At 41.5% G+C, this 112,701-nt stretch overlaps 4 protein-coding genes and 1 long non-coding RNA gene across 6 annotated transcripts in view; 2 read left to right on the plus strand and 3 right to left on the minus strand.

Annotated features, from left to right (window-relative positions):
- The window catches only part of LOC124145494 (integumentary mucin C.1-like), a 14,520-nt gene extending 12,751 nt beyond the window's left edge, over positions 1-1,769 (plus strand). Inside the window, exon 4 of the mRNA XM_046515273.2 lies at positions 542-1,769. Coding sequence (XP_046371229.2) covers positions 542-1,460 — 919 coding nt within the window. The 3' untranslated portion in view covers positions 1,461-1,769. The remainder of the gene's footprint in view (positions 1-541) is intronic.
- A 14,399-nt stretch (positions 1,770-16,168) lies between these two features.
- Positions 16,169-25,959, plus strand: LOC124145493. The gene is made up of 4 exons (XM_046515272.2): positions 16,169-16,238; positions 19,252-19,366; positions 20,656-20,770; positions 25,758-25,959. Exons 2-4 carry the CDS (start codon positions 19,270-19,272, stop codon positions 25,846-25,848), a joined length of 303 nt encoding a protein of 100 aa, XP_046371228.2. The 5' UTR covers positions 16,169-16,238; positions 19,252-19,269; the 3' UTR covers positions 25,849-25,959.
- A 2,802-nt stretch (positions 25,960-28,761) lies between these two features.
- On the minus strand, positions 28,762-56,780 carry LOC124145542 (target of rapamycin complex 2 subunit MAPKAP1-like). 2 transcript variants are annotated; one of them, XM_048389143.1, is made up of 12 exons: positions 56,694-56,780; positions 55,499-55,659; positions 51,940-52,037; positions 50,970-51,086; positions 50,163-50,317; positions 47,427-47,596; positions 45,609-45,782; positions 40,980-41,089; positions 37,268-38,185; positions 34,826-34,960; positions 33,283-33,414; positions 28,762-29,983 (listed from the first exon to the last, which is right to left on the minus strand). In XM_048389143.1, exons 2-12 carry the CDS (start codon positions 55,651-55,653, stop codon positions 29,787-29,789), a joined length of 2,361 nt encoding a protein of 786 aa, XP_048245100.1. In that variant the 5' UTR covers positions 55,654-55,659; positions 56,694-56,780; the 3' UTR covers positions 28,762-29,786. The 2 variants fall into 2 exon arrangements, with proteins under 2 accessions (XP_048245100.1, XP_048245099.1); XM_048389142.1 differs by having other exon boundaries at positions 37,268-38,266.
- Positions 56,781-59,279: 2,499 nt separating this feature from the next.
- LOC125376910 lies at positions 59,280-60,645 on the minus strand. The gene is made up of 2 exons (XR_007219373.1): positions 59,930-60,645; positions 59,280-59,341 (listed from the first exon to the last, which is right to left on the minus strand). It is a non-coding gene; the product is annotated as an uncharacterized LOC125376910 (long non-coding RNA).
- Positions 60,646-72,513: 11,868 nt separating this feature from the next.
- LOC124145541 (serine/threonine-protein phosphatase 6 regulatory ankyrin repeat subunit A-like) lies at positions 72,514-106,390 on the minus strand. The gene is made up of 10 exons (XM_048389775.1): positions 106,289-106,390; positions 104,688-104,935; positions 100,261-100,350; positions 99,359-99,442; positions 98,746-99,153; positions 98,142-98,200; positions 97,694-97,799; positions 97,208-97,270; positions 76,253-76,324; positions 72,514-75,779 (listed from the first exon to the last, which is right to left on the minus strand). Exons 2-10 carry the CDS (start codon positions 104,905-104,907, stop codon positions 72,514-72,516), a joined length of 4,368 nt encoding a protein of 1,455 aa, XP_048245732.1. The 5' UTR covers positions 104,908-104,935; positions 106,289-106,390.
- Between the last annotated feature and the right edge of the window lie 6,311 nt (positions 106,391-112,701).

A 112,701-nucleotide genomic window follows, 5' to 3' on the forward strand; every position in this document is an offset into this window, starting at 1 on the left:
TACTTTACAGATTAAAATTTAAAAAATGTAGCAAAGAGGGTTTTGGTGATCCTGGCACAGTCAGGCTGGAACTTGGCGAGGTCCGCATAATTGCCATGTATTTCCTGGATCTTGTCAATCACATAAGTGTCAAAAGGGACAGAAAATTCAATAATATAAGTGATTGCATTGGATTTATCAAAAAGGCCAAGATCAGGTTTGTAGGCCTGGATACATCTGAGGCTGTATACGGGACTATTCCACAGAAGTTTGTATTCCATGAGGCCATCTACATATTCCGGGTCGTACCATGGATGGACCTCTGTGTCAAAACCACAAGCATGGCGAAGACGGTAATATAATGATCGAGCCACACCATCATGTCGCTAAAGATACTGTGTTTGTGCCAAAGCTGGGCATCCATGACGATGTGTTGGACAGTCTCACTTAATCCATTCTTCTTATTCTAATGCTTTTGCTTATTATTATCAAGGAAGTAGAGGCTACGTACCCCAATTTCAAGTTTGACATACTTGATGAACATTATGATTGTATTTTCCAGAGGCAGGACAGACCAAAGTTGTGTGGAAATCGATCAGGAATGTTCCACACTTGTGCAAGAAAGGAATGGGTCTTCCTTGGCTTGTAGGACCAGCAGAAAGCGACGTGACGTGACAGTGGACATAACCACGACAACGGAAGAGAACATTCATCACGATTTTACAACAGTCCCTCCAACCACCACGACGACAGCTACCACACGGCCAGTACCTACAACAACGGTATCAGCAGACATAGACACGACCACCACCACAACAACAACAACAGAAACGACTACAACGGAAGGTATTGTGATATGTGACTTTCCGACATCTCCTCCAACCACCACAACGATGGCTACAAGGCCTCCATTTACGATAAAAACGGTATCAGCAGACACAGACACGACCACAACAACAACACCTGCATCAGCAGAGACGGACACGACCACAACTACTACAACTACGGCGCCGTCGGTATCTGACACAACAACAACAGAAGACGTAAGGGTTATCGATTTTACAACAGTACAACCAACTACCACGACGACAGTGGCAACGCCTCCAGTGACAACTACCTCGACGACTTCTCAAACAACGACAACAACTACTACAACTACAACCGCAGCAGCAAACGAAGACACGACCACAACCGAGCAGGTGATAATTTATGATTACACAACCGTTCCACCAACCACGACAACCACAGCGCATGCGTCAGTTAGGAGGAAGCGAGAGTCACATGACCAGAGGAAAATGGAAGAGATCAGGAAATTGTTCACAGCAGGGTTAAAAAAGAGAAGATATACATCCGGGGAACAGAGTAAGAAAATGGAGAAGGCGAAGCGCCATCTATTGAAATACTTGGGCTATAAATTGCAGCGGGGCCAAAAAAAATCCATTTTGTTGGCAATACTTGGTAAAAACAGTACTTTGAAATAAACATTTCTGATAACGACCCTGGCCTGGTCATACCACGTGTAAAACATACCTTATATTCTACTCAAAAGAAGTTAAGGAACTCCCCCTAGCATGGCAGATTAATGGATATATCATGTGTTCTTTAACTACCTTTGAATAGTATAACTACAATCCTTATGTCAGAATTTAATGTTCATGTTTCTGAAGTTTCTTCGGAGATGCCAAGATTGAAATTTATTTAAATTACACTGGTATTTCAATACGATTTTAAAGAAATAATTATGGTTATATAATTACATAATGGTCACCGTAAGACAAATAAAACATCGAAAAGAGCGTTTATCTGAGTTTAGTTTGACGAATTCTTTCCAGGAAAATACACACGTTGCAGTGGGAACTATGTGGGTACTTGAAGTCACAGTAACACCCTGCACTCATCTCCAAGTAACGTTTGTTGCCAAACCCAATAGCACAGACATATCACGGTCTGTAAATAATTGAGTCTGGATTAGACAAACCACAAAATGGTACTATGAGTAACGCCCAACGTCAGGGGATACGATGTCATGCAATCAACCAAGTCCCCGATCACAACCATTTAATCACCTCTAATGAGTGAGTGAGTGAGTGTGGATTTACGCCGCTTTAAGCAATATTCCCGCAATATCACGGCGGGGAGCACCAGAAATGGGCTTCACACATTGTACCCATGTCGGGAATCGAACCCGGGTCTTCGGCGTGACGAGCGAACACTTTAACCACTAGGCTACCCGACCGCCCCACCTCTAATGACAAACATCGTTTACTTGGGGGCTATGTTAACGATATGTAACGATGCGTTGCCAATATATCAGCGACATAACGACGAGAGCAAATCATATATCCTCGGATCCCCTGGAAAGTTATTCATCAGTCACTGCTTTGTCTGTTCCATGGTGGTAAATAGTGACGCATTTAACAGTATTCCATCACTACTGGCATACCGCCTCCTCCGTGGTCCAGAGGTAGGGTGTCCGCCCGGAGAGCGGAAGGTCCGGGGTTCGGGACTGAAACAAGGACTGCACGGCTCGGAGTGTGTCTCTGAGTGGGGTAGTCATGATAAAATGCGGCATGATATCTCGGTGAGTTAGCACCACAAAATGGGCATCAGTCCGGACTACTACTACTACTACTACTACTACTACTACTACTACTACTACTACTACTACTACTACACACACATGCATGCACGTCGCTATATGATTGCGATAATCTTGGACGCGACGTTAAAACCCATTTCACCTCATTTCACTTCACTGACGTCAGCCTAATGTGGGAGGAAAGCCCGAAGTGATGTAGGTCTAAGAGTATTCGGAACAATCCTTTGTCCTCTTCGACTCGTGAAGATCCGGGGTAGAATAAGTCTTCAGCAACCCATGCTTGCCGTAAAAGGTGACTATGCTTGTCTTAAGAGGTGACTAACGGGATCGGGTGGTCAGGCTCGCATGTCATCGATCCCAATTGCGTGGATCGATGCGCATGATATTAATCACTGGATTGTCTGGTCCAGACTCGATTACTTAAAGATCGCTGTCATATAGCTGGAATATTGCTGAGTGCGGCGTTAAACAACAAACAAAACAAAATAACACACCAAATTCACGTTTTATAGGCTGGGAGCCGACATGTTTACAGACAAGGTATTCCACGCGCTTACAGCACAGAGACGATTGTGTCTATTCACAGTATTGTAACAGACGATGTCATAGATTTCAGGTCGTATTTCCAGCAATATTGTATTTGTGACCATGACATTTGTACCACATTTTAAATGAAACAAACCATTGAGCAGGGTTAGAGAAGAGAAGATATACATCCGGGGAACAGAGTAAGAAAATGGAGAAGGCGAAGCGCCATCTATTGAAATACTTGGGCTATAAATTGCAGTGGGGCCAAAAAAAATCCATTTTGTTGGCAATACTTGGTAAAAACAGTACTTTGAAATAAACATTTCTGATAACGACCCTGGCCTGGTCATACCACGTGTAAAACATACCTTATATTCTACTCAAAAGAAGTTAAGGAACTCCCCCTAGCATGGCAGATTAATGGATATATCATGTGTTCTTTAACTACCTTTGAATAGTATAACTACAATCCTTATGTCAGAATTTAATGTTCATGTTTCTGAAGTTTCTTCGGAGATGCCAAGATTGAAATTTATTTAAATTACACTGGTATTTCAATACGATTTTAAAGAAATAAATATGGTTATATAATTACATAATGGTCACCGTAAGACAAATAAATCATCGAAAAGAGCGTTTATCTGAGTTTAGTTTGACGAATTCGTTCCAGGAAATTACACACGTTGCAGTGGGAACTATGTGGGTACTTGAAGTCACAGTAACACCCTGCACTCATCTCCAAGTAACGTTTGTTGCCAAACCCAACAGCACAGACATATCACGGTCTGTAAATAATTGAGTCTGGATTAGACAAACCACAAAATGGTACTATGAGTAACGCCCAACGTCAGGGGGTACGATGTCACGCAACCAACCAAGTCCCCGATCACAACCATTTAATCACCTCTAATGAGTGAGTGAGTGAGCACGGTTTTACGCCGCTTTAAGCAATATTCCCGCAATATCACGGCGGGGAGCATCAGAAATGGGCTTCACACATTGTACCCATGTCGGGAATCGAACCCGGGTCTTCGGCGTGACGAGCGAACACTTTAACCACTAGGCTACCCGACCGCCCCACCTCTAATGACAAACATCGTTTACTTGGGGGCTATGTTAACGATATGTAACGATGCGTTGCCAATATATCAGCGACATAACGACGAGAGCAAATCATATATCCTCGGATCCCCTGGAAAGTTATTCATCAGTCACTGCTTTGTCTGTTCCATGCTTGTAAATAGTGACGCATTTAACAGTATTCCATCACTACTGGCATACCGCCTCCGTGGTCCAGAGGTAGGGTGTCCGCCCGGAGAGCGGAAGGTCCGGGGTTCTATCCCTGTCCGCGTCACACCAACAGACATGAAAAGATTGTACTTGTTGTTACCCTGCCTGTCGATCGGCATTGAGGGACCGAAACAGGGACTGGACGGCTCGGAGTGTGTGTCTGAGTGGGGTAGTCATGATAAAATGCGGCATGGTATCTCGGTGAGTTAGCACCACAAAATCGGCATCAGTCCGTACTACTACTACTACTACTACTACTACTACTACTACACACACACATGCAAGCACGTCGCTATATGATTGCGATAATCTTGGACGCGACGTTAAAACCCATTTCACCTCACCTCAATAACTGACGTCAGCCTAATGTGGGAGGAAAGCCCGAAGTGACTTTCCTCTTCGACTCGTGAAGATCCGGGATAGAATAGGTCTTCAGCATCCCATTCTTGTCGTAAAAGGTGACTATGCTTGTAAGAGGCGACTAAAGGGATCGGGTGGTCAGGCGCGCTGACTTGGTTGATGCATGTCATCGATCCCAATTGCGTGGATCGATGCTCATGATATTAATCACTGGATTGTCTGGTCCAGACTCGATTACTTACAGATCGCCGTCATATAGCTGGAATATTGCTGAGTGCGGCGTTAAACAACAAACAAAACAAAATAACACACCAAATTCACGTTTTATAGGCTGGGAGCCGACATGTTTACAGACAAGGTATTCCACGCGCTTACAGCACAGAGACGATTGTGTCTATTCACAGTATTGTAACAGACGATGTCATAGATTTCAGGTCGTATTTCCAGCAATATTGTATTTGTGACCATGACATTTGTACCACATTCTAAATGAAACAAACCATTGAGCAGGGTGTGGAGCATTACAGCTCCCGGTGTAGTCAATGTCTGTACGTGAATAGAGTGTCAATTAAAGTACGTGGTACCTTTTTGTCGTTTTTCAGATTAATATTTAAGCAGCGACTATTTACTTACGGTGTGTGTTTGTGTGTGTGTGTGAGAGAGAGAGAGAGAGAGAGAGAGGGGGACAGAGAGAGAGAGAGAGAGAGAGAGAGAGAGAGAGAGAGAGAGAGAGAGAGAGAGAGAGAGAGAGAGAGATCAGCGTTGTTTTAGATTATTAGAAGCTTAATTCATTTTTTAACCTAAACATGTACTCAATTATGTTTTTTTTTATATTTTCAAAATTATGAATTCAAATAACAAACTGTACACTTTAAGATTATCTGCACGAAAAGGGCAAAATATTTTTTCTACTATGCGAGGCATCTCTATTTTATCTCCAGGAAAACAGGGTATTGATAAAAAAAATTAACAGAAAATAACAGACCCCTACCCATGGAAAATAAAATGGTTGCTCCATGAAGTCAATTGAGAATTGAATGTCTTTCACAATCCTATATTTAGTGCGCACGTAAAATCTCTTACTTCCCCGAGCTTGTCATTTCGATATCCATCTCTAATCAAACCAACAAAACCCTTTCCATAATCCCTATGAGAAATTTCTACTGGAACCATTGTCCATTGTATGATTCCGACTATATCATGAATATGTGTTATGAATCATTACCAAATTGCCTGTCTGTACGTTAAGGACAAATACCGCGGACTTGTACGAAGGCATGCTTTGTCCAGCGTCGTCAGTATTGATTGTTGTTGAACGCCGCACGCCTCAATATTCCTGCTATATGACGGCGACCTGTAACGTCAGGACCAGACAATCCAGTGACTGACATCATGAGCATCGAGCCTGACCATCCGATCCGTTAATCATGCCAAAAGACGGTGAAAACATGGTACTTGTTGTTACCCTGTCTGGCGCTCGGCATTAAGGGCTAAAGCAAGGACTGGTCGGCTCGGAGTCAGTAAACTGTGTCTGAGTGGGGTATTCATGTTAAACTGCGGCATGGTAACTGCGGCATAGCACTATGACTCGGCATCAGTCCGGACTCTATTACAAGCGCGCGCACGCACGCACGCACGCACGCACGCACGCACGCACGCACGCACGCACACACATACATACACGTCGCTATATAAGTGCAGTTTTCTTGATTGAACACGACGTTAAACCCCATTTCACCTCACCTCACGTCACTTGTGCCTAAAATTGCTTTTTATTATATTTTTGAATATTCTCACGATGTTAATTCATCAATTCCCTCTGTCAAAGTTTGTTGCCCTCATTCTCGGGAGAAACTGCATACATATGACGTCTGTAAACTGTGCTTAATTATGTAAATATTAGTTTATTGTGAGTACATTCCACGTAAATACCACCGTGTCTGGAGTGTGTGGGGGCGGTCGGGTAGCCTGGTGGTTAAAGCGTTCGCTCGACACGCCGAAGACCCGGGTTCGATTCCCGACATGGGTACAATGTGTGAAGCCCATTTCTGGTGTCCCCCGCCGTGATATTGCTGGAATATTGCTAAAAGCGGCGTAAAACCGTACTCACTCACTCTTCCTCCCCTACAGTAAGCTACAGCCCTGCAAACATCTGTCAGGGAAAACATACGTTTTAATATTATCAGTATTTCATCTCGTCTTACAATATAGGGGCGGTCGGGTAGCCTGGTGGTTAAAGCGTTCGCTTGTCACGCCGAAGACCCGGGTTCGATTCCCCACATGGGTACAATGTGTAAACCCAAAGCTAAAGCAGCTCTTGGCAAACCGTTATCTCCACTCCTTATCCCGTACAGTGATTTCAAACCAGCCATCAATAGTTACACTGAGGATCTAATGCAAAAATGGAGGAATACCCAGGGTCCTACCTTCTTGGGTTGTCAGTCAAAACACGATGAGGTCGTTTTACGGCGATGTTGTATTGGCCACAGTCAGTTTACCCACGAATATCTGCTTAAAACAGATGAGGACGAACCACTTAAGTGTATCCCTTGTGATGAAGGTTCGCCGTCAAGCATACATTGTTGGACTGTGTGGACTTTAAATTTGGTGTGATGCCTTTATCAACAAGGATTGTCCAAGGCTCTGTCCAAGTATTGAGCACAACCACCAGCAGCTAAAGCCATGGTGTATGTCCTGCTGGGGCATCGTGCAGGAAGCAGAGGCACCGCAAGTCCCCATGATCCCCAGCGAGGTGACCCGTGAACATTCCGGGGTAGAATAGGTCTTCAGCAACCCATGCTTGCCATAAAAGGTGACTATGCTTGTCGTATAAGGCGACTAAAGGGATCGGGTGGTCAGGCTCGCTGACTTGGTTGCATGTCATAGATCCCAATTGTTAGGATCGATGCTCATGATGTTAATCTCTGGATTGTCTGGTCCAGACTCGGTTATTTACAGACCGCCGTCATATAGCTGGAATATTGCTGAGTGCGGCGTAAAACAACAAACAAACAAACCAACCAACCCAGCGAGGTGGCCTAGCTTTGGTTACTGGTGGCCTGGGTTTTAAACTTTATAAATGATATTGTTGTGCCCAAATATGCCTGATAAACTTTGTAGAATGTTTCAAGAATCTATTGAGAGAGTCACACACGAACACACACAGGCACGTGTCCTTGCGCCGCCCCAAGTTAAAACAAAATAATCCCTGTGACTGATTATTTTCACAGAAATATCACAAGGTTATGCCCACCAATTATGAGACCCCTCTTTGTTAAAAAAGGTTTACTTGGACCTACATGTATGTTCAAAATGTATCAAATTTTGGTCTATGTTTAGTTAGTCGTAGGGTTCAACAGATATGATCTATTAATTCGATATTTTAACCTTACATTGGACTTTGGATTCCGGACCATGTTTCACATTCACTCAAAACGCGCCCCGGGGTAGAATAGGTCTTTAGCAACCCATGCTTACTGTAAAAGGCGACTATGCTTGTCGCAAGAGGCGACTAGCGGGATCGAGTGGTCAGGCCCGCTGCTTTGGTTGATGTATGTAATCGATCCCAAATGCGGTGATCGATTCTCATGATGTCAATCACTGGATGATTGTCTGGTCCAGACTCGATTATTTACAGACCGCCGTGATATGGCTGGAATATTGCTGAGTGCGGCGTAAAACAACAAACCAACCAATCACTCAAAACGCAATTCATTTCGCGAACACCTGTCATCGCTGATTTTCAGTGATCTATTCATATCATTTTCACAGCTATTTTTTCTTTTACGCCCAATTAATTCGCAGGATTATCGAGATTAGTTATTCTCAAACGTTTACCGTTTTAGTTTTGTAAGCACTGTAAACATTCTCGGAGAAACAACTGGACCAATGAAGATGAAACACGAATAATGGCACCCCCTTGTACTCGACTATGATTTTCAATATGGCCGCCACAGCATGCAGAAAATATTTGAATATTAGTAATGACGGCAAGTTTTGTTAAGTTGCTGTCTCTGTTGGCTATTGTCAACATATCCAGGTGAGCTACAGTGTCGTAACCCTATGTTATAAAATAGAGAAACAGAACGTGTTTATGAGGTGTCACTGAGGGCTTTCAAGGCAAGCTAGCTTGACGTTTTGACACATAGATGTCCATCTGTTACTGGCCATAAAAGCCAGGCAGTTCGTGTTTTACAGGCTTAACGATTACATACTCGTAATATGTATTGATAAATAGGGCGTATCAAGATATACTATTACCCGCTACCACACATGGCCACCGACACAGTAAAACCTGGATTGATCGGTACTAAATCAAGAGCGTTATGGGACCATATTTGTCAAGCAAGAGGAATATCTGCCTGACGGTCCTCTTGAGTGAAACTGATCTATGCGATGTGGTGTTGTGTTTATCTTATTTTTTTTATCAAGTTGGAGTTTCCATCGGCAAGGAACACGCGGTTGTACAATAAAAACCATGTACTTTCATCAGTTTTCGTTCTTGCCACGACAGCTGGGTTTGTATTGACAAGTCAATGATGTTTTGGAGAGTGGTAACACGATTTTATGTTGTTTTGATCTGACAAGAAAAATGTCTTTTTAGGCCTCATGAAAAAGAATCTTGTTTCTTATCACAGGCCGATCCATCATTTTATTATGGTTCCAGTTCCGCTGTTATTTTCCTTTCTAAAGTTTTACTTTTTGATGTGACCCGGCATGATCTTTCGTGGACCACATCAAATACATTCTAATATTTTTTTGGTACTTTTGTCTTCATTTAGTACAATTGTGAATGTTTTTTGCGAGCCGAACAAATAAATAAGTGCAATTGGACCTACCTACACATTTATGTGAAAAAGGCGATGAAAATAAGAATTGTGTTTATCTGACCTTACAATGATATCAGCCATAATCAATATCAGGGTAGCCAGTGAGCTGGGTCCGTATTCACAAAAAAATAAAATAAAATAAAAATAAGAGTACTCCAGAGGACTTAATGACCTAAGAATTTTCTTCCAGGTAGTGTTCCAGTTATGGATAACCCATGTTTCTTGAACATTCATTTGCAGTGTATTACTGGCTTTGTCACAAACTAATCCTATTTATGGCGCAGCACTCCTCTCTAAGCTTTGATCATTAGAGTGGTTTCCCTTAGATTTGAATTGCTTCTAAATTCATGCAGGAAATTCACCGAAATAGGATTATTGTTTTCATTAAACAGTTGAACTAGATGTCAATAACTTTCTTCATGTTTGTTATTTGAGAGGGGTAATTTGAGAGGAGTAATCATCAGTGTGGGGGAAGTTTGGGAGTGTGGTCGCCCAATGATAAATACATGGAAAACAACGTTCCACGCCGTCGGGGTACGATGAAACACAATCAACCAGGTCACCGATCCTGATCATCCGATCAACTAAGAAGCCTCTTAAGATCAGTGTGAGTGATTATGGTTTTACGCCGCATTTAGCAATGCTCCAGCAATATCACGGCGAGGGACACCAGAAATGGGCTTCACACATTGTACCCATGTCGGGAATTGAACCAGGGTCTTCGGCGTGACGAGCGAACGCTTTAAAAAATTAACCACTAGGCTACCCGACCGCCCCTCCTCTTAAGACCATCATAGGTTGGACCAATTCTAACCCCCAATTAGGGGCTGAGCGAATGTTTATTATGTCATAGTCAGCAGTATTCAAGGGCCAGTAAATATTCAAGCTGACGGGGGCACGGGTGGCCAAGTCGTCTAAGGCGCCGCGATTAGCTGTGCAGAGTTGAATCCCTTGGGCACGCCAGAAACCTATGATTGTGGGTTCGAATCCCGGTTCGCCCCGATTATGTTTCTAGGTTTGTCAGCACCATACCCGTGCTCGTGGGTTTCACCGAAGTAATTAACGTCTGAGACCTGCATCACTTCGGGCTTTCCTCCCACATTAAGCTGACACGCCGTGATATAACTGTAACACTGTTAAAAGCGGCGTTAAACCCAACTCACTCACTCACTCACTATTCAAGCTGGCCAACATCGACAGGTCATGGTGATACTCAATCAGCTAGGTCGTACATTGTGACCATCCGATCCCAACCACTGGACTCCACCGAATCCCACCAGGTGGCGACGCCAAAGACACACGACAAAGTACATACAACATACAATGCACCATGACATTATGTTTATGTCCACCTCTGTTGGAATTGTAGCATACTTGTATATTAAAATGTTCGGCTTAACTTTCTGATAATCGCCACTAGCCAGAGGGATGGTGTAAATCCTGCCGGGGTACCATGCAGGCAGCAGAAGTACCGTCACTCCCATTCGTCACTAGTAAGGTGGCTTAACTTTGGTTGCTTGTGATAAAAAGCCCGGTTTTACATTGTACAGTCAAATAATAATTGTACCTTTTTAATTCTCTAATACTAATTTCAAATAATCTCTGTGATATTCTAGTTGTACTGTCCATCTATTTTTACATGGTTTTGCTGAAATACTGCCGATCTGACTTTAAGTTTTACTCGCTAACTCACTCACGTTAATATCATCAAACACGTATGCGGATTACCATATGTTCGGATCAATGGTAGTCATCGAACAAGCATTGTGTTTCCGCACTATCCACTTCGCTGTCCTTGAATGTAAATAGCAGGGTTCCATTTTCAAAAGCTGTTTTTTTCAATATTGCAAATGACATGTGAGTGCGACCGGTGAAGATCCGGGATAGAACAGGTCTTCAGCAACCCATTCTTGTCGTAAAAGGCGACTATGCTTGTAAGAGGCGACTAACGGGATCGGGTGGTCAGGATCGCTGACTTGGTTGATGCATGTCATCGATCCCAATTGCGTGGATCGATGCTCATGATGTCAATCACTGGATTGTCTGGTACAGACTCGATTATTTGCAGACCGCCGACATACAGCTTGCATATTGCTAAATGCGGCGTTAAACAACAAACAAACAAGTGCCCCTTTGCACTGAGATATTTATGTTTCTCGGCTACTGTGGGCCCCTACTTTATCATCGATCTCCGTCACCTCCTGCAGTCGCCCTGCTGTACAAGGCCCAGCTCGTATGACGGCGCTCCGTCAGTGCAGTAGGCTGACAGAGCTGAGTGACTTATTGCGGCTCACGTGCTTAATGTGCATTGCACTCAAAAGTGACAGGCGACCTCAGGGTCAGGTTGACCGTCCGTATGTATGGATGACATCAGGCGAACTGCGGTTAACCTTTGGTTTACGTTTCAGCGCATGTCAGTCTAAATCAATATACAAGTATTTTGGGCATAGCCGATGATCGTACACATTATTGATTTCTACAGAAACTATAATATTTAAAGACATCATTAATACCGACAACAGGAAAATATAGGAAAGATAATTATGATAATCGTTTGTTTGACGCATTTTCGTGTGTTTCTATCTGTTAAATATAATGGTGTAAGGAATGCTCGCGCAATACAGTCTTCATTAGTAATATATATGTGCTCGTGTCATGCTTCAGTGTGTGTGTGTGTGTGTGTGTGTGTGTGTGTGTGTGTGTGTGTGTGTGTGTGTGTGTGTGTGTGTGTGTGTGTGTCTGTGTGTCTGTGTGTGTGTGCGTGCGTGCGTGCGCGCGCGTGTCATGCTTTGGGTGTGTGTGTTCTACTCCTTATGTGTGTCTGTGCTCGTGTCATGCTTTGGGTGTCTGTGTTCTACTCCTTGTGTGTGTGTGTCTGTGCTCGTGTCATGCTTTGGGTGTCTGTGTTCTACTCCTTGTGTGTGTATGTGTCTGTGCTCGTGTCATGCTTTGGGTGTCTGCGTTCTAGTCCTTATGTGTGTGTCTGTGCTCGTGTCATGCTTTGGGTGTCTGTGTTCTACTCCTTGTGTGTATGTGTCTGTGCTCGTGTCATGCTTTGGGTGTCTGTGTTCTACTCCTTATGTGTGTGTGTCTGAGCTCGTGTCATGCTTTGGGTGTCTGTGTTCTACTCATTGTGTGTGTGTGTCTGTGCTCGTGTCATGCTTTGTGTGTCTGTGTTCTACTCCTTGTGTGTATGTGTCTGTGCTCGTGTCATGCTTTGTGTGTCTGTGTTCTACTCCTTGTGTGTATGTGTCTGTGTTCGTGTCATGCTTTGGGTGTCTGTGTTCTACTCCTTATGTGTGTGTGTCTGAGCTCGTGTCATGCTTTGGGTGTCTGTGTTCTACTCCTTGTGTGTATGTGTCTGTGCTCCTGTCATGCTTTGGGTGTCTGTGTTCTACTCCTTATGTGTGTGTGTCTGTGCTCGTGTCATGCTTTGTGTGTCTGTGTTCTACTCCTTGTGTGTATGTGTCTGTGCTCGTGTCATGCTTTGGGTGTCTGTGTTCTACTCCTTATGTGTGTGTGTCTGAGCTCGTGTCATGCTTTGGGTGTCTGTGTTCTACTCCCTGTGTGTGTGTCTGTTCTCGTGTCATGCTTTGGGTGTCTGTGTTCTACTCCTTATGTGTGTGTGTCTGTGCTCGTGTCATGCTTTGTGTGTCTGTGTTCTACTCATTGTGTGTATGTGTCTGTGCTCGTGTCATGCTTTTGGTGTCTGTGTTCTACTCCTTGTGTGTATGTGGTGTGCTCGTGTCATGCTTTGGGTGTCTGTGTTCTACTCCTTATGTGTGTGTGTCTGTGCTCGTGTCATGCTTTGTGTGTCTGTGTTCTACTCATTGTGTGTATGTGTCTGTGCTCGTGTCATGCTTTTGGTGTCTGTGTTCTACTCCTTGTGTGTATGTGTCTGTGCTCGTGTCATGCTTTTGGTGTCTGTGTTCTACTCCTTGTGTGTATGTGTCTGTGCTCGTGTCATGCTTTTGGTGTCTGTGTTCTACTCCTTGTGTGTGTGTCTGTTCTCGTGTCATGCTTTGGGTGTCTGTGTTCTACTCCTTGTGTGTATGTGTCTGTGCTCCTGTCATGCTTTGGGTGTCTGTGTTCTACTCCTTATGTGTGTGTGTCTGTGCTCGTGTCATGCTTTGTGTGTCTGTGTTCTACTCCCTGTGTGTGTGTCTGTTCTCGTGTCATGCTTTGGGTGTCTGTGTTCTACTCCTTATGTGTGTGTGTCTGTGCTCGTGTCATGCTTTGTGTGTCTGTGTTCTACTCATTGTGTGTATGTGTCTGTGCTCGTGTCATGCTTTTGGTGTCTGTGTTCTACTCCTTGTGTGTATGTGGTGTGCTCGTGTCATGCTTTGGGTGTCTGTGTTCTACTCCTTATGTGTGTGTGTCTGTGCTCCTGTCATGCTTTGTGTGTCTGTGTTCTACTCATTGTGTGTATGTGTCTGTGCTCGTGTCATGCTTTTGGTGTCTGTGTTCTACTCCTTGTGTGTATGTGTCTGTGCTCGTGTCATGCTTTTGGTGTCTGTGTTCTACTCATTGTGTGTATGTGTCTGTGCTCGTGTCATGCTTTGGTTGTCTGTGTTCTACTCCTTGTGTGTGTGTGTCTGTGTTCTACTCCTTGTGTGTGTGTCTGTGCTCGTGTCATGCTTTGGGTGTCTGTGTTCTACTCCTTGTGTGTGTGTGTCTGTGTTCTACTCCTTATGTGTGTGTGTCTGTGCTCGTGTCATGCTTTGGGTGTCTGTGTTCTACTCCTTATGATTGTGTCTGTTCTCGTGTCATGCTTTGGGTGTCTGTGTTCTACTCCTTGTGTGTATGTGTCTGTGTTCGTGTCATGCTTTGGGTGTCTGTGTTCTACTCCCTGTGTGTGTGTCTGTTCTCGTGTCATGCTTTGGGTGTCTGTGTTCTACTCCTTGTGTGTGTGTCTGTTCTCGTGTCATGCTTTGGGTGTCTGTGTTCTACTCCTTGTGTGTATGTGTCTGTGCTCCTGTCATGCTTTGGGTGTCTGTGTTCTACTCCTTATGTGTGTGTGTCTGAGCTCGTGTCATGCTTTGGGTGTCTGTGTTCTACTCCTTGTGTGTATGTGTCTGTGCTCGTGTCATGCTTTGGGTGTCTGTGTTCTACTCCTTGTGTGTATGTGTCTGTGCTCCTGTCATGCTTTGGGTGTCTGTGTTCTACTCCTTATGTGTGTGTGTCTGTGCTCGTGTCATGCTTTGTGTGTCTGTGTTCTACTCCTTGTGTGTATGTGTCTGTGCTCGTGTCATGCTTTTGGTGTCTGTGTTCTACTCCTTATGTGTGTGTGTCTGAGCTCGTGTCATGCTTTGGGTGTCTGTGTTCTACTCCCTGTGTGTGTGTCTGTTCTCGTGTCATGCTTTGGGTGTCTGTGTTCTACTCATTGTGTGTATGTGTCTGTGCTCGTGTCATGCTTTGGGTGTCTGTGTTCTACTCCCTGTGTGTGTGTGTCTGTTCTCGTGTCATGCTTTGGGTGTCTGTGTTCTACTCATTGTGTGTGTGTCTGTGCTCGTGTCATACTTTGGGTGTCTGTGTTCTACTCATTGTGTGTGTGTCTGTGCTCGTGTCATGCTTTGGGTGTCCGTGTTCTACTCCTTGTGTGTGTGTGTCTGTGCTCGTGTCATGCTTTGGGTGTCTGTGTTCTACTCCTTGTGTGTGTGTGTCTGTGCTCGTGTCATGCTTTGTGTGTCTGTGTTCTTCTCCTTGGGTATGTGTGCCTGTGCTCGTGTCATGCTTTGGGTGTCTGTGTTCTTCTCCTTGGGTATGTGTGTCTGTGCTCGTGTCATGCTTTGGGTGTCTGTGTTCTTCTCCTTGTGTGTATGTGTCTGTGCTCGTGTCATGCTTTGGGTGTCTGTGCTCTACTCCTTGTGTGTGTGTCTGTGCTCGTGTCATGCTTTGGGTGTCTGTGTTCTTCTCCTTGTGTGTATGTGTCTGTGCTCGTGTCATGCTTTGGGTGTTTGTGCTCTACTCCTTGTGTGTATGTGTCTGTGCTCGTGTCATGCTTTTGGTGTCTGTGTTCTACTCATTGTGTGTGTGTGTCTGTTCTCGTGCCATGCTTTGGGTGTCTGTGTTCTACTCCTTGTGTGTGTGTCTGTGTTCATGTCATGCTTTGGGTGTCTGTGTTCTACTCCTTGTGTGTGTGTGTGTGTGTGTGTGTCTGTGCTCGTGTCATGTGCTTGTGTGTGTCGCAAAGACAGAGTATTCCCGTTTGCCAGTGTAGCAACATTCGATGAATTAATGTATAAGACGCAATAACTGTATCGAAAAACGAAAGTAATGAGGCACTTTCCATAGGACGGGATTGTGAATCATGATCCATGTAAGTTGTACCTTAAGCGATAACGATTACATTGAAATGCACTAACATCGAACCACGTCTTCAATATGCGTGCAACTCGAAGTAACATATCAGTCATCATGATAGCCCAGAGAGCCCTGTGGTTACAGGACCCGTTATCCGCACCATGTACAGATCCGTATGTTGAATTCAAGCGTACGTTGTAAACAAAAAACAGTTCCTTACAAGAATCACACTCGATGTATGGATTACTGAAAGTAAACACAAACACACCTGGTCCTAACAACCATCAGCTCCGTGTGGAGTTTATCCTACAGTCCTTCCTGGAACCCCGAGCGTCACACAGCTATTGGAGGTTGGTTGAACATACTTAACTTGTTTAATTTCAGTACTGAAAACAAATACTTCTTCGACTTCCAATATCTTAATTTTTCTCAAGAGGCTTTATTCCGAGATTATTTTTACTCCTTGTGTGTGTGTTTCTGTGCTCGTGTCATGCTTTGGGTGTCTGTGTTCTACTCATTGTGTGTGTGTCTGTGCTCGTGTCATGCTTTGGGTGTCTATGTTCAACTCATTGTGTGTGTGTCTGTGCTCGTGTCATGCTTTGGATGTCTGTGTTCTACTCCTTGTGTGTGTGTCTGTGCTCGTGTCATGCTTTGGATGTCTATGTTCTACTTCTTGTGTGTGTGTCTGTTCTCGTGTCATGCTTTGGGTGTCTGTGTTCTACTCCTTATGTGTGTGTGACGAAAACAAATACTTCTTCGACTTCCAATATCTTATTTTTTCTCAAGAGGCTTTATTCCGAGATTATTTTATGGAATGAAGGGTTTCATGGGCGAGTCCAGCAGGACAGGGATGCGCACCCACCGCTTTGAAGAATACCGGCGATTTTTTAAAGGCGTACATACACCAGCTAAATTAAAGATGCTTCGAGGAACCTCTGTATGTCCTGCTCTGTCATATAGAGAATCTCATCCGGGTACCTTTTGATGTCAGATAGTTCAACACGAGTCGACACGAATTTTTCATCTACCAGCGGTGATAAATATGATATATAGAGACACGAGGGTAAGGTTCTAATTACCATCACAGTAATAACCAGTATTTCGAGTGTAAAAAGTAGTTAACCAGCTTCAGTGGCAGAGAGTTTAGCGATGTCATTTGATTATGACGTTACGGTCTGCAAAACATCGTGATTCAATGATATTGTAGCTCTATCTCCTGGGTGTATGGGGACATGGGAGGCCCAGTCGTCTGAGGAATCGCAATAACTGGAATACTTATCAATGCAGAGTTAAACCAAACTCACTCACTAAAATAAGTCGGAATTAATCACATAATGAATATAGCGGAGTTCTTTAAAAATGTACAAGATGTTTCCGTTCCTTATAGTGAGATTTTTATTTACGTTTAAATTTATTTCAAAGACCCTATTTCCCTGAATCATGATGAACCCTGTGGCTTAATTGTACATATACACATTCAGTCTACGACAGGGACGTGTATTAAGTCTTTTATTATTCTCTATTTTTATGAACGATTTGACAATGGAATGGAAACATGTAGGGTACAGTTATTTTGTTTGTGTTTGTTTCTGATGTTTGGTTTACAATCACGTCTTGAAGGAATTTTACAAGAACATAATATATGTATCTTTTTAGACAAATCAATATTATAGTTTTCAAGAATGGTGGCACGCTGTCGAAATATGAACATGTACCTGTGATGGTGTACAGTTTAGTGTTTCGTCATAGAAGTATTTACGTTTTAAATTTCCAAGATGGGGGCACGGGTTCCCCAGTCGTCTAAGGCGCCGCGATTCGCTGTGCAGAGTTACGTCCCTTGTATGCGCCAGAAACCTGTTATAATAGGTTCGAATCCCGGTTCGCCCCAATTATGTTTCTAGGTTTGTCAGTACCATACGCGTGCTCGTGGGTTTCGCCGAAGTGGTAAACGTGTAAGACCTGCAACTCGTCGGGTTTCCTCAACATTAAGCTGACACGCCTCGTTAAAAGCGGCGTTAAACCCAACTCACTAAATCACTCACTATTTCCAAGATCTTTGGTATGGAGTAAACACATAGCTAATATTTGTGCGAGCTAATCAAGTTTAATTCAAGTTTTCAGTTTAATGAAATATTTGGCCAAATATAAACCATACCGTACAAAAGTCTTCAAACTATTTGAAGTGTGTCCAGGATTGTTATATCGTGCCGAAATATGACTACTTGAAATTGTAAATGAATTAGAAGATAATCATTATCAGTATGTAAACGGTTGTTTCATCTTCCGTAGCATCTAACATTGTAAGAGTCGAATGTTGGAGATACCTACTGTACATAAATACCTACAAACAGACCACAAAATATTGTGACAAGATAGTGTGTATGCCAGACCACCGGTATGTGTTTTTCTTTTATCATATGCTGTTGTTATATGATTGGACATTACAGTTCTGTTACGGTTCTACATTGACACTTCCGGCAGAGATTAAACACAAGTTCTTTGCTTCTGGAGACATTTGAATTCAAGAGGATGGTCTGTAGTTTGCAATTATTTTCCTAAACAATTATACGGTGGCGTGACATATTCACGATGTTTGGGTTGAACATAGTAACTTTCTTCTAAACATACTTCAAAACTAAACCGGAAGTAATAACTACAGAAACCCAGTTAACCAAACGGAACCGTACACAAGAGTAATGGGTGACTGAGTGAGTTTAGCGCCGCTTTGAATAGTATTCCACTTTTGTCACAGCGTGTCAGCTTGATGTTGGAGGGAAGCCCGAAGTGGTGCAGGTCTGAGACGTTTACCACTTTGGTGAAACCCACGAGCACGGGTATAACGCAGACTACATAACCGGGATTCGAACACACAATCATAGGTTTATGTGTGTATGTCCGTATTCGTGTTTCCACCATCTGCTCATCTACCATCGGACGAGTGGGTTCTTTTGATTGCATATGGTGAATGTACTGTACACTTGGAGTAGTGACAACACCGTAAAGGCCTGTAAACATTGTTGGTCCCAAGGCTGAATAACAACCCGGTCCCTAGCGGGATACGATCTCAGCATCTGGCGCTTGCTAGCATGGCGCTTTTGACCGCTTGACCACTCCGCCACCATGATGACATGCAAATCAACCAATTCACAGATTATGATAACCAATCCCCACTCTAGTCAGCTCTCACGACGACCAGGGCCCACTTGCACAAAGCGGTCTTAGCGCTACAACTATTGTAAGCCTATGTGAAAGTATGGGAGTTACGATCATCTTAGCGCTAAGATCGCTTTGTGCAAGTGAGCCCAGATGCTACTGGATGTCAATTTTGTATTAGTACGTGATCTACTTGTCTTTTCACTTCAGAAATCCTCGTCCTTGAAGATGAAGATGCTGGGTTATCTCCTCTTGACGTGCACGTGGTGTGTCGTTGCTTCTTCAAATCATTGCATCATATCTAGTATGATAGTAGAGGCTAACGGTAATTGCATTTATATATATGTCCATATTCATATGTTCAACATTTCGTATTGGTTACCTTTATCTCTTTATGAGCAGCCGTGAAAATCCGGGTTGGAATAGGTCTTCAGCAACCCTACTTGTCGTAAGAGGCGACCGACGGGTTTGGGTCGGGGGTCTCGGTGACCTGCTTGATGCTCATGATGTCAGTGATTGGATTATCTGGTCCAGACTCATATAGTTGATATATCGCTGAGTGCGGCGTTAAACAGCAAACAGAGGAGAAACAAAAAGTGATATCCGATACGTGGACAGATCTCTTTACGTCTCTGTGGCAAAAAAATCATTCTTGGAGTGGCGTTATTAGAAAATACGAAATTAAGGGTTTCTTATGAATTATTTGCGTGCAATTTGGAAGGTTAATTTGATGTCCCATTTCTTTTGCCTGAAGTGCTTCATCTCCATTCGACATTGTAAAAGAATGGTGTAAATATAAGACGTCAAGGCAAGGGAATAACCAGTCTAGATTATCCACAGAAACAGATTACATTTGACGAAAACGGCAAAATAGTTGCGAAAATTATATGAATAGACCACTGAAAATCAGTGATGACACCAGGTGTTCGTGAAAAGAAGTGCTGCCCTACCGGTAGCACCCGCCATTCACACAATTTGCATAAAAAAGTAAACTCAGTATTTATTGCCTGACTACACACAGCAGTACTTTTGTCATGCCAAGGCGTCCTGTGAACAAACTAGACAATCAAGTGATGGCAATAAGCGTCACAGAGTTGCGCCAAAAGCATGGATGTGCGGTCCGAATCTTGCATTCTGCAGAGATTATGACCCTTGACAGCAACATATCCCTGCTGGTGGGTTTCACCAGAGTGGAAAATGTCCTACGGCTACGTCACGTGGGGCTTCCCTCCCACATCAATCACGCTGGAGTGATTGATTGAGTGAGTAACGTTTTACGCCGCTTTAAGCAATATTCCAGCAATATCACGGCGGGGACACCGGAAATGGGCTTCACACATTGTACCCATGTGGGGAACGAACGAACGCGGGCTTTCGGCGTGACTAGCGAACACTTTAACCACAAAGCTAACTCGCCGTCCCACTCTCCCCCGAGACTTCGTTACTACCTCAAAACATGCAGATTATTTTCGAACCACGGAACATTTTTCCTTCATACTTTCCAGCATGTCCACTAATAATGTCTGTTATTTTTATGTCAATATATGTTTTCCAACATTTTTATAGAACAAATTATCCATACAAAAAACACCCGAGGTGCATAATCTATTTCAGGTAATACATGTGACGTGATGAATCGCCCAATCAGCTATCAGTCGGAGTATGAGGTCGAAGCCTGCGGCGTGACGCTGACGTGCATTGACGGTGGAATCAACGCCTGTACTTCACAGTAGGTTGTCCATAGCGCTGTTTCCGTTCGATTTCAAAACCCTGGACGGCCGGGGCGATTCTGTGGATTACTGTAAGGGACATTCTCGCGATCTCGCATTCTCGCACTTTTGGCATATTTAGCTCGTTTCCAAAAGGTCGAGATCGCGAGAATGCGAGATCACTAGACTGTCCCCTACAGTATTCCATACGAATCCGTGTTTATCGTAAGATTTGTTTGTTTGTTTGTTGTTTGAAGACGCACTCAGCAATATTCCAGCTACATGACGGCGGTCTGTAAATAATCGAGTCTGGACCAGACAATCCAGAGATTAATGTCATGAGCATCGATCCACGCCATTGGTATCGATGACATGCATCAACCAATTCTGCGAGCCTGACCACCCGATCCCGTTTGTCGCCTTTTACGACAAGCATAGTCACCTTTTAAGGCAAGCATGGGTTGCTGAAGACCTATTCTACCCCGGAATCTTCACGGGTCTCGGCTTCATAGCATAAAGCAAAGTATCTCCAGCAACTGACGTTGCATGCCACCGACTGTGTTACTCCCATGTGATTAACATCTGAGTCTTACATGCCAAAATAAGCTGCTTTCATTTCAAGAGAATTGATGTTGTCCGTCATTTGGGCTTCTTGACTGACCATCTGCCACCAGTTGAAATGTTGGCGTTGTCAAACATTGCACCCCACCGTTGTAAGGAGGGATCTGTTGTTAAAGTGGGTAGGCAGACATAGGGACACTATAGCTGCATAACCTTGAATGTTGTCAGTCCACCACTTCAAAACAGCCCCATCCAAAGCAACTTCTTACACTTCTGAATACACCCAGCTGATGTCTAAACATGCACTGAACCCGAGAGCCTCACGTGCAATCTCACGGGTCTAAATTGACCAAAGGAGAACGGTCCCAGGAGAACTACAAACAAACGGCGCTTAGAGCTAGGTTCAGCCATTGATTACTATCATTAATGAGAGTAATAAACTATTATAAACCTCCGGTGACGTCATCCTATTGTTCTCCAGTCGGGTTAAACCTCATAAACAGGGACGTTGTACTGTCCCTGGGATTTTATATAATATCCCCGGGATTTAAAAGGATATTCAAGTCATATTTGGTATATATGTGTTATAATATCCCAGGGATTTTATATAATGTCCTGGGTATTTTATTTATATAACTTCCGTTCAGATTGTAACATGTAATGTAAAATCAAATGACAAATGTTTTCTTAATATACCCGAGGATCGAACTCGCAACCTTCATATCTGTAGCCCAGTGAGTGTACCACAAGGCTTCAGAGATGTTGATAAGCCTCACTGGTTTTTAGAATGTCCTTTTCAAGATCCGTACGCCAGCAACAGATATTTTACGCCCGTTTCCTAAGGTTCATGGAAAGTATGTTCGAAACATAAAAATGTTGATAAATGTTGTTTTAAGTTTCTTTTCTCGGTTTATAAGTAAGATAAAAAACTTCCCCTCGGGTTGTTATGATATTTAAAACCCTTTCCCTCGGAAAATCCCTCGGGATGCGGGTTTTAAATATCATAACACGCCTCGGACGTGTTTTATCCAATACATAAAGCACTGTCACAAACAGTGCAGTTAAACAACAAACCAACCATAATAGGAAAACGTTGTGAACAGAATTACGTCATGTCATCCTTCAGTTACCCTGAGTTGCCAATACCTGCTTAAACCCTGAAGTTTGCAGTACTCTGGTTTTCTTTATTGATTTCATCATGTATAAAAGTATTTACTGAATATAGATTAACTAGGTGTTGATAGTGTCCAAGAGCGTACGTTTTTCCCCCGATTGTAGCTCCGAGTGATAACGGAAGACAAAACTCAGGGGTGAAGTTTAGACGACAGCAGCCATATTTATTGATGGGGGTAGCGGTAGAAAAGGTACATGATGGTAATCACGTGACAGAACCATCAGGAGGTCGGTGGCGATTCTTCATCGTCGAGGTAGTCGTTAGTGAGGTATGACTAACCGTACAATCCGTCCGCATCTGTCGATGATCTGGACCTGTCTCCCTGATTGTTGTTTGGCCTCCGCTATTACATCTCTTTGCTTCAGGAGTGAGTGAGTTGGGTTTAACGCCGCTTTTAACAGTATTCCAGTTATATCATTGATGTTGGACGAAAGCCCGAAGTGATGCAGGCCTCAGACGTTTACCACTTCGGTTAAACCCACGAGCACGGATATGGTGCTGACAAACCTAGAAATATAATTGGGGCGAACCGGGATTCGAACCCACAATCAAAGGTTTCTGGCGTGCCCAAGGGACGCAACTCTGTACAGCGAATCGCGGCGCCTTAGACGACTGTATGCCATCTGCCTATCTTACTTGCGCCCCATTGGGCTTGACATTTTTGGACCATAGAGACTTTGATTTTGTTTTATATCTAGTTTGCTTTGCCTAGAGCTAGCTTCGCCAGTGTGTCTCCTTTTTCATTTCCATGAATATCTATGCGAGACGGGATCCAACACAGCTTCACCTGTTTCCCTTGGTCTGATAGTTTTGTATATTCGTATAGAATATTGTTGACTCTTGGGGCTTGAGTGTGAGTTCTGCCGCTGTTGTGCACTTGACTGCCTTTGCTTCCGGTAGTTCCGATATGAGTGCACGGTGAATGGCCTCAAATTCAGCAGTGAATACTGAATGGGCGTCAGGCAGGCGAACTGAATGTGCTTGGGGTTTGGAGCTGCGGATATGGATCTCGCAACCAGCAGTGTTGTTGATAGAATTCTTTGGATCCACCAGTGTATATATGGACCCGGCCGTCCCGGGTAGTTTGAACTTTAGTGATAGCTCCTGATCGTAGTAGGGTTGAGTTTTCAGTTATTGTAACTTCTGATGTTAAAGCAGCGTCAACTTTGGGAGTCCACAGAGGGTGTAACCCTTTTCTGGTGGCTAAATTTCATCACAATTGTGACTTCGGATGAGTTCACATACTAATATCCCAGATTGCTTTAGTGAGGATTTTTTATTCATCTTGGGTGTTTTTGTCTTGACATATAGTTTTCACCAAAGGGTTTGAAGTTCGTCCCCAGAACGATAATATTGCCTGCTCTCTTCTTGGTTTCATGGGGCGGTCGGGTAGCCTAGTGGTTAAAGCGTTCGCTCGTCACGCCGAAGATCCGGGTTCGATTCCCGACATGGGTACAATGTGTGAAGCCCATTTCTGGTGTCCCCCGCCGTGATATTGTTGGAATATTGCTAAAAGCGGCGTAAAATAATACTCACTCACTCACTCACTCTTGGTTTCATACGGAGTTCCGGGTTTTTTCTACTTGTAGTGTTTCTAGTGAATTACCTGTTGCTGCAGCATTGGCTAGCATTGGTGCATGTCACCGTATCCCAATTTCGTGGATCGATGTTCATGATGTCAATCACTGGATTGTCTGGTCCAGACTCGATTATTTACAGACCGCCGTCATACAGCTGGATTATTACTGAGTGCAGCGTTACACAACAAACAAACAAACATGGACTAGCATTAGGGCTTTGTATTGTATTCTATCAAGGCAGCAGTATTTGCAGCAGAGTGAAAGGCCTTACAACCATTTTTTCATTTGATAAATGATTTGGAGAGGTCAAGCTGCGTGCCCCTAGATGTAATCCAAGATGTGCCTGAAGTTGCATCATCAAACCCTGCCACTGCCACTTGTTTTGCGGCTGTTTTGATATCTTAGGCATCAGATTTCTATACTGTTTGAATTCTTTGCTGCAATGGCTGTTGCTGTTGAGTGATGAGGATGGCTCAGATAGAATGTTAGCCTTTTAGCAAAAAGTTATAATACAAAAATGTCGATTGTGTGGCATATAGACTCTTAAAAAAGGAAGGGGATCATGAAATAGAATGAGTGAGTGTGGTTTTACGCCGCTTTTAGCAATATTCCAGCAATATCACGGCGGGGAACACCAGAAATGGGCTTCACACATCGTACCCATGTCGGGAATCGAACCCGGGTCTTCGCAGTGACGAGCGAACGCTTTAACCACTAGGCTACCCGACCGCCCCTTCATGAAATAGAAATGTTAATACCAAACCGCATCCGATAGTTTGCACGTGCCGCACGCAGTAGTGCCAAACACGTGCGTAGGGTTCCCTAATTCTCCTTCAAGATCATTGGCGGTCATAACATCTATTGTCATACTTCACTACCGGTTGTACTTTGTTCCCAAATCGTTAATTATTACCACACAACTGTTACTAGAAACTAAATCCTTATACAGTATAGGAAATTGTAAGTTATTTCGGATTATCCGCTACATTTTTAAAGAGTATATATACTGGTGAGCTCGGATACCCGACACGGGTACTGAAGTCAACTGTTTTTCTTACCATCTTGTGAAGATCCGGGTAGAATCGGTCTTCAGCAACCCATGCTTGCTGTAAAGGCGACTATGCTTGTTGTAAGAGGCGACTAACGGGATCGGGAGGTGAGGCTCGCTGACTTGGTTGATGCATGTCATCAATCCCAATTGCGTGGATCGATGCTCATGATATTAATCCCTGGATTGTCTAGTCCAGACTCGATTATTTACAGACCGCCGTCATATAGCTGGAATATTGCTGAGTGCGGCGTTAAACAACAAAAAAACAAAACAAAACAAAATGATAATACTTCACCCACCCACCAACCCTCCGCCCTACCCACCAACGCACCCACATTCGCATTACAAACCCACCCACCCACTTACTAAAACGGGGCGGTCGGATAGCTTAGTGGTTAAAGCCTTCGCTCGTCACGCCGAAGACCCGGGTTCGATTCCCGACATGGGTACAATGTGTGAAGCCCATTTCTGGTGTCCCCCGCCGTGATACTGCTGGAATAGTGCTAGAAGCGGCGTAAAACAATACTCACTCACTCACTTACTAAAACACACACCTCACTCCCAACACCATCCTACCCTGAAGTAAAGAATTCTTGTTCTCCCACAACAACACTCTGATGGTAAAACTGCCTATTTTCCAGGGCATTGCTGTGCACCGTCATCACCACCAATTGCAACGTACTGGTGAGAGAGACTACTCAGCGAGTTGACCGACTGATTTGCAAAGAATGAGCAGCTATGTCACCAGATGGGCATGATGGACGCAGTACACAGCGGAGGGCTGGTAGACCCTGGGGCCTGGTGATCAGGTTGATATTTCAAATAAACTTCAGTTTATGGCGATTGGGTTGTTTTTGGTATATTGTGTATTTTCTTTTCTTTTGTTTAACGTCCCTCTCTGCTTTACTTCATCTGTATGACGGAGACCTGAAAATATGTCTGCGCCAGAAAAAAACCAGTGATGGATGTTATGAGCAACGATCCTCATTGTCCGTGTCTCACTCCACCACGTGACCTGTGAAGATCCGGGGTAGAACAGGTCTTCAGCAACCCATGCTTGTCGTAAAAGGCGACCAACGGGATCGGGTGGTCAGGCTCGCTGACTTGGTTGATGCATCGTAGCACTTTGTATTCATACCTAAATCCTTTATGTTTATGGAACTGCAGCAATTCAACTAACAAAAAATACAAAACCTTTCTGTGAAGAAGTCATGACATTACTGACTGAATTATGACCGATACCATCACACCACCACATCTCCTTTGTCATGTCAACACCAGGTAAAACATGGAGGTGTACCATCTTATCCGGGACATTATAGTGAGTGAGTGAGTTGGGTTTAATGCCGCTTTTAACAGTATTCCAGTTATATCACGGCGTGTCAGCTTAATGTGGGAGGAAAGCCCGAGGTGATGCAGGTCTTAGACGTTTACCACTTTGCTGAAACCTACGAGCACGGGTGTGGTGCTGACAAACCTAGAAACATAATCGGGGCGAATCACGGCGCCTTAGACGACCGGGTGATATCTATCTGATATGGTTAGGCTTTTCGGCAGGATAAACCAAGAATAAAAACGATATCCGTTGGGGTCATATACGGATAGTGATGCAAATATCAAAGGTCAAGTAGGGTGTACTTTCAGTGTATACAACTTTGGTTGTTTGTTGTTTAACGCCGCACTCAGCAATATTCCAGCTATATGACGGCGGTCTGTGAGTAATCGAGTCGGGACCAGACAATCCAGTGATTGACAACATGAGCATCGATCCACGCAATTGGGATACGATGACATGCATCAACCAAGTCAGCGAGCCTGACAACCCAATCCCGTTAGTCGCCTCAGTTTATACAAACAAACATGGCGTCACCTTCGTCATTCGGCGATCGAAAAGTATATGTAAATGTATTGCAGCAGGTGATTCCGTGGCATTTGATTGACTAACGAAAATAAAGTCACACCCACTAATGGAATACTGTTCTCTGATTGGCTGATAATGGAAACAGAAAAGATGTCACTGATTTTGTATATATATTTTTTTAATGTGTGTAAATGAATAAATAAGCAGTCTGTGAAGTTAGTATTGTTGACGTATTTATTCATATGAATTGACTTCAATATGCTTTTGCATTTATAGACGTATAAGTGAGTGAGTATGGTTTTACGCCGCTTTTAGCAATATTCCAGCAATATCACGGCGGGGGACACCAGAAATGGGCTTCACACATTGTACCCATGTCGGGAATCAAACCCGGGTCTTCGGCGTGACGACCGAACGCTTTAACCACAGGGCTATCCGACCGCCCCAATATAGACGTATACTTGTAAACATTGGTGTGCACTCAGGAGCGAGAAAGATAAGAGGGATACAGTAGATAATGCTATGCAACCTCCAAAACTGAAGTTTTGGTTGCGAATGTGTCAAGGGTACAGACCATAACAGAATGGCGACGTAGAACTGTGGTTAATGAAGGATGTTATCCCATCAGTGGGTATTTCATACATAAGGACATACACAGTGAGACCTTGTTAGTCTGGACACTGTTTATCTAAAATCAAGACAAACACTGCTGGGAACTCGGACATACGATTACTCACCCATGATCCCATAATCCAGACATATTTTTTTTCTTTTACGGAGTTTGATAGTGAAAAATCTTAAAGTTTGATTTGGGTTGGTAGGTAATGACAAAAGATAATCTTGACCTGGATTGGCTTAACTTGTAATGAAGATGTATGTTTCAGTCACAAAAAACCTCGATAATATTCATTTTCAGAGTGATGTGTAATGTCGGCAGTATAAAAAATATCTTATATTTTTCATAAGGGTTTCACTGTAGTTATCAACAGGCATTATCCCACAGTTGTGTAATGTGCAGGTTTCACTGTAGTCATCAACAGGCATTATCCCACAGTTGTGTGATGTGCAGGTTTCACTGTAGTCATCAACAGGCATTATCCCACAGTTGTGTAATGTGCAGGTTTCACTGTAGTTATCAACAGGCATTATCCCACAGTTGTGTAATGTGCAGGTTTCACTGTAGTTAGCAACAGGGTTTCACTGTAGTTTTCAACTGGCATTACCCCCCAGTTGTGTGATGTGCAGGTTTCACTGTAGTTAGCAAGGGGACAATGTCATCTATGTCCCTGGAATTGTGGTGAAGAATATTTTTTACGTTTTTCAGGATCTGCTCTGGAAATGAGCACCCCTGCCATTTTGATCCCACAATCACAGGTTTCTGGTGTGCCCAGGGGACTCAGTATTGAACTTTTATGGTATCATCTTCAATTATCCAGGGTATTGCATCCCTATACTGAAAAGAAAAAGTTTTTGATCCTGAATAATTTTGGGTATATTTTTTGGTAGCAAAGACTGACCACACAAATTACAAAAAATATCCCCAAAAATATTCATGATCCCAAACATAATATGTTCAGTATGTTATGGACCCAACTGCTGCAATAGTTTCATTTTGCACATTGTTAATGGCAGTGTGGTAATTACTTATAGGAGAAATTAAGGTGACATCACATCTAAAATGAACCTACCGTGGCAAATGGGTGAAGGGTTTTTAATCATAATATATTTGTGATATAATACCCTGGATAGTCGAGGATGGGGAAAGAACAACATCTCTGTGTTAATTATAGTCATAGCTGTATTTAATTTCACAGAATACACATCACAGATTCAAAGACATCCCATATATGTTTCAACAAACCACATTCATTTAGTAGTTATCTTAGCCTAGAATTAAAACACAACATTTCATCACAGTTCATAAATCAAAAAGCATTTGATTTTAAAGACAACCCATTGTCCATTCTGGATGTTATCTGGTGGGGCTACCCACGGGCACTAAAAGTGGGGGAATCAGTTCCTGTAAGAGTCACTGTACAAAGTGATCTTAGCGCTAAGGTGATCGTAACTCCCATACCTTATCATAGACTTACGACAGTCATAGTACTAATGGCCCTGTCACACTACAACGTTTCAGAGAAACTTGCACCTAGCGTGTCATACGTCATACGAAAAACCATGATTTGGGCGCATCCATAGCGTATACATAACGAGAGTTTACCGTATATGTAACGCATGTCTAACGTAATAGTAGCGTATCACTGACTTATAATAACTTATGACATCGTATAAAAGCATTTTGCCATCTATGTCTGGCATGTTCAGCGTATGACTAGCGCGTTCATCGTAGGAGAAAGGTGCCTTAAACGGGCCGTATGGGTAATGTATATCTGGCGTATATAAACGTATGTAGAGCATACCTCTAAAGTATGCCTAACGTATAAAGCCGAAAATTTTGTGCATGCACAAAAATGTTTTTAAGCCTCTGCATACTACAACGTATACCAGCATGCTTTTAACGTATACAACTTACACCTAACTTATCCATAGCGTGTTTCAGCGTTGCCGGCGTTTTGGCAAAAATTCTCATACGTTACTGCTATACGTGTGACAGGGTCATGAGGTTGTTTTGTACAACAGCACACTGGGTTTTCACTTCAGAAATCCTACACTTATCCCTGGATCCATCCTGTGGTCCATCAAATAGAATATCAGTTGTCTAATGCACATTACGTATCTCAAAGGTTAGATCTGGTCCTCTTTGAGATGACGAGTTGTTGCTTGTCAGTGGATTGTCCAACTCCCAGTGTTAACTGTATCTGAGTGAGTCTCGCTTCCTCTTTCTCTCTCTGTTTGCCACAAAGTCTTTACGTGTTTGACTGAGCCTCAGCTCAAGAATGTTGTTTATTTTCTGAACAATTTCATTGGCCACCTCCTCTTCAACCTCGAAGTCATGATGCTTGTAGTCATGGTTACTCTGGTACATCATCCGGAACACACACTTGCCTACAAACAGAACATCTTGTCAATAGAACATACATTTAATTGAGACTTCAGTACATTTTTGTGTTTATGTAGGTTTAAAAATAAAAACGTGGGCACACTTTGGGTAATTCGGTGTAGCATGTAGCGATTTTCACCTGCAAAAATACATGCACAGGGATTTACTTAGACCTGCACAGAGGCAGATATTAAACCCAAAGTCTGCAGCAAATGTCAATAAAAATTCCCAATTTGGAACGAAATAAACTAGTGTCCAAAAGAAACGATACCACCTGTTTGCAACAACATAAAAGAAAAACTAAACAATGCAGAAGTTTAGGATTGGTGTTATGCTTTTGAGAAATCCTTTCACAACATCTGTACAAAAATTTCATTTCAATAAAATCTGTACAACCAATATGACAAGCCTTTAAAGATGGGTGGGGTCGAAAAATGAACATTTCGTTAGAGCACTGATCACAGAAACAACGGGAAATGTCACACCACACGTCTCAAAGTCAAGTCAGTAGCGGGTATGTCCACCGTGAGCATCAATACATGCCAGAACACGCCTACGGACTGATGACATCAAACGTCTGATGACGTTGGGAGTGATGCGTTGCCATTCCTCGAGGAGACATCGTTCCAAGTCCTGGACGTTGACTGGAGGCACACGGCGACGTCCGATTTGCCGATCGAGGTGGTCCCATAAGTGCTCGATGGGATTCATGTCCGGTGAACATGCGGGCCATGGCAAAACCTGTACGTTGGCGTTGGCAAGGAAGTTCTGTGTCAATCTTGCTGTGTGTGGCCTCGCATTGTCATGTTGGAAAAGGAGTCCACGAGGCTGTTGCTGAATAAAGGGCACCACAACAGGCCGTAGGATGTCATCAAGATAACGCTGTGCATTCAGGTTTCCACGAATAACGACAAGCATCGTTTTGACGTCACCACATATGCCACCCCAAACCATTAACCCTCCACCTCCAAACGGCCTGACCTGTTGGATACAGTTAGGCGCCAAACGTTCACCAAATCGTCGGTATACAAGCTGCCGTCCATCGTTTCTGAAGATGAGGAATCTGCTCTCATCAGAGAACATAACATGTGCCCAGTCCCGCCGTTGCGAACGTCGAACTCGCCTGGCCCAGATCAGTCTGTTGTTCCGGTGTCGAGGCGTCAGTAGCGGTCCGCGGTAGGGATGACCTGGCCGGATACCATACTGCCGTAGTCTCCTGTAGACGGTCTGTCGACTGATCCTGTGTCCCAGTGCTGTAGCCGCCGTGGACGTCGCTGTTACGGTGCGGTTCCTCAGGTGTAATACCCGGATGTAACGATCTTCACGGGGCGTGGTTACTCGTGGTCTTCCACTCCTGGGCCTGTCTGACGTCTGACCTGTCTGACGTAACCGCTGCATCAACCTGGTGATAGTGATGCGTGCGCAGCCCAACCTTCTGGCGACGTCGACGTGTGACGCTCCTTGTTGGACCATTCCAACGGCTCTCTCTCTCTCGATGGCTGTCAAACGTGGCATATCTTGTGTTCTTTTTGTTCCTGTGATATCAACGTGTCTGATCAGCCGTTTTATACAGTTTTTATGCACGTGCAGAACATGCTAGAGAGGGAAATGTCACTTTGACGAAATTTACGTTTTTTCCCGGAAGTGATCACGTGTTCCCGGTATTTTTTATCGACTATGCTGTGTTTGGGATGTGCAATACGAATTGGCATGTTTTCATACTAGACAATTCACTTAGCAAAAAACAATTTTGAAAATAAGTTGGTATCGTTTCTTTTGGACACTAGTTTATTTCCCAATTCATGCTATAATGTGTAATATAAATATAACAGGTCTTAATGCTTCATTTAATATTATTGCACTAAAAGCAAGCTTCCTCTGAATTTTACATGTTTAAGAAATATGAACTTTTAAAAGTTCCCAATTTTGAACCAAATAACAATTTTTCTCAATTTGCCTGCCAGGGTCACTTATTTAAGAATCCTAATGGATCCCTCATGTAAAAACATATTGAAGTCAATTCTTATAAACAAATAACTCAACAATAAGAACTGCTCATTTAAGCATTAGCACTAAAACTGCAGACAACAGTATGATTGGTTGGTTGGTTGGTTGGTTGGTTGGTTGGTTGTTTTACGCCGCACGCAGCATTACTGTGGCTATATGACGGCGGTCTGTACAGTGAATAATCGAGCCTGGACCAGACAATCCAGTGATTGATATCATGAGCATTGATCCACGCAATTGGAATCGATGACATGGAAAAGATAAATGCAAATGTTTGTACTTGGTCAGACATTCAATTAACGTGAAGTTTCTGGTAGTTGCAATTTATTTCTTATAACTTCACATTGAACATGAACACCGTAAAGGGCTTATGGGACATTGCGTGAATCTCGGACCTCCTATAAATTACACTTCCAGTGTTTGAAGTTTAACGCCACACTCAGCAATATTCCAGCAATATGAAGGTGGCTTGTAAATAATCGAATCAGGACCACACTATTCAGTGATTGCCATCATGAACATCGCTGCACACAAGTATATGACAACTACATACAACAACCAAGTCTGACCACCCAATTCATTTCAGTCATCTAATAGCACAAGCGTGGGTTGCTATGGTTGGTTTTGGTTTGTTGTTTAATGCCGCACTCAGCAATATTCCAGCTATATGACGAAATAAATAAATAATCGAGTCTGGACCAGACAATCCAGTGATTAATATCATGGGCATCGATCCATGCAATTGGGATCGATGACATGCATCAACCAAGTCATCAAGCCTTACCACCCGATCCCGTTTGTCGCCTTTTACGACAAGCATGGGTTGCTGAAGATCTATTCTACCCCGGAATCTTCACGAGTCGGGTTGCTATGGATCTACATTATATCCCAGAATCTCTAAAGGTCTCTTTCAGTGCTTGAAGTCACATGTAACATGGCAGCTACAACAGACACAAGCTGACAAAACTTGAGTGTTTAGGTAACTGCCATTGGTTATTCTGGAGGTGGGGTGGTATCTTTTCAGTCATTGCTTTAACATGCAAATTGTGTTTCTGTGAAAGACGATGATGAACAATTATAAAATTCTTTCACAACATTTTTTTTCACAACATTTAGTATGTCCAGCGAAAAAATAATTTTTCCTAGCAAAACCTGAAAACAATTTTTTTTTTTCATTTTTATTTCTGGAACAAATTATTTTTTCAAAAATAATCCCAGGCCTCCCTCCACCAGAATGTCAAACAGTTGGCTCCTTAGTAACTAATCTAAGTGTATGAGGTCTGATATATATACTTACCGTTAGACCTATTTTCCACTATATCGCAGTCAGCAATGTTGTCAGCATCGTAAGTGACAGCTTTCTGCTTGAACAACCTCCCGGTGCCCTTGTTGGTGACCGGGTCTATTTCTACCTTCTCACCACTGACACCTGGAGGCAACAAAGGGAGACAACTGCAGTGAGCTACACTTACAGCGAGTACGGGTGCAGAGCACTGTCATTAAAATCAGATATGTCATGAAGCTCTTTTCTTTGGATAGGTTGTCGGCCTTCATGTAAAGAGTTATTGTATCAAAAAAAGATCTCATTTAATGACACTAGGGTGCATAGAATTTGGTAAATGTCCTGAATTTAGCTTTCCTTCCATATTAACATGATAAAGAGGACACTTCCAACTGGGGGTGTCACGATAAATCGAAATATCGATATGTTGCTATTGTTGCACTTAAAGTCAATAAATTGATTGTTACATCCGTTTCCGATCAAAAGTATTGATTTCAGTAAGGAATATCAATAGTTTCGATTGTATTTACCATATCAATAAAATATATGGAATGCTGTTCAAATTTGTTTTTCTTTTGATTATGCAATGTTATGAGTGGCAGTAATTTACACATGGTAATGTGGAAGTTTCTGTCCCTTAATTATTAGGGAAAAGAAAAAACAAATCAGTCATATCTCAAACTTTTTTGTTGTTATGGTTATCACATTCAAAGGAAACTTCAGTTCCAAGGTTTAATTCAACTCTAAAATCCATCTGAAATGATACACTGAAAACTATCGATATTTATTACAATAGTTGCTTGCAATATCAATAGTTATCGCAATAGTTTTTTTCAATATCAATAGTTATCACAATAGTTTCTTTCAATTTCAATAGTTATCACAATAGTTTCTTTCAAATTCAATAGTTATCGCAATAGTGTCTTTCAATTTCAATAGTTATCGCAATAGTTTCTTTCAAATTCAATAGTTATCGCAATAGTTTCTTTCAATATCAATAGTTATCGCAATAGTTTCTTTCAATATCAATAGTTATCGCAATAGTTTCTTTCAATATCAATAGTTATCGCAATAGTTTCTTTCAATTTCAATAGTTATCGCAGTAGTGATTCCCAGACCAATGGTCACCCCTACATCCAACATAACTAAATAATGGTCACCAGAAACCCTGAATAGTCATTGTTTATAATAATTGAAGTGGTTCCACTGGCTTAAACTGACTGATGAGGAGGCTGCCCAACACTGGTAAAAATCTGTACAATACCCCAGGTTATAGTTCCTCATGTGTGGCATTCTCAAATATGAATGTAAAGAAATATGGACGTTTGGCACCACCTTGAAATGTTGTTTTGGACGATGACTGCTCTGCTGATGTTAATAAATGCAGAATTTTACTGCAGGCAAACTTCACGTAGTGTGTCTTTTGTATTTATTCAACACCAATGACTAATAAATGCTATGCTTAGTCACCCTCTTGCAGTATACTCAAAATAGGTTACCATCTATCTATTGTTTAATTAGGAGCCCAGTCAGTGTTTATATGTATATATAATGTTACCTAGCTGAACCTCTGTGTTGGTTCTCAGCTTATGCACCATGTTGACGATGTAGGACTTGTACTGATGACTGGTCAGTGACTCAGCCACGTCCGAGGAGTCCACCGGGTACAGCTCCTCTATGTCCCCCCGCTGACCTACAACACAGGATTAACCACAGTCAACACAGGATCATCCACGGTCAACACAGGATCAACCACAGTCAACACAGGATCAACCAGTCAATACAGGATCAACCACAGTCAACACAGGATCAACCACGGTCAACACAGGATCAACCACAGTCAACACAGGATCAACCAGTCAATACAGGATCAACCACAGTCAACACAGGATCAACCACGGTCAACACATGATCAACCACAGTCAACAGAGGATCAACCACAGTCAACACAGGATAATCACAGGATCAACCACAGTCAACACAGGATCATCACAGGATAAACCAGTCAATACAGGATCAACCACAGTCAACACAGGATCAACCACGGTCAACACAGGATCAACCACAGTCAACAAAGGATCAACCACAGTCAACACAGGATAATCACAGCATCAACCACGGTCAACACAGGATCAACCACAGTCAACAGAGCATCAACCACGGTCAAAACAAGATCCCACAGGATCAATCACAGTCAACACAGGATCAACCACGGTCAACACAGGATCAACCAGTCAATATGGATCAACAAGTCAATACAGGATCAATCACAGTCAACACAGGATCAACCACAGTCAACACAGGACCAACCACAGTCAACACAGGATCAACCACAGTCAACACAGGATCAACCACAGTCAACACAGGACCAACCACAGTCAACACAGGATCAACCACAGTCAACACAGGATCATCACAGGATCAACCACAGTCGACACAGGATCAACCACGGTCAACACAGGATCAACCAGTCAATATGGATCAACAAGTCAATACAGGATCAACCACAGTCAACACAGGACCAACCACAGTCAACACAGGATCAACCACAGTCAACACAGGATCAACCACAGTCAACACAGGACCAACCACAGTCAACACAGGATCAACCACAGTCAACACAGGATAATCACAGGATCAACCACGGTCAACACAGGATCAACAACAGTCAACACAGGATCAACCACAGTCAACACAGGATCATCACAGGATTGACCACAGTCAACACAGGATCAACCAAGGTCAACACAGGATAATCACAGGATCAACCACGGTCAACACAGGATCATAACAGGATTAACCACGGTCAACACAGGATCATCACAGGATCAACCACAGTCAACACAGGATCATCACAGGATCAACCACAGTCAACACAGGATCATCACATGATCAACCAGTCAACACAGGATCAACCACGGTCAACACAGGATAATCACAGGATCAACCACAGTCAACACAGGATAATCACAGGATCAACCAGTCAACACAGGATCAACCACGGTCAATACAGGATCCAACAGGATCAACCAGTCAATACAGGATCAACCACAGTCAACACAGGATTATCACAGGATCAACCAGTCAATACAGGATCAACCACAGTCAACACAGGATCAACCACGATCATCACAGGATCAACCATGGTCAAAACAGGATCAACCACAGTTAACACAGGATCAACCGCGGTCAACACAGGATCAACCGCGGTCAACACAGGATCAACCGCGGTCAACAAAGGATCAACCAAGGTCAAAACAGGATCAATCGCGTTCAACACAGGATCAACCGCGGTTAACACAGGATCAACCAAGGTCAACAAAGGATCAACCAAGGTCAACACAGCATCTACCCTGGATCTTCCTGGGTCTTTTGTAATGAGATTATTCAATGAGGTTACTAAGAACAATGATGCCTTCATACATGGCAGGAGATTGTGGTAACTGTTGGATCAACTTGATCACACGTGACAAGGAAATTGGAGAAATTTAGCGCTCAATTACATGATTTGCAGTGTACTCTTTATATCAATATTATAATGTTTTCTGTAACTGAAAATGTGACACTTCACGTAGGTCTAAAAAGGTTTTTTTGTTTGTTTGTTGTTTAACGCCGCACTCAGCAATATTCCAGCTATATGACGGCAGTCTGTAAATAATCAAGTCCGGATTGTTATCATGAGCATTGATCCACACAATTGGGACTGATGACATGCATCAACCAAGTCAGCGAGCCTGATTATCCGATCCCATTAGCCGCCTCTTACGACAAGCATAGTCACCTTTTTACGGTAAGCATGGGTTGCTGAAGACCTATTCTACCACGGATCTTCACTGGTCTCCAAAAAGGTAGCCATTCTTATTATTTCTGCCTCTTCCTTTCAATTCATAATGTCATGACTGTTTGTGACATATCAGGTAACGCAGAAATGCAGTAACTAGTGGAAGACCAGGGACATACATCTACATCCTGTTACATATTACATACGTATTGCACTCACTGTTTTCTCTGACGAGACAAAACTCCATGGTGTCAGTGGCGGCCAGGTTGGACTCAAGATCAATGACAGACCCTGGCTCGTTCTGCTTCTCTAGGTAGTAACTCAGCCCTACAACAAACAACAGGACAAAGTCATCAAGGTCAATAACAGACCCTGGCTCGTTCTGCTTCTCTAGGTAGTAACTCAGCCCTACAACAAACAACAGGACTAAGTCATCAAGGTCAATGACAGACCCTGGCTCGTTCTGCTTCTCTAGGTAGTAACTCAGCCCTACAACAAACAACAGGACAAAGTCATCAAGGTCAATAACAGACCCTGGCTCGTTCTGCTTCTCTAGGTAGTAACTCAGCCCTACAACAAACAACAGGACTAAGTCATCAAGGTCAATGACAGACCCTGGCTCGTTCTGCTTCTCTAGGTAGTAACTCAGCCCTACAACAAACAACAGGACTAAGTCATCAAGGTCAATGACAGACCCTGGCTCGTTCTGCTTCTCTAGGTAGTAACTCAGCCCTACAACAAACAACAGGACAAAGTCATCAAGGTTAATGACAGACCCTGGCTCGTTCTGCTTCTCTAGGTAGTAACTCAGCCCTACAACAAACAACAGGACAAAGTCATCAAGGTTAATGACAGAGCCTGGCTCGTTCTGCTTCTCTAGGTAGTAACTCAGCCCTACAACAAACAACAGGACAAAGTCATCAAGGTTAATGACAGACCCTGGCTCGTTCTGCTTCTCTAGGTAGTAACTCAGCCCTACAACAAACAACAGGACAAAGTCATCAAGGTCAATAACAGAGCCTGGCTCGTTCTGCTTCTCTAGGTAGTAACTCAGCCCTACAACAAACAACAGGACTAAGTCATCAAGGTCAATGACAGACCCTGGCTCGTTCTGCTTCTCTAGGTAGTAACTCAGCCCTACAACAAACAACAGGACTAAGTCATCAAGGTCAATAACAGAGCCTGGCTCGTTCTGCTTCTCTAGGTAGTAACTCAGCCCTACAACAATCAACAGGACTAAGTCATAAGTATCCCCCGCAATTGTAAATACTAGGGCTGGTTAAAAAGATAGATAATCAGAATTATCGCCGATGGGAAGAAATTCTAACGATTAGCGATATGAAACTGTTGTCGTTGATAATAACTCACATAAACTATTGTGATGAAATAAAGATTAGATTTACCGAAACAGACTTGTCATTGTCAATAATGTCAATTGTCAAAGACATAAAACAACAGTTTTTGTTATATCTCAATGTCCACAAAGTAATCCATTCATAAATGTGTCACGGCTCACAAGTGGTGTGAAATATATTGATTTCTTGTTTATTTGCTTAAAGTTCCTTTTCCGATATTAATATATAATTGATTGATATTTAGTTAGCGATTATCAATCTCTATGATCTATATTGATAGCCAGCCCTAGTAATTACTTGTCAAGAATAAATGTACACCTCATCAAAACTATCGCGCCACAATTTTTTTTTGACAATCATGGAAATCAGAAAAGATATGGGTAAGGAGAACCTCGAAAGCAAGACATTGATTTTATAAATAGTAGAAAAATAAGCATGTGCAAAGTAAAAACTTTATTCGCCAGTGATTACGAGGACTGTAATTGGGGATTAATAGAGTGAGTGAGTGAGAAAGTGAGTATGGTTTTACGCCGCTTTTAGCAATATTCCAGCAATATCACGGCAGGGGACACCAGAAATGGGCTTCACACATTGTACCCATGTCGGGAATTGAACCCGGGTCTTCTGCGTGACGAGCGCACGCTTTAACCACTAGGCTACCTGACTGCCCCTAAAGACGTAGAACATTCTATCATTAAACATGAATTTCTCTATAGAGAACCCTTAGGTGTGCCCGCAGCTTGCATAAACACACCCACAAGGTTGGGCAGTTAATGTGGCTACCAGTCTGAGTGCAGATGATGTGTCTACACACGGTATCGTTTGAAAATCTCTACATTAAAAATCAACTCACAATTACACTTTACATTTGGAGGCCCGATACTTTTGATGAGGTGCATGTATGAAACTTGTTGCCATGGAAACTAAAAAAATATTTATTGAAAAAATCTCAAACCATCAAAAGGCACCAGTTCACAACTAGACCTATCTATCTGCCAAGTTTGGTAAAGAAAAATTGTTACGTTTTCAAGATCTGCCCTGGAAATGAGCACTACCGCCATTGTCAGTCTAAGTCAAAGCTGTTGCCATGGAAACTAAAAAAATATTATTCACCAAAATCCCCAAAACATCAAAAGGCACCACTACACCACTAGACCCATACATGTACCAGGTTTGGTGAAGAAATATTGTACAGTTTTCAAGATCTGCACGGAGGCGCCAACAGACTGTGTCCATTTTAACACCCCCTCCAGCAGAACGCGTTGTGGGGGATATCAAACGCATGACATGTTGCTGTCTATCCATATGTGAGTTCCCATGCATTTTATAATCATTGGGTATCAGTAATTCTATCTGGGTATTCAAGTTTCTGTTACCCGCTAGTTTTTACACATGTGGGTATTTAAGTTAAATATTTAAAAAAACTATTCATCCCTGCAAACTAGTGTGTGGGTTCGAGAGCTTTATAGGACTAAAAATTACCACGATACTTCCACAAGAAAGTGTGATGGCAAATGATCATGATGTAACTGTCATCGTGGAGTTTGGCAAGGTTGACTGAATGCCCATTTATAATTTCAAAATAAGTTGCTGATTTGCTAATCGAATACGCAGGGTTACTTCATAATATTTTGATGATACACACAAGTTTTATTTTTGAAGCCTATCTGTAATGTTAGTCCCGTATTTGATACGCTTGTATTTCATTTTACTTTTTATGCAGATACGCAGCTTATCTGGAGCATTGATCTTAACAATGACAATGTTCTGAAACCTGCAGCATTTCTACAGATGGTGATTTCCGAGATGGAAAACACAACTTAGCGACTGAATGCACTCTCCTACCCAGAGTTCCTTGCGGCCGGCAGCCAGCCAGCATAGTACATCTGCCACAGGCCAGCGCCATGTGATGATTCGTCACAGATTTCACAGTCCTTTCACAATATTGCATATGCTGTTCATCCGTTTCATTTTTGACATGCTTTCACATTGTGATAAACAAATGTCAAAGAATGGTTACAGTTCATTTAGAAAGTATCCTAAAACGTGACAATCTACTTGCTTTTGTGTAGTTATCGTTTGTTTACATTGGTTGTACGGCTCCACATGCTGTCATCCAAGCCCTATGGAGAGCTAGCGATACGGTCACTTTGATGTATAAATATATATTGTCATGCAACTCACTGTCGCAGTTGTGGTAGCATATCTATATAATTATGCAAAACAATATCTAAAGCATATACCAAATACTTGCAATAGTCCGTTCTATACTGATTTATGAAAAAGCGTGTTTGTTTACAAACAAGAGAAAAGTCCGGTCACGTGATATGCAGATATGCAAATTAGCCTGTGGCAGTGGTGTTATGCTGAGTCACCACTGCAACGGAGTGTGGACTGAATGAAGAAAATTGGAAATTGGCGACCTTGAACAGAAATGTCAGTTAAGTCTAGCATGCAACATTGGGAATGGAATTACACTGAATGTTTCAAACAGATATACTTCCCGCACCAAATGGAACACACAGTGGATAATATAACCATCCACTCGCAGTGGATACGACACAATATTCCCCTACCCGGCTTCACTTTGATTTTGCGCCGCTTGAGGACTTTGTTGAGGATGTCTTTCATAGGAATGTTGATGTTGTCGACCTGGAACTTGTTGAACCCTCGACTCGGAACATTTCTACAAACATACGAAACATGGACTGTCATACATGTGGGCTTCTCAGCATAGTTGTCAATAACACTTTATTGTGTCGACAACCTAAATTTAGATTTTAATAAAATCATAACACGACTTACCGTATTCGACATAGTAAGCGCCCCGCTCTAATAAGTGTCCACAGCAATATTTGCTAATATATTGGCTCGTGAACAATCCCAATTAGCACCCCTTCCGATTGATCAATGCACACAAGACTAATTTATTCGTGTATAATATGTGTGTTAATTAAGTATGCATCCTCAATTATGTGAAATTCTGGAAAAATATTTCTGTCGTATATAAACATTTCAGGCTGTCAGCCTAAACCACGAAATTTACGATCTTTCAGCTCTGTTGTTTTTCACCAAAATAATATTCTAAAAATAGCCCCCTATTTCTAATTTTGAGAGCGCCCTGGGCGCTTATTATGTCAAATATGGTAATGTAATTTGGATTTTTATCAATTCATCACACGACTTAATGTAAATTCAAATACTGTGAATCTGGAAAGTTATGCGCCATGATATTATTGTGAGTGGATGTTTTGCGACATCCTGTTGATGAGATTACCGAAGATCAAAGCAATACTTCTGCAAATGTTATGTTTTATGAGAAGTAAGTGGCGTGATGAAAAGTTGGCTCAGGGTCAGTCAGTGATATTTTCACTATAGATGCATGTGTTGTAGTGAGTGAGTGAGTATGGTTTTACGCCGCTTTTAGCAATATTCCAGCAATATCACAGCAGGGGACACCAGAAATGGGCTTCACACATTGTACCCATGTGGGAATCGAACCCGGGTCTTCAGGGTGGCGAGTGAACGCTTTAACCACTGGGCTACCCGACTGCTCCTGCATGTGTTGTACTTGACGAGGAAGGTTGGTGTAGTGTGTATATCTAACATTATGTCTGGACTGCTCAGAGTGATGTAGGGGCGGTCGGGTAGCCTAGTGGTTAAAGTGTTCGCTTGTCACGCCGAAGACCCGGATTCGATTCCCGACATGGGTACAATGTGTGAAGCCCATTTCTGGTGTCCCCGCTGTGCTTTTGCTGGAATATTGCTAAAAGCGGTGTAAAACCATACTCACTCACTCACTCAGAGTGATGTAAGCAATTTGACAAGACGTGGCAGGATACAGAACTTTTGACACTGAGTGACAATGTGTCATCAAGGAAACAGGATGTGAGGGGTTATGTACTTAATCATGCACTGGCTGGTTGACAATGTGTCATCAAGGAAACAGGATGTGAGGGGTTATGTACTTAATCATGCACTGGCTGGTTGACAATGTGTCATCAAGGAAACAGGATGTGAGGGGTTATGTACTTAATCATGCACTGGCTGGTTGACAATGTGTCATCAAGGAAACAGGATGTGAGGGGTTATGTACTTAATCATGCACTGGCTGGTTGACAATGTGTCATCAAGGAAACAGGATGTGAGGGGTTTTGTACTTAATCATGCACTGGCTGGTTGACAATGTGTCATCAAGGAAACAGGATGTGAGGGGTTATGTACTTAATCATGCACTGGCTGGTTGACAATGTGTCATCAAGGAAACAGGATGTGAGGGGTTATTCACTTAATCATGCACTGGCTGGTTGACAATGTGTCATCAAGGAAACAGGATGTGAGGGGTTATGTACTTAATCATGCACTGGCTGGTTGACAATGTGTCATCAAGGAAACAGGATGTGAGGGGTTATGTACTTAATCATGCACTGGCTGGTTGACAATGTGTCATCAAGGAAACAGGATGTGAGGGGTTATGTACTTAATCATGCACTGGCTGGTTGACAATGTGTCATCAAGGAAACAGGATGTGAGGGGTTATGTACTTAATCATGCACTGGCTGGTTGACAATGTGTCATCAAGGAAACAGGATGTGAGGGGTTATGTACTTAATCATGCACTGGCTGGTTGACAATGTGTCATCAAGGAAACAGGATGTGAGGGGTTATTCACTTAATCATGCACTGGCTGGTTGACAATGTGTCATCAAGGAAACAGGATGTGAGGGGTTATGTACTTAATCATGCACTGGCTGGTTGACAATGTGTCATCAAGGAAACAGGATGTGAGGGGTTATGTACTTAATCATGCACTGGCTGGTTGACAATGTGTCATCAAGGAAACAGGATGTGAGGGGTTATGTACTTAATCATGCACTGGCTGGTTGACAATGTGTCATCAAGGAAACAGGATGTGAGGGGTTATGTACTTAATCATGCACTGGCTGGTTGACAATGTGTCATCAAGGAAACAGGATGTGAGGGGTTATGTACTTAATCATTCACTGGCTGGTTGACAATGTGTCATCAAGGAAACAGGATGTGAGGGGTTATGTACTTAATCATGCACTGGCTGGTTGACAATGTGTCATCAAGGAAACAGGATGTGAGGGGTTATGTACTTAATCATGCACTGGCTGGTTGACAATGTATCATCAAGGAAACAGGATGTGAGGGGTTATGTACTTAATCATGCACTGGCTGGTTGACAATGTATCATCAAGGAAACAGGATGTGAGGGGTTATGTACTTAATCATGCACTGGCTGGTTGACAATGTATCATCAAGGAAACAGGATGTGAGGGGTTATGTACTTAATCATGCACTGGCTGGTTGACAATGTATCATCAAGGAAACAGGGTGTGAGGGGTTATGTACTTAATCATGCACTGGCTGGTTGACAATGTGTGGAAGTGACTAAGAGAAATCTGCCTCCTTCCGCTTTGTGTTAATTGTTGGACTGCAAATATAACTGTGTCATGAAAGTATTACGAGTGTGTGCCACTGGCTGTTGTTGCAGTACTTTCCTGCTGGCAAAACCTTTCTGATTTACAGTATTTGTAATGATAACACATCACCTACATAACTATACTGCACTTTCTACAACATATCTGATGCGGTATTACAGTATGTGTAATGATAACACATCACCTACATAACTATACTGCACTTTCTACAACATATCTGATGCGGTATGAAGCAAACGTTACCCACACAAAACATGCTGAATACTTGAGAATTGACTTCAGTGTTGCTAAACATGCTGAATACTTGAGATTTGACTTCAATATTGCGAAACATGCTGAATACTTGAGAATTGACTTCAATATTGCAAAACATGCTGAATACTTGAGAATTGACTTCAATATTGTGAAACATGCTGAATACTTGAAAATTGACTTCAATAATGCGAAACATGCTGAATACAATGTAATACTTGAGATTTGACTTCAATATTGCAAAATATGCTGAATACTTGGGACATGACTTCAATATTGCAAAATATGCTGAATACTTGGGACATGACTTCAATATTGCAAAATATGCTGAATACTTGGGACATGACTTCAATATTGCACAATATGCTGAATACTTGGGACATGACTTCAATATTGCACAATATGCTGAATACTTGGGACATGACTTCAATACTTATGTTTTGGTACATGTGTTTAACGTAAAAACTGGTGTGCATACGGTGCAAATCTGCATCAGAGATTTACAAAAAGTGTGCACACTGTTTTTAAGTCTATAACCATAAAACACCAAACATATTGAAGTAAATTCTTAAAAAACAAATATGTCAACAATAATAACTTCAAGACTGCTTATTTAATCATTAACACACATTGTAGACTATGGGAAACAACCAGTGACATCATTCAGCACAATAATGCAACACAAGCACCACCTATTCTATTATCATTTTGATAAATCAGAAAACAGTAATTCATTAGTAGGCGTGGCCTAATTGTTCGTTAATAGAAACATGAACTCTCCACTAATTGCTTGGTCAGCAATTAAAATGCTACGGATTCACTTGCAATTTGATTAATATCTCTTGTTTACTGTACATGCTGTCAATACTGTATTGTGTTGGTTGAGACAAAAATACACCTATGATGGAAGACAACAGAGTCTTGATTATCTCCCTTTATTGCAATATATCATCCAAATGTCTGCTTGTGTTACTCACATTGTGGATACTAGTAACTGCATTTGACTCACATTGTGGCTACTAGTAACTGCATTTGACTCACATTGTGACTGCTAGTAACTGCATTTGACTCACATTGTGACTGCTAGTAACTGCATTTGACTCACATTGTGACTGCTAGTAACTGCATTTGACTCACATTGTGACTGCTAGTAACTGCATTTGACTCACATTGTGACTGCTAGTAATTGTTTTACCCACGTGATGTTTTACCTTACTCTTGAAGATCCAGGTAGAATAGGTCTTCAGCAAACCATGCTTTCCGTAACAGGAGACTATGCTATGCTTGTCATGAGAGGTTACTAATGGGATCGGGTTGTCAGGCTCGCTGACTTGGTTGATGCATGTCATCATATTCCAATTGCGTGGATTGCTGCTCATGATGTCAATTACCAGATTGTCTGGTCCAGACTGGGTTATTAACTCACTGCCGTCAATTATCTGGAATATTGCAGAGTGTGGCATTAAACAATGAACAAACAATACTTACACTGTTACTACAAGTGACTTCTTTGGTGTTGGGTGAGCAGGTGCCCTCTCAACTAATGCCAGCTTTGAGAAACCAAACTTTGACACGGGTTCCCTTTTGTCGAGGCTGGGGAAGTCCATGTCAACCTCCCCGTCATCCTCAGCGATGTGCAGCCAGTAGACACCGGTGTCCTCTCTGTAACCAGCACCATGGTAACAATACAATGGCTAGAAACCCATACTTGCCGTAAAAGGTGACTATGCTTGTCGTAAAAAGCAACTAACGGGATCAGGTGGTCGGGCTCGCTGACTTAGTTGATGCATGTCATCGATCCCAATTGCGTGGATCGATGCCCATGATATTAATCACTGGATTGTCTGGTCCAGATTCGATTATTTACAGACCGCCGTCATATCATGCATATAGCTGGAATATTGCTGAGTGTGGCGTTAAACAACAAACCAACCAACTATCAGAAATGAAATGTAAACGTGGCTAAGTAAAGTAGTAACCATGGTTACATCATCTGTCACAATATTAGTCATAGGATGATACATCGATGCATCACAATTTTGTACTTCTTGATACAAGTATCGATCACAGCTGCACACTAAGCGAAAAATATCGTTTCTTGCCTTAAATGTTTGCTTTATAAGTGTTACACCAAACATTAACAAGCATGAAATACTCATATCCCCCGCCAATATGACATGTCCGGTTGTGTGCAATGCATTAGCTCCTGTGAACTATGTTCACTGGACCTTTTTGTAAATGGCCTAATTGCAGCACTAAAAAAGTAATTACTGGTGTTGTTTTGCCTTCTGCGGTTTATGATGGAATATGTAACTGTATTTGTAATGAGTTGTGTTATTACTTAAATAAATTTCTAAAATTCATAAATAGCAAAAGGCAACAATTCTGCATGTGTCTGATAGATGTGGAAAATTTCATCCGTAATCGAACCCTACCCTTACTGTTTTCTAAGGCCAACTTGTTGCCATGGAAACGTAAAAAAATAAAAAATTCTAAAAGTGCTAAATATCAAAAGGCACCAGTTCAGTATGTGCCTGGTAGACATGCAAAGTTTTGTCAGAAAGTATAACAGTTTTTGAGTTACGCTCCGGAAACGAACACCACCCTTATAGAACCTAAGTCCAACTTGTTGTCATGTAAATGTAAAAAAATAAAAAATTCTAAAATTCCTAAATAGCAAAAGGCACCAGTTAAGCATGAGTCTGACAGACATGCAAAGTTTTGTACAGAAAAATTTAATGGTTTATGAGTTATGCTCCGGAAACGATTTCGGGACACCCACAAACACAGACGCATGGACGGATGGAACCTATTTCAATATCCCCCGCCAACTTCTTTGGGGCGGGTGATAATTAGGAGTGAAAATTATAAGTGAAAACATAAACATTTCATCCATTGTGCCATACTTGACACTGCAAACTGAAAATCATCAGTGTGCTAGGTATTTGGCCATAGTCTTATTTCTGATGGCTTAAACACCACAGATAAGAGCACATGCAAGAATTGTGATATGTATCAGATTGTGAGCATGGTATCGTGATACGTATCAGATCACACAGCTGGTGTAACGTCCTAGCCCTACAGAATACCGGTACACAAATTATTTTGATGTTGAATCTGTACCAGTAAGCTGAAGGTCTTGCAACAGAAAAAATATTTCTATTCATGAAGCTGTTAGTGTTAAAGAGAAATCTCAATATTATCTGACCGAGGGAGAGGATCCAAATCACCACTGCCCAACAGTCATGTCAGTAATATTCCAGAATTGTTTTCACCCCAAACAAACAAGACAAAGTAAGCTCTCACATCATCCTAGGTTCTCGTGCCTCATGCATGTACTGCCAGCAAATCAGACCAATCAGTTCCTCCACTTTTGCTGTTGCCACGACAACCACCGGCATTGGATAGGCTCGACTCTCTGCGGGTGCCATCGTAAGGAAAATGTCGATTTTCTTTGTTGCAATACCTGCACTGGCCTGAAATTTTTAAAATGTCAGTTGAGTAAGAATGTATCCTTGATATATTACTATTCCATTACATCTCATTTACTGGTGACTGGGGGGCAAGGGTGGCCCAGTCGTCTAAGGCGCCGCGATTCGCGTCCCTTGGGCACGCCAGAAACCTATGATTGTGGGTTCGAATCCCGGTTCGCCCCAATTATGTTTCTAGGTTTGTCAGCACCATAGCCGTGCTCGTGGGTTTCACCGAAGTGGTAAACGTCTGAGACCTGCATCACTCGGGCTTTCCTCCCACATTAAGCTGACACGCCGCTATATAACTGGAATACTGTTGAAAGCGGCCTAAAACACAACTCACTCACTAACTACTGGTGACTGCCTCTCTGGTTAAGTGGATTGAGCGTCTGTCTGGAGAACAGAAGGTTGCAGGTTTGATCCCTGGCTGTGTCATACCAAAAGACGTAAAGATGGTATTTGTTGTTACCCAGCCTGGCGCTCTCGGCATTAAGGGGCTAAAAGAAGGACTGGTACATTAGTTGGTTAGTTTGTTGTTTAACGCCGCACTCAGCAATATTCCAGCTATATGACGACGGTCTGTAAATAATCGAGTCTGGACTAGACGATCCAGTGATTAATATCATGAGCATCGATCCACGCAATTGGGATTGATGACATGCATCAACCAAGTAAGCGAGTATGACCCCCAGATCCCGTTAGTTGCCTCTTACGACAAGCATAGTCGCCTCTTACGGCAAGCATGGGTTGCTGAAGACCTATTCTACCCTGGATCTTCACGGGTCGACAGGTACATTAAGTTAAATGTTGCTTGGGACCTATTCTATGCTCATAGTGTTACAACTTCCCTGACATTCAACTGACTATAGTAACTAGCTGTTGTGATGTAATCAGGTTTAACTACAGCAACATGTATATGACATAGACACCACCTAAAAGAAGTATTTACAGGCTAACAAACCTAGAACAAAAGGGGTTTTACTGTACTCAAAATTTCTGAGAAAGAGAATTGATGGATGTCAAGTTATTTGTTATGAGGAACACAACATTTCAGAACATATACTTACTCCTTCATCACCTGAAGGAGTGAGTATATACTCCAAAACATTTTGTTCCTCATAACAAAGAAGTCGACCTTCCCAATTTCCTTTCCTGATGTGTATCACTTCTAAATGCCTTTAAGACACTCAAAATTTCTGCTTCATAATTGCAGTGGTTTTAACCGTTTACAGGAGTTGAGAATGTCTTTTTCTTAAAAACACACTGAAAGTTAGTCAGGGGTCTGGTGATGGTGAAATGGGGTTTAATTTTCGCGTCCAAGATTATTGCACTTATACAGCGACGTGCATGTACGTGTGTGTGTTTGTGTGGCTGCTTGTACTAGTCCGGGCTGATGCCGATTTATAGTGCTAGCTCACTGAGATACCATGCTGCAGTTTAACATGAATATCCCACTCAGACACAGTATACTGACTCCGAGCCGACCAGTCCTTGTTTTATTAGCCCCTTAATGTCGGGCGCAGACAGGGTAACAAGTACCATCTTTTAACGTCTTTTGGTATGACGCGACAGGGGCTCGAACCGCTCTCTTGGCGGACGTTCTACCACAAGACCACGGAGGCGGTCTCAGGGGTCTGGGGCGCCATATCACTTGTGTGTATATTGTAATCGCAGGTATCACAAAAATTACCTTTGATGTAACGAAATCTGCAGAATTCTGCAGATCTGTGAAAAATTATCTGGGGTTGAGTTTTTCTTTTTTGTTTACTGTGTAACACCACAGACAGCAATATTCCAGCTAAATGACGAGGTAAACAATCAGTGTTACACAAAATCTCCTTATCTACTGGAATTTCATCCTAGACAACGAAAGCAACTAGGGCTGGGACGAGTCCCAATTTACTACCACGGTACCCGACCCATATTTCGCGACCCTACCAGGGTACCCACTGAAGGTCTCAAGAGTTGAGAACAAGATATCTGATAGGGAATTGTTTTACCACAGCCCCGGGCAAAAACTATTTAGATACATGTGTCAAACAAAGAGATCACGTGTACACTGACGTTGACTGAAGCTTCATCTTTACAGGCGGCACGGGTGGCCAAGTCGTCTAAGGCGCTGCAATTCGTTGTGCAGAGTTGCGTCCCTTGGGCACGCCAGAAACCTATGATTGTGGGTTCGAATCCCAGTTCGCCTCGATTATGTTTCTAGGTTTGTCAGCACCATACCCGTGCCTGTAGGTTTCACCGAAGTGGTAAATGTCTGAGACCTGCATCACTTCGGGCTTTCATCCCACATTAAGCTGACATGCCGTGATATAACTGGAATACTGTTAAAAGCGGTGTTAAACTCAACTCACTCACTTCATTTTTACTCAAAGATATGCAAGTCAAAGGAATGTGTGCATCGTCAGAAAGAATTGCAAACATTAGCGACTTGTAGTGTAACCATTGACCAACATAGGATAAATATCAATGAATTGATATGAATTCTCTCTAAGAACATCACAATTCAGATTAACAAAAGATATAGTCTTTTCACACATATTAATCAACACAAAACACCTACCCTTCCATCAAACTTTGCATATTCTGTGAATGGGTTATCTCCCTTCATTCCATGAGTATTCAGCTGTTGAGAGAGGAAGCTGCCCTTCCTTGTCGACTCCTTCACTGTGACTGGAGGCACCTCCTTCTTCTCAAACAGGTACCCCTTTTCCTCAGCTGACACAGGAACAGATGTTAACACAATGTCGTCCAACATTAACATGAGAACCATCCTGAAATCCTTACATTTGTCCATGGGTGGCTTTGATAATTTGGCTACACTTATTTTTTTTCAGTTTATCATGTTAATAGATTTGAAAGTCAGTCAAAAAGAAAAAGGCATTCAACTCTGCTAAATCTCACTAATCTGGACCATTGTCTTAACTTTCGATTCCACACAAATAAATTTAGTTCAGACAGATTCCCTTGTATTGCAATAGTATGACAATATTTTTGGAAACTATACAACCCTTGCTTGTCACCCATAGTGGCGTTCAAACAATGTTCTCCCATTGCTGACACTGAAATATAAACAGCCATTCCGATAGGAATCATCCACAGGGGCTTATCCAGGATTTGAAACTATGTCCAAAATTATGATTATTATCAAATCCTAATTTTCGTCAATTTACAGAAAAATAAAAAAAAGTAAATGCAAGGTAAAAACCATGATCATGTAAAACTAACATAAGTATTAAAGATTTTTTTTTTATAATGAATATTTTAAATTCCACTTTTGGAATTTCTTTATGTAAACCTGGTGCTAAATAATGGCATCCATGCATGGTTTTCACAGTGACGGCCCTGACTTGTAATGTAATGTCTTCACCTGAGTAGTTGGTCTGTGCATCCTTCCAGGACACCGTCTTCACCTTACACTGGTTCCGCTTCTCCTTCTTCAGGCGCTCCAGGCGCTGGGCCGTGTTGGAGCGGCGCCGGTGGGCACCTGCAACCACACAGCCCACAATTACCTCCACAGAAGAGAGAAACCGACCGCTACTCTCAGTAATACAATCTGAGAAGTTTACATGTTTAGCCACTTGTCCGAAGCCCAAATGTAGAAAGATTTTGTAAGAGCCATTAACATGATTAAACTCTCGTAAAATTGTTTTTTAACACAGAAGTCTGTTGAAAATTATAAATTGGGATGAGTTTGGAGTTTGGACCAGTGGACTCAAAGGTTATGGCACAGACTGGTAATGTCGCAGGCTGATTGTGACCTGTGTGACGATGTTGGGTGAGTGAGTAAATTATTTTTTTATGCCAGACCAGCAATCATGCAGTGATTCACCACAACCGACAATGTAGATTGTTGCTCGTGTTGTTAACCACTGCCTTGCCTGGCTAATGAGAACTAATGAGAACTAATGAGAACTAATGGGAACTAATGGGAACATTACTAATCAGCTGTAAATTACAACATGGCCAGTTTGGGAAGTTCCATGGACAACCCTTGTTTGTTGACCTGGTCTGAGCCTTGTTACAAATTGACTGAATATTGACCAGTGTTGACTGTTACAAAAATATGACTTTCATACTACTCAGTGTTACAGCTTTTCCCTGTGAAAGATCCTGGTTGGTAGATTAAAAATAACCCAAAAGACATTTCACACTCTTTGTTCTTCAAAATGTTGACATGTGAACAGTGTTAGTAAGCCTTGCCTGCCTTGCACAATTTTAGTTTTGAAAAACAGAAACAAATTTATATACCGGTAGTTCATTCCTGGTATTATTTTGTTTCCACTTTTCATTATTCAATTTTTTTAAAGTCCAAGAAGCAACTAGCTGTGAGTACTTACCATAGTCCATGTCAGGCAGAATGTCATAGGAGTGGGACAGCTCATCAGAAGTGTCCAAACCACTGTCCACCGGGCTCGGAGGGGAATCACACTTGTTCCTGCAGCACACAGCAAGATTAGACCACAAAAGATTCACACAGATATGTTCAGACACAGCAAGATTAGACCACAACAGACTAACACAGATATGTTCAGACACGACAAGATTAGACCACAACAGACCAACACAGATACGTCCAGACACAGCAAGATTAGACCACAACAGATTCACACAGATATGTTCAGACACGACAAGATTAGACCACAACAGACTAACACAGATATGTTCAGACACAGCAAGATTAGACCACAACAGATTCACACAGATATGTTCAGACACAGCAAGATTAGACCACAACAGACTAACACAGATATGTTCAGACACAGCAAGATTAGACCACAACAGATTCACACAGATACGTTCAGACACAGCAAGATTAGACCACAACAGACTAACACAGATATGTTCAGACACAGCAAGATTAGACCACAACAGATTCACACAGATATGTTCAGACACAGCAAGATTAGACCACAACAGACTAACACAGATATGTTCAGACACAGCAATATTAGACCACAACAGACTAACACAGATACGTCCAGACACAGCAAGATTAGACCACAACAGACTGACAGATATGTTCAGACACGACAAGATTAGACCACAACAGACTAACACATATAAGTTCAGACACAGCAAGACTAACACAGATATGTCCAGACACAGCAAGGTTAGACCACAACAGACTGACACAGATACATTCAGACACAGCAAGATTAGACCACAACAGACTGACAGAGATACGTCCAGACACGACAAGATTAGACCACAACAGACTGACACAGATACGTCCAGACACGACAAGATTAGACCACAACAGACTGACACAGATATGTTCAGACACGACAAGATTAGACCACAACAGACTAACACAGATACGTCCAGACACGACAAGATTAGACCACAACAGACTGACACAGATATGTTCAGACACGACAAGATTAGACCACAACAGACTGACACAGATACGTCCAGACACGACAAGATTAGACCACAACAGACTGACACAGATATGTTCAGACACGACAAGATTAGACCACAACAGACTGACACAGATACGTCCAGACACGACAAGATTAGACCACAACAGACTGACACAGATACGTCCAGACATGACAAGATTAGACCACAACAGACTGACACAGATATGTTCAGACACGACAAGATTAGACCACAACAGACTAACACAGATACGTCCAGACACGACAAGATTAGACCACAACAGACTGACACAGATACGTCCAGACACGACAAGATTAGACCACAACAGACTGACACAGATACGTCCAGACACGACAAGATTAGACCACAACAGACTGACACAGATATGTTCAGACACGACAAGATTAGACCACAACAGACTGACACAGATACGTCCAGACACGACAAGATTAGACCACAACAGACTGACACAGATATGTTCAGACACGACAAGATTAGACCACAACAGACTGACACAGATACGTCCAGACACGACAAGATTAGACCACAACAGACTGACACAGATATGTTCAGACACAACAAGATTAGACCACAACAGACTAACACAGATACGTCCAGACACGACAAGATTAGACCACAACAGACTGACACAGATATGTTCAGACACAACAAGATTAGACCACAACAGACTAACACAGATACGTCCAGACACAGCAAGATTAGACCACAACAGACTGACACAGATATGTTCAGACACGACAAGATTAGACCACAACAGACTGACACAGATAGGCTCCACCTGAACCAGAGTGACCAGGGTTTGAAACTGATATCAATACACAAGTCTGACAAGCACAAGGACAGGTGACACTGCCTGGTGGACTACTACTTTCACCATCACATACATAGCCACTCTGTAGTTGATCAATTTGCAGACTAGTGAAACCAAACAAATTCAGAAATCGAGTCGAGGTTCAAAGTCATGCTCAGGGTGGTATGTGAGCTGTAGTTGAGGGGTTGTGGTGGTAGTTAAAGCATTGTTCATCACATCAAAGACCCAGGTTCGATACCCCAGAAGGGTAAAATGTTTGAAGCCAGATACTGGTGTTCCCCTTCAGTAATATGGGGAACTAGCCGTGTAAAACCCAACTCACTCACTCACTTGAGCTGATTTCGCTGATATCACAGGGTGGCAGGGTTTCTGAACCGGTAACACTGATTGAAATAGTATTGCAACAGTACTGCTAATTTGAGTAGGTTTCCTTGCATTATTTGAAAAATCCTAGCACATCCCAGATCATGTTAAGACAGTGGGTGAGTATGGTTTTACACCGCTTTCAACAATATTCCAGCAATATCACCAGATGACACCAGAAATGGGCTTCACCCATTGTACCATTGTTGGGAATCGTGATTGGTGAACACATTAAGCACAAGGCTACACCCATCTTCCCTAGGCAAGGGAGTTAACTGACTTAGAGTCCAGTTTCCACCCATGCCGAACTAGGCTGGTATTATGGAGTAACATTTTGGCTGGACTAACGAGTCTATGCATAGTCCAATCAAAATCTCGCAGTGAAATCGAAATCTGACTGAGCGCCGCAATTTGGTTACGAAAGGTTGGATGTGATTGGTCCAAAGGAGAGGGTTAAAAGGGACATAACTGGTAATAGCCACTGGTGGCGCTACAATCACGACAATCAAGCCCAGAAATTCCAGCCTAGTTCGGCAAGGGTGGAAATTTGACTTTTACAGTCAGTTACTCCCTTGCCTCGTGAAGATGATATCTGAAAGAGCTACCCTATATACATGATATAAACACAGTACACACCCACTGCATCAGTGCATCTGGATAAGTTGTTCGACAGTTCATGTTCAAGTCTGGATCAGTATTATCGAAAAATGTCTTTGGTTCAGATTTGAAACTGCTCTCGGACTGAATCTGACCAACTCTCTAAAGGACTGAGTGAGTGAGTTGGGTTTAAAGCTGCTTTTAAACAATTGCAGTTATGTCACGGTGTGTCAGCGTGGGAGGAAAGCCCAAATGTGATGCAGGTCTTAGACGTTTACCACATCGGTGAAACCCAAGAGCACGGGTATGGCGCTGACAAACCTAGAAACATAATCGGGGCAAACCGGGATTTGAACCCACAATCATAGGTTTCTGGCGCGCCCAAGGGACGAAACTCTGCACAGCAAATCACGTTGCCTCAGACGACTGGGCTACCCGTGCCCCTCTCTAAAGGAGATCATGTTAGTTCACTTCTGATCACATTCTGACAGCCAAATCAAACTCAAGGATGCAAGGTGTCAGATCCAATTAGATATCATCTTTCTTAAACAGTTCCATTTCATTGAGGTGGTGACGCCGACCCCCCCCCCCCCCCACACACACACACACACACACACACACACACCCCCACCTCCTGCCTTGGCACTTGATCAAAGTCAAGTTGTATCCCTGCATGATGTGGGTGATATCACACAGCCCTGGTATTTTCCAACACTGCTTACCAGTGAGCGTATGTGCTGAATGACTGTGTCCGTGTGTCCACCCTCTCCGCCTCATCCATTTCTATGATCAGCTCACACATGCCGGTGTCGTCACTCGTGATGAAGGAGTTTCGAATGTGTGAGATGAGGAAATCAACATCATCCATCATTGCCATGGTGATCTGCAAAATCAGATTTCATGATTGTCACAATATGAAAGACGCCAACTCAATCAATTGAATTTTAATTATTTTTTTTACGCTGCAAAGTCAACATATAAGTTATTTTAACATGTCAATTTCAATAATTGAATACAAAGGTACTTTTTTAAAATAAGTGCATTTATTAATCAAATTAGCATTATGTTCATGTCATTGGGTGCACATGGGAGCAATCTCATCAAAACTGATACCTCAGTATCTTAATATCTGAGGACATCTCTATAGGAGTGAGTGAGTGAGTTGGGTTTAACGCTGCTTTTAGCAGTATTCCGACCCGTTACGATTCCGGGGCAGAATAGATCTTCAGCAACCCATGCTTGTCGTAAAAGGCGCCTAACAGGATCGGATGGTCAGGATCGCTGACTTGGTTGATGCATGTCATCGATCCCAATTACATGGATCGCTGCTCATGATATTAATCACTGGAATGTCTGGTCCAGGCTCGATTATTTACAGACCGCCGTCATATCGCTGAGTGCGGCGTTAAACAACCAACCAACCAATTTAACAGTATTCCAGTTATTGGGGCGTGTCAGCTTCATGTGGGAGGAAAGCCTGAAGTAATGCCCGATGTAAGTTGGAAATAAATAGAAATTTTATAAATATTTCATATATATCTACCCCTTTCTGCCGGTAGCCGACACCACAAGTATCCTCGCGTTTCATACCAACAGTTACTGGTTACTGCACCCAATAGAAAACTCATACAAAACATCGAGGACAAACATTCAAGGGCCCAGGTAGTACACCTCTATGACACACATCAGCTACTAGGCTAACACTCTCCTTCTGTTTAGCGGCTGAACAGAGTCGTAGATACAGCTATCTAAACTGTAAACACCCGATCCGTCAGTCGGACACTCGGACAGCTGATATGATGGAAATTAACTGGTTCATAAATAACGGTACTATTAAATCAGTTTAGCTCCAGCTTTAAGCTGATGAAAGGATAGCAGTTAACAAATCGTCAACTTGAATTGTGAAACTGAACTTACGCAAACCTGTATTTGATTAAACAAGCAAATTTAATGTCGTTCACTTCCAGCCTTCCTCCTCGCCGCCATCTTGAAATAGACCTCTTCCGGGTCACAGATCTATAAATAGCACTACACGTGGGGTTTATTTACAGTCGGGTCTGACAGTGGGGATTTCTGGATGGTTGAGAAAATGACAATTTTTTGCAGAGCAATTGAACAGTCTGGCATGTGTGTGTTTGCAAACATTATTAGAAATTTTGGTCTTAGACGTTGATCACCTTGGTGAGACCCACGAGCAAGGGTATGGTGCTGTCAAACTTATAAACATAATCGGGGCAGAAGTTGGGTATGTGTCAGGGTGCCGTTTCACGAAAGCCTCTTTGCGCTACGACCTCCTATGTCATCACCATTAAGGCCGTTTCACAAAGCCCTCTAAGTTTACACCACGTCGTAAAATTATGCTAATATTTGCGTAACCAGCCTCTGTCAATTCGCTACAAGGTAATGCTATATACAGTATTTCAGTTACATCACGCTGTGTCAGCTTTGTGAGAGAGAAAACGCCCCTATGTGACGTAGATCGTGGAGCAACAACCACGTGTATGTGTCTTGGAATCAGCCGATCCTGGCAGTGCTAAGGGACTGTACTCTCTATGTACAGGGTACTGTCACAATTGCCTCCTCTAAATAATGTACGATTGAAGGACAGATGCATCCAAAATTTACGTGCGTTAATCTATTTTAGCGTCTCCAAAGGAGTGTCTTGTTTTTCAATAGACTTGCACTATTAGATACCCTGAACCAAATAACAACCGACTATAAAAACAACAACACCGATAACGCATGTATATCACCATGGCAATCAAAGATGTTTTGTTTTTATATGTGAAAACCCATGTCGGGATTTCGGGTTAGAATAAGTCCCCAAACACCTATGATGGTCGTGGATCGTTGCTCACAATATCGATCACTGGGTTGTCTGGTTCAGGCCAGTTATTTCCGGTTATTTACAGGCCGCGGTCGTACAGCTGGAATATTGCTTGAGTGCGGCGTTAAACAACAAAACACGAAAACGTTACCCGTAAGGTGAGTGAGTGAGTTAATGAGTGAATGTTGATTTATGCGTCAGTCAGCAGTTTTAAAGCTACACCTGCGCATGTTAGTAATCGATCCCAAATAGACAAGCAGTGGATCTAATATAGAAAATATTAGATTTCAATCAAGCTATGCTGGTCATCATACCTGACGGCGTGGGTGGTTATATGCAATATGAATCACTGGATTGTCTTGTCCAGACTCGATTATACAGACCATCGTCACATAGCTGGAATGTTGTTGAATGCGGTCTTAAACAATAATTCTACCATGGTTTTCGAAAATATACTATTCTGACTGTCCCATCAGAGGTTTCAAATTTCAATAACTACCTCACATGCCTGTAATATATGTGAATAAAATGTAATGTTGTCAAAACCAACAAGTACAACAATGCAAACAGATAGTTTGTTTACAAGCTATTATCCCTGTCTCCTTTATTCAGATCGGTAACCTAATCAAGACTGGACCAATGCCGCTTCACTCAGTGTCTTCGCGAAAGATTTTGTTAAGGCAGAATGAAGAAAAAAAGTAATGTGTTTTCAATTTAGAGAAAAGTTACCTCTGCTTAACCGAGCTCAAATTAATAGTCTACCGGGTATACTATTTATTAACATACCATTAGAACTCGAAAGTCTTTGTGCAAGCTTCGTTATCGTTTTGAAAACAGAAAAGAGTTGCACCCTTTCTTATAACTGTCTCTTGGTATTTCGACAATAATGTAAGGTATTTATACTTTGGGGAGTATTGGATAGATTTTACATTTAGTAAGTCAACAAACAGTCAGGAAGAGTAATCATAATTCGTTTCCGTAGTTCCATATTGTGTCTTTTGAGTGTCATTCTGACGTTTTAGTACGACATTACTGATGATAGAAATGCGCATCATTGAATAGGTTTTAAAACAATATTTATTACCCATATGGGCTAAAATATGCAGTGTAATAACTTTTTGATATTTGCACAGTGTGCAATTAGTGATTCTCGAAGCTGATTGGTCAGTGGAACAAAGATCAAATTTCATTGGACAACGGAACTATTTTTTCTCTCATCCCATTCATTCACAAATCCACGCCTTTCCCTTCAGATGTTTTACGTGCTACAATCTCACTGACTCGAGATTTTTAAGACAAGACACATAGTTTCATATCAACAACATGATTTCACATTATCATTTTTTTCATTTATTTCACATGATTTTCATTTTACAGTAAAAACCAAAACTACGTCCCCGTTTGTAAACAAACATGGCTGGCCATTTGAGACCTGTCAAAGTAAATGACCTCGTTAAAGCGGACGGAGATCTGACTGACATGAAAAGTTATTCTTATAATTCAACCTCTGAACACATTTAATGTCTTTGTTGTCAAAACTGCATATGGCCAGATTGAAGTTCAAAGATTTAGATTGTGATGTTGCCAGAAACTGTTTCTAGGGCGCCAAGATCATCACCACCAAGTCCTGGTTTGCGTCTGTGTTTAGAGGGCTTGCTGTGTGATGAAATCACCCGAATCCAAAAACCGGACTTTGTATAGACAGGTTTGCCTTTGTGAACGATGATGACATCGATAACTGCCAATGAAAATGAAAACACAATGAAAAAGTCTAAACTTGACAAGTTGACATGAACTTAGTTCACAAATGTATAAAGGTAAGAAAAGCACGAAAAATATGACTACTCACACTTTCAACGATGGCATGAGAATAAAAACAAATTCATTTTGCAACAACATTTAGACTTTCCGAAAGACATCATAAAGATACACTATTTCGTACAATTTTGTAACGTTGTGTGAAGAAATAAGGACGTGACACTTTTTTATACAATGTATACGTTTTTCGTAACCGCGACGTCTGCAAAGTACGGCGCTGAGCGGTATGCAGGCTGACCGACGTCCGCTGACCGTATGACTATGAGGGTTAATGACACAGGAAAGGTGCAACTAAACATTCTTATTTGCAAATTTATCATTTCGGCATGCACATCAGACAGTTCAGAATTCGAACTGTCTACTTTGAAGGAGATCAAGGGTAGCATAGAGTGTTACCTCAGCGACATGATTGCCAGCAACTGGTTGCAAAATCGATGCACTTTGCTGAACTCGGAGGTTTTGAAATCAAAACAAAAATAATTAAAAATACAAGGAAAGGAAAACTTACCCCAGCGAGCTGATCCTGTGTCCGATATTGAACTAAATGAACTCCGTGAATGCGGACAGCTTAGCACCAAGTCTCCAGATACCGTGTTTGTCTATCAACAGGTATTCGACCATTATGAATCACATCAAAATATCAACAAACTCCCGTCATCTGACTGTGTCCACTCCGCGTTTGACAAATCCTCCTGAAATCCAACATGCACATGTTTCCCATCAGTGACACTTGTCTCAAATCACACACGATGTTAATTCAACTTGTTGTCCGGATTAAACTGTAACCGGTTCTCTTGTCATTCCTGGTTTCGGCTGTCTCATATCTGGGTCAAGTCGGGTTATTCATTCCGACACTGTGACAGCAATCGTACTTGTCAAAGTTTAGCTTCTTTTCGTAACTTTTCTCTAACAAACAAGACTTCTGTACATTCCGTCTATGTTGTTGTTATAGGTTTTGGCATTTTTGTCAAATGACACATAAAAAAATTGACAGTTTTTCCGTGTTTCCTCTTCTCAATGTGAAATGCATGTATCTGCCGATGCACGACGGGGGCTGTCTGTCAGTGATGAGATCTTGTCAAAACAAGCTTTGATTAAAAAACCTGATGAACCTTTTTGGGAACCTGTCTTCTTTATCAATGCTAGATAGTGTACGCTGTGTAAATCGGACAGAAATATAACTGCAATAATGTGATCTTTACAATTTTTTAACAGAACTATTATTTTTCACGCGTAACAGCACGTTAATTGAGTAATGTGGTTGGAATGAGTAGACAGTGTTTTTTTACACGCGGATTGATACAAAACAGCTGATTCTTGATCGGCGACAGTTGATTGTTTTTTTCTTGAAACATGTCTTTAATATGAATATGGGTAATAAATAGAATAACCCACTCGGTACGAGTGATTACGGAAAATATGTCACTCGTGAAATTAATGTTTTAAGTTCCTCGTGGGTTATTCTATATATATATATATATATATATATATATATATATATATATATATATATATATATATACAAAAATGAGGTAAATGTTCACTCGGTGTACATGTAATATAAAATAAAATAATTTATTACCCATATGGGCTCAAATATGCAGTGTAATAACTTTTTGATATTTGCACAGTGTGCAATTAGTGATTCTCGAAGCTGATTGGTCAGTGGAACAAAGATTAATTTTCATTGGACAACGGAACTATTTTTTTCTCATCCCATTCATTCACAAATCCACGCCTTTCCCTTCAGATGTTTTACGTGCTACAATCTCACTGATTCGAGAATTTTAAGACAAGACACATAGTTTCATATCAACAACATGATGTCACATTATCATTTTTTTCATTTATTTCACATGATTTTCATTTTACAGTAAAAACCAAAACTACGTCCCCGTTTGTAAACAAACATGGCTGGCCATTTGAGACCTGTCAAAGTAAATGACCTCGTTAAAGCGGACGGAGATCTGACTGACATGAAAAGTTATTCTTATAATTCAACCTCTGAACACATTTAATGTCTTTGTTGTCAAAACTGCATATGGCCAGATTGAAGTTCCAAGCTTTATAGATTCAGATTGTGATGTTGCCAGAAACTGTTTCTAGGGCGCCAAGATCATCACCACCAAGTCCTGGTTTGCGTCTGTGCTTGCTGTTTGATGAATTTTTCGACCACCCGAATCCAAAAACCGGACTTTGTATAGACAGGTTTGCCTTTGTGAACGATGATGACATCGATAACTGCCAATGAAAATGAAAACACAATGAAAAAGACTAAAATTGACAAGTTGACATGAACTTAGTTCACAAATGTATACAGATAAGAAAAACACGAAAAATATGACTACTCACCTTTTCAACGATGGCATGAGAATAAAAACAAATTCATTTTGCAACAACATTTAGACTTTCCGAAAGACATAAGAAAGATACACTATTTCGTACAATTTTGTTACGTTGTGTGAAGAAATAAGAACGTGACACTTTTTTATACCATGTATACGTTTGTCGTAACCGCGACGTCTGCAAAGTACGGCGCCGAGCGGTATGCAGGCTGACTGACGTCCGGGGACCATATGACTATGAGGGTTAATGACACAGGAAAGGTGCAACTAAACATTCTTATTTGCAAATTTATCATTTCTGCATGCACATCAGACAGTTCAGAATTCGAACTGTCTGCTTTGAAGGAGATCAAGGGTAGCATAGAGAGTTACCTTAGCGACATGATTACCAGCATCTGGTTGCGAAATCGATGCACTTTGCTGAACTCGGGAGAGGTTTTGAAATCAAAACAAAAATAATTCAAAATACAAGGAAAAGAAAACTTACCCCAGCGAGCTGATCCTGTGTCCGATATTGAACTAAATGAACTCCGTGAATGCGGACAGCTTAGCACCAAGTCTCCAGATACCGTGTTTGTCTATCAACAGGTATTCGACCATTATGAATCACATCAAAATATCAACAAACTCCCGTCATCTGACTGTGTCCACTCCGCGTTTGACAAATCCTCCTGAAATCCAACATGCACATGTTTCCTATCAGTGACACTTGTCTCAAATCACACACGATGTTCATTTAACTTGTCCGGATAAAACTGTAACGCCGGTTCTCTTGTCATTCCTGGTTTCGGCTGTCTCATATCTGGGTCAAGTCGGGTCATTCATTCCGACACTGTGGCAGCAATCGTACTGTTGTTGTTATAGGTTTGGGCATTTTTGTCAAATGACACATAAAAAAATTGACAGGTTTTCCGTGTTTCCTCTTCTCAATGTGAAATGCATGTATCTGCCGATGCACGACGGGGGCTGTCTGTCAGTCACGAGATCTTGTCAAAACAAGCTTTGATTAAAAAACCTGATGATCCTTTTTGGAAATCTGTCTTCTTTATCAATGCTAGATAGTGTACGCTGTGTGAATCGGACAGAAATATAACTGCAATAATGTGATCTTTACAATTTTTTAACAGAACTATTATTTTTCACGCGTAACAATATGTTAATTGAGTAATGCGGTTGGAATGAGTGGACAGTGTTTTTTCACACGCGGATTGATACAAAACAGCTGATTCTTGATCGGCGACAGTTGATTGTTTTTTTCTTGAAACATGTCTTTAATATGAATATGGGTAATAAATAGAATAACCCACTCGGTACGAGTGATTACGGAAAATATGTCACTCGTGAAATTAATGTTTTAAGTTCCTCGTGGGTTATTCTATATATATATATATATATATATATATATATATATATATATATATACAAAAATGAGGTAAATGTTCACTCGGTGTACATGTAATATAAAATAAAATAATTTATTACCCATATGGGCTCAAATATGCAGTGTAATAACTTTTTGATATTTGCACAGTGTGCAATTAGTGATTCTCGAAGCTGATTGGTCAGTGGAACAAAGATTAATTTTCATTGGACAACGGAACTATTTTTTTCTCATCCCATTCATTCACAAATCCACGCCTTTCCCTTCAGATGTTTTACGTGCTACAATCTCACTGATTCGAGAATTTTAAGACAAGACACATAGTTTCATATCAACAACATGATGTCACATTATCATTTTTTTCATTTATTTCACATGATTTTCATTTTACAGTAAAAACCAAAACTACGTCCCCGTTTGTAAACAAACATGGCTGGCCATTTGAGACCTGTCAAAGTAAATGACCTCGTTAAAGCGGACGGAGATCTGACTGACATGAAAAGTTATTCTTATAATTCAACCTCTGAACACATTTAATGTCTTTGTTGTCAAAACTGCATATGGCCAGATTGAAGTTCCAAGCTTTATAGATTCAGATTGTGATGTTGCCAGAAACTGTTTCTAGGGCGCCAAGATCATCACCACCAAGTCCTGGTTTGCGTCTGTGCTTGCTGTTTGATGAATTTTTCGACCACCCGAATCCAAAAACCGGACTTTGTATAGACAGGTTTGCCTTTGTGAACGATGATGACATCGATAACTGCCAATGAAAATGAAAACACAATGAAAAAGACTAAAATTGACAAGTTGACATGAACTTAGTTCACAAATGTATACAGATAAGAAAAACACGAAAAATATGACTACTCACCTTTTCAACGATGGCATGAGAATAAAAACAAATTCATTTTGCAACAACATTTAGACTTTCCGAAAGACATAAGAAAGATACACTATTTCGTACAATTTTGTTACGTTGTGTGAAGAAATAAGAACGTGACACTTTTTTATACCATGTATACGTTTGTCGTAACCGCGACGTCTGCAAAGTACGGCGCCGAGCGGTATGCAGGCTGACTGACGTCCGGGGACCATATGACTATGAGGGTTAATGACACAGGAAAGGTGCAACTAAACATTCTTATTTGCAAATTTATCATTTCTGCATGCACATCAGACAGTTCAGAATTCGAACTGTCTGCTTTGAAGGAGATCAAGGGTAGCATAGAGAGTTACCTTAGCGACATGATTACCAGCATCTGGTTGCGAAATCGATGCACTTTGCTGAACTCGGGAGAGGTTTTGAAATCAAAACAAAAATAATTCAAAATACAAGGAAAAGAAAACTTACCCCAGCGAGCTGATCCTGTGTCCGATATTGAACTAAATGAACTCCGTGAATGCGGACAGCTTAGCACCAAGTCTCCAGATACCGTGTTTGTCTATCAACAGGTATTCGACCATTATGAATCACATCAAAATATCAACAAACTCCCGTCATCTGACTGTGTCCACTCCGCGTTTGACAAATCCTCCTGAAATCCAACATGCACATGTTTCCTATCAGTGACACTTGTCTCAAATCACACACGATGTTCATTTAACTTGTCCGGATAAAACTGTAACGCCGGTTCTCTTGTCATTCCTGGTTTCGGCTGTCTCATATCTGGGTCAAGTCGGGTCATTCATTCCGACACTGTGGCAGCAATCGTACTGTTGTTGTTATAGGTTTGGGCATTTTTGTCAAATGACACATAAAAAAATTGACAGGTTTTCCGTGTTTCCTCTTCTCAATGTGAAATGCATGTATCTGCCGATGCACGACGGGGGCTGTCTGTCAGTCACGAGATCTTGTCAAAACAAGCTTTGATTAAAAAACCTGATGATCCTTTTTGGAAATCTGTCTTCTTTATCAATGCTAGATAGTGTACGCTGTGTGAATCGGACAGAAATATAACTGCAATAATGTGATCTTTACAATTTTTTAACAGAACTATTATTTTTCACGCGTAACAATATGTTAATTGAGTAATGCGGTTGGAATGAGTGGACAGTGTTTTTTCACACGCGGATTGATACAAAACAGCTGATTCTTGATCGGCGACAGTTGATTGTTTTTTTCTTGAAACATGTCTTTAATATGAATATGGGTAATAAATAGAATAACCCACTCGGTACGAGTGATTACGGAAAATATGTCACTCGTGAAATTAATGCTTTAAGTTCCTCGCTAAAGCTCGGAACTTAAAACATTAATTTCACTCGTGACATATTTTCCGTAATCACTCGTACCTCGTGGGTTATTCTATAAAAAGTCCACGTTAGTCCATCATCTTCTTTATATCAGTATCATACATATAGAATACTAAACGAGCTCCCGTGTAATACCAATTTTATGAAACGAGTGAATAGTTCTGGTATCTGACGAGCGAAAGCGAGTCAGATTCCACAACTATTCACGAGTTTCATAAAATTGGTATTACACGGGAGCGAGTTTAGTATTTTATTTATTACTGGCCATTTATAACGTTTTTAGAATTATACTGTTGAGTGTGAATAGGCTGACACCTACACGATCCACGGCATAATCCAACTGAGTTTAACACAGTAATACATGTACTTCAAATACGTCAAAAGTTGAAACGTATGAATTTAATACCATCCAACGGTCCACCTTTAGAATTCAGGCGTCCGTTCCACAAAATTATCGTAGCGTTAAGGTTATCGCAACCCATATACTTTAACTTAGACCAACGACTGTCGTTGCGCTACCGTACGATCGCTTTGTGGAACGGGGCCTTGCACCTCAAAGTTTACAATCACGTCACAATACCCGATGACGTAATTTGTGGAATTTTGTTGCAAGATCCTACGGCGAAACAATGCCATGTGACGTCAACCTAGCAACAAGGTTGCTGGGGTCATCGAGTGTGCATAAGCTCCTCTCAGTGATCTATCGTCTCCACACGCAATGTCGTTGAATAAGCCAAGGGATGTGGAGAGCTTTCAATATTTGTTCGTGAAAAGTGTTCCGAGAGTACCTAAGCACTCGTTTTGGTATTACACAATGTGTAATACAGCTGTATGTTTATTAAACAGGTGATCTCTTCACGGGCAAGTAATAAAAAGTACTTTCGCTGTCTCATGACAGCTCTTCAGTGTAACTGACAGATGACATATAATGACGTCATACTTATGATGACGTCATAAATTACAACTGTGACGTCATAATGTATTTACATTCTCCATCGACGACACCAAGTAACTTAACAATGGGCGATCTTTTTCAATTTATCTTCCCTTCACTAACCCGCTAGGTGCGCTGACCCGGACGGTCCAACCTTAAACTGACGGCGCATGTGGTATGCGCGATACGAGCACTACATGTTACTATGACGCCTATAGACAGTTAACTAGTATAACCTTCACCTCTGTCGGCAACGGTCACGCTTGTGTGTGGACAGCATATCTTTTCGCCTAAACAATGATTTATCTATTGCCATGTCCGGAAATAAATGTTCCTTGATTTAATGATACATCAGGGATGACCACGACTGATTATATTGTATAGTTATCCACTAGATAGGCGTTCGAAGCGATGCGGTGAGATCAGCTGATCGTTCATCCCAGGTCGCTTTGTTGACGTTTTGCAATCGGTACTGAAAGTGTTGCCCTTGATGTATGAATATGAAAATTAAGTAGATTATTGTATACGTTCCTATATCTATGTTGTAGCATTGCCGAGCAGGCTACATCATATACATGCATTTCAGTATGTACAACGGTGAGGCGATACGGTACGCGAAATGTGAAGGTCTTATGCAACGTTGCCCGTAGCCTCAATGTTGTGAATATTGACAGCAACACGTGTAAGTATTTGTCAGATATATAAGAGAGAGCAATGAGAAATGTTCTCAAGAAATTGTAAGAGTAACAGGCACTGTACAATTACGTCATCAACTAGATATCATGATACAATGTTCAAAATAAAAGAAATGGAAATCACTGAAATCTGTTTTGATATTTTAAGGTTAATTGGTGCATGTTGTATACAAGGATTTTATGTATATGAATGGTAGCTGTTTGTTGCCAGATACTACCATGATTATTTTTCAATATGATCAATGAAAGATATATATTCTTTTGGCCTTTTTTTAATTTTAGAAAGTAGAAAAAAAATTCAGACACAGAGGACCGTATATATTAGTTAAAATACATATTCAAGAGTATTTGTACCAACTACAATTTATATAAAATAAAACAATATATTCATACTAATTGCCAATCTCTATAATGTTGATGGTATTAACAATGCAGTGTCTACATCCAGTTTGCATTGACAATAATCATATGATTGTGACACAGATAAAGCTGATTCTTAACTTCATTTGGCCTTGCTTTTTATGTTTCCTTGTTCTAAACTGATTCCAACTGATTCAAATTCCAACATAAACAAATTATTAATGTTATTCTTTTTTCTCTTCACACCAAGAGATATCTGCCTTGCACAATGACTCTTATTATTTTATTTAATAACTTGGCGCACTTGTGCATGTGTACTAGTATTTGATTACATGTGCATGACTTTTTAGCTGTCATCTGTTTCTGAACTGAATATTATGCTAATAATGATAAGTAACATAAAAAAGCGACTCTGGTATTGTTCCAGGTTTGGAGAATCAATCAATTCATTGTGAAAACATATTTAATTTCTTACAAAAGTTACTTTGATCTTGATAAGATCTAAATAGATTCAAATTAAATAGAGGAGATTAAATTATGCAGTCTTATTCATTTCAGCCAGTCTGTCTAAAATCCGGTCCATTTTTTCAGGCAATAATAAATGAATAAAAATTTAAGAAAATATATACCTTACCTGAGTGAATCAGTCAATATGCATATTGACTGAAATTTTCAGTCAAAATACATATTGGGCCTGATTATAGACACTGACAGTAACATATGTAAGTATAATCTGTTATATGCAAAAACAAATAACATAAATAAATCCATTTATCTACATGGAATGAATGGGGTTTAATTTGCATTTATTTAACCACTAGAAGATTTGATGATAAACTTTCATATTCATATTTACATATAAAATTCATATTTGCTATATGATAATAATATCTACAAAATATACTTTATACTACAGGTGTCTTGAAGCACTCTCGAATGAAAATCAGGATACTTAGATACAGCAGGATAGTGTGTGGGTTTGTATGGGAAATAATTTGTCAACATTAAAATAAATATAATGTTACTAAAACAAGAAGATAAAAACTATGATTTAGATCTATTTATGCATCATACACATTTTGTGGGCTAGTCAGTATGATTTGTTGTTTGTTCGGACACATCTCGGTAATTAACTACTTTTTTAAGAGCATGAGTATCAGAATTCTGTAAGAAATGATGGATCAATGAATTAACACCTGTGATGACTCAGAGCACTTAATGATGGGACACATGTTATAAGGGGCAGAATAATAAAATCTCTTATTTCAATGTATGATGACTGGTATGTATATTGCAACTGAGTAACTGAGTGCTTAATAGATGCATGGTAGATGTTCATTTGGGCTATTTCTAAAATAATAATTTAAATTTAAATATTCAGATGCAACTTTAATTTTGATATAAAAAGTAACATTTAAAATCAGTTGTTTTATTATTTTGAACGTTATTTCTTCTTAAAATATTTGTAAAGGCACGGATGTATACTTACTATATAGATCATTGGTAAAGGCCTGTCAAAGATGTCTGTGTGCTGCAAATGTTGGCGTATCACTAATTTTATTAAATTGAAGTCCATGGTAGTATTTGTTGAAATTTGAATGCTTGAATTGTTGTGGGAAATAACACAAAGGCTGATAAATAAAATGAGTTTGCATTATTTCATGGATGCAATATGTTAGCCCAGACTGACAGAATGCCTCGCTGTTTTCTGACGTAGAAAATACCGTGGCAATATACCATTTTTCATGACGTTTTTCCCGCTATATTTCAAAGTGACAATTCGTCTTGCAGTTGAAGACTCAACAAATGTTGATATTATAAACTAATAATCACTACAAAATATGTGCTAGTTAAAAATATTCAGTTGTAAACGACCGTTTTTGAACGAAGGTGCAACAGGATAACTCTTTAGCTTGGCTCCGTCTCTACATGTCAGAAGTTGTCGCAGCGCGCATTGATCCGGGAACCAGACCGGAAGCGACAGTTAGGACCGTCGCTTATATCATTTCAAAAGGAGAGTTATTGCCCTTTGGGACAAAAAGATCGCCCATTGTAGGGAGACATTTGAATTAAATATACAGTATTTGTAAAGTAATAGTGCAACATTTACGATTGAAATGACAAATCTAGTAATACATTCTAGAGTTCAATTTTGGTTTCATCAATTGGATAAACATTTGTTCTTTTTCCAGTCTCAGCTGCTTGTTACTTGTATACAATTTATAAAACGAAAAAATAGTAAAATTCCCGTTTCCGCAATCACCAATGTGTTTGCTGACACCTAAGCATCGAACATTAGGGTCTCTAATCTGCTGTTTGTGTACAGTGACTCTATTATCCTATTCAGAGTTATTTTCACGAAACGAACGGATAATAGCAACCCAACTCTGTCGGCCAAAACACGTTTCATTGAACGTAAAAGGCAAAATAGTGTGTGAACATTATAAGAATTGATCACTGAAAATCAGTGATGACACCAGGTGTTCGCGAAAAGAAACACCATGTCTCGCACAACCAGTAGCTACGACCACTTACACAGTTTGCGTAAAAAAGTAAGCGTTTGTTTGTTGTATGACGTAAGACTGATTCCCCTGACGCCCAACCTCGACTTAAACTGCAGTGAGTGAATGTTGATTTATGCGCCAGTCAGCAACATTTTTAAACTACATCGGCGTATGTTAGTAGTCGATTCAACACAGATTAGCAGTGGATCTTTTATAGTCATTAATAGATAATGAAAACAGACGCATAAATGTGTATTTAATCGTTATTTCCGAGAAATCCCAGACTGTTCACAGCTCTCCTGTAAACTATCACACGATTTCCCAGTGCTGATGTATCATTGTGATCTGTGTGTACCATGTCTGATTATATCAAATTCAGTTGTATCACACGTTTGTTCTTCCCGTAGATGACCAACATCTTTATTCAATGCTTACCATGCCAAACATTCCCGTCCACACTTCATCGTCAGTGTTTGTAATTGTTTGTAAACATAACTATAACGACGCCAGGGCAAGATGACTCCTCATTTTAGTTAGTGAGTGAGTTTGGTTTAACGCCGCTTTTAACGTTATTACAGTTATACCACGGCGGGTCAGCTTAATGAGGGAGGAAAGCTCGGAGTGATGCAGGTCTCAGACGTTTACCACTTCGGTGATACCCACGAGCACGGGTATGGTGCTGACAAACCAAGAAACATAATTAGGGCGAACCGGGATTCGAACCCACAATCATAGGTTTCTGGCGTGCCCAAGGGACGCAACTCTGCACAGCGAATCGCGGCATTTTAGTTAGACAGTAAGCATGTATACACATATGGTAAGCCACGTGAACAGTCGACAAAGTCACGTACAATGTCAAAAACAATTTTATTTAATAAAGGTATGAGAGGTAATGTGAATTTTAGTCGGCCCTAACTAGTGTTCAGGGAAACTTGAATAATCTGTACATGGAGTAGAGGGAAGACACATCCACCTTTCCATCGATCGATCCATTCATCCATCCATCCACCCACCCACCCACCCAACCACCCATCCATCCACCCATCCATCCACCCACCCATCCATCCATCAATCCATCCATTCACCCACCCAACCAGCCACCCATCCATCCATCCATCCATCCATCCGCCTCTAAACCCATCCATTTTAATGCTTTCTCTATAAGGCTAATAAGTTCAGAGAGTTTGGAGGTCAACTTGGCACGTTCTAAAAACAAGGTGCTGTCGGCAGTGACGTCAGCAGGCAACCGTACAGTGTCACATGACGAGATTCAGCCAGTCACGTCACAGAACTGACACACCTGACACCAGTACATCTATTTTATGGCACACTTCATCAACAATATGTGAGTTACATCAATGCTCCAAACTGATTTTGATCTCAGTTTCAACAGGCTTTAGATAGTGAGTTATAGATTGAAGCTACTAAACGCAATTGCAGTGGAAAGATGAAAAACGTGTATGCACTGGTATTTTAACAGACCTGCAAGATTTGAGAAATATAACAGACCGCACGGTTCCAAGCAGAATTAGGGGAACAGAACAATACTCTATCTATCTATCAGGTATGTCATTTGTCATGTCCATGCTCCTTATAAATTTATGGAAACATTCACAAAACATGGAAACTGTCCTTCCGTACTAGACACATGCAAATTATTTATCAACGTCTCATAATGATCGATTGTCCAAATGCACATCCTGTTTAATAGTATGTGACTTTAGGATTAAAATGTATCATTTCTTTGTTGTCTGCAAACAGTTGGATTACATTATTTGACACTCAACTGACGCTATGCCTTTTTCATATTTCGAACTGTGCGGGAAGATTCAGAGAGACAAACCCTATCTAAAAGACTGTGTGATAAGAGGGATGACTTCAACTTTCTAATAGACAACTTTGCCTTGATGCCAATAGGCGAGACAAAACCATTTCCATAATCTTAAGAAAAGTTTGCTCGATTGTTCTCCATAAGTTGAGAAACTTAGAAGCTAGCTAAAGCCTGGAGCTGCTGGAGTATTGTTTGTAAAAGTGACAGTGAATAAAATGGATTCTTAAACACACGTCTATGATCTAGTCCAATTGGTCTTTTGGAATCGTGTAATGGACTCTTCTCGTGATCATGGAAAGGGTTTTGTTGTTTTCATTTATTGCTTCACACACACGACTCCACTACCACACACTCCACTTTGACCACAGTAACACAGTCAATACAACAGGACCTATATACCGTCATGCCAGCAAACGGACCGTGTCATATAAAACCCCAAACATACTATACACTCGTATATATTCTTTGTCAGACGTCTCAGGATCATATTCTGATCGTAAGAGGCAATTAGTACATCTGGAGGTCAGATTCGGTGCCTCGGTTTACTGTGTGTCGTTGACAGCGTGGAACATTGCCCACAATACACGATTGTCACGACTAGTTACAGGCTGCCGTCATCACAAACAAACAAACGAACAAGTTAACTGCAACACACAGTTCTTCCACCCCCCACAGAAGGTGAGTTGATATCCTAGTGGCAGAGTCGATCTCACTTAACTGTGTTTGCTTCAACGTTACAGGCATAACGATGTTGAACAATACAGATGCATGTGACCTTCATAATAACCTTCATGTGTATCCCCGTGAAGACAACAATCTGACAACATCGTCTTGCTGGAAATCCCGTGCCACCTGTACAGGAGTCTGGCCGTAGATGTTTGTACTGGACACGTCCACTGATGGCACTACGAGGAGCTGGCGAACTATGTCTACACTACCCCCAAGGCAGGAAAGATGTGAGATGTTGTTACCTTCATCATCTACTTCTGACAGGTTACATCCTTGACTCACCAGAAGATCCCAAACCTTCTTCTTACCATTAGCTGCTGCCGTCATGACAGCAGTTCTCCCATACTTACCTCTGCTCTCTTTGTCAGCTATGTCATGTGAGATGAGATAGTCAACAATCTGTACATTGTCACTGAGACATGCAGCATGTAGGATGTTACCACCATTATCATCCACTACTGACAGGTTACAACCTTTACTCACAAGCAGATCGAAATTCTTCTTCTGACCATCAGCTGCTGCCACCATGACAGCAGTTCTCCCCCACCCTCCTCTGCTCTCTATGTCAGCCATGTCATGTGAGATGAGATAGTCAACAATCTGTACATTGTCACTGACACATGCAACATGTAGGATGTTGTCACCATCATCATCCACAACTGACATGTTACACCCTTTACTCACCAGTAGATTGAAAACCTTCTCCTTTCCATTAACTGCTGCCACCATGAGAGCAGTTCTCCCCCACCTTCCTCTGCTCTCTATGTCAGCTCTGTCATGTGAGATGAGATAGTCAACAATCTGTACATTGTCACTGAGACATGCAACATGTAGGATGTTGTCACCATCATCATCCACAACTGACATGTTACACCCTTTACTCACCAGTAGATTGAAAACCTTCTCCTTTCCATTAACTGCTGCCACCATGACAGCAGTTCTCCCATACTGACCTCTGCTCTCTATGTCAGCTCTGTCATGTGAGATGAGATAGTCAACAATCTGTTCATTGCCACTGAGACATGCAACATGTAGGATGTTGTTACCTTTATCATCCACAACTGACAGGTTACACCCTTTACTCACCAGAAGATCCAAAACCTTCTTGTTACCAGCAGCTGCTGCCACCATGACAGCAGTTCTCCCCCACTTTCCTCTGCTCTCAAAGTCAGCTATGTCATGTGAGATGAGATAGTCAACAATCTGTACATTGTCACTGAGACATGCAACATGTAGGATGTTGTTACCTCGATCATCCACTACTGACAGGTTACACCCTTTACCCACAAGAAGATCAAAAACCTTCTGATGACCTCTAGTTGCTGCTTTCATAACAGCAGTTTCCCCATACAGACCTCTGCTCTCTATGTCGGCTTTGTCATGTGAGATGAGATAGTCAACAATCTGTACATTGTCACTGAGACATGCAACATGTAGGATGTTGTTACCTTCATCATCCACAACTGACAGTTTACATCCTTTACTCACTAGAAGATCGAAAACCTTCTTCATTCCATTAACTGCTGCCACCATGACAGCAGTTCTTCCATACTGACCTCTGCTCTCTTTGTCAGCTCTGTCATGTGAGATGAGATAGTCAACAATCTGTACATTGTCACGGAGACATGCAACATGTAGGATGTTGTCACCTTTATCATCCACAACTGACAGTTTACATCCTTTACTCACTAGAAGATCGAAAACCTTCTTCATTCCATTAACTGCTGCCGTCATGACAGCAGTTCTCCCCCACCTTCCTCTGCTCTCTATGTCAGCTATGTGATGTGAGATGAGATAGTCAACAATCTGTACATTGTCACTGAGACATGCAACATGTAGGATGTTGTTACCTTCATCATCCACTACTGACAGGTTACACCCTTTACTCACCAGAAGATCAAAAACCTTCTTGTTACCATCAGTTGCTGCCTTCATGACAGCTGTTCCCCCATACCTGCCTCTGCTCTCAATGTCAGCTATGTCATGTGAGATGAGATAGTCAACAATCTGTACATTGTCACTGAGACATGCAGCATGTAGGATGTTGTCACCTTTATCATCCACTACTGACAGGTTACACCCTCTACTCACCAGGAGGTCAAATACATTCTTCTGACCATCAGCTGCTGCATCCATGACAGGAGTTCTCCCCCACCCTCCTCTGCTCTCTATGTCAGCCATGTCATGTGAGATGAGATAGTCAACAATCTGTACATTGTCACCGAGACATGCAACATTTTGGATGTTGCTACCTTCATCATCCACAACTGACAGGTTACACCCTTTACTCACCAGTAGATTAAAAACCTTCTCCTGACCATCAGCTGCTGCCACCATGACAGGAGTTCTCCCCCACTTTCCTCTGCTCTCAATGTCAGCTATGTCATGTGAGATGAGATAGTCAACAATCTGTACACTTTCACTGAGACATGCAACATGTAGGATGTTGTCACCATTATCATCCACAACTGACAGTTTACATCCTTTACTCACTAGTAGATTGAAAATCTTCTCCTGACCAGCAGCTGCTGCCAACATGACAGAAGTTCTCCAACACCATCCTCTGCTCTCAATGTCAGCTATGTCATGTGAGATGAGATAGTCAACAATCCGTTCACTGTCACGGATCCATGCAGCATGTAGGATGTTGTTACCATCAGCATCCACTACTGACAGGTTACACCCTTTACTCACCAGGAGATCAAATACTTTCGTCTGACCATCAGCTGCTGCCAACATGACAGCAGTTCTCCCATACTGACCTCTGCTCTCTATGTCAGCTATGTCATGTGAGATGAGATAGTCAACAATCCGTTCATTGCCACCAAAAGATGCAGTATGTAGGATGTTGTTACCATCATCATCCACAACTGACAAGTTACACCCTGCACTCACCAGTAGATCAAACACACTTTTGTGTCCTGCATTTGCCGCTTCCATCACAGCCGTTCTACCACACATTCCTTTACTCTCCAGACTGACTACACGATGTGAGACCAGATATTTAGTGATGTCAAAATTGCCCCCAAAACAAGCGACGTGAAGAATATTGTTGCCATTGTCTAGTACAGCAGATAAATTACATCCCTCTCTCACTAACACATCAAATATGCCCCTATAACCTATATCTGCTGCAGTCAACACAGGTGTCCAGCCACCCTCGCTCCTGGTATTTATGTCCACAGACCCCGTGGCAATGATGTTCTTCACTATGCCCAGCTTCCCTTCTCGACAGGCTTCACTCAGCATGTTGTTCCGGTCCACGTGGATCAGCTTCATGTTTCCCTCCTCCATCTCCCGCTTGGAAGTCAGGTGCGGCGGCTGGCCTGGAAATAGTAACGGCGTGGCAACTTAGAGGATTCATTGAGTGTACCTGTTCCTTTAACTCAAAGTAGTTATCTTCGTGTGCACTAATAACATATTCAAGGCATACATGTGTCCCATGTAATGAGACGGAGTTGTAAGGCGCCACAGTTTACTGTGCAGAGTTGCGTCCCTTTGTGTCGCACCAGGTTTCTATGATCGGAGGTTTTAAGCCCAGATTCGACCTGAGATGGTCCTTGATTTATCACCATACTGCCCACGATTGGTTCTCACCGAAAAGCTGAACATGTACGACCCGCTTCACTGACCTGCTCAAACATGAAGCTGAGGTATTATGGTATGACTGAAATACTGCAGAAAGTCACTCACTCACACGCCGTTACAGTCAGATGTACTCAGCTTGATATTGTCATGGTTGCTGTTATGGACGTTATATGTTTTGTAACGGATCAGCTAAACGCTAAAAAATAGCTACCTCCTTCCTGTCGCCATTGTTTCCCCTCTGCTCTGGGTGTGTCTTCTGAAACGGACTCCTGGTCACCAGAATCTGGAGGAAACATGATGAATCTACATCATATTGTCTTGTATTAAGTAACTCATTGAGACTCGGGTAATTCGTTCTACGTCTGCGATCACTATATACAAATGTAAAGAAGTAAGGGACCTGACAATTGTCAGTAAGTATGGATGAACTCCAGGTACTACCACGATGACTTTCACACATTGTGCCCATGTGCAGAATCAAACCCGACCTCCGGCGTGACGAGCGAAAGACGCTGGGTCACACAATAAGAAGCAGAATAATATTGCGTGTTTAATTTGGGCGAGTACCGTCATTGTCAAACAATCTCTGGTCATCCTCGAAGTACAAGTGATGAATTCATGCGGAATCGTACAATCGACTCTACTTATGGCAGAGATATTTTATGAATATGTACAGGTTCTGTCGTATTTATTAGCATAAACTAGACAATAGGTTACTCACTGTTGATGGGAACAGTTTGTTTCCCGTGGGACATATCCTCGGCTGCCATGTCATGAAAACGGCAGTTAATAAACGTGTTTCCTGAAATACATTAGAAAGAATAGAGGAACTATTGTTCACCGGGTTCGTTCACAGTTAGTTGTTGTTTGATGCCGTTGTCAGCAATAGTCAAGCTAAACAATGGCATCCTGTAAACAATAGGTGAATAATCTGAATATTATAACCATCGTCAAACACCATCAGGGAACGATGAAATGCAGCCAATCAAGCCACATAACCTGGCCAATAGGTTCTCAGATGAATTTGATTTTTGATTGTTCCTGTGTATGTATTTAAACGCCATGAGGAAAATTAGATTTTCAAGCTCTTCCCGCCTGTCTAGTTTAGAAGTTTAATGTTAACAAACAAACGGAGTCCCAGATATATGGACTTCATGAATTCACTCCTTGAGTGAATGTGTGAATGTGTGGGAGTGAGCTTCAAAAACAACTAAGTTGCATGTGATTTTACAGGTATGGACATTCATGTTGCAAGGTAAGTGAGGAAGAAAGGAAGGAAGGCAGGAAGGAAGGAAGGAAGGAAGCATTACCTTGGGTATAATGCTGGTCATTTGTCACCCCAGCTACGTTTGATTGGCCTGTCGTTCCCTGGCCGTCTGTTCCTTTGATAATATGGCCTGGGCGATATGAAGCACTGGAACCTTTAAACACAATATAGACGTGAACATATGAGGATTCATTGACTCTAAAAGGATGATTACAGCTGAGAATGACGAGCTGACAAACAGTCATCTGTATTTACATCATCAAGATTATATTCCAAAACTCAGCTATCATACTCACACAGCAGATAGTTGAATAGGAGGTCAGTGTAAAAGATGAATGGAGAATAATTTGAAAGGAATTTATGTACAGTTTACAACATAATCCCTGCACTAACGGTAATGTATCCTGTGACTCAATGTTTATCCAGAGTTCTTCAGCACGCACTTGTCTATTCGATGTTGTTATTTTCATAACACTTACAACTTCTAACACGTGTTTTACAATACCACGCACTCATACAACGTTTCTATTCCTATTCGAGGTTGTAATACACAAACCGTTGCGAAGCAATATGCCCGTTGTCATAATTTCTGTTGATGTTCAGATACACAATGATAACAGTCACAAACATTTAAAGAAAATCCAAGCCGAACTATCCTCCCTTAAAAAGTAATATCAAGAATTACTTACGACCAGGGAAGGCATGAACTGTTGTCGGGTCATCTTGAGGCACTTTAGCTCCGCTTAATAGTGTTTGAGTTGTAGACCCTTTTGTTGCTGCTGATGTCGGGCCAGTTGCTGTTGATGGGACTGATCCTGTTTCTGAGACTGTCACTGTTGATTGTGTGGATGACCCTTTTGCCGCTAATGATGATGTTGCTCTTGCAGCTGTTGTTGGTGTTGATTCATCTTTGCGTTGCATTTCGAACGGTTTATCTCAGAAACCTTTTCTACAAAGACAACTGTGAAAACAACATTTGAGAAACACATTGACGTTTCCTTCGTGGTATATATGTTTTGGAATAGTAAAGACGTATAAACTGTAGCCACAAACGGGATGACAATGTAGCAAAGTGGTTAACGCAATGTATCATCGTTCCTCAACACGTGAGGCACATGTACGTCTTCCAATATCATAACTATTTACTCAAACAAACAACACATATGTCGGCCCAGCATTTGACTTGTTCTATACTTTATTGGTGCTCTCAGTCCTATTTCCATCGAAATTATTTATGCAGTTTATTGTATGGAACTATTATGTCTTTAAGAGCACAATTCACATTTGAATATCATCAGGATTAGATCTACAATTACAATTACATATAAATCAATGTGAAATAGTGGATAGGCTATACGTTAACCTTGTTACCAAGATTACCAGAAATTAATTAGAAGTTCATTTCATCAGTTTACGGAATTAATGTATGTCTACATATTTGTGGCTAATGAAGCTTGATTACATTGACATTGACATTTAACTATTACAATCCGAGCTTGATTGGGTAAAACTGACAGTTGACAACCTTGGATAAATGAGGTCAATGTAACAATCATTAAAACGTCTACACATACAACAGAGCAATCCCGCATTCAGTCTACACACAAGTCACTTCAACACAATGCTATACTTGATAAACCAAGTATAAACAAAAGCTTCACGAAAGGTGTTTCAATGTCAGCGTCCTCTGCCACAGTGGTATATGACTTGGTAAAATGTTTTATAGCAGATATACACAAACGTGCAGGAGTGAATACCGAGTACCCGAGCATGTATTATACAAGTTCGATCATATCTACAATGACTGAAATCACTGAAATCAACTTTTCACTGGGTAGTCTGTTTCAGTAATACAGACAAAAAGTACCACTTCGCAGTGTTATAGTTGCTAGAAGAGTCGTTGCATACTTGCCCACTTCCAAGATCAGCGTCACGGTGCTGGTTTCAAGGACGCCTACCGGCCGACATATTGTATGTAGACACAGTGACACTGCATGTTAACTTATTCGCCTTACCTGCTGCCGCGTTTTTATATGACGCTGTTACTATGTGTTGGGGCGGACTTATTTTACAACTGAAGGGGGTTAGAGTAGGACCGGTCGATCTTCCTAACAGTTGTTTATTAACATTTGCTTGAGCTTCTTAACTGTGTGTACTAGTCTCTTCAAGTATCGTTATGAATATAATATCACAACATAATATCCCCCTTTTCGCGAATGGAATCTGTTTCGAGGAATAATCATTCGTTGACGTTTTGTATTTACCTACCAAGACAACACATTTGTATGAACACACAATGCCATTTAGAAAGTGGTCAAATGTACCAAATGTTATATTTGGGATAACACTTTCTGAGTAAAGTACAGATTCTCAGTAGAAAACAACTTACTCAGTACACTAAGAACCGATAGACACCAATGGTTGGATTGGGAATGGATGCCTTCTCGCTTATGTATCGGAAAAATAACTCCCAAAGACCCAGAATCAGGAAAGTATTAAACACCACTTTAAGATACGGGACAAAAATATCATAAGCATGTTTAAAATATTCTGAAATAAGGTGGTCATTTCCTGCGGATTTATCAAATTTCAAAGAGTTAATAGCACATAGCACCTCTTGTGAAATTTGGGAGTCCAGAATATTACAGGGCATATCATCATGAATATCATTAATAGTCGTTTCGGTGATTCCCGTATCTTCATCTGTTGGATTGTGAAACACGTTTTTTATATGATCGACCCACTGTGATCATGATACATAAGCTACACAAGTTGCCACAATCTGAGATAATCCTTTCATGCATTGAGCAGCTGTACAAATGGTTTCTGTGAATAAAATAATAATATCATCTATATTTTCTGGTAGTAACAGGGGGCACGGGTGGCCCAGTCGTCTAAGGTGCCGCGATTGGCTGTGCAGACTTGCATCCACTGGACACGTCAGAAACCTATGATTGTGGGTTCGAATCCCGGTTCGCCCCGATCATGTTTCTAGGTTTGTCAGCACCATGCCCGTGCTTGAGGGTTTCACCGAAGTGGTAAACGTCGGAGACCTGCATCATCCTCCCACATTAAGTTGACACGCTGTGATATAACTTGAATACTGTTAAAAGCGGTGTTAAACCCAACTCACACACTCTGGTAGTAACAGAGTACATTGTTCAAACAATCAACCACATGAGGCAATACTAGTTCATCTCTAAACTGTTGTAGTTTCGCCATGTCCCACACATAGCGGTAGTTTTCGCGAGGCGCACATGCGGTCCCTGCTGCTTCAACGGGAATCTCCTGATCACATGCTAGAAATGAACAAGATAGTGGAAGATGTGAGGATTCTGCCCTCGACACAATATCAATGTGTTTACAGTGGAAGAATAAAAAGTTGGATACAATAAATGTTGTCAATTGCACTGGAGCCTTAGTAACCGATGTAAATATAATCACCAATACCTGAATCCGTACCACAGCGACCATTTAGAATAGACAAGTCGAGAGCGGCACACATATTTAAGAGATACTTTCAGGCATTGTTTACAATGTTATCACATGACACTCTATCTATGTTGATACTTTCTGACAGAACTGAGATATTCTCGTCACCTAAGACCTCGGCGATATCATCATCAATATGATCATACAGTGTCCCTGTCCGGGCGTTGAGTGATTGATTTAAGATTTATAGTCACATCGGCAATATTTCAGCCATATCCTGACTTAATCAAGTTGGACATTAATAATACATAAATATAGACATTAAAATCTGTCGACAAAGGACAGTAAAAACACTAGACTATCACAGATGTAGATTTAAAACGAGCATATCATCATAAAATTTGAAACAATTCATAACAGTACACAATAAAAATGGGCTATGGATCACCAATAACCAAAGGTAGGTCACCATACTAGGTACCATGGGGACTTTCGATACGTCTACTACCTACATGGTAACCCAGCAAGATTTACACCATCGCTCTGGCTACTGGTGATTGTCAGTAAGTTTAAGCCAAATCATTAAAAATCAACAAGAATTCTGCGATTAAAAACATGGAAAATTATTTTACGTTACTTCAACCCCCTTTGAAGGGAACAATCTCAGTTTTTAGTTCATTCTACCAAATTAAAATCACATACTTTTTACAATACATATCAAAATTTATCAATCAACTCTATTTCTTTTAAAAACCCAAGAATTAAACGAGAACTTACAGTAAAAAGATCCTTTGTGGATGAAACCTGGAAATAATTATCCCTTGTGATGGAAAAATCGATACAGTCAAGCAAGACATGCTTGACTGTGATTCATTCATCACAAGGGACACAAAATGGAGGATCTTCACCTATCAATAAATACTCATGTGTATCACGCGAATGGCCAATACGACATCGTCGCATAATGACCTCTTCAAATCTGGACTGACAACCCAAGTAAGTATGACCGATATTTGCTTTTATTGCATGTCATTTATTTATACCCACTTGAGTGTCCCACTTTTTTTGCATTAGGTCTTTGATATAACATCTAATTACAGGTTTATAGTCACTGTATGGTATAAGAAGTGGTGTCATAGATTTGTTTAGTGCTGCTTTTGCTGCAGCATCAGCCATAGTGTTACGCGTGATTCCAACATGACTGAGTAACCAACAGAAAACGATGTCGTATTGGCCAGTAGCAAGGTCATTATATAGTTCTAAAAAATCTAAAATTAATTGATGACTTGAAAAGCTCGAAGTTATTGCCTCTAAACAAGATAGTGAATCTGGGAAGATGATGAACCGTTTGCTGCTAGATTGTTTTTGAATATATTCCAAAGCCGTTAATATGGCTTTGGCTTCAGCTGTGAAAATTGAGCTATGGTCTGGTAATCGGTATGATACGGTTTTGGATCCAATGACAGCAGCACTGGAGACTGTGCTACCATCCTTGGATCCATCTGTAAAAATGGAACGGTGGGATTCATATTTAGTTCTAACTTCTATAAATTCTTGTTGGTATATGAATTGATTTGTGTCTGATTTTTTAAATTGTGTAAGAGTAAAGTCTACCTCCAGTCTGATAAGTTGCCAAGGAGGAGAAGACAGAAGCCTGAAAGGAGGAATATTATTTAAATCAATATTTGCAGCTGTAATGTGGAGTTTAATCCGAATGCCTAGTGGTGGGACCAGCTTAGGCTTACCATGAAATACCTTTTCGTAACGGGGTTGAAATATACAGTTATATGCAGGGTTTAACGGGTTAGAATGTAATGTATTGAAGCGATAATTTGATACGCCGTTGCTTCAAAGATGGTTCATCAGCTTCTACATATAAGCTTTCCACAGGATACGTTCGAAATGCGCCAAGACAAAGTCGTAGGCCCTGATGGTGAATTGAATGTAATTTTTGTAAATTGCTCTTACAGGCTCCACCATAAACGATGGAGCCATAATCTAATTTAGAGCGGATCAGAAACTTATACAAGTGGAGGAGGGTTGTCTGATCACCTCCCCACTTTGTATTGGCAACAACTTTCAACAAATCTAGAGCCTTCAGGCATTTAGTTTTGAGATAATTAATATGCGGCTTAAAAGTTAAATGGTGATCGAAAATGAGACCCAGGAACTTGGCCTCTTCTACAACCTTGATAGGAGTGCCATGTGAAAATAGCTCTGGGTCTTTGTGGTGCTTGTATTTCCTGCAAAAATGAATACAATTGGTCTTAACTTTGGAAAACTTAAAACCGTTTTCGAGACACAATTTTTCGATTTTGTTGAGACATCACTGCAACTGTCTCTCGATGGTACGCATATTTTTGCCACAACATGAAATGTTAAAATCGTCCACAAAAAAGTGAATCATCAATGGAATCATTTAAAACCTTTGACAGACTATCAATCTTTATGCCAAACAGAGTTACAGACAAAATATTGCCTTGTGGGACACCCTGATCCTGATTATAATGGTCAGACAGTGTGGAACCCACACGAACCTGAAATTGTCGGTCTGTTAAAAGTTGGGATATAAATTGAGGCAAACGGCCTCTTAACACCAAATCATATAGATCTTTTAAAATACCATGCTTCCATGTGGTATCATATGCTTTTTCTAAATAAAAAAAGATTGATACTGTATGCTGATTATTGACAATTGCATTTTTGACAAAGGGTTCTAAACGTACATGTACCAGATGGTCAATGGTACTTCTATTTTGACCGAAACCGCATTGAATGTTACATATGAGATTGTTAGTTTCCAAGTACCACAGCAGTCGATTATTTACCATTCGTTCCATGGCTTTGCACACACAGCTGGTTAGTGATATTGGTCTAAAATTAGATGCATCAGTATGGTCCCTACCAGGTTTAGGTATGGGAACAACTATTGCATTACGCCACGAAAGAGGAATATTTCCAGACCTGATCAAATACATCAAGAAGCGTCTCTAAACATGAATCAGGCAAATGCTTCAGGAGCTGATAGTGAATATTTTACTATCAACCCTCCTGTTGTTTCTGATATTTTTGAAACTTAGGATCGTAGTTCGATGATGAAGAGTGTTTGGCCAGCGTTTCGCCAAATTTATTTGCAATGTCCAATTTATCCGTTAACAGATGGTCACCGTCCTTGAGATGATGGACACTCGATTTTGAACCTTTGCCTTTAAGTTTAGCAATCATGTTCCACACCTTGGATATAGGCGTGCGAGAATTAATTTTAGCGACATAATTCCTCCAAGACTTACGCTTATTTTGCTTGAAGGTACGGCGTGCCTTGGCACTTGTAATATTAACATGATTTAAATTATGTACAGTTGGATCTCGGCGGAAATATTTCTCAGCCTTTTTCCTTCCCTTCCTAGCCAGTTTGCACTCATTATCAAAGCATGGTTTTCGAATGTGTGGATTTGCAGAGGACTTTGGAATGGTTATGTCGGCAATTTCGTTTAAAATATAAGACAGCTGAATAGGATCAGTTACATTCCTGAACACATCAGTACAGAGTTCCCGAAAGAAAGGCCAGTTGGCTTTGGTAAGTTCCACCTTGATGTGGTTGGAACATCAGATGGATTATTTGCTGTTAGGATTCCGGGCGTTGAAATCCCCGCCTATGAGGATGTGTATATCTCTGTTTAATGACCCAATAGTTTCTATAAGAAAGGTGAAGAATAAATTCAAACCACACTTGATTTGTCTTTTACTAAACCAACTTGATCCTGGCAGATTGACATATACACAGCAAATAAGAATGTCTTTTTCAAGATTAAATACACATTTATCTAGAAGTAAAAATGTGTATCTCTTGGAGACGTTATCTACAGTAGGGAAACACTTATGCCTTGCCAGGGGCCAGTTTTCCACGTGTGACATCACGTCAACAAGGAAACCATATTTGGTTGGTGCTTCTACCAAACTGCCACATTAACAGTTCGAATAATTCCTGGGTTGAGACCAATTAGTGGCAGAACTGTGCACAACTGTTTCAGAGAGCACAACATCCGGTCCTGACGTCCAGTGATACGCCTAATTTGGCTTCCACGTCACCGTCACGCACGCCTAGCTTGGTGTAGACAGAATCTGTGTGTCAGAAGACAAGTCACCTGAGACAGTATACGGTATACAGATGAGTCCAGGTTTCATCTGGACAGCTGTGATGGTCAGTGTCAGGCACACACAGCTAGGTATAGACAGCGTCTGAGGTTCAGAAGACAGTATACCGTTCACACATGAGTCCAGGTCTCATATGGGCAGCTCTGACAGTCATGCAAGGGTGGACTTGTAATGGTTTGGAATTACAACTCAAGGGAGAACTCATCAAGGATGATTGCAATTTGAAAGGCATACCCTACCGGGACGACATCTTTCAAGATAGTGTTCCACCATTTGTTCAAATGCAGGAACATAACGTCACTATGCAGCAGGACAATGCTCGCCCACACGTTGCACGTGTTGCTGTTCTGCCATGACAGGCTGTTTCTCCACACATCTCCCCCATAGAGCGTCTCTGGAATTAAATGGATCGCTAGCTCAGTTGAGCCAATCTTAAGGTTGACATTTTGAACAACGTTTCTCAGGCTGTTTACATGATAATAAGATGGCGGAAGAATGAGTGAGTGAGTATGGTTTTACGCCGCTTTTAGCAATATTCCAGCAATATCACGGCGGGGGACACCAGAAATGGGCTTCACACATTGTACCCATGTCGGGAATCGAATCCGGGTCTTCGGCGTGACGAGCGAACGCTTTGACCACAAGGCTACCCGACCGCCCCAGATGGCGGAAGAAATTGAAGGAATTAGCAACAGGAATAATTAATGTAAATATCTATTTAGTCATAAGGCCAATTTCAATTACAAATAATGTTTTATGCGAAAGAAAAACCAAAAATATAAACAAACATTTTTTCATCAATTGCAAGCAAAATCGGTATATGTTCTCTGGCAATATATACCAATCAGTCACCTTCTAAAACAAATACTTAGAGATAACCGACAATTTATGACACTGAACCCCACAAAATAGCCAAGGGCTGCCGAGGGGTTGGCACTAATATTAACTGTGTTGATAACTCTAATATTTTATTTGGGATTCAATTTGTCATTCTTCTTAATGCTGAGGACAACTTTCTTTTCGATGAAAGGCCCTAGGTTACTGCAAAATACTCTTTATGCCTATTGTACCACATGGAAACTCGGCAAAACAACGCTACTAATATTTGGAGGGGGGACCACCAAATCTTCTAAATTATATTTCTGTTAAAAAACGGAAAGTGTACTATCTGTTAATAACTTTGTAGTAGCCATTTTATTGTATGATTTGGAAGTGAGGGGTATTGTAAATATAGATATCATAGAGAGAGTACATGTGAAATTCCCCAAAATTCAACGCCAACTTATGATCTATGGTTAATTGGGTCGAGAACCTGTACATTTTAGAGTATGTAAACGGGTTATTCCTTTCTGGCATTAGCTTACTTATGAAAATGGTCCTGCCAAATTGTATAATTATATTATATCAGACAATGATGGTAATGCAAATATGTACAGATGGTTACACTTTGTAAAACAAAATTAATGTTGGTCTTACACCATATTTTATGACTCATGATTTTATGTTTGTGCACCACGCACTGGTCTAATACGTTGAACGAATACTTAAAGACAAATTCACCCGTCTAATGGAAGTTAGGGTCAAAGTAGTGTATTGGGCATAGGAGATATTTAAGCTTTCTAGTGGTAAAACAATCACTCAAATTCTCACGTATTCTCAATTTGTTTCAGTGTCGACACATCACTAAAAGAAGTGTGATAACAAATGTTTCCAGCATGTCTGTTATGTGACGAGTCAAGTCATAGACCCAGTCTTATCAGACAGCCTGGCTTAGATATCAATGCCATTAACACTAAATATATTAATAATTCACAGTGTAAGGTAATAGACAAACTTACCAATGGACAAACTAATTATAAAATAAATAGACTTTCAACTTGATAAGAAAAGCATCTAGCGTCCACCGTCCAGCGAGTGTCATTGGGCAAATTTAGTTACCCTCTTTAACAGGTCACAATCAGAAGTCTTCATAACTTCGTTGCAAACTGAACTAGCCACAAAACCTTCTGTTTTTAGCAGAAATGCAGTACACATCTGTTTCCTGACACCGAAAGTGACTTAAGAAGACCGGAGGTAAAATGCCCAAAGGTTAAGTTAGCTATTCCCATGGTCAATTGTCAGTGTTTCAGTTTTCTACATAACCAAGATGAAACACAATGTGAATAAACTTTCATGTATGTCGACTTGAATCATCAAATTAAAATGAGTTTTCCTTGGAGCCCGCATCACTAGTCGTATCAACAGTTTGTTTATGAATAATAAGTATTTCTATGTAATGCCATTAAACCAACTTAAACATTAATGACGGGCAACGCAAAGCAGAAAAATGTCGATCCCCGCAGCAAAGCATTGCCTCTTTCCATAAATATTATTTATACCTTCGAAACAGAAACCAGTCGAACATCATGCAAATTGTCTATGAACTATTTCTATATTTAACGTTGTTCAGATAATCATGTATGGCAAAATGTGAGCAAACCTCAATGTTTTATGTTATGCAAGCCGATGGTTTCTTTATATGGGAGTGCCTGGTAATTAAGGAATAGTAGCTTAAATTTGTATAACAGACTTATCAGGCTAGGTTACAGGGTGGTGATATATGAGACAAATGGATACTGATGATGTTACTTATAATCGTGAATAAGGGATACTTCTTTAATGCTGTTGTAATTATTGAAATTGTACAATATAGATTTGCATTTACTTCATTATCAACATTCAAATAAATATATTGCCATCAACGATATCTTCTACGTTCTACTAGTGAGTAGCCTTACAAGATAAAACTAACTGAAAAAAGTTCAATCAAAATATAATTATTCTGAAATTAAATAATGCATCTTTCAATACATATTCATAAAGATATCTCCGCGGCTTTATGGTCGTTCACAATTTGAGTGAGTGAGTGAGTTAAAGTTTAACTTCACATCGGCAATATCACAATTGTGAACGAGCATGTTAATATACAACACACAAGTTTCGTGTTTGTTTGGAGCATGATGCTCACACACGTGTCTTTAGTTAGGCGAACAGCAGACAACGGTAGTTTAGGGAACAGTACACAGTGATAGTTTAGGCATCAGGTGTTCATAAAAACTTTTGTTTAACCGCAAATAACGCTTCCGGAATGCCACGGCTTGCTGAAAATCAATGGCTACGGGTCATTGGCATGTTGAATTCAATTCGGTGTATTTCGTAAGTGTAGGCCATCGTCCCATGGTTACATTTGTATTACAATGGACATGATGTACACAGATGTGATTGTTCTAAAAATAATACAATGGGAAGTGACATCGCTTGATAAATATAGACAGCTAGACGTTTAATTAATTTACAGTCAGTTGTAAACATAATTATATTAACTTTTTGTTTCGTCGGATGTTCACAGTCAATATTTTTTTGTGGTAAGTGATCCACCCGTAACTTGTTATAACCGGTGCAAACTAACAAAAAATTATACTCGTCCTCAACATACCCAGCATTACAAATACCAAATAATCTTCTGTCACGTGGGATATTAGGGCATCTTCCAGTTTCAACACATAGTTGAGGCGAAAAACATCTAAACCGAGCAAGCGCCTCTCTCAATTTATTGACGGTCACACAGCTGAGATACAACTCTGTAATAAACAATACCTTGAATAGAGAATAAGAAAAAGAAGAAATGGAAGCATATTTGTGCAAAACATTATTAGAAATTTCGGTCTTAGACGTGGACCACTTTGGTGAGAACCACTAACAATGGGGTATGATGCTGTCAAACTTAAAATTAGAAACATAATCGGAGCAGAAGTTGGATATGTGTCAGGGTGCCATTTCACGAAAGCCTCTTCGCGCTACGACCTCCTATGTCATCACCATTAAGGCCGTTTCACAAAGCCCTCTAAGTTTACACCACGTCGTAAAATCACGCTAAATCTACGACAGCCCTCGGGCTCTCCTAAAGTAGTTACGACCTCGCAAATTCAAACCATCATGGCGACACATGCATTCCTTTAAGATATTATCAACAGAAATAGTATCAGGACAGAAGTCGGGCATTGGATGATTTAGATGATATTGATTTGATTTCGCGATATCCTTCCTGAGAATGTCATCATTGAACTGGTGAATCGAGTTGATGAACAGCCATTTCGACCGACTCGGCGTTCACGTGCACTAACTACAGAGGTGCAAGTGTGTACCTTGAGATACCTTGCTAAAGGGGCCTTTACATGGAGATCAGCGAAATTCACGTAGTTTGCAAGTTAAGCTAAGAGGCTTTTGTAAAACGGCACCCAGATTATTGTCTGATAATAGATTATGAACATTTTCAGGAGACTGGGTAGATGTATTACCATCCTGTAATATCCGTAATTGAAACGCAGTATTAAACTAGCTAGTGTATGACAGGCCAACAGATGTCCGCTCTTGTAATGTGATCAGTTGGAGGTAAGCGCAATCACGTGCTCTTATGTAACATGCGACAGTCTGAATAAACAGCCGGTCAAGTGGCAGGCTCGTCTCCCTACTCCCGCGTTTGTCGTTCCTCCCTCCTAGTTAGTGAGTGAGTGAGTGAGTTGGGTTTAACGCCGCTTTTAACATTATTACAGTTATAACAAGGCGCGTCAGCTTAATGAGGGAGGAAAGCCCGAAGTGATGCAGGTCTCAGACGTTTACCACTTCGGTGAAACCCACGAGCACGGGTACGGTGCTGACAAACCTAGAAACATAATTAGGGCGAACCGGGATTCGAACCCACAATCATAGGTTTCTGGCGTGCCCAAGGGACGCAACTCTGCACAGCGAATCGCGGCATTTTAGTTAGACAGTAAGCATGTATACACATATGGTAAGCCACGTGAACAGTCGACAAAGTCACGAACAATGTCAAAAACAATTTTATTTAATAAAGGTATGAGAGGTAATGTGAATTTTAGTCGGCCCTAACTGGTGTTCAGGGAAACTTGAATAATCTGTACAATAATCTGTACCCACCCACCCACCCATCCATCCATCCACCCACCCACCCACCCACCCACCAATCCATCCATCCATCCACCCATCCATCCACCCACCCATCCATCCATCCATCCATCCATCCATCCATCCATCCGCCTCTAAACCCATCCATTTTAATGCTTTCTCTGTAAGGCTAATAAGTTCAAAGAGTTTGGAGGTCAACTTGGCACGTTCTAAAAGCAAGGTGCTGTCGGCAGTGACTTTAGCAGGTAACCGTACAGTGTCACATGACGAGATTCAGCCAGTCACGTCACAGAACTGACACACCTGACACCTATTTTATGGCACACTTCATCAACAATATGAGAGTTACATCAATGCTCCAAACAGATTTTGATCTCAGTTTAAACAGGCTTTAGATAGGGAGTTATAGATTGAAGCTACGAAACGCAATTGCAGTGGAAAGATGAAAAACGTGTATTCAATGGTATTTTAACAGACCTGCAAGATTTGAGAAATATAACAGACCGCACGGTTCCAAGCAGAATCAGGGGAACAGAACAATACGCTATCTATCTATCAGGTATGTCATTTGTCATGTCCACACTCCTTATATATTAATGGAAACATTCACAAAACATGGAAACTGTCCTTCCGTACTAGACACATGCAAATTATTTATCAACGTCTCATAATGATCGATTGTCCAAATGCACATCCTGTGTAACTTTAAGGATTAAAATGTATCATTTCTTTGTTGTATGCAAACAGTTGGATTACATTATTTGACACTCAACTAACGCTATGCCTTTTTCATATTTCGAACTGTGCGGGAAGATTCAGAGAGACAAACCCTATCTACAAGACTGTGTGATAAGAGGGATGACTTCAACTTTCTAATAGACAACTTTGCCTTGAAGCCAATAGGCGAGACAAAACCCTTTCCATAGTAATAAGAAATGTTTGCTCGATTGTTCCCCATAAGTTGAGAAACTTAGAAGCTAGCTAAAGCCTGGAGCTGCTGGAGTATTGTTTGACAGTGATAGTGAATAAAAGGGATTCTTAAACACACGTCTATGATCTAGTCCAATTGGTCTTTTGGAATCGTGTAATGGACTCTTCTCGTGATCATGGAAAGGGTTTTGTTGTTTTCGTTTATTGCTTCACACACACGACTCTACTCCCACACACTCCACTTTGACCACAGTGACACAGTCAATACAAAAGGACCTATATGCCATCATGCCAGCAGACGGACCGTGTCATATAAAACCCCAAACATACTATACACTCGTATATATTCTTTGTCAGACGTCTGGGTTAGAGTTTGTCATCAGCATAATATTCTGGTCGTAAGATGCAAATTAGTATATCTGGTGGTCAGATTCGGTGTCTATGTTTACTGCGTGTCGTCGACGTAGAACCTTGGCCACAACGTTATTTACATAACACTCATAACAAACAAACAAGTTTACTGCAACACACAGTTCTTCCATCCCCCACAGAAGGTGAGTTGATATCCTAGTGGCAGACTCGATCTCACTCAAGTATGTTTGCTCAACCGTTACAGGCATATATCCCACGATGTTGAACAATACAGATGCATGTGACCTTCATAAGAACCTTCACGTGTATCCCCATGAAGACAACAATCTGACGACATCGTCTTGCTGGAACTCCCGTGCCATCTGTACAGGAGTCTGGCCGTGGATGTTTGTACTGGACACGTCCACTGATGACTCTACGAGGAGCTGGCGAACTATGTCTACTCTACCCCAAAGGCAGGAAAGATGTAGGATGTTGTTACCTTCATCATCCACTACTGACAGGTTACATCCTTTACTCACCAGAAGATCAAATACTTTCTTCTGGCCTTGAGATGCTGCCACCATGACAGCTGTTTCCCCATACTGACCTCTGCTCTCTATGTCAACTATGTGATGTGAGATGAGATAGTCAACAATCTGTACATTGTCACTGAGACATGCAACATGTAGGATGTTGTCACCATCATTATCCACTACTGACAGGTTACACTCTTTACTCACCAGGAGATCAAATACGTTCTTCTTACCTGAAGCTGCTGCCGTCATGACAGCAGTTCTCCCATACTTACCTCTGCTCTCTATGTCAGTTATGTGATGTGAGATGAGATAGTCAACAATCTGTACATTGTCCCTGAGACATGCAACATGTAGGATGTTGTCACCATCATTATCCACTACTGACAGGTTACACCCTTTACTCACCAGTAGATCAAAAACCTTCTTACCTTTAGCTGCTGCCATCATGACAGCAGTTCTCCCATACTGACCTCTGCTCTCTATGTCAGCTATGTGATGTGAGATGAGATAGTCAACAATCTGTACATTGTCACTGAGACATGCAACATGTAGGATGTTGTCACCATCATTATCCACTACTGACAGGTTACACCCTTTACTCACCAGGAGATCAAATACTTTCTTCTGGCCTTGAGATGCTGCCTTCATGACAGCAGTTCTCCCATACTTACCTCTGCTCTCTATGTCAGCTATGTCACGTGAGATGAGATAGTCAACAATCTGTACATTATCACTGAAACATGCAACATGTAGGATGTTGTTACCCTCATTATCCACTACTGACAGGTTACACCCTTTACTCACCAGAAGATCCAAAACCTTCTTCTTACCTTTAGTTGCTGCCATCATGACAGCAGTTCTCCTATACTGACCTCTGCTCTCTATGTCAGCTATGTGATGTGAGATGAGATAGTCAACAATCTGTACATTGTCACTGAGACATGCAACATGTAGGATGTTGTTACCCTCATTATCCACTACTGACAGGTTACACCCTTTACTCACCAGAAGATCCAAAACCTTCTTCTTACCTTTAGTTGCTGCCATCATGACAGCAGTTCTCCCATACTGACCTCTGCTCTCTATGTCAGCTATGTCATGTGAGATGAGATAGTCAACAATCTGTACATTGTCACTGAGACATGCAACATGTAGAATGTTGTTACCTTCATCATCCACGACTGACAGGTTACACCCTTTACTTACCAGCAGATCAAACACACCTTTGTTTCCTACATTTGCCGCTTTCATCACAGCCGTTCTACCATACATTCCTTTACTCTCCAGACTGACTACACGACGTGAGACCAGATATTTGGTGATGTCAGTATTCCCCCCAAAACAAGCGACGTGAAGAATATTGTCGCCATTGTCTAGTATAGCAGATAAATCACATCCCTCTTTCACCAACACATCAAATATGTTTCTATAACCTCTAACTGCTGCAGTCTACACAGGTGTCCAGCCACCCTCGCTTCTGGTAGTAATGTCCACAGACCCCGTAGCAATGATGTTCTTCACTATGCCCAGCTTCCCTTCTCGACAGGCTTCACTCAGCATGTTGTTCCGGTCCACGTAGATCAGCTTCATGTTTCCCTCCTCCACCTCCCACTTGGAAGTCAGGTGTGGCGGCTGGCCTGGAAATAGTACCGGCGTGGCAACTTAGAGGATATATTGTGAGTACCTGTTCCTTTAACTCAAAGTAGTTATTTTCTACGTGTGCACTTATAACATATTCAAGGCATACATGTGTCCCATGTAATGGGACTGAGTTGTAAAGCACCACAATGTACTGTGCAGAGTTGCGTCCCTTTGTGTCGTGCAAGGTTACAATGATCGGGGTTTCCAAACCAAGATTCGACCTGATTTGAATTATCACCACAATGCCCACGCTTTGTTTTCACTGAAACATGCAAACACGTACGACCTGCTCTGACATGGAGCTGAGGTGCCATTCTTTTACTGAAATACTGCAGAAAGACACTCGCTCACATACCGTTACAGTCAGATGTACTCAGCTTTGTATTGTCATGATTGCTGTTATGGACGTTATATGTTTTGTTACGGATCAGCTAAACGCTAATAGATAGCTACCTTCTTCTTGTCGCCAATGTTTCCCCTCTGCACTGGGTGTGTCTTCGGAAACGGACTCCTGGTCTCCAGAATCTGGAGGAAACATGATGAATCTACAAACTGTCTCGTACTCACTGACACTCGCGTAATTCAGTCTATATCTGCGACCACTAAATACAAATGGAAAGAAGTAATTGGCCTGACAATTGCCATTGGATATGGTTCAACGCCGTTTATTTCCAAGCAATATCACAGCTGGGTTGTAACAGTAATGTGCTTCACACATTGTACCCATGTGTGCAATAGAACCGGTCATCCGGCGTGAGAAACAACCCAACTTCGGGCCTAACACTAAACAGAATAAACGTAACGTAAATCATCGAAATAAGTCAACGTGCACTGTTAGAATCTGATGTCATGAATTTCAGGTCATCCTTGAAGTATTAATGAGGAATCCATGTACATGCTGATATACCTACATCAATAATTGGGATTGCTGATATTTTTCATCATGGTTATAATTGTGAATTTGCGTTCTACCATGAATTTGGAAATTACTCGATTCTGATTGGCCAATCAGAGGCTATTAAATCACAATAACCCCCCTCTGATTGAAACAGCTGGTTTGACTGCCGCATCACCGAGGAAGCTAATATTCATAGTCATTGTCGGTAAGCATATTTAAATAAGTATACAGGTCACAAAATGCAAAGTTGCGGCTACTACACTATTCAAAGGATGTGTGGCAGTACAGAAAACACGAGAGAAATCGTCAAAGAGAAAGTATTTTAACTTTGGGGAGAACAGAGAGCTTGAAATGTGGCGTTTCTCTATATTCGACCGTGACGTCACACCTTTTGCGTCACAATGAGCTATATGACGTCATAATGGTGACGTGCGATGTGGAACGAAAGCTTTGCAAAACATGCTCAGTTTTCTTTAGGCGTGCCCACCTCATGTTAGCTGACCAAGTTGCCGTGCTTATAAGCTTTCAATGCCTGTCATATGCTCGAATTACGTCTTATGGTGTAAACAAACTGCTTGAGAACATAGAGCGCCATATTTTGTTTACAGGCTGTTGTCGCTGATTCCGTAATTCAGATCGACAACCCACTCAAAATACTGGACTCAACCCATGCCACTTCACTCAGTATATTTGCTGACAGCAAATAGTTCGCGTTTTATTTAGTCATGGCAGAATGGAGATGAACATACTGTGTTTTCAATGTAGAGCTAGGTTACCTGTAGATTTAACTGCGCTAAATTGAACATTGAAACCCCACGTTGCGCGTTCGGTTCCAAATTCAATTTAGCGCGGTTATATATGCAGGTAACAAATATCTACTTTGAAAACACAGTGTGTTATCTCCTAATTCATCCACAGCATTGTAAGCAAATTATAAGAGCAACTCTGAAAATAATTTGTAAGATGAAAAGAAATCAGTGACCTATTTTATCATTTTATTACTCCTTTACTACAGCTTGCATTGCATGACACCAATTATGCCTTACGACATAATCTCAGCACATTTTATCACTCAACAAAATAGCATACGTTCGATGTGTTACACGATTTAAAGGAATGATGCCACCGTGTTTGAGTAGTGGATTAAAATGCTCTTTTCAACGTTACTGCTGTGGCCTTCACCTTTAACTGTGTAAGCCCCAAGGGATTTCAGTTCAGTTGAGCTACAGTTTAAAGGCCAATTAAAAAATTATGTCCGAGGTAACATTAATTGTTCTATTTTAACAAAACTACATTCTATGCCTACATTTTTTAAATACAGAGTAAATCAACACCCGTCTCGCCAAAGGCTCAACAAATAGTGACTTAAATAATGTTTGCTAATTCATAAAAGTCACTCTTGCTGATTGTTTTTGATGTAGCTGTATATACCATAATGGTATCTCTTATTTCACATTATGAAAGACATATGCCGGTGTCACGAAATATTCGCCTCCAGAATAAAATCCCCCCCCCCCCCCCCCCCCCGGCGAATTTATACCGGTACAGTTCCTCCCCTCTCGAAATAAACTCTCCCTCACCCTACGAAATAAAATCTCCCCCCAGAATATTTCCTCCCCCGGTCGTTTTATAAATATTTGCCATTCAGTTCAATAGTTGCCAAACATTTCTGATAGAGACGATGTTGAGAATGTGGAGTGAAAAGGGCTTCACTTTGAGCACTGTGTTTTCTTTAACTACCGCAATATGAGACAATAAAGTGGTATATTTGTAGATATAACATTAGTCGTTAGATATAAAGAATGTTTAGTAACTTAAGAAGTTCTAGGACAGTTATTAACAGGTGTCGTGTCAGCCCTATGACATTCGCGATTGTCCACTTCCAGAAAACATCCTGTGTTGGTTTAACATGAATTAGTAAAGGTTAATTAGGGATGCCCAACACGTTAACTAATGAAAGACGAGTAGTCAAAACACTGTCGTTTCCTGCCCGGGACATCACACCCCTACACGCTAAGGTCGGTGAGAAACATTCTCATAAAAAATAAAAAACACACAGTCAAGACTGTAGATTCCCGTCGTCTAGCTACAAAGTCATATCATTATGTAGACTCATAAATATTGGTTTTATGTTTCAACGGAGATATGATATTTTCTTATGAAATATCGGGTATTAGTGTAATTTGCATGCTTTACCATTCATTGTACCATTCTAAACCATGTGAATGTTGTAATATCAGTCAATCGGGTGGGAAAACAGCCCAATCCTCGCTCTACAATATAAAGGACTATGTCAATCATTTTGCAAGTTGAAATGACCCCTGATACTTTATGAATACTTTATAACAGTTTATTCATAAACTTAATGCTTCGTACTATAGGCCTGTGGCCTCTTCAGTGCTGAATAAAGATTGAAAATATATCAGTCAATCAAAGATGAAGGTAACTTTATACATCAGAGTTCTTGAGAATTGGTTCATGTTTTGTGCTTAGACTAACATTTCAACCATCGATTGTGTTCACATGTACACTCAAACTGGTATATTAAAAAATGTAAACAGACAACAACAACTGTATTAGAAACAACAAACTCTGTAGAGACTCTTGTCTCCCATCATTTGTTTGGTATGATTATGTCTTAAAATTATTTTAGGATGGAAGGTACAGTTACCAAATAAAATATTCTGAAATATCAATTCATTATGACCATATTTCATAATCTATTTTTTAAAGTAACCCTCCTTACATTAAAGATAACTATTTAAAGAATATAGTACTTAAAGACATTGCAACAAACCGAATGATCAGGGGGGAGACTTTATACTGAGGGGGGGCGCGAAATATATCCGCCCGGGGGAGATTTTATTTCAGAACAGATTCGCCGGGGGAGAATCTGTACCGGTATAAAATCTCCGGGGGGAGAATTTGTACGGGGGAGAGTTTATAAATACCGGGACACCGGCAGTACACATAATGGAAGCCACTCACAGTGCCCGCTAGTATCAGTCAATGAAGGAGATGCCGGTCTCATCCACAGGAACATCCGGGTTTCTGAAAAGAAAAATCCGTTGAAAGGATCACTGTAGTCATCTAAAATGTCTTCATCAGTAAAGCTAGCAAACCATTTCGCAAGCATCTTAACAGCAAACAGACGACGTAAACGAACCCAGAGTTTTTGGACTTGCATTATAATCTGTTGTGCTCGTTTAAGTTCACTAAAACTTCATTTAATAGGCGTTTATATGATATGGCTGAAATATTGCCGATGTGACTATAAATCGTAACTCACTAACTCATGTTCGTGATAATATACCAGCAATCAAATCACTGTAGGCGCGTTGGTAAGCGTTTCAGAATTTCCAAGTGGGGTATATGGAATTTGTTATGTTGTCGGTCATATAAGTTCATAGGGAACGATAGTAACCATTCAGAAACGGGTATCTTAATGCAGGTATGATAACTTGTTATATTAACCTGCAAGTTGTGCATTTTTCATTTTTTCAAGCTTTTCATTGGTCAAGGCCAGTTCTTGTTCCAGTGTGACTATTCTTTGGTTCAGACTCTCCACATGTTGATCATGCTGAAACACAAGAAGCTTCTGTTATGCGTGTGTATATATCTGATATACCTTTGTATACCTAGTCCGAAAACAGGTAAATAGGTTCATACAGGTAAATAGGTTCATACAGGTAAATAGGTTCATACAGGTCGCTAATTGTGTTGACCAAACACACCGGACGCAACATTTGATAACAAAGAAATAGACATGTAGGGGGTGCATGTTTATGAACTGTTTCCATCAATAAAAGCATGAGCTTCACACGCTGAACCCATTTAGGGAACGTCTGAACTTGAAAAGTTTGACTACTGAGAAGCGCTTTTCTTATTTGTGCTGAATTGTTTCTACTGAGTGGAAGATTACCTGTCGTTTGTTGACACATGCTTGGTCAAGTGTTCCATGGTATGATTCCAGAGGTGTTTCTTTAAAGGAAAGGAAGTCAGTGAAGTTAAATAAAGAATAAAAATATTTAGATATTTTTAGTCGATTACAAATAAATGTTGTTGGTCAGAGGAACACACGCATGCACGCTCGCGCGCGCTCGCTCACACCCACACACCCACACCCCCACACACACACACACACACACGTACGTTCCTGCACTGGCCTGCACATTCAAATGTGTGTTATAAATGTTTAAACTATTTTTATAGACAGTGACAAGATTAAGTTATGAAGATACAACACATTCTCTAACCAATTTAATTTACCCCTAATTCGGCAACATGCATATATGTGCTCATTCGTTATTGATTTGCTTTGAATTATATTCAATGATAAACTATAGATTCATGATACTCTGATTCTCGAGGTAGACTGATGATTTATGCAGCAGCAAATGTCAGTTACATCTCAATCAAAAACCATTAAATTTTGCCAATGAATTATTCACAAAGATTGTGTCTCACCCATCTTGTATATCATAGCTTAAAATAGTTGCCGTTCATACGTATTCTCTGTCTTATACCTTTATCAAGTAAGTCCTCTGCTGCCTGTTTGAGTGCTTTAATTTGAACATCGCACTCGAGTAGTTCTAACCCATAGTTTATGTCCTGGAGAAACTGTACAATGACATCTGTGACATCTTTCTTGTGTCTCATCATCTCCTCCGCTTCTTCCCAGGTGTCATGCTGGAACACAAATATCAAGCTTCCGGGGCGGGCTCCTTGAAACCGACCGTTGAAGCGAGCCACAACGGAGGCGTGTAATGTATACAGTGCTGAACAGAGAGAAGACGTAAAATGAAGTGCATAGTTCACTGGCTTGGTAATGAAGCTCCAAATTGATTCATAGGCTGGTTTGTCTTTATGTGTTGTGGCAGTTTCCCTAGCTTGAATGTCCTGTAGTTTCCCTGACCCATCCATGTTAATTATAACTGGAAAAAAGAAATGTAGTCAGCATAGATATTACGTGCATATTTGATATTTCCCACGACAGAAAACGAGATTTATTGATTATGATACACAAAATAAAATTAGCACAAACTCACTGCACACTTTCTTGTTATTCTATTCCTTACATTTGTTTTAGGACATTGTTTACATTGTTTTCGTGACATGTTAAGACAATATGGTACTCACAGCTGATGGGACCAGGTTGATCCTTTTGGGACATACCCTCGCCGGACGCGCCATAAAGATGAACGGTAATATTGTACGTGTTTCCTGAAATACGTACAAAAGAATTGATTGCAACTATATCTGATTCGGTATATACTTAGCTTATTTGTTGTGCTTGACGTCGTAGTCGTCAATATTCAAGCTACATAACGAGGGGGCACGGGTGGCCCAGTCGTCTAAGGCGCCGCGATTCGCTGTGCAGAGTTGCGTCCCTAGGGTACGCGAGAAACCTATGATTGTGGGCTCGAATGCCGGTTCGCCCCGATTAAGTTTCTAGGTTTGTCAGCACCATACTCGTGCTCGTGGGTTTCACCGAAGTGGTAAACGTCTGAGACCTGTATCACTTCGGGCTTTCCTCCCACATTAAGCTGACACGCCGTGATATGACTGGAATACTGTTAAAAAGCGGCGTTAAACCCAACTCACTCACTCACTCACTACATAACGACAGCCATGAAACGATTTACACAACGATGAAATGCAATCGGGTAAGCTACTGAGCCTGACGTGTGAATCCATTAAGTTTAGGAGAAGACACAAGTTAACCCACAAACGGATGGCCAGATGGATGGACGTCCTGCCCACATGCCTTACCATAGGCCGCCTTTGAGGTAAAACGAATTGTAATTCTCTAAGAAGAAATATAACACCTTAGTTCAATAGAATTCATAGAAAGTCAGAGAAAGTCTCGAATCCTCTAATCTCAATTGCCTTCTCCCAAGGCTAAAAACACAGCACAGTGTATATCCCTATTGTACATCGATCCTTACAAAGAAGGGTGCATTTCCAAAACGATTAAATTGTATGTGGTTTTATAGGGATAGACATACATGCCGTAAAGCAAGCAAGCAGGCAAGTATTACCTTGGGTAATATGCTGTCCATGTACCACCCCAGATGCAACTGATTGGCCAGTCGTCCCTTGGCCGTCTGTTCCTTTGACGCTAATACGGGCTGAAAAATATGAAAAATAACATATTTTATTGGGACCGTTAAACACAAAATAGTCGTGAACATACGAGTATTCATTGACCACGTTAAAGATGATTAAAGCTAGGAATGACAAAGGACAACTGTATTGAGATGCCATTTCGAACCTCACCAACCTAATCCCTGGGAATATATCATGTGACCCTTATATTTCTTTATTCAAAGTTCATAAAGTCCATTCCGTTACTTCAAAAACACAATAAACTTCTGATACACGTTTTGCAATGTCAGTATGCTATACGCACTCCTGCAACCTTTCTATTCATACAAGATGTTTTAATAGTAGTAAAATCGCTTTCTGAGCTGGGGGGGGGGGGGGAGGGGGGGGGGGGGGGGGGGGAGGTCCGATCCGGCGACCTTCTAAGCTTGGAGGATGACCGCCCGGACCCACAGGGAGATAGTATTCCGGCTGACCTCCGACTGTGACGAAGGGGAGACCGGCAGGAAAAGACGTTTCCTAGACTTGCGGCAGGCTTTAGACCGTCGTAGGAAAACCTTCAATCGACGAAAGGGGAGGGATTGAGAAGGATCTTTCAGGCTGTCCTGGGAGTTGATTCTTTGCGATGAAGTCCCAGCACAGCCCAAGATGAACGGTGCCATGAGTCCCGCGTTCGAACCTGACACGAGAGACGTCGAGGGCGTGGAGCTCACTAACCCGGGCGGCAGCAGCCAAGGCCAGTAGAAACACCGTCTTCTTCGTTAAGTAGTAAAAGGAAGACGAGTGGAGTGGTTCGAAGGGAGCATCCCGAAGAGCCTTTAAGACCACATTCAGATCCCACGAAGGCGGTCTGAACTTGGCTTTCTGGTCTTCGAGACGGAACGAGCGCAGCAAGGCCTGACGTTCGGGAATCTTCGTCATTCTCGGGTCGTCCAGGATGGCAAAAACAGAGTTGATGGCGACCAAGTACGTGGTGATGGTAGAGCCTTTTAATCGACGTGTGCTGCGAAACCGTTGAATTGGATGGAGTTGGAGGCGACCCCTGGCAGTCAGGTCTTGAGCCGATGTGAGGAGGCCCAGGAGAACCTGCCATTGACGGAGGTTTCGAGCCTGCTGGAGGGCAGGGAAGAGGTGAGCGAGGATTTTCTTGATCCGTGAGAAACAGGCCCCCGATGAACTGCAGACGGAATGATGGGGTCAGCTCCGACTTCGTATAGTTGACGATCCATCCCATCTGATTGAAGAGCCGTAGGGTAAAATCTCTGTGGCGCAGCAGCAGCTTCGAGTCGCAGTTGTTGAGGAGACAGTCGTCGATGTATGGATTGAAGTTGATGTTCCTCAGGTGTAGGAAGGCGGCGACCGGTCGGGTGATCCGTGTGAAAAGCCACGGGGCCGTGAAAATTCCAAATGGTAGGACCGCCCACTGGTAATGGTACCGTTGAAAATGAACCTGAGGAAGCGCCGGTCGTTGGGGTGGATGGGTACATGAAGATAGGCGTCCTGGATGTCGAGGCTGATCAGGGAATCGCCTGCTGTGATTCTTGTCCTGAGCAGTCGCAACGTCGTCATTCGGAAGAATGGAAGGACGTTCCAGGTGAAAGTGGAGAGATTGTGTATCATGCGCCAGTTGGTGGTTCCCTTCTTGGGAACCAGAAACACTGGGGAGTAAAAACCTGGGTTCCAAAGCCGGGTCGTGCACGATCTCTATGGCCTCCTTCCGAAGCAGGGAGTCGATGTTGTCGTGAAGGAGCCGAATTTGGTGTGTCGAGTAAGCGCCTGTTGTCGGAATGGACGATGTTCTGCCAATGGGCCAATGACGGGGGACGTTTGTGACGAGCGGGTCCTCCAGTATAGATCAGTTTCTCCCAAACCGGCCTAATTTCCCACCCACAGGTGTGTCGGTGACCGGAACGGCTGGGGGTGGGAGGTCCCAGTCGTTGAGGTCCCTCCGGTCAACGCTTGGAGGTGGAATCGGCACCCTTGCCGGGGCGACGATCCCGTCGGAGCTGGTAGGTGCCACGGGATTTGCCACGACCACGCCCTTTCTGGCCACGAAAGGGCGGGGCATGTTTGGAGACGTCCTTGAGAGAGGAGCGGCGAGGTTTGTAGTTGCCTTTGGAGGACTTGGCCGCTGATTGGTGCGTGACATGCTCCAAGGCTCTGAGAGGCGTTTCATCTCTTGCGAAGCTGGAGACCCGGGCGTGTGTAGCGGAAATGGCACCATTAAAAAGGGTAGGACCCGACCAAGGTTGTCGCAGTAAGGAACGCTTGAATTCGGAATCCCATTTCGTGGAAGTCAAGTAACCCAATCGTCGTGTAGCGGTGATCTCTGCAAGAGTGGCTCTCAGATGATTTCGCAAATGGTCGACCTGGCGAAGTTGGAAGTTCATAACAGTGCGTAGGTGGTCGATCCTGTTTGGATTGGACTCCGAGAGATCTTGCTCAATGACTCAATGGCATAGGAGGCGATTGTAGACAGTGGTTTAATTGAACGCCGCAGTTCCGATTCCACGAAAGGGAGTCGGGAGTCCACCGTTTGTATGGTGGCGGACTGGGATGACCCGGCCATTCGATGTAAGCCCTCGTCCAGGATGTGCGCACCGTCAGCAACATCGAAGGAGTGGACAGGGAAATCATCACGTCGGAAACGAGGAGCCTTGAACGACGGCGTGAGGGACAACCTTGCGAAGTCCTCGTCCAACGCCGTAACAAGGTCTGTCAGTATTGGGTCGGGTGGTAGCGAAGTCGGGTTAGACCATATCGTAGATTTTTTGTCGACATCGGGGCCCGGGGAGGAAGCGACGGAGGTCAAACGGTCCGTAGCCAATCAGCAACCTGTGATAGGCCCAAGTGAGTATCAATCTCGGGAGATGGAGGGTCATAATCGGGTCGAAATGATCCGTCTGATGTGGCCGAACGAGATGAACTATGTCGAAGTCTATGTATAGGTGAACGACTACGACAACGACGACGGGATCGAGAGGACTTGGACGAGTGTCGAGAGGCAGTCGGAGGCGACGAGTCGTACGACGATAGAGACCGATAAGCACCCGAAGTAGAGGGGGACGCAGGAATCGGAGTGTCTATAGTCGGGGCCATCAGTGGCGCAGCGTTGCAGGAGGCACTGTCGGCGCCGCTGAGGCGGGAGTAGGATGCGCAAACAAGGACTGCATCCAAGCTTGCATCCCAGATGGATCCATAAACGATGACAGGAGGGCATGACCATAAGGACGGAGCAGTCGGAAGCGCCGGAGTAGTCAAGGTTGTCGACGTAGATGGCAGAGATGACGGTGAACCCGTTACGGGCGATGCCGAAGAGGATGAGATCGAAGCAGGTGACGGTAAGGGTGGTGTGGGAGACCGTGAACGGTCGTTTGTCGTGCCGTGGGAGGCAGACTCTACGTTGGATGGCATGTTGGGGTGTTGACGCACACGTTGATTGAAGCGTTTCCGAGACACTCGTAGGTAGGCGGTGAAGGAGACTGGCGACAGGGGACTACAGTATCTGCACTGCTCTGTGAGGGTACACGGGGTTGTACAGTCCAGGCAGCAGGGGTGGGGGTCCCGTCCAGATTTATTCCCGCGGCAGTTAGAGCAGCGAGGTATTCTGGAATTTAAGCAAAAGCATAACGATGCGCAAACACACAACGTGAAGCATAATGTAACGTAACATAACTTTTTTCTGTTACAAAGTATATAAGAGCAAACAATTACGCGTAAAACACGCCAAATACAAACATTTTAATTTAATGTAAACTCCCACCAAAGAGCGAATTCAAAACGCAAAACATGAAAATACATGGACACGTGGTGAATCGCAAAAGGGCGGGAAAACCAAAATGGCGGGAAACAACAATACGCTCGTAAATACCGCGACGATAGCCACAAAAGGAGCGAGAAACGTTACCAATGAACAATAGAATGATGCCAAAGGTAACAAACCATATACAAGAAACAACACAGCAGACTTTTGTCGTAGTTAACAACACAAAGTAAGGATCATAAAAAGCTTTTAATATTTCCACGAGGGATACAGATACGTCCGTTCCGTGTGGCTGACAAAGCAGTTAAGTGTTTTGACGTGACGTCATGTCTTCCGGGTCACGTGCCGACTGTGTGGGAGGGGGCGCTGCTTCCTGTACAGATGGAAACAACTTTCTCCAGCAGCTGGATCTCAAACAGTTCGTCTTTCTGTCAAAGACAGCAGTCAATGCACTACGGAGTAATGCAGGATAAGTTAAAAAATTATAGAAGCAATATGACTGCTGTCATCATTTATGTTGATGTCCTTACAGTGAAAACAGTCACGAGCATTGAAAGGAAACGCATGCATAACTATCTGCCATAAAAAAGAATTAGTTACGTTCAGGGGAGCCATGAGCTGTTGTCGGGTCATCTTGGGGCAAGTTAGCCTCGTCTGTTACTGTTTGAGTAATAGTTGCTGTTGATGGGGCTGAGGCTGTCACTGTTGATTGTGTGGTTGACCCTTTTGCCTCCGTTGATGTTGTTGATCCTGTTGCTGCTGTTGACCCTGCTGTTATTGGTGTTGTTGACAACAACTTTGCTTCATCATTACGTTGCATGTTGAACGGTTTATCTCAGAAAGCATTTCTGCAAAGATCAGAGCAAAAATAACATTTACGAAAGAACAGGACCATACCTGTGCGGTATAGTTATTAAGGACTAACAAAGACGTATGAACTGAGCCTACAAACGGTATGACAATGTAGCCTAACAAATAAAGCATTGTTTCATCGTGAGGAAAACCTGGGTTCGATTCCCACTAGGTACAATATGTGAAACCCATGTACGTGTTCCACACCATATTATTGCTTGAATATTGCTACACGAAGCAAGATAATTCATATACTATTATTCCAAATGCGACTTGTTCAATACTTCATCGGCGGTCTTATTTCCATCCAATCGTTTTTATTTGCATGTCAGTTTATCGAATGGAGCTAGTATGTCTTAAGGATACAATTACAGTTTCTAATATCTACACTTACATGTCCTTTGCAATCCAATATTCAGTGGAAAAAATAGGTGTCGATTTTATAAATGTGATTTTTTGTTTAGTCCATATTTTAAACCTGGTTGGCAAGGAATCTATCAAAAGTTCATTTCACCAGTTTCACGGGTCTATTCTATACCTGTTTGTGGTCAATGAAGCGTGATTACATTGACATGACACTGAAACATAAAATCAATTGTTAATTGGGTAAAGCTGACAGTTTACAACCTTGGAACAGTACAGTTAAGGTAAATCATGGTTAAGAACTTTGAAATGTCTACACATACAAAAACACAGGGCAAACCCTCATTCAATATGACCACAACAGTATGATCTACTTGCTGGACGTGTTATTGCCTGCCTGCCTGACAAGCTCCGCCTAGATATTGAGCTTCACGGGAGTGGTTTCAATGTAAGCGTACCCCGCCGTCATGTTGATATGCCCCGGTAAAATACTTCCTGGTTGATGAATACAAACTGAGTGAGAACGGAGTACCCTCAGGCAGCGTGTATTATGCAGGCTACTAAAATTTGTACATTTTGTACAATGGACAATCTGCTTTGTTTGCAAACTGAAATGACCTAAATCCAATTTTCAGCGGAAAGTCTGTTCCTGTTTAAGTTATTTTTTTAAAATTCATAAGATTAAAATACAATTTCAACCAGGATACAAATAGGAAGGTCAGTCCACCACTCTCTCCTGACTGATCAAACGGATGCCATGGTTACATTGATATGACACTGAACGTTACAACCCCTGCTCATAAAATACGTAATTCGAGAGGTTGTCAGGATGAATTGGCGAAAAAAGGGTGATAGTGTGACTCATGTGCATCATCGCCATACAAAATGTTGAACACAATTCATTCGGAATCTCTGCCACCAGAGTGTTACAATAATATATACAAAAGTAACCACTACACAATGTAATAGTTACAAGAGTTGCATACCTCACCCTCTCAAGATCAGCTTCAGGGAGCTGGTTTCGACAGGTCTATCCGGCCGCCATATTGAATACCACCCACTAGGTCAAAGCTCGTAGCATGTGATGCTGTCAGTCGGTGGCGGAGCGGACTTATCTGACAGCTGCAGGAGATTAGAGTAGGACCAGTCGCCTTTACCTTACAGTTGTTTTATAACAACTGCATGCATTATTCTTTTAAAATGTTGTTGTTGCTTTGTTGTTTAACGCCGCACTAAGCAATATCCAAAGTATATGACGGCGGTCTGTAAATAGTCTAGACAAGACAATCAAGTGATTGACATCATGAGCAATTGGGATACAATGACAAATTCTTTTAAAGCACAGTTAAACACATAACATCACAACATTACTTTTGCTAAAATAACAAGACATATGAAGGCAACACATTTGTAGCTCACCTGAGCGAAAGTAGTGTCATAATCTGCTTGTCCGCCTACCATAGCTTTCCTGAACTCCACCCTCCTAACCAGCACAGGACCAAGAAACTGACCTTCACATGCTTATTGTGCCAATGATGAGACTTGGCTTTGTTAAAGAGGTTCAGATCCTATTTTGAATATGGCCACTACGGCAGCCATATTTGAAACAGAACGCTACTTAGGACCATTATTCTATTTTATTTGTTCTTACTATTTTAAAATTGGGAATCTCTTTACCTGGTAATTGGAATCGATGTTCACGATATTTGACCTTATTTTGACCCTTTTGAGTATGCTTAAACAGAATACGTTTCCCCTTCTGCAAACGTCTTTTTCTCTGAACTTGCCAAGTTGAGGAAGCTGAACTGTGACATGTAAGCTTCTTCTGATGATAGCATCATATTCAAATTTATAAAATATGATATATAATTGTTTTTAGTTTAGGTTATGCATGAACACTATTTAAATTTCAATGCTGACAGCAACGTTTGTGAAGTGTCTGCCTTTGTTGATATTTTAGATGTGTTGGCTACAAATACAGGCTAGCAATGGATTCGCTGGCACAATCTTTTCCTCATTCATCAACATTAACAATCGAGTGTTTACAATCACTACAATATTTAAAGTTCCCTGTAACGTTTACTGTATTTCCTTTGTTGTATGCTTGGATCGACGAGCGGATGGGTGAGTGGGTGAGTGAGTGAGTGAGTGAGTGAGTAAGTGAGCAAGCATGGTTTTACGCCGCTTTCAGCAATATTCCAGCAATATCACGACTTATGCTTTAACCACAAGGCTACCCTATTGTAGTGAAGGCTACCCTATTTTAGTGATAGAATCAGGTTGCACCACCTGTCTCAAGTCCAAGGACATAAGATGTGACCTCAGAGTCGAAGTCAATTATCAGCAGGTCACCTTACTGAAGCACGCCACATTGTGACGAAAGAAACGCTGGACAGTATATGCCACACTAAGCTAACAACAACACTCTCGACAAGCCAGTCTAAAAGAATGCTGCTATCCCCTCGAAGATGTAGAAAAGCGAGGATCGTTTCACTACAACTTTATGATGGTGCTAAATTTTATTCATTACACACAACTTGTTTTAAGACGCCATGTACAGTTTTAGCGATTATGATATTGCATCAAAAAGACAAGATGATATTGTGGTAATTTGCATAATTGCACACAATGCACAGTTACATATGCATTTGGGTCAGAGATCGAGAACTAAGATTGTTGTAATGCTATTTTAGTAGCACATGTGGCAGTATAGGATCGACCCAAAAATGAGACAATTACAAATATCACAAGACATGAAAGCATGGGGATTTGGAGTAGAACACAGAGATTGAGATAATCTGAGTACATGCACAGACACACGCACACAGACACACGCACACACACACATCCACACATCCACACACATCCACATCCACATCCACACATCCACACACACACACACATACACACAGACACACAGACACACACATACATCCACCCCCCACCCCCCCCCCCCCACCCCCCCCCCCCCCCCCACACACACACATTTCTCCAAATGACACCATCCGTGCATATGTTTGGATATATAATGGCTGTCTGCCAAGTTCACCGTTTTTCATATATGATTGAGTGCTGTTTTGCAAAGGAAGAGGTTTGCGAAAAAATCCAAATGAACCTTCTCAATACATTTGCAAACTTTGCAAATCCCCATATTTCACATCATCCAGTAAAATCGGCACAACCATTGACACGTTTTTCTCAAATAATTGGCCCCTGTTGTCGGTCTACTTGCTATGTTGAATTTATTTAATCTATGAAAAAAGATACCAAGATACTTATATTTACCAGCTGTTTCACAATCTACTTGCAAATATTATTCTCTGTCATAAAACAAAATGAATGATATTTGCTGCTAAGAATATATTAATACCACCAAATATAATTAATTTCGCATTAGACGCCTTTACACCCAACCTGATATGTCTTTGCGAGTGATATGGTGTCGTATGCGTAGAGTAACAATATTAGTACAAGAAATACATGTTAAAATATTCATTGATTGTGCACTTAATTCTGTTCCTTTACAATGTGCAAATGAAAATAGTTCCATATCATTCAAAAATAGGAAAAAGGTTTATTCCCCTTGTCTTAGTTCTGTATTACAAAGGAAAACATCTGAGTACATACTTGCGCTCTTAACACACGATTTTATACCTTGAAACATATAATACATTAAGAAATTTCCATTTACCCCAAACTTCAATGATTTACTACACAATCCTAATCTACATATGGGGCGGTCGGGTAGCCTAGTGGTTAAAGCGTTCGCTCGTCACGTCGAAGACCCTGGTTCGAATCCCGACGTGGGTACAATGTGTGAATCCCATTTATGGTGTCCCCCGCCGTGATATTGTTGGAATATTGCTAAAAGCGGCGTAAAACTATACTCACTCACTCGCTCACTAATCTACATATATCATCAAATTCTTTCTTAAAATCTATAAATTTACAAAACCGCTTTGTCATTCATATAACATATTTTTGCAGCACAGAAACCTTTTCTAAAACCACCTTGGGCTTTCGCTTAAACAGTACTCTTTTCACAATATTCGGACAACCGCAACCTTTAGGAGAAGTGAACAATTTGTAGCACAACTCATCTGGATTATCCCCCCTTAGCCAACCCATAACCACATAATTACGTGATTAGTGTGCAGTGTCCTGGACAAAACAGAAAATTACTTGTGGATGTTGTGCAAATATATGCCAGGATCTCAACCCAGAGACGATATAGATTGGACGACAGATTAACAACTGAAATGCAAAGCGGACAAAATGTGATGTCCAGGAGTCCAGGCTTGTGGAAGGATGTGAGTCCAGGCTCGTTGAAGGATGTGAGTCCATGCTTGTGGAAGGGTGTGAGTTCAGGCTTTTGGAAGGGTGTGAGTCCAGGCTTGTGGAAGGGTGTGAGTCCTGGCTTATGGAGGATGTGAGTCCAGGCTCGTGGAAGGATGTGAGTCCAGGCTTGTGGAAGGATGTGAGCCCAGACTCGTGGAAGGATGTGAGTCCAGGCTCGTGGAAGGATGTGAGTCCAGGCTTGTGGAAGGATGTGAGTCCAGGCTTGTGGAAGGATGTGAGTCCTGGCTCGTGGAAGGATGTGAGTCCAGGCTTGTGGAAGGATGTGAGGTCCAGGTTCGTGGAAGGATGTGAGTCCAGGCTTGTGGAAGGATGTGAGCCCAGACTCGTGGAAGGATGTGAGTCCAGGCTCGTGGAAGGATGTGAGTCCAGGCTTGTGGAAGGATGTGAGTCCAGGCTGTTGGGAGGATGTGAGTCCAGGCTCGTGGAAGGATGTGAGGCCAGGCTTGTGGAAGGATGTGAGCCCAGAATCGTGGGAGGGTGTGAGTCCAGGAGCTCGTGGAAGGATGTGAGTCCAGGCTTGTGGAAGGATGTGAGCCCAGACTCGTGGGAGGATGTGAGTCCAGGAGCTCGTGGAAGGATGTCAAGTATACAATGGCGGCGATGTATATGTGGAATGACGTTGTGGATCAAAGACTAACATCGATGTGCTTTTGCAATGTAGAGTTGTATGGCCTTATATGCAAATTGAAATTTACCCTCCCTGTTACCCCGTTACAGAACTGCATATGTAAACACTGCAATTTAAACATTGTTGAAGACGAATGTCATTTAAAATCTCTTCTGTAAAAATTCTCTTCGAGACACTGTTTCTATCAATTGAACTATTGATAAATTATGTTATGTAATGGTAAATGACAATCTCTGCCGCATATCTGTACAAACGCAGAAGTAATTCTTCCAAAGTGCTACTCTCCCTTCTATTACTATATAATATATTCCTTCGTGTATCTCAATTGTTACTCATGCTCTAGTTCAATCATTTTGTGTGTAATATTCTACACAAGTATATACATTATATTAATAGTAATACTTTTATGTACATTTGTGTCTCGTAAGCCTCACGAGGCTGGACTGCTTGATTCACCTATTATCGTTTAAACACTGTAAATGCTAAGTGCAACACATTAATAGGATACTTTTCTTCTTCTAATCTCTCTCAATCTGTCACAGATTGGACAGGTATCATTATGTCATAGGTATGTGGTACAGCTGTTGAGAACAAAGGACGTGGCGGAGTCTAACCGAATTGTTCTCGAAGCTACACCTTTTTATCCAGGTTATGACTGTCACGAGTTCTCTATCTATCTTAGACACAAAACCAAATACTCGAGCTCAACGAATAGAAAAACAAAAAATCAAGCAAACGACACTTGTAATTGACATTCGAAGTCAAACCACGACACAAGCGTCCTTATATATGCTGCTCGAGCATAACTGTTGACCTCAATGACAAACACGCATCCACATCAATGTTGCATGCCTCATCTCTAAACTCCATCTCTGTCATCACTTTGTTGTCACCCTTGTCTGGTTGCTGTTTTTGTTAATCTCTGTATGTGTAATTTTTAGCTATACAACCATGTCTTACTCAGGTGTTTATCACTTGCTTCATAAAGGTAACCGAGCCGTCGCATTGATATAAAAAGGGTTTAAATCCGTTAACTCCGTCTTTATTGTAACTGTAGCTTCTTAAAAAGAATGCATCTTAAATATTTTGACAAACACCCACTGAAGATGAGCAAGTACCTTGTTCACCTGAAGATGAGCAAGTACAAAGTTCACCTGATGATGAGCAAGTACAAAGTTCATTTGAAAATGAAGCCAGTTCTAAGTTCACCTTAAGATGAATTCAGTACTAAGATGACCTGAAACTGAGCAAGTACACGGTTCACCTGAAGATGAGTAAGTACTAATCAACTTCACCTGCAGATGAGTAAGGACTAATCAACTTCACCTGCAGATGAGTTAGTACTGAACCTACCAAGCAGCATTGTTCCACTGTAAGTTTCAAGTTGGTTAAAATGTTCGCTCGTCACAGACCAAGGTTCGATTAATACATGAATACATACAATGTGTTAAGCCCCTTTCTCACGTCATCCTTTGTGAATTTGAATAATATGACGACGGTCTGTAATAATCGAATCTGCACCAGATAATCCAGTGATTGACATCATGAGATCGATCTACGCAATTGGTATACGGTGATATGCATCAAGCAAATCTATTGGAAAAAAACACACTTTTAATAACATGTTAAAGAGTCTTACAAAGTCCATATTTACACCAAAAAACATATGTGATTTTATAGTTATCTAAAAAGCAACGAACAACTGCCCTGATCTCACTACAAGAGCGAGTGCATATTGAAATCCTAGCTGGAGGTCCAGCCGTAGCTGTGACGTCATAGTGCAGAGACATCCGCCATTTTGTTTCGTTTACAGTGCATTAATCTCCATGGCGATGAAGTGATTTTCCGTTATTCTCGGCGTATTGAAGACGCACAATTGGGTATTGTGTTGGCGTGGGATGTACTGGTTCATCATACAAAAGTACGAGTGTCTTTTCGTGATATTTCCAAACCAAAAGGACGATTAAGCGAGGAGGAAAGTTTGGATAAAGCGATGTCAGCAAGAAGGAAAATGGAAACGGACTGGACATGCCTTTTTGTGATTCTTGAAGTTTGAGGCATCTGTCTATGATCAATTTAGCATTCATTGTTACATAATATATACTGCATCTTCCCGAGGCAAGTGAGTTAACTGACAATAAAAGTCCAGTTTCCCCCCTTGCCGAACTGGGCTGGTATTACGGAGTTACATTTTGGCTGGGCTAAAGAGTCTATGCATCAAAATCGCGCACCGAAATCGAAATCCGGTTTGTAAAATGTCGTGCAGATTTCTGTCGATTGTAGGATTTGCAAAGCATATGCACCGCCAACTCGTTGTCAACAGATATTTTCCAAGTCTTTTCATGTTTTTAATCAAGGTGCTCACGTGATTTGATTCACTTCGCTTTGTAAGACCCGTTTTACCACAATATA

The sequence above is a fragment of the Haliotis rufescens genome, unplaced genomic scaffold (assembly GCF_023055435.1).
Source record: "Haliotis rufescens isolate VD_foot unplaced genomic scaffold, xgHalRufe1.0.p SCAF_8, whole genome shotgun sequence".
Taxonomy (NCBI): Eukaryota; Metazoa; Mollusca; class Gastropoda; order Lepetellida; family Haliotidae; genus Haliotis; species Haliotis rufescens.

Bases quoted from the DNA above. Each gene is read 5' to 3' on its own strand.
- LOC124145493 (XM_046515272.2), top strand. From the start codon at position 19,270: ATGAAGATGCTGGGTTATCTCCTCTTGACGTGCACGTGGTGTGTCGTT. The intron at 19,367-20,655 runs GTAATTGCATTT...AATCTATTTCAG, and splicing joins TATGATAGTAGAGGCTAACG to GTAATACATGTGACGTGATG. The intron at 20,771-25,757 runs GTAGGTTGTCCA...CCTATTTTCCAG, and splicing joins ATCAACGCCTGTACTTCACA to GGCATTGCTGTGCACCGTCA.
- LOC124145542 (XM_048389142.1), bottom strand. From the start codon at position 55,653: ATGGCAATGATGGATGATGTTGATTTCCTCATCTCACACATTCGAAAC. The intron at 45,783-47,426 runs GTGAGAGCTTAC...TGCTGGTTACAG, and splicing joins GCACGAGAACCTAGGATGAT to AGAGGACACCGGTGTCTACT. The intron at 41,090-45,608 runs GTAAGTATTGTT...GTATGTTTGTAG, and splicing joins AAGTCACTTGTAGTAACAGT to AAATGTTCCGAGTCGAGGGT.
- LOC124145541 (XM_048389775.1), bottom strand. From the start codon at position 104,907: ATGCAACGTAATGATGAAGCAAAGTTGTTGTCAACAACACCAATAACA. The intron at 99,154-99,358 runs GTGAGTACCATA...TCTTTTTTCCAG, and splicing joins TCAACCTGGTCCCATCAGCT to TTATAATTAACATGGATGGG. The intron at 97,271-97,693 runs GTTAATATAACA...TTTTCTTTTCAG, and splicing joins GAAAAATGCACAACTTGCAG to AAACCCGGATGTTCCTGTGG.